The sequence below is a fragment of the Manis javanica genome, chromosome 10, assembly GCF_040802235.1.
Source record: "Manis javanica isolate MJ-LG chromosome 10, MJ_LKY, whole genome shotgun sequence".
Classification (NCBI taxonomy): domain Eukaryota; kingdom Metazoa; phylum Chordata; class Mammalia; order Pholidota; family Manidae; genus Manis; species Manis javanica.
The window spans coordinates 107,211,531-107,355,709 of record NC_133165.1 but is presented as its reverse complement, the minus strand read 5'-3'; the positions used below and the strand labels follow the sequence as shown (position 1 = coordinate 107,355,709).

At 44.6% G+C, this 144,179-nt stretch overlaps 2 long non-coding RNA genes across 4 annotated transcripts; one reads left to right on the top strand and one right to left on the bottom strand.

Annotated features, from left to right (window-relative positions):
* The first annotated feature begins 24,458 nt into the window (after positions 1–24,458).
* LOC108392861 (uncharacterized) lies at positions 24,459–131,565 on the top strand. 3 transcript variants are annotated; one of them, XR_012121571.1, is made up of 7 exons: positions 24,459–24,717; positions 65,341–65,490; positions 65,679–65,832; positions 91,109–91,270; positions 91,681–91,801; positions 95,230–95,285; positions 96,004–96,662. It is a non-coding gene; the product is annotated as an uncharacterized lncRNA (long non-coding RNA). The 3 variants fall into 3 exon arrangements; XR_012121572.1 differs by lacking the exons at positions 95,230–95,285; positions 96,004–96,662 and adding an exon at positions 130,826–131,565; XR_005058276.2 differs by lacking the exon at positions 95,230–95,285.
* On the bottom strand, positions 91,794–131,680 carry LOC118970351 (uncharacterized). Its single transcript, XR_005058277.2, has 5 exons — positions 131,565–131,680; positions 93,055–93,232; positions 92,205–92,370; positions 91,997–92,080; positions 91,794–91,898 (listed from the first exon to the last, which is right to left on the bottom strand). It is a non-coding gene; the product is annotated as an uncharacterized lncRNA (long non-coding RNA).
* Positions 131,681–144,179: the final 12,499 nt, after the last annotated feature.

Below are 144,179 nucleotides of genomic sequence, written 5' to 3'. Positions count from 1 at the left end.
AAAACTGCTGATAGGTAACTGAGAGGGAAAATAATTAGTGAGGAAGATCGAAACAATGGTCCCCAAATTTATGGGCATTCTTTCGGAGATATCTTTTAGGGAGTAAGGATTACCGTAAATCTCAAGGGCGAACAATAGCATTAGATGGAAAAGCAAAGAAGCGAAGAGTCAGCAAAAACCTTTGGCAGTTGGCACGCTGTGTTCTGGGAGACAAAAAGAGCTGTCATCAAGTTGGTTTTATGGGTCAGCTGCTTGCCCCCTTCTCGCCCCTCTTTCCCCATGCTCTCTCTATCCTGCTATTTGCAGAATGGGCCATGGCACCTTCCTGGGGATGTCCAAAATGTAGGGTGCTGATTTCCAAGAGTGTCAGTGTCCCCATTAGTTACTTCCAACTGTTTGCAAAGGGAGCATGGATGGAAAGGGGAAGATTTTTTAAAAATAGAATTTCAGCACCAGAAATGCACAAACAAACCAGACCAGGTTGGCAGTCTGTAGGGGGACACTTAACTCCCACTGGATGCAGAGACCATCCACTGGAGAAATACTACTCGCCTCCTTCCCTCACGCCCACCTCACGCCTCCTTCGCTCCTCCTCTGGGAGAGCAGAGGTTGATGTGAGTGGTTCATCTAGAGAAGGACCTGGGCATCCGGGACCTGGTCCGTTCCTGGATTCTCTTCATTCTATCTGCCTGCAGAAAGCATTCGCTCCCTACTCCTCCGGGCTGTGGTTTTCGCTGGCGCAGGCTCCACGGGGGAGCCCGTAGGTGTTCAGCACTTTTGTGGCCAGGTGGGCAAGTCTGCCGCTTTCTGGGATGCGGAATCAGAACTGTTGTCATTCACTGAAACCTTGGTCTCCAACAGTGGCATCAGTGGTGAAGGTGGCATTTCAAATCCCCCCTGCCTGACTCCTTGACTTAATTCTTCCTTGGTCTTGTACCAGAGTAGGGAAGGAGGGTTCTGAATTCAGACCCTGAGACCCCAACACTGACCATGAGCAGGGAGCTGTACATTTATGACACAGGACAGCGGGCCTTGGGCAAACGCTCCTATAACAGAATAGTTCACAGAAGGATTGAGGGTGGCTAGTGGGTCTCCTCAAAGTATGGGTGAGGCCATCCATAAGCTGCAGTTGGAGAAAGCAGGTGGTGGGGTTCTCCAGGTGGGGGTTTAGAAGCCGGCAGGACTGGAAGACCAGCTGGGGACTCTAACCTAGGTGTGTGTGTTTTTGCCTATTTAGCTTCCATTTGTCCTTCTTCTGGTAGTTGCGTCTGATTTCCACTGGGAACCTATTCCTCTCATAGAGCATGTGGGGCTCCTCCTACTTTTCTCCAGCGGTGGGTATGAGGCCACTGAATTGCAGTTTGGGGAAATTCGTGGAACTATTGGGAAGGAGAAACACTGCATTGGGAGTAGTAGGTGGGATGGATGTAAGTCTGAGGTCATCAGTGGGTATCAAGGGGGAATAAGGCTCATCCACATTAATATGATACAGCACCTGTGTCCAGGTGTTAGGGGGCATTGTGTATTTTCCTTAGTTCTTGTCGCTGCTGCAACAAAGAACTGAAGGGCAGAGACACAGTAGTGAAGCAGAGCAAAAGTTTTATTTAAAGTTACTTAAAGAGAGAAAAAGTGTGGGCGATCTCAGAGAGGAGAGGTGCCCTGAAAGGTTTAAGTTTTATTTAAAGAGAGCAAGTGCATGCTTGGAGAAAGGGGAGTGTGAGCTACTTCAGAGACGAGGTGCACGGAGAGGCTGAGATGAAGTTTTAAGGCTACACACTTAGAAAGTGCAGGCAAACACAGAGAGAGGTGTGCACTGGAACGTTTAAGGTCTGGGATTTTATAGGTGGTTGAGGATTTTCAGCAAAGTGACAAAGGGCCAGGTGCGCGGACCAGCCAAATTGTCCCAGAATGTTCATCTTTGTTAGGACATTAAGTTTCTTTTCTTTCTTTTAACTTAACACAAGAAATTCACTGCTTTGATTCCTTTCCAGGATATCAGCTTCTGTCTGGAAGCATATCAATCAAAGACTGTCTGCCTTGCCTCCAAGGTGGGCTGAGCCAACGTCCATTTGATTAAAATGCAATCTTAGCTTTAAGATAGAATTCTTCCTGAATAAGCTGGGCCTTTGAGCAGGTGCTAAAGTAAATCTTACAATGGTATGTGCTAATTAACACAAGGAAAGCATAGGCTATGCTGAGATACTTTTCTTTATCTGGGGAGTATTCAAACTTCTAGGCCAAGTTGCTCCTGGCCTTCTGAGCTTTCTATTTTTAACTGTTAACTCAATGAGTCCCTTCTAGTGGGCTTCACTGGCCCTATTCTCTTTCCACCCCATTCATATCTGTTTCCTGTCTAAAGCTGGTGTGCCTGAAGCTAGCCACCTGGACTTCTTAATTGAGAAATACATTTTGTTTTTGCTTTAACCTGTTTAAATCAGCTTTTTCTCCCGCCAGAACTGAAATAGTAACAATTAATAAGTAAATCGAGCAAGGGCTGTAGTTTATGTGGAAGGTGATGGAAGCCATGCATTTATCTTTCTCTCACTTGCACCAAATTTCACTGAACAGTTGCAGTGAGCCAGGCTCTTTGCTGGGTCCTGGTGATACAGAGATGAATAAAGCAACATCCTTGCCCCCAAAAGCTCACAGGCTAGCTGGAGAGATGGACAGATGAACAAGTAATCAAAACATGGCAGAGCACATGAGCTAGGAGAGGCATGTGAAAAGCATCTCTATGGCCTAGAAGAGGCCACCCTTCCTGAGAGGGAACTGTGAATGACAATTTCAGGAGGAGCTGAATTTAGAAAAACAGGTTTAGGTAGGATGCTAGCATGGAATAATAATGAGGAGGAGGATAGTTATTATATCTAGTTAACATTTATTGAGGGCTTATTATACACAGGGCACTATTCCAAGTACTTTAAATACACAATCTCATTTAATTTTCATGATGATTCCAAGCTGCAGGTACCTATTTTATAGGTAAGAAGGTTAAGGAAATTGCTGGAGGCTGTAAGAACAGGCCAGGGCTGCTGGGGTATAAGGCAGAATGTATGCAGTGGTGGTAGAGAAGACTTGTGAATTTGAGTTAAGCCCAGAGTGTGAATGGTTTTGGATATAATGCAAAGGGCTTAATTAGAGGCAGAAAAGGAACTTCATTTATTGACTGCCTACTGTATATATGCCAGACATATACCTAACCTCAGCAAACCTTTACAATCCCCCTATTTGATAAGCTTTATTAGCCACATTCTTCCTAACAAAACTCAAACAACATATTTTCCCTAAATCATGCTACTAGTAAGTGGCAAAAAGAAAAATAGCTTGGTCCCTTAACATGTTTTCTATCTACTATGCTCTCTTCTACTCTGTCTTTATGATGATTATTTTTAACCCTTTTCATTTTTGATCATCTGTTACAAGATTTCAGTCCTAATATCCATGAAAATACAAAATATTGTGACTTATTTCACTGCATGGGAATTTGATTTCCTTCATATAGACAGACTATAAAAAACAAGTTATATAAAGAATGATTTCTCTGTTTTTCCTCCAAAACATGAATGGCTACTTCCTTTAAAAAAGCAATACACCCAAATTTTACAAATGAATGAAACATGGAAATTTAAAGTCTGCTGAAATGTGGATTTCAGTGAGAAGACTGCTGTTATTTGATGAAATAAGAAAAAGATTATTTTGGAGCTATCTTTGCATTGCACCATCATTTCTGCTATCAAGTCAACTTCAACATTGTTTTGTTGCTGGCAACAAGTTCTCCAAAGGGTGACTCACAAAGGTAAGTAACTAACCTCACCATTGTTCCCAGAATTCACTTTGCCATATGGTTGGATGTGTGTCACAGAGCCCTGGAATTCCCTAAGACTCTTTGCATTTCTATTTTGCATAATTCCTTTCGTCCTAGAGTTAGTGAGGTCAGCTTTGGCAAGTTCTCTGCGTTCTTGATGCAAGGTGAAGATTATGACCCCAGTCCAGCTCTAACTAAGGCTGTCTGCACAATAGTAAACAGCAAAAGAATTTTGCCTTATTTCCAGGTGTGTACAGATTTCTGCTGGCAGAGAAACTGGCAAGGTTTTGTCATCGTGGACAACAGTCTACAAAAGCATTTCTTCTGGATGGGCTACTCGATAATTTTCCACCTCTTAGCTCTTCTAAAGCAGCGAAAATGGCTGAAAAGCTTGGAGCTTTTTGGCAGTATCCATAATGGTGAACATTGGGCTTAAGTCCTAAGTGTTGCCTTACCAAACTCGCCAAAAATGTCCTCCAAGAATTTCTCCCTGGCAGATTATTCTGAGAAGGGGTATTTAGTCTGCAAAAAGTATGACTGTTTGCCAGAAGTCCTGCCGGTTGCTCAAGACCCATCCTTTCAAAGCTGGTAAGCCTCTGTAGAGAAGGGTCTGAGTCAGCTCCTGTTTCTTGATAAAATGTATTGAAAAGGTAGTCAACGTGAGGAAAGCAGGAAGTCCTCTGAGGCTACTTGGCTGGCACACTGATGTAGAAAGCCCCTGGGGACAATATCACTTGCTACTCCGTTCCTTAGTGTGTCAGTTCTCTATTGCTGTGTGACAAACCGTTCCACAATTTAGTGGCTTCAACAGCAGCCATTCATTTGGCTCATGATTTTGTAGGTTGGCAGCTTGGGAGGGGTTCAGCTGTGGCTTTTCTGGTCTGCAGTGGGCTCAGGTGATGTCTTCTGGGGTTGCTCAGGCATCTGCGACCATGCTGGTGCTTTGGCAGGATCCCCTGGTGTGTGACGGTCAGCCCTGTCACTGTGGCTGGGATGTCTGAGTCCTCTCCCCAGTGGCCTCCGATTCTCTAGCAGGCTAGCTTGGGCTTGTTCACATCGTGGCTGGGCTCCAAGAGTCAAAGAGCAGTCCTGTGACAGCAAGTATTTGGGTGTGTTTGTGTCACCTTTGCTCCTATCCGACTGGTCAAAGCACGTCACATGGTCAACCTAGATTCAAGGCATGGACCAAAACCCTAGCTATCGGTGACAGGAGCTGTCTTGTGAGGACATGGATACAGGGAGGAGAAGAATGTATGGCCAATTTACCAATTTACTGCATTCACAAAGCACAAAACAAGCTTTTGTAGGTTTCAAGGGAGCCAATAAATTATACCCTTTCTTCCACCTCTGAGTTTAGAACCAATTGAGTTAAATACCTGGGAGTCACATGGGGCAGATCAAATATCAGCTTTATTACTGGAGAAGTTGGACTGAGGACTTGGTTTGCATTTGTTGTCTGAACAGACTTTCTACAACCCCCTCTCCCGGGAATTTAAGTAACCATCTGGAATCGAGACGTTCTCCCTGCAGGAGCTTAAAAAACGTGTGTGTTGTGGGAAGGTAGACGCAGAGAGGAAGCAACAGAAGGAAGCGACTGGGTGGGGACCTTTTATCCTTCGCGCTGTAGAGAAAAGTGGACTAACGGATGCTAGACACTTGCTCTCCTATCAAGGAGATAAAGAAAAATGTGGGCAGAGGGGGCACAAGTGAGTATTTTATGGGCCTAGGTGGGAATGCTGTGAAAGCGAGAAAAATGGTTTCCTTTGACCCAGATGTGTTTCCAAGCAACAAAGGCATTCTTTTTTTTGTACCCTAAGTACCATTCTTTCTCTCTAAGTGAAATTTTGCTTGGCAACAAAACTATTCATCATTTTGAAGATGTGGATGGCCAGTGAAGTTTCCCAGTGGGACTTGCAAACTAGGGCTTCTTCTCTGATGGAGTAAGTGGGAACAGATGAGAGAAAGGAGTTGGCTGCATGGAAAGACATCAGTAGTCACATCCTGTTGGAAGTTGAAGGGAAAAGCTACCAATTCCATGACCTGCTTCCAAATACTAGAGGAAGTGTAGTGTTTTGGGAGTGGCGTGTGATAGAGGGGCTGCTTCTGTTTTCTTCCAGTGCTCCAAGACCCAAAGAGCTTAACAGTAGTGTTGTGATGAACTTGTCTGCGTGGCTTTTTCTTCCCTTGGCAATGCCGTGAGCAATTTTGGGGGGTGAATTTTCATCGTCACAGTATTCCTCAAAACTCAGGTTTGTGAAAATGTTAGCTTGCTTTATTCCTATATAAAAGAGTCTTAGCTCTCATGTCTTCAATTCCAGTGGTGGTGGAAGACTCAATCTTGTAAAACCAAGTAGACTCAGCCAAGCCTACTGTAAAACTCAGTCTCTTTAGGATAAAGGTTAATCATTATTGTGTCATTTCAGATTTTTGTTGCTGCTATTGTTATTCAGGGAAAGCATTGCAGATGTTTGCTTTGGGCCCATTTTTGTTTTGTTTTGTTTTGCTAGTGACTCACACTGTCTGATGTTAGGTTAGGGATGGACAAGGGTCAGCGCCACTCAGATTGGCTCTAAGTGTTCCTTGGCAAGGTCAGCGTCACACAAAAGGACGGTCACATTGGACCCCTGCCATGGCTGGTGATGAGAGTATGTGCAAAGAATACATGTGCTGTGTTGACATTTTCTTCTCTCCTATCACTGAGATCATATTCTAGATATTGTAAAATGGTGACCACGATGGTAGTACTTGTTAGGAGTATACCTTAATATAATTTGATATAAAAATGCTTTTCCAGATAAGTAATTTGCAATGTAGTATGAGGGAAAAATTTATGCCTTGTTTTTTAGACAACTTGGAACCATCTATTTAATCCCAAGGGTCCACAGGTTACATATTAAGAATTTTTTTGCTGGTCTCTTGAAGGGCCAAAGCTTGAACCATCTGTCCATTCCCTAGACCACCCAGCCCAGGACTGTACACAGAGTATACATATATCAGATGTATAAGAGGTGTATAGTGGGTACTTATTCTGTCGAATTGGAGAGTCTTCAGGTCTTAAAATTATCCAGGAGTAATGGTGAATGAGAAGCACTGGAACCCTGCTTCAGGGGTTTCCCTCTCACATCCGATGGTGCGGTTAACTGCCTCGGACGTGCCAGACTGAAGGTTTATTATTGAATTATCAATCAGTGCAGAGCTCTGCCAGAGAGAAGAGAGGAGAGAGCTCAGGAAATGAAGCCGAGGATGCGAAATGGGGAACATGGTGCACTGAGATGCAGGAGTGAGGCCGAAGTCAGGGGTGAGCACGGCAATGTGGAGGGAGTCGGAGCAGACCAGGCTGGGTCTGAGAACTCTGGGTACATTCTGGTAAATTGATCACTTGCCTCTGACTGAGGGCAACTGGGAGAAACAAGTGTGACAGAAGGAAAATGGAGCTCCTTTCTCTTGCTTCTTGATAAGCAGATCATTTTAGTCTAGTGATAAAAGTCCTTCATGGGAGAGAGAGGTGCCGACTCCTCCAACTAGAAAGACATACCCTGCTGCTTTAGAACGGCTACTTAGGATCTCCATGGGCAGAGTTTGACGCAAAGACTCCTGAGAAGGACCAGGGGCTGTTCTCCAGACCCCTGCTGACCTTGGATGAGCAGAGACCAAGGGTACATCTATGATCTGCTGCCCTGTGCAATTAGGCCCTGCTGAGAACTGGCAGGCAAGGTCGGAAGAGCATGTGCAGCTAAGAAAATCCACCCCAGCATGCAATTTTTATTACACCCAAGTACAGTGCATGTCAAGGATGTACTTGTGGAGGGGAAAGATCAGTGTGTTGCACAAATGCATAGGCAGAAGCCATCAGCCTCAGGGTGCCCTCCTAACCCTGAGAGCAGCTCCCGGGAAGCAGGGCATGAATTGTTCCCTTTAGCGTCCCCCTGCAGCCTCCCTGATTGCCCTCTGCCCATCCCCTGGGGTCTGAATCAAGTCCTGGCTCCATGCTCAGAAGGGCTGCCTGCTGGTTTGACTTTATTCTGTGATTCACCGTCTAGTGAAGGGAATTTCTCTGATGAGCCCGTTGAAAACTTAACTTCCAAATTTGTCTTAGTAAAAAAGGCAAGAAAAAGACTTCTCCTGGGCTTGCCTGACAAATGGAACTGCTCCCAGCAGCCAGGTCAGATGGTCTTGCACCCACTGTTTCTGTGAGACCCCCAGCCATCAAAGCCCAGCTACAGGGTGGTGGGCATCAAGGATTCTAAGAGAGACATTCTACACATTCAGTTTCAGAGATTCTCCATTGGTGTTGCCTGCCAAGCGCCTGTCTCTGTGACTGCGTGGGATCAGATGGGGCTAATTAGAAAGATCTGGCTCTGCTCCTTGCCAGCTGGGTGACATCAGGTAACCTACCTGCCCTCTGGGCCCCAGTTTCTTCATCTGTAAAATAGAGATCATGTCTAAGAGTGATGGGGGTTCCAAATAGGAGGACGCATGTAAAACATTTAAAGGAGTGCTTTGCTCAGGGGCAGAGCACAATGCATGCTTTCGCTATTGTTTCTATGTATTTTTAAATTGTCACCTACCTGCATGTCTGCCTACTGTCATTGGCTCCTTAGATGTGTTTCTGATGGAGAGATACTTGGCCAGGATCCCTCACCCCAGAGAGGCAATGGCCGCCTTTGACTGCTCCCTGGTTGTTGGTCAGAGTTCTGTGGCTTCCTAGTGGCGTGGTCTGGGCAGGATCAGGTCCAAGTGGTGAGGCCCTGAGAACTGCTTTTGTCTGGACGAGAGGGGAGAGCAGGCTATTTTGGGGGCTTACTTTGCACCTTTGCTGAGATTCCTGGGTCTTTCTAATTTGTCCAAGTATGGGGGTCACTGAGATGGTAGCAGGGGTGTTTCTCCTTGGCATCTTCAGCTTCTTGGGAGAACAGCTCCAAGAGGGAAGAAAAACCCCTAAGCCACACCAAGGAGAGCATTCCTGCAGCAGAAGGGCTTTCCGCTGCTCTCCTACCCAGACCTCCATCCTCCAGGGCTGGGTCCATCCTGTCCCCTCTCCTGGATCACTGAGCGACGCCGCGAGAGTGCCTCCAGACGGAGGCCCCCAGCCCTGGCTGTACTTCGGGAGCCCACCCCAGACCAGTCAAGTTGGGGTCTCTGGAAATGGGCTAGGGGAGCCCTATTTTAAAATCCTTCCAGATGATTCTAACCTGCAGCCGTGGTCAGGAGGCTCAGGGCTGGAGAGTGTGCAGAATCTCTGGATTTGTTCTGTGCTCGCTGACGGCAGCTCATTTCCAGCTTGGGCTCGAAGGGGGGCACCTATGCTCAGCCTTTCTGGCACACCCTCTGTACCCCATCTCTGAATGGACAGGTTTCAGGAGACCTCGCAGGGGCCTTGCTGTGGCTTAGTTCTAGGGTTGTGGACATGAGGGACTAAAGCTGACTTTCAAAACCTTTGCACCATTTGTGCACTTGGCTATTGTTGAAGGTTTACATATAAAACAGCAGCTGCTTTCTGTCCCTCCCCCACCCTGCCCCGTTTGCATACCTTTGGCATTGTTTCCTCTGATTTATTTTTCTGCTGGGCACTTATTAACATCTGACATCCTCTCTCTCTTTGTTTCTGAAATAAACACTTAATATTTTTCTTTATTGTTCTTCCTTAGACGGTAAGCTGTAGACAGGAATTGTTTTGTTCATGGTGAATCTTAAGCATATAGAGAAATGCTTAGTACAAAATAGGTTCTTCCATAAATATTTTTCCAAAGAAAATCTGAGTGAACAAATGAAGTTTTCTCTTCACAGTCTGGCCTGGTCCATGGAAAGATACAGGAAACTGATAGCCAGTGCAGATCAGAGCATTGGCATGATTAAAACGGCTAGAGGAGGGTCCTATAACCTCCCAACATCCGTGCCCCAAGGGCTGAATGTGGAGGGACTTTGTACCCTTGCCCCTTCCTCATTGCATCCACGGGTCTTCTTAATTCCAGAGTTAATGACGGTAGGAAGACAGACCCTCTGAGGGAAGAGCTCTCCTTATTCCCTTCCTCTGTGTGGAGTTAGCAGAATCACTTTCTCGAATGTTCTTCATCACTGCTGTGAGCTTCCCGAGTAGAAGGCAGATATCCTCTGTTCTTGGAATGTGGTTTCACTACCCTGGGACCCGTCAGGCTCAGGAGGGACCACCCAGGTTTGACCTACACACAGAAACCTGTCTCCTCCACTGGGATGGTTTCCCCAGGAGGGGCCAGCATTCGAGCAATTTGGATATTTCCCTGAGAAGCAGAAAGAGAATCCACTGCTGGCAATTCCATTTCTCCAGGTATTAGGGGTACCCAGCGCCTCCACCCTGAAAGAGCTGTTTGATTGGAGATCAGCTCCTGTCACATCCAGAGCCTGCTGACAGCATTAAGGTTCAAACTCATTCGGCAGCAGGGCATGTTATTTTTTCCATCCTTCACCAGGTCCCTAATATGAATTACTTCTTGAGAAAAAAAAGGACCATTCGCAGACCTGGCCTTTCAAATGCCAATGTGTCTGCTTATCAGATTGTTTGGCTGGAAGGAGGTGTACCAGCTCTTTGGCACAAGCCTTCTGATAGTAAAACGAACTGCATGGCTACTGGAAATTTAAAACATTTAAATAAATAGGCAGAAATCCATGGCACTCATCAGTAAACCCAGAAACTTCCATGAGCTTTTGTGGACTCTTTACTTAAACTGGACCTCCTCCAGTGAAATGCATTTGCTGATAATTGTGAAGGATGACTTAACATGATCTCTTCTTCTGGTTCGAGCACCAAGATATTGTGAGAAATGCTTTCTTGCCCCTGGGATGCAGGCTTGATGGGATTGTCAGTCGGGGTGTCCCACCCTCAGCCAAAGGGTAGGCATGAGACTCAAGCTCAGCCAGTCAATCTCTCTTTCCCTGGAATTTAAATCTTAATGCTTAAAAAACAAACAAACAAACAAACCATGGTGGCATCCATCTATTTCAACAATTCCCCTAAGAGACCATCTACTTGTTCTTGACTCCCAGAGACCCAGAGTTCCCAAGACCCATTTATATGGCTTTCCATTTGATTCTGTGAACTTTCCCATCCTCTGCCAATAATTTATTTTTGCTAAAATCAGCATAGGGGTTACTGTTGCTCATAACCAAATCTCCAATGGCTGCCTCGATCTTCACTACGGACATGTGGCCGGCAGCCTCAGTGGGCAGCACTTGTTGGTTGTACAGTGGGGTCAGAGTTTCTGGATGTGCCCTTGTCCGCCTTTAACTGAAACTCATCTTGCCTCACATCCTGGTCTGAAGGCAGCTGGCCTGGGTTAATGATGGCTCATCTAGGATAAAGTGGGCTGGGCACAGCTCACCTTCCAGCCTATCCAGGAGGTGCCTGGAGGGCTCAGCCAAGCAGGTGCAGCTGAAACCAGCTAAGCCAATCTGATGGGCTCCTTCTGAATTTAGAAGAGAGAATATGGAAAAGAGTGACCAGGTGGTAATAAAGGGACACAGCAGTGGGCACGCAGGGAGAAGTGGAGCTCTGACACTACCCTTTTCTCTGTCCCTTTGATATTCCTGACAATTATACCCACTCTTGTGCAAAAGGCTCTGGGTCCCCATGAGGGGTTGAGCCAATGGACCCTGGTCCTTCTGTCAATCTTTACGTTGACTCATTTGCCAAATCGCTGACCCCCACACACAAACGATGGCTGCTCAGGTTTCTCATTGTAATCTCCGCCTTTAGGCTTTGCCCAGTGTGGCCTCCATTAAGCCTTCACCAACAGGTGTTGGTTTTACAGCACTAGGCAGGGAAAATGTTCCCCAACAGGCATCATGTCCATTTCCATCAGACAACGGGTAAAGTTGACACAACTTCTTTACATAATCCCTTCATAAACATTCCAACTTTCATAATCTTATCAGCCCTAACATTTTTTACACTCTCTCAATCTAATTGCAGTCAGGACTTCACCAATGGGTTTTGGTACCGCAGTTAGTGGGGTTTCTGTGTCAAGGAGGCCTGGAAACTTCTCTCCACTCCCTGACAATTACACCCACTCTTGTGCAGAAGGCTCTGGGGCCCCATGAGGGGTTGAGCCAAGGGACCCTGGTCCTTCTGTCAATCTTTACGTTGACTCATTTGCCAAACCACTGACCGCCACACACAAATGGTGGCTGCTCAGGTTTTTCATTGTAATCTCCGCCTCCAGGCTTTGACCATTTCTTCAAACAAGGGTAATTAGAATGGACTTCTTGAGGGTCCTTTAAATTTGGGAGATCAGTAGGGGATCCCTTTGGCTTGCTCAGCCTTAGGTCGTGCACATTAAAACCTTTCTTTTACCCCATCAATGTCCTTCTTATTCATCCCATTTCTTAATAGCCACGTAAAGGTTTCCACCCTGCTGGGATGAGTCCTGTGACACCCCTTTTGGTTTTCACTTCATTTCATTCCTGTCAAAATTTGCTGTATTCATCTTATTTCTCAATCACCTTTTAAAACTTTCCACCTTGTTGGGAAGAATCCCTAGACTCTCTCCTTGCTTGGCCTCTTCAGATTCTCTTGGTAATTAACCAAAGGTTTTTATTAACATCTGTTAAGACCCTTAAGGGGAAGCTGAAATGGCAAATTAGGTAAGGCTTCCAGTCCTGCAGCAATTAGTTTATACGGGGTGCTCAGGTAAAAGGGGTCCCCTTAAACGCAACATTGACCATGACCTGGGTAGTGAGCTGTGGGTTCTGTGTCAACCCGAACAGCTCTTCCATTCCGCGTGGCTCAAAATCAAAGCCACAGCTCCTAAATACACTGCTTTCCATTTTGGTAAAGGTTCTTCAGGAAGCGGATGATCCCAATCTACAAAATGAAACACCTCCTTCACATTATACCCCCTGGTTTCCATAGTTTATTGGTTTTGTGCTTCTTCTGCCTTGATTTTTTCCCTTGGAGTGGGGGGCAGTTTTGAGGCTAGTGGCTGAAGCTCAGACTCACTGAAATCCGAGCTTGGTCTAGCATCAAGTTCCACCCAGCATTCCTTTTTTAGTGTGGCTATTACAGATAATGACAACCAAGGGATTGGATATTTTGCCTTTTCCTGTCAGTCAGTGTTTTCTTATGCTTGTAGTGAGCCAGCTCCGGGGAGGTGGATCTGTCTTTGGTAACTGCACTTTCTGTTCCATGAGTTACCACGTGTCTATCCAGAAGTCAGAGGTTTCCCATCTGTTACCCTTTCCATCCTTTCTCTTCCCAAACCACACGTTTCCCCAAGTCAGGGCCATTCTAGCAAATCATGCTTCACTGGCACTATTTGTGGTGTCCTGAGACTAATTTCCAATATGTGGGGGGGGTGTGTGTGTGAATATTTCCCCACAGCACCAAGCAATTCTCGGACACCAGCTGGGTGTCTGTGCATTCATTTCAACCCTGACGCTGTCAACCCAGAGAAAGCATTGGTTTGCGCAACTTAAGGATTTAGTCCTACAAGACTGTGCACTGTCTCCCCAAACCCTGCCGACCCCAAACCCCGACTTCAGACACCAGTCACAAGCCCAAGTTGCTATCTGTGCTGCTGACCAGCTGGCTACAGACAGGCAGTTCCACAAGCCCCCCAACTCAGAATGTCAATTCCAAGTCCAAGTTATTATCTATACTGACTAACTGGCTATAAATCAGAGGTTCCCATAACATCCTCCTTGGATTTGATGAATTTGCTAGGTGACTCACAGAACTCAGAGAAACAATTTATCTAGATTACTGGTGAAAGAACATAACTCAGGCCCAGCCAGATGGCAGAGATGCATAGGGCAAGGAATGGGGAAAGGGCAGAGCTCACATGCTCTCCTTGAGCTTGCCATTCTCCCTGAAACTCCCAGTGTCACCAACCTAGAAGCCCTCTGAAATGCTCTCCTTTTTTGTTATTTTGTGGAGGCTCCATTCCTTAGGCATGATTGATTAAATCACTGACCATTGGGGATGGAACACTATCTCCAGCCCCTCTCCTCTCGCAGAAAGTCAAGGGGTGGGTCTGAAACGTTCCAGCCCTCTAATCGTGGTTGCTTCTCCTGGGAACCAGCCCTTATCCTTAGGTGCTTTCCAGAAGTTACCTTATTGACATAACAAAAGACACCTTTCCTAAAGATGTCTTTCTCTCAACACTTAGAAAATTCCAAGGGCTTGGGGAGCTGTGAGTCAGGACTATGGATGAAGACCAAATGCATAGGAGATATATATAATTTGATCATCTGAATGACCAAATAATATGTTTCCTATAAATCACAACATAGCCCCTGATTACTCTCATTTGGCTTCAGACACTCTCATCTAAAGGAAAGACAGTCTGATCAGACTTGATAACCTCTTTTTGTTTTGTGATGAGGGGTTCAAGCCCTAGGTTTTACCACTTGTTTGTGAGTGGGAGCAATTCATTTTCCTTTTTGGTTTTTGGTTGCAGTGGAGGCAAAAGTTTCTATTTTACAAATGTTACCGTGTCCATTCATTTGTTCATTCATTTCATTCATTCAAGCTCCTAGGCTGTGTTGTGCTAGTGTTGGGCACGCAGAGCTCAACACTATGTTCCAGACGAAAGATGTGATGGAAGTGAAAGTGCTTTACAAATCTATGTTGCTCACTGAATGTAAACTGCATTATTATTACCCCTTCAGGAATATTTGCATCTTAAATGACATTGGCTGGAAGACAGCCAAGCATAACATGAAAGGATGAATTCCTAATGGTAGAATTTTAGGCATTCTGGCATGTGTGTGTACTTACGGTAGGGGGTAGTTGATAGCAAATTAGTAAATGGGAAAGGAAATTGGAAGGAGGGAGAGTTTTTTACTTAGGTGAAATTTCCACTGAATTCCCCATGGAGGGATGACATGCCAGGGCTGCTCAGAAAAAGAGGCAGAGGGGAAAAAGCTCAACTCGCTTTGTGGAGACCCAAAGATAAACCTACAACAGTGTTTACTACTCAGTCATTAGCAGAAGTAAGATTTCCAGTGTCTGATGAACTTTTCTTGCTTATAAGTACTATCCTTGCTGACTCTGTCAGAACTTCAAAGCTGACAGTGAATATATTTTAATTTCCCATGAAGGGAAAGAGGTTGCCCGTTTATTGAAAACATCCATTCTCCCTAGAGCCACAATATCGCTGCTCACACTTCTAAGACCAGAGGACGTGATGAAAACCTGGGCTGGATTTTAGTCACTCCGTTCTGGGAAAGACTCTTTTGGAAGTTCTGGTGAAAAGCTCCTCTTCCTTGGCCACCACACCTTACATAGGTTGGTGAAAGAGAATATATAAATATAATTATTGTTATGACTATTATATATATATTAATAATGTAATATTATATTATTATATGATTATTATATATTTTTTCAAAAGGAACCTGGTGTCTGAGTATAAATCTTCAAATACCAGTACATTAGGACATGCTCCATATTGTCTACTTCTGGCCGTATATTGTGTCCTATTTATTGTGCGCAGCCCCATTCTGAGGCCTCTAGGGCCTTCATGGATCTCATTGCTGTTCCCATAACACCTATTCTCTTCACCAAATTTGCACCTTGGGTGATGTTTCACCATTATTGTTCTTCACTTGCAGTGTCCCCTAGGCCATCAGTTCCTCTGTGAACTTCCCTTCCTAACAGCTGCTGTGGTGCCAGTCACTGTGCTTAGCGCTTAAAAAACATTATCTCTAATCTTCATAGCAACTCCAAAATGTGCACATTTTACAGAGGAGGAAACTGAGGCTTAGAAGGTTAAGTGGCTCTCCCAAGGTCACACACCCAGCCAGTAGCAGGGCTGTCATTTAAACAGCCACCAAGCCCCAGTCTCTGAGATGCTTGTGACTCTTCCGTAGGTTTTTGGAGTTCCTCCAGTATTTTTATCCAAGCAGCCATGAATGGGCAGGGGAAGGGAAAACCTCAATAACCTCAACAAATGGCAGGTGGCACATGCTAGGTTTCTTGAGCACTTGTAACCCAACTTGGGTGTATGAGTCCCTAAAAGCAGAATGAAATAGTCTATCATTCAGCACACATTTGTAAAGTGCCTCCATATCGCAGCACTATGTTAGGCACCAGGAACTCAGCTGTGAAAAAAAACAGGCAGGCCTCTGCTCCCCAGGAGCTTAATGGCTCCTTTGGGTAAATAGAACCAATTAATCAGTCACATTAGTCTGGTGGAGATAAATACTGTGGAGGAAAGGAAGCTGGTAAGAGGCCCTGGAGAGGTTGGGGAGATGTATTTTCAGTTCACACAGAATGGTCAAAGCAGACCATAGTGGTAAAGGTAACATTTGGACAGAGATCTGAAGGAAATGAGGATGTGAATCATGTGGATATCTGGGAGAAAAGTATTTCAGGCAGAAGGGACAGAAAGTGCAAATGTCCTGAGGCAGAATCCTTGCTTGATCTATTTGAGAAGGCAAGAAGGCCAGCACAGTTCAAGTGGAATGAAAGGGAGGTGGTTTTTGATTCATTAGGGAAATAAATGGTGGAAGACAGGTTGGGTCTGGTCAGTCACTGTAAGAAAGTTCTTTTACTTTGAGGGAGGGAGCCACTGCAGAGTTTTGAGAAGAGATGTGACATGATCTGACTATGTTTTAAAAGGATCATTCTGGCTGCTGTTTGTAGAAAACTCTGAAATGGGGGAAGATAGAGGCAGGGTGAGCAATTTGGAGGCTGCTGTGCTCCTCCTGGAGAGGAAGATGGTGTCTTGGATCAGGGTCGTTACAGTGGAGGTGGAAAGCAGGGCTCAGATTCTGGATTGTTTTGAAGACTGAATTGACAGAACATACTGATGAGATCTGAGAGAAAGAGATGAATCACCTATGAGCATAAACTCCTCATGGGCAGAGATCTGCATCTGTTTTATTCAATCCTAAATGCTTAGAACAGTTTCCAACGCACAGAAGGTACTCGATAATTAAAAAAAAAATTAATATAAAAGAAACTGTCTTGGAAATGAGACTGAAGAACTTATCTGATATGTCACTCATACACACATTCTTCCAGTCCACAGCTTGTCTTTTCATTACCCTAAGAGTGTCTTTTGCAAAACAATATTCCTAATTTTGACGAAGTCCAATTCATTATTTTTAAAAAATGCATGTTTTTGACGTCATTGTTAACAAATCTTTGTCTACTCCAACAGCACATATGTTATTTCCTATGTTTTCTTACAGAATTTTTATATTTTTGCAGTTACATTTAGGCTTGTGATTCATTATAACAACTTTTTATATGGTGTGAGGTATGGCTTGGCGTTCTCTTTCTGCATCTGGGTATTCAGGTGTTCGAGAACCATTTGTTGGTTCGAGTTGGCTTTGAGGAATAACTAGGAGGTTACTAGCTCAACAGGTGAACGGAGGACGAGGAAAGGAAACAGCAGGTAGACACTCACAGCGATTAGAAGTAGTAGAGAAAGTGATCAGGGCACTGTAAGCTGTGCTTGGCCAGAAATAACATATAACATGTGAAAGGAGAAAGATGGGATTTAAGACTTTCAAGGGAGGCAACGTCCAGACCGTGGAGAACCTGACACACCCTGAATTTTCCTGGAGTGTTAGAGTTGGGAGTGTTCTTGGAGATTACAGATTTAATTTTACATATGGTCAAACGAAAGCCCGCAAAAGGATATCACTTAATTTTAGAGTTTGAGTACTACTCTGACTTTACATGTTTTACCAATCAGAATTACCTTAAATACAAAGAAGATATAAACAACAATAACAGAAAAGAAGCCATAGTCTTAAAGAGGTGAATCGTGTTCCGTTTTTATCCAGGACTGATCCCTGCCCAGACGGTGCTGATGAATAGATCAGTGGCATCTTAGAGAGGGGACGCTGATGGCATGTGCCCATCTGACCTGATATTTTTATCAGCGCCCAGGATGAAGTTGGGAAAGACATTCTCAGCAAATGTGTGAAAGACCAGATGTTGGGGAGTGGAGAAAATGTGTTGGATGATAAAGTCAGGATCCCAGGAGATGCCAGCAGCTTAGAATTCTGGGCCAAATTTAATGAGAAAGTGTTTAAAAAGGCTAAAGGGTAAGTTTTACCCTTGGATTCACAAATGAAGGGTTGGAGAGTCAAGGCTGCACAGTAAGTCACAGTGAGAACATCACAGGGGAGGGGTGTCTAAATGGATGGAAGCGCGTATGAGGAAAAAAGTATAATCTTGAATTGCACTGGGAGAAGATGAAGGTTCTGATCTGCTATTCTGCTCGAACACCTGAAAAGCATTAAGTTGTGGACACCACAATTCACGGCAGCTATGGCTACCAAATATGGACTCTGGAGCTAGACTGTGTAGGTCCAAGTTCCGGCTCTGTCTCCTGTTAACTGGGTGACTTTGGGCATTTACTTAATCTCTCTGTATACCAGTTGCCTCATCTGTATAAAAAAATGTCATGACTTGTGAAGTGCAGATGAATTAATGTCTAAGGTCTTTAGTATGTGCTATGTAGGAATTAGCTTTAAATATCATTTGGTTACAACTTATTGAACATTTAGTTGTGCTGGACTGTATAATAAATACTCTTTATACATTATCTCACTTAATCTTCACAATGATCTGACATGAAAGGCAGTTTGAACCCACAGTCTGCTAATGAGGATATTCAAAGGGTTAAGCTTGTAGCCAATTCCCAGATACCCTTGAGGTGAACCCCTAGGACTGAACTCCATGTCTGCCTGGCTCCCAAGCTGGTACTTTCTGTAGGATAAATTCCAATAAATTCTAACCAAAATAAGCAGGTGAAGAGGGGCAACAAAGGGCCAAGTAGTTTATTTGAGTGCCACTCCCAGGTGATGTTCCCTGGTCTGGCTATCACAGGCCGGGGAAGTCACACCCGGTCAAGGAGGTGGGGGCTTATAAGGGGTTAGGAGGGGGAGGAGTGGGCAAGCTATCCTAGGGGGCGTGGAGAGGTATGATTGGCTAAAGGTGACATAATAGACAACTAGAAACTTTGTTTCCTCCCAAGAGGGAGGAGGCTGACATCCGGGTCTTAGTTGGCACATCAGAAGGATGAAATTCAGGGAGAGCTGTCCCCTTTCCATATAAGGCACAGACCTTGGGGGTCTGGTCTGTTCTCCCCCTATGGCATCTCTCTGTTCTGTTTGATGTCCTTGTTTTTCCTTCCTCCAGCCTAACACTTTCCATTTCTATTGCACTGTCTTTTGAAGCTGATTCCAAGGAGAGGGCCTGGGATGGTGAAGGACTAAGAGCCTTGTCGTGACGTTTGACTGGAGGACTTGGGGGGGAGTGTTCGTGACTAATTCTGGAGAATAGATGCCATAAGTAAGAGGAATCATTCTTATTTAGGGTAGAAATAGCCCTTATCTACTGGAGATAAATTTCAGGTCTGCCTAACAATCGCATTCTCTAGAGATGGAATGGGCTGCTTCATGTGCTAATGAGTTTCCCATGGCTGGAGGTGTTCAAGAAAATGCAGGTAAAATTCAAGCACTGGATAGGCGGTTGGAGTTGAGGTATTTTAAAGCTACTCCAAGCGCTGTGATTGTCTATCTCTGCACCCGGGTCTCTTTGTTTCCAAAGTAATTTTAACGATATTTATATCTTCCCTATTCTAAAGGGCATTGTGAGGGTTAAGAAAAAAGTGCTCATTAAGCACGCCAAGATCCAGAGAAGAAATGCACTATTTTAAGATAAACTATTATTATAACACTGTATGTAATTGCCAAATGGATAATGGAACCAAGAATCTGCTAAACTCCTGTACATAACAAACTGTGATAATTTCTTTAGAACCAAATGTGTTTATTGCATGTGCCCAAGTATTGCAGTTGATAATTGCTATAATATCCTATGCCTCAGGATACTGCAAATTCTCATAAATTATTTGGAGGTTTCAAAAATGAAATTCAACCAAAACAAAAGCAATCTTGGTATGCATTTGAAACCTCCCCCCAGAAATTTCCTACATATAAAATGCTGAAATGCCTAGTGATGAGATTTTTTGATTCACTTACAAGATCTGGAAATGGGTCCACGTTGTGGTCTCATAGGAACTGGAGATGCTCCTTTTTAGTGCTCAGGAGAGTGGACCATGGCCTTTGTCCATCTCCAGTTTGCTTTGCTAGCCAGTGATGTTGGCATGGTTCTGTCCAGTTGGGCCAATGAGATTTAATTGCTTGGTAATTCTGTACTGGTTTGAATTAATTTTAAGACCAAATTAATTAAAACAGATGAAGCTCCTTTCCTCTATTATTCAGGAGCTTCTTAGATAGGAGGGAGAACATTAATTGCATTAAGGGTATTACATTGTTTCAATATACTTCTTTTTGGTGACCATTCATGGGGCTTCCAGGAGTCCAACGTGGCTTCTCCCATCTGTGGCTGTGAAGTTGCTCTGCTTTACTCTGATAAATAACACATACATGTATAAACGGTTGCTCTGAAAGCCTCCCAGATGTTAGAAGGTGATTGGTAGGTGTACATGTAGAGTGGAAGGCAGGGGATAAAATTACACATTGAAGGAAGTATCTCTGCTGCAAATGCAACTTTTTGAATGTCCAGTTTCCATGTGCAGTAGGAAAATTCCCGAACAGCGTGTAGAGATTGGTAAGGCAGGGGCAGAGGAGGGGAGCAAGAAATAAATGTTGGTAAGAGGGAGACGGTTTGGTTGGGTTCATTAAATTTACTGGTTTAATGTTTCTGAAAGAATGATTCTCGATTAACAGTAAATTAATCGAGTAAATTACTGATGCAGTAAATTCTGACAGCTAAGAACTAGATGAAGGCAGTATTCCGATGACTGCTGTGGCCTGTTCTGGCTACAGGAATCTTACCTCTAGGTGGTAGGTCCTGTCCTCTTGAGATACCCATTTACAAATTCACACAGAGGTGGTCTTTGTTAAGTCAGATTTTAATGGAAACGCAATGAAGGGGTGTACTGGGAATGACTGAATGACACTCTGCAATGGGGACACTAGGAAGTAGGTTGTGAGTTAACATTTGTAGGCTTTTGTGCCACAATTATGGAGCAGTCACTACCTTTAGGCACAAGTTTATTCAATCTTCTCAGAGTCTTGTGTGATGAGTGTCATCGCCATCATCATTATTCCCCTTTTGCAGAGACTGAAGCCGAGTGGTAACACAGAGAGTATGGGACCCCAGTCTCTTGCTGAACCACTGAACATTACTGTCTTTTTCCTGGGATCTGTCCCTTCTCCCTTTTCTGATTGGCCTACGAACCTGTAACTCCTGCCGAACCAACAAGTTGTAGTGATTGGAAAGCCCCAAAGTGTCTTTTTCCCTCCCTCTCTCCCTTCATTCCTTTATTCCCCCCTTCCTTTCGTGTGCCAGGCAGAAGGTGAGGTTCTGGAAATGCAGTGACCAGCAGAAGACCCATGGTCGCTGCCTTCAAACTGCTCACGACTTAATGGAGGAGACAGACATTAAGCGAATAGTTACAGGTCTAAACACAGTCACAGTATATGTTCTGCATGGGATGAGCAGAGGTGCTGGGGTGGCTGATACAAGCAGGGATTCAGAAGTGTCCCTGAGGAGGTGACACTGAGCTGAAGGCGAAAAGCCTGAGTGGGAGTTTTCTAGGTAATTGGGACTTGGGGGAAGGCTGGGAGGGCAAAATGATGGTTCCAGGAGAGAAGGACAGCAAGGACGGAGGCCTGAGCTGGGAAGAGGAAACACACGTGGTGAAGGGTGAAGAAGGTGCCTGTAGCCTCAGCACAGAGAGGGAGGGTAAGAAGGACGTGGGGAAGGGCCACCGCACCTGGTTCCAGCACCATGCCAAGACGTGTCCCTTCGTCTCCAGAGTGGAAAGCCAATGGAAGGCTATACACACAGGCAGGACGGTGTGCTCTGCCTGCTTTTGGAGGGTGAGAAAGGAAGGGAGCAAACCGTGGTGGGGAGACGGTGAGGCTTGACCACGGAGCCCAGGTTCCAGATGGTGGCATCTTGAATTAGTATGGTGGCGGTGAAATGAAGAGAAGCGGGTGACCCAACAGCTGTGGGCACCACAGATGTGCAGAAGGACTGTGAGGCCACAGTGTGACTTAGGATCTGTGAGAGAGGCCTGTGCAGAGCGCTTCTCGCAGACACGGCGGTGCGACTCAGGCCCATTCACTTTAAAGTGCTTTAAAGTACTTTGGTCATCCCATACTTTAGTCAATGCTGCTGTTTGATATTAGAAGGAATGTCAAGGAGGCGGATCATTTCCAGGGAGCGATACAGGAAAAATACTTATGTACCTCAGTATTTGCTTAACGTACCTCTGGCTGCCTCCACTTGCTTTGGAAAATAAAGGGAACGTCACAGAATGGAAGGGACATGAGTGACCTGGTTTCTGGTATAATCTGCCAAAAAGCAGCAGAAGTTACTGAGTGGCCTTGGTGTGTCACTGCCCATCCCTTGCTCCCTGCCTCTCCCTCTGAGATGTGAAGAAGACCGATTGTGTGACCCCCAGTAAATCTTACCTCTTTAGGAATCAGAAGTATCTTAATGTGCCTGCAAACATGTATCACGTGCCCCACTGTCCTGGACAGCCTCACCCTCGAGTCTGGAGGTGGGGGCAGATACTGAATAATCAATAGTATATAAACTACATCTCTATTTTTAAGAGGTAAACTTCCTAAAGTCAAGAAGAAAATGTTGACTCCGAAGGAAAAATGTCATGCACCAGGTATCAGAGCATTTATTGGGTGGTCTTTAAATTGGGTAGTCATCTCTGAGGATAAAACGTTTAAGTTGAAACTCTAGGACAAGAAGAAACTCTCACATGGGTGTGAAGCCTGGCCCCTCCAGGCAGTCAGAAAAGCCACGCCTGAGATCCTATGTCTGGGCAATGTGGGCCTGTTGGAGAGGCAGGGGGAGCAGAAGGAAGCGACAGAGAGAAGAGGACCTTGCGGGCCACGGCAGGGAATCTGGGTCTCATTCTGAAAGCAGTGGAAACCACTGAGGATTCAAGGCAGGGGTGTGACCCCGTCTGATCTCTACTTAGAAAGGTCACTCTGGCTCTTGTGCAAATCCTGGATTGGAGTCACAGTAAAGGGAGGATGTGGAGCCCACAGGGGAGGCTGGGGTTAATAGCTGCACAAATGGGTGTGATTGTTCCCCTCCCAGTCTCCGTGCCACGCACAATGCGGCTTTTCAGCTCTTCCCATCGGAGGGTAGTCTGTTTCTCTACTGCTTGAATTTGTGCAGGCCTTATGGATTTCTTTGTCCCTACAATGGGGTGGAAATCACAGTATGCTCAGGCTCAGAAGACCACGCAGGCCCTCTTAGAACCTGACCCAACTGCCATGAGAACCAGCCTGGGCTGACTGGCTGGCAGGATGGGCACATGGGGCGGCAAGGAAACGGGGCCATCCTAGACCAGCCGTCCCCCAGCCAAACCCAGCAGCTCACTGCAGACACATGAGTGAGCCCAGCAGAGACCAGAAGAAACCCCTGGAAGCCCACCCCAAATGTATTGTGAGCTAAATAACTGGCTTTGCTTTAAGCCACTGTTTGGATGGTTTGTTACACAGCAAAACCTAACTGATACAGAGGCTTCTGGGCTGCCCGAGCCAAAGGAGATGATGGTTTGGACCAGGATAGTAGTGACTATGGGGAGATGTAACAGGGTTGGGCGTATGGCTTGGAGTTAGTATTGACAGGACTTGATGACTGATGGCCCATGAGAATGAGAGGAAGAGAGGAAAAAAAGTACAATGAAAAGAGCAGCAGCCAATAATAATATGGCCTTTGGGTTAAGAACCAGAGATGTCAGTCCTAGATAGTTTTCTGATACATTCTGTCTGTAATAAGAAATTTAGTATCTAATCCACTTACTACTCAACAAGCTTTTGTGGTGGGTACTGTTATTATTTCTACTTTATTGGCGAGGAAACAGGGATGGAAAGATTAAGTAACTTGCTTATTATTACGTAGCTAGTAAATAACGAAGCCTGTATCACTTCAGAGCATTAACCTCCATGCTGTGGTGAAAAATGGAGAAGCTGAGGTCATCAGCTGAAGAACTTTGGTGCAGGGCTGGCTAGGGAAGGAAGTGATTGGGGACAGTATGGATGTGTTGCAGCACAGCGCTTTAGCACAGGGGTGGGCAAACTTTTCCTGCAACGGGCCAGACTTTAGGCTTTGCCAGACATATGGTCTCTGTGGCAACCACTCAACTCTCCGGCATGAAAGCAGCTAGACAATATAGAAATGAGTGGGTGTGGCTGTATTCAGCAAAGCTTTATTTATAGAAACAGAGGGCAGGCTGGATTTGGCCTGCAGGCCACAGTTTAGTGCGAAGAGGAGAGGCCCAACCCGGACTACGGGGAAGGGATGGGGTCAGAGAAGCCTCCTCTGAGTTTTGGTCTAAAAGACAAATATTTGAGAGCCAGGCTAAAGAGCAGTGAGATGGGAAGGTATGAGGTGGAGGGCACTGCACCCGAGGGACCCAAGAGCAGTACTGCTGGAGCTTGAGGGCCCAGTGGAGCACGAGAACTTGAGTCCATTGGAGGAAGTGGGCAGCAGTTCTCATACCCACTGCAAGCCCTGGGGAGGAGCGGCTGGGCTTGCGGTGCACCAGGAGAATGACGCGCTCGTGCTCGGGTTTGCATTGCTTGGAGCGTCCTTCCAGCAGTCATCTGGACTGCGGGTGGGGCTGGGTTAGAGAGGAGACAGGGGACTCGGACCCAGAGGCAGGGCTGGAAGGAGCCCAGACCTGGTACGCTGGCAAGTCTGGGTCGGGGAGGAAGAATTTGGTGTGGAGGTGACATCACGTAAGGAAAAGGAGAGAAAGAAGGAGGCAGGAAGAAGAGAGTGAAAAGAATTCAAGTCCGAACCCACCCGCCCGCCCTTTCTGCTGCCCTCTCTCTGCAGGATCAGTAGGTACTGAGGGCAAAACATCTGGAGGAGGAGAAACGCCCGGTTATACAGGGGTCCAGATATGCAGGTAATTTAACGTTTGGTTTTACTTCTCCTGTGGGCAGCAGAGCAAATACTCAGGGCTTCCTGTGGCCTGAGGAAACAAGAGAGGCCGTAGGAAGGAAAATGCTCTCTAGGGGGGCTGAGAGCCGGAGGAGCCCACCAGGGCCTGTCTGCAGGTGGCTTTGTTCCAAGTCTAGAAGCCACAGGGCCTCTCAGGTCTGCACAGAAGCACATCGTTATTGTCAGTATTTTAATTTGCCTGTGTGGGAAATAACATTGTCAGAAGCCATATCTCAGCTGTGAAGGACAAGTGACTATATATAGCTATGTATCTAAGTATGGCCAATAGACTCATAAAAAGTAACCAGGCATCCTGGTTTCCACAGCCCCTGCAGAGCTCTCTGTGGGAAAGAGCCGCGGTGGCTGTTTTCTGGCAGGAAAACACACATATGCACACATACCACCATCATTTCTTAGTCACTTGCATCATTTGATACCTGCCAATTGCCTCCTGTTTGTCAGGAAACCTATACAACCTGGGTCAGGAAAAGAACCTATTTGTTTCTTTTCCTAGGACCTCAAAGGTCTTAGATTGGGTGGAAGTCTTATGGGTTGAAAAGAAAAATCAGCAACTTCTCTGCAGGCTGGGTGTTTGCTTGCTTTTGGACACTTGATTTCGGTCTGTGAGTTCTGGGATTGACAATCTCCATAGCAGAAAGGATGGGGATTTTAAAGGGATTGGCTTCTGATCCACTAGGAGTTGCAGGAAAAGACACTAGCTAACTGTCCCCCAGCTACAAAGGAGCCTCTCCGGTACTACAAACCGAGGCCGCACAGGTTTGGGGTCAGAGGTCACAACATTGCTTCAGCTCACCAGGAATCTGCCAGCACAAGGCGGAAGAGGAAAGATGGAACAATGCAGTGGCGTTTCAAATACCCAGAGCACCAGTGTTGTACTTCCAGAAGGCCCCAGAGTACCAGGGATAAAACTGGGGAAGGGAGAGCTCTGATTCTGGGGAGCTCCACAACCTTGTGTAAGGGCGAGGAGTGGGCGCCCAGCATGCATCTCTCTGGGCCTGGGGACAGGAGCTAACCAGGAAGGGCGGGAACCCGGAAGCCCTCTGAATGGCCAGGGCAGGCTCTGGCCCCCACCTTGTCATGCGACTTCCACAGCTCCTTGCTGATCTCAGGACCGCTGAGAAGGGGGACTGGAGTGAGTGGCCATCGGGCCCTCCAGTGTTCACTGGAGATTTACTGGGTGCTGGGTTTACTGGGCACTTTACATTCTTTTATTTTGTTGAGTCCCTGCAAGACTCAAATCTTGGAGGCAGCAATGAAGCCCATTGTACAGGTGAAGAGACTGAGGCTTACAGCAGGCAAATGGCTTGCTCAGTAATACTGAAGAGAAAGCAAACTCCTTGACAGATTGTTTGTGGAGAGGGTGAAATGTGTTCTCTAGTTTTGACACATCATTAACTAAAACCTGCCCTGTGAAATAGACGTGGGGATGCTCCATTAGCAACGCTGGCATTTTGAATTAGTTCCAGCACCAGGTGACCAGGGGAGCTTAATAACAGTCATTGCCAACTGTTGAGTCCTAGCTATGTGCAGATCCCTCTATAATACTATGTTCATTATCCCGATGAAGGACGTATTACTATCTCCATTTTATAGATGAGGAAACCAAAGTCAAAATGTTAAGTGCCCTCTTCAACATGCTCAGTAAAGGCCTGCGCCAAGGGACAAATCTGTTACTGTTTGGCCCCCAAAGCCAAATGTTTTCCAGTGTTGTATTACATTGTAATGGGATCTTCTTTCAGTGTGGGGAGACATGAAGATCAAATGCTCTATTCTGAGGGTAATAAATGGAGGCAGGTGAATTACTAGTAGTATTATTCCCAATTGTAGCATTGTTAATAATAATTCCATATTAATCAAGAATATTTATTGAGTGCCTACAATATGGCAAGAACTGTTGCAAGCATTTGAGGTAAGGTAGCAAAAGAACAGGCAAAAATCCCTGCCTTCATGGAGCTTTTATTCTAGTTGGGACAGATAATTAATAAATAAGAAAAATAAGTATAGTATATGCACTAGAGGCTAATAAGCTATGGGGGCAAAATAAATCAGGAAGAGAAGATTTCTCGGAGGTGAGGTTGCATGTGTAGATATGATGGTCAGAAAATGTTCCTGAAGGAAGTAAGGGAGTGAGTCTGTGGATCTCTCAGGGAACAGCATTCCAGGAAGAGGGAACAGCACATACAAAAAATTATAACAACAATAATAATGCTCAACTACCCTGGGCCAGATGAGTGGTTCTCAAAATATGGCCAGATAAGTAGCATCAGGGTCTTCTGAGAACTTCTTAGAAATGCAAATTCTCAAACTCCACCCTAGCTTCTCTGAGGGTGAAGCCCATAATCTGTGTGTGTGTATATTTCATATATACATATATATGTTATACATACATAATATGTATATTATGCATACATACATATATCTTATTATAGCATAAGTTACATACTGCAAAATTCAACCCTTTCAGTAAACATTCCTATGCATTTCAATAAACTCAAACGTGATGTAACCTCCAGCGTGACTGAGATATAGAACAGTCCCATCTCTCCATCAGACGTCCCTTTGTACTCAGTCCCTACCTCTGCTTTCCAGGCCCTGGCCACTATGGGTCTGTTTTCTGTGTCTCTGATTTTGCTTTATAATTTGTGTTTTTGCAAACACTCAAGGTGATTCTTCTTTACACCAACGTTTAAGAACTGTTGTGTTATTCTAAATCCTCAAGCAACTTTACAAGGCATTTACGATACCCATTTCACACATAAGGACTTCTGGGTTCTCTCTGGAATCCTAAATGGCCCCTTTTCTATTATGCAGAGCAGTGCCACCTCTTATTTAAAGGTTTGGGTGAGGGTTGGTAGGATAAGATTTATTTTCTATCCTGAATATATATTAAGGCATTTTTCTAAATAAAGACAGTGTATGCTTTACAATGAATACTGGTAAATAAATGCTTTCCCCCTTCTTTATGCCTAAGACATAACCTATGGCTCATATGAATTCAAAAGCCTTTATCATCTAAAGGGCTGGAGGAATGTTCGTTTTCTCCTTCCACACATACCCCTCTGGTTGCATACATGCTGTCTTTCTTTGATTAAATTCATATTGAAAAATTTCAATGCATTTACATTATGTAAAAACATTCTCTAAAAATTTAAATAACACATAAATTTGAAGAATAAAAAAGTTTGTTCCCTCTATATCTCTTCCTATTACTCCCTGATTTCCTGTTCATTTCTCCCAAACTAATCATCACTAAGAGTCTGACATATCAGTTTACACACACACACACACACACACACACACACACACACACACACTCACACACTCATACAAAAAAAGACTATATAGTTTTGTTTTTGTGTTTTTTTAAAGAAGAGTTATTCACTAAGCAATTTTATAGTGTTTGCCTGAGACCTTAAATTTCTAGCAATTTAATACATTAGAAAATCTGAACTCTTTGAATTATAAGTTGTTTAGTATATTGGATTAAATGTATTGACATCCTTTTAAAGGCATTTGCCGAGTTTAAAATAATATAAAGGATATCTCTGGGGTCAAAGAGAAACGGGAACTGAAAGTCACAGTGAGAAGCAGTCTTCTTTTTCTTTTTCAGGTTCCTTTGCTAAGAGGATTGGGTTTTAACAGCCACGTGGAGATAAAACATGTACCTTCAGCTCCCTGACAGGGTTAATTGGAAATGTGACAGCCACTAAAGCCAGGACCTCAGATAGCTACATCCTCAGTGAAAGTATGCATTAGAAAAATTTGCCCAGCAGCTTATGGAGATAATAAGGAAAGCTGGCTGGTTGCTGCTCTCAGTGTGGAAAATCTCCCTTAAGAAGCTGTAATCACAGACCCACTCCATGTAGGTATAGGATTAACATTTGCACTACGTATGTGCTCGTGGAACTGCCAAACTGAGAAATTATGTAAGTAGTTTTGGGGAGTGATAATTTGGCCATACGTGAGAAAATCTTTTTGCAGGAAATGCCCTCTAGCCAGCCAGCATAGCTTTAGCACAAAGTCTCACTGAAGATGAGTTCACAGTAAGATGAGTTACATGACACAAAAAGAAACAATACAGCCAAGCAGAGCAAGTCAGCAGACACAACAAACAATATAATTAGGTCATCCTACACTTTATATAATGGATCTCTTCGCTGGCAATAATAAAATAAATATGTGTAAAGTGATTAAACCTATAAAAGGAAGAGCTAGGGAACAAAAAAATTCTTTTAAGTTGTAGGTTTGAAAAAGAAAACAGAACTTCTGAAAGTGAAAAATGGTAGATTAAAAAAAAAAAAAACACCAATGGCTGAATTAATCAGCAGACTGGATCCAGCAGAAGTGAGGATTGGTGAACTGGCCCTAGTTTGGAGGAAATTATCCAGAATGCAGAATACAAAGAAAACAGATGGAATATGTTAACTAAAAATTAAGAAGAATAAGGATAGAGTGAGAAGGTTCAATGTGCATCTAATAGGAAAGAATAAAAGAGAAGCAACATTTAATGAATTAATGGTTGAGGTATTACCAGAATTTATGAAAGGCATAAATTCTCAGTTTAAATATGCACAAATGCTGAGCATTAAAATGAAAAAATTAGATTATGCTGACATTTTATAATCTTAGAATAATATTTAGAGAGAATTTTAAAGAATATTTCTTTTGCTTTTATACTAGAATAATGATTTGGTAATATAAATATTATTCTTGAGCCATATTTTCTTTTTCTCAAGATTTTGTGGATATATATATATATATATATATATATAAATATTTTTGCATATTAATTGTTCTGTGAAAAAGCCTAAAGTCAGCCTTTTTCATTCCTTTAACTTTCCCTCTCCCCCACCACTGACTGGGCTCAGGAATTGACAGCCTGAGCATCCTTTGTAAACCTTCCTGTCATCCTGTGATGATCATTGGCTAGATCCATTAATTGTCTGCAGCTTTAAAGTTTATTTTTAAAATTTTCATACAGTAAAAATTTACCTTTTCTGGTGGTAAATTTCTATGGCTTTTAACAGGTGTATAGATTTGTGTAACCAACACCACAATTAGAATGCAGAACAGGCCTATGAACCCCACATCCTCCCTTCTGCTCTCCTTTGTGTAGCCACACTCTTCTCCACCTCTATAAAATTTGTCATCCACAGACCTGTTGGCCATATGTATAATTTGGCTTTTCAAGAATGTCATATGAATGTAATCATACAGTATATTACTTTTTGAGGCTGACTTCCATAATTTAGCATAATGTTTTTAAGATTCATCTAAATTGTTGTACGTATTAGTTGTTCATTCCTTTTTATTCCTGAGTAATGTTCTATAATATGGATTAGCCACTCTGTGTTATCATTCATCCATTAGATGACATTTGAATCATTTCCAGTTTTGGATAATTATAAATAGAGAAACTAAAAAACATCTGTGTGCAGCTTTTGTCTGAGCATAAGTTTTCATTTCTTTAGGGTATATACCCAGGAGTGGGATTACTGGGCCATATGTTAATATATCTTTAAGTTTATAAGAAACTTCCAAACAACTTTCCATAATAGCTATACCATTTTGCATTTTCCTCAACAATGTAAGAGAGACCTAGTTTCTCTGCATCATCACCAGTACCTGGTATTATTAGTATTTTCTTTATTGTTAGCTGTTGTAATAGATGTATGGTGATATCTCATGTGGTTTTGCATTTTCCTTGTGGCTAGTGATGTGGAATATCTTGGTGAAGTGTCTGTTTTAGTCTTTTGCTTATTTAAAAATTGGGTTGTTCATTTTCTTATTGTTGAGTCTTGAGAGTTCTTTATATATTCTGCATGCAAATTATTTGTTGGATATGTGATTTGAAAATATTTTATCCCAGTCTATAGATTGTCTTTTCAATATTTTAGCAATGTATTTTGCAGAGTAAACATTTTTAATTTTGATGAAATTCAATTTGTCTTTCTTTTCCCTTTATGGTTCATGATTTTGGTGTCATAGCTAAGAACTCTTTGCATAACCCAGCTCACAAAGATTTTTCTTCTATGTTTTTTCCTAAAAGTTTTACAGTTTTATCTTTTATGTTTAGATCTGTAATCCATTCTGAGTTAATTTTATATATGGTATGGGGTATGGATTGAAGTCCCTTTTTACATATGGATACTCAGAGTATCATTGAATTGCTTTTGTATGTTTGTTGAAAATCAGTTTGCTGTATTTATGTGGTCCTATTTCTCAAGCCTATTCTATCCCATTGATCTATGTGTCTGTTCCTCCACCAATACTGTCTTAATTACTGCAGTTTTATAATGTCTTAAAATTGGGTGATATAATTCCTCAACTTTCTTTTTAAAAATTGTTTTAGCTATTCTAATTTCACTGCCTTCCCTTATGGATTTTTGAATCACTTGTCTACCTATTAAAAAGTCCTGCTGGGATTTTGACTGGATTTCTGCTAAGTTTATAGATCAATTTGAAGCTAACCAAAATCTTTACTATGTTGAATCTTCTGATCGATGAACATAATATGTCTCTCCATTTATTTGGGCTTTAATAATTTTTTTCCATCAGACTTTTTTTTTAGTTTTTAGCACATAGAAACTATATTCACTTTGTTAGGTTAATAATTATATGCATTTTTAGTTTCATTAGATAGTACCCCCAAAAAACTATTCATTTATCCATCTACTAGCAATTGAGAATATCCATTTCCTCACATGCTTACATACAAAGAATGTTGCCAATTTTTAAGAATTGTTTTGCTTATTATATACTTTTATATATGTATTTATAAATATACATATTTCTTTTAAAGTGATTTGTAGGGTAGACAGGGTCATCTTCCTCCAACTCTCTTTAGAGTTGAATTTAGAATGCATGTCCTAAATACACTGCAGATGTGTGTACCGCCTTGCACAGATAACTCCCACCTCTTCCTACCTCAAAAGAATGGCATCTGTGAGCATAGCTTAACATCTTTTCAACTTTCTAAGGAATGAACCTGATGAGTTTCCAGATGAGAATTTTGGATCTGAGATTCTTTGTCACAGTTCAGAGTAAATGACGTATGAGTTGGCGGCCGGAGACCCAAGCTGAATTTCCGTTTCCAGCTCTGCCACTGACCTGAGGTGTGAATTTGGGAAGCCACCTTGCTGTCTGGTCTTCAGTCCCTTTTAAGTTTAATGAGACTGAGTATCCAAAGAGTGTTCTAGTTATGGGGTCCTAATTTACATAAATGATCAGTTACACTTCTCAATTGGGAAATGAAGACATACAGAGGCTGAGAAAAGAAAAAGAAAAAGTAAGGAGAGGAAAGGACTGAAAGAAAAAGAATTCCAGGTCTGAATACTGCCTGGTGAGAGGTTAAGTAGTTGTCCAAAGCAGCAGGCACTCCAAGACAGCTTTCCTGGGAGGGCATGGATGAAGCCAGTCACATCTAGAGCAATTCCAAATGTCTGACCTGATTAGGGAGTCAGAAATCTCATTTGCATATTCTAAGAAAGCTATGGTTAAATCCTTTTTTTGCCATTTTTCAGTAGTGATATACTTCTTTTGCAGAATAGACCAATAAATGTGTTAATCTTGTTGGTCTCATATGTAAATGTGGCTTTTGGAAATGCCAGTTTCCTGGAGGCAACAGGTGGTAAACAGAAGAAAAAATGTACTAATTTTACAATAGATGGAACGGAGTTTCAGAGAGATCAAGACGCTTAATTCCACGATTATTTATTGAGACCCCCATTTGGTGCCAGATGCTGGGCTGGGTGCTCAGGACTCAGAGGTGAGCAAGGCACTACCATCAGTGCCATTTGTAGGAACTGCCTCAAGAGATAAGCAGTAGGAGGCAGAGCCTGGACGCACACCCTGGTCTGCAGGCTCTAACGTCAGTGTAGAGATCACTACACCGTGCTGCTTTCAATATTTGTGACACAGGTGGCTGAGCACTCTGATTTATCCTTCTGCTTCTAGTTAACCTAAATATTTCCCAAACCACTAAAAAAGTAACTTTGTCCTTTCCATTGCTGAGTAGGCATTTAATTACAACAGTGTTGCTATTATAACATTGCATTTATTGAAGGTATTTCACATACTTGACAAAAGGTATTGATTGTTTGATAGCCTTTAAAAAAATTTCTCATTTTGAAATAATTATAAATTTACAGGAAGTTGTAAAGATAATAGAGGTCCCTGCACCTTTCACCAAGTTTCATAAGTATATGTGTGTATATATACACACATACAAAACTATATTATAATTTCAAAGTCAGGAAATTGACTTCGGTACAATGTGTGTATATAGTTCAATTCCATTTCATCACATATGTAGATTAGAGTAATCACTACTGCAGTCAAGATATGATGCTATTCCATTACCACAAAGATCTCCCTCAGGCTACCCCTTTATAGCCATTCTGGGATAAACTTCCTGTGAGTGTAATTGCTGGGTCATATGGCAAGTGCCTGTTTCATTTTTTAAAGAAACTATCAAACTCTTTTCCGAAGTGGCCGTACTGTTTTACATTTCTACCAGTAATGTATGAGAGATCCAGTTTCTCTACATCCTTGCCAGCATTTGGTACTATCACCATTTTTTATTTTAGTTGTTTTAATAGGTATTACAATATCTCATCATGGCTTTAATTTGCATTTCCCTAATGGCTAGTGCTGTTGAATACCTTTGTATGGGCATAATTGCCAACCACATATCATCCTTGACAAATATCTGCTCAAGTCTTTTGGCCATTCTGACTGCATTGTGCTTTCACTGAAGTTCTGAGTTTTCTTTTCTTTAATATTCTAGACACTAGTCATTTTGTTTTGCAAACATTTTCTCCCACTCTGTAGCTTCTCTTTTTATCCTTTTGACAGGTCTGTCTCAGAGTGGAAGTTTTTAATCTTGACGAGGTAGAATTCAGGCTTTCCTTTCATGGATTGTGCTTTTGGTGTCATGTTTAAGAACTCTTAACCAAGCCCTATATCCTTTCTTTCTCCTCTGTTTTCTTCGTGGAATTTTATATCTTAAATCTATGGCCCTTAGGTCGAAATCTATGACCCATTTTGAGTTAAGCTTTGTGTATATAAGGTGTGAGGTTTAGGACAAGGCTCATTTTATTTAGTTGTCATCGAATCACATTTGCAGCTTTGCTAAAATCAGCTGGCTATCCTTGTGTGGTTCTATTCCTGGGTTTTCTAATATATTCCATTGATCTGTGTGTCTGTCCTTAGGCCAGGACCACACAGTCTTGATTACTGTAGTTGTATAATACATCTTGATATTGAGTAAAGTGAATCCTCCCACCTCACTCTTTCTTTTCAAAATTGAGCTATTTTGGCTCCTTTATCTTTCTAAGTCAATGGAAGGACAATAGTCTTCTTGATAAATGGTGCTGGAAGAATCGGATAGCCAGAGGCATAAAAGAAAACAGAGACCTACCCTCACACCTTTTACAGAAGTTAACTCGAAATGGATCATAGACTTAAACCTAAAATACAAAACTATAAAACTCTGAGAAGAAAACACAGGAGAAAATCTTCAGAGTCAAGGCTTGGCCAAGGATTTTTACACTTTATGCCAAAACCACGATCCCTAAAAGGAAAAAATTGATGTATTGTAGATCATCAAAAGGAAAAACTTCTGCTCTGTGAAAGACCTGTTGAGGATGAAAACACAAGTTACAGAGTAGATGAAAATAACTGCAAAATATATATCCAACAAAAGGCTAGCATCTAGAATATATTAACTCTCAAAACTCAACAGGAAAACAATTTAATTAGAAGCTGGGAAAAGTATGTGAACAGACATTTCACCAGTGAGGATATACAGATGGCAAATAAGCTCATGAAAAGATGTGCAGCCTCACTGGCCATTAGGGAAATTCAAATAAAATTTGAATTTTACACCTATCAGAGTGACTGAAATAAAAAGAGTGATAACACCAAATGCTGGTGAGGATGCAGAGAAACTGCATCATACATGCATCACTGATGTAAAATGGTACAGCCACTCTGGAAAATATTTTGGCAATTTCTTATGACACTAAATACACAAGTTCCAATTTCAGTATATTGACCTTGTAAGTAGCAATGTTGCTGAAATCTAGTTAGCTCTAGTTGGCTTTTCAATGTAGAAAATTATTTCTTCGATTTATTATCCTTTGTCTATTCCTTTCCAATCATTGTACTTTTTATTAATTTTCTATCCTTATTGTGTTGGCTTAGTACTCTAGGACAGTATCTTGATACAGACTTTAAACATAATCTTCTAATATTTCATCATCAAATTTGAGGCTTGCTATAGAATTTTGTGTGTACGCTTTATGAGTTTAAGAAATTTTTCATGATCCTGGTTTGCCAAGACTTCTTTTTTCATGAGTTGGAGTTCAATGTTTAAAAACCATTGGAGCAATTCTTAAAAACCATCTATTGCTATGCTCAAATTGTTTTTTTCCCTTGAGTTTGTTAATGTGGTAAAATAGATTGATAGATTTGGTTGTGGTTTTGTTCTGGTGAATATTTTGATAGGTAAACCTTGTGTTCTGGTTTCCTTATGCACTAGTCTCATGTTCTCCTAATCCTGTTCTCCTAACCTTTGGATTTTTGTTCTTAAGCCCCCAGCCTTTAGTCCTATTTCTGGATGTCTGGACTATTGTGACATAAATTCAGACTCTTAATGCTTGGGCTTAGAGCTTTGTTTCCAGAATCTGGGAATTTTCTTATCCTCTTCCTCATCCCCAAGCTGAGTATATATTAAATTATTCTGGTTGTTATAATTCATCTAGCATTTCTATAGTGGGTGTGAGGTGGGGCCGGAGGAGCATCTAAATTAGTTTAGTCTACCCTACTTCTAAAAATTCTCTCTTCTTATAATATTTTTTTCCAGGAAGGAATATTTTTAGATTTCTAAACTGCTGTCATAACATAAGGAAATATAATGTGAATATCAAGCGAATCCCTACCAGCCAGCGGCATCATTTTAGCGCCTACCTCCTGGGGTGACTAGGATGATTAAATGAAGTAATGCCAGGTAATAAATTTATTCCAGTTTCTGGGCCATGGTAATACTTAGTAATTGTTAATTATTATTGCAGTGTTTCAAATTATCCTTACTGTCGGAGGTACCTACTACTCTGCAAGGTTAACTTTTAAATTTAAATGAACTTTTTATTTTAGAATAGTTTTAGATTTACAGAAACATTGCAGGGATGGTACCGAGTTCCCAAATACCCCTCCCCTAGTTTCTCCCACTGTGCACATCCCACACTACTATTGTACGTTTGTCAAAAAGCATAGGGACCCTGTTCATTTCTACTAAGTAAACTCCACACTTTATTTGGACTTGACTAGTTTTTACTTAATGCCCCTTTCCTGTTCCAGGATCCCATCCAGGATCCCATATTGCACTTACTTGCATTTTTCTTAGACTTCTCTGGTCTGTGACAATTTCTCAGATTTTCCTTGTTTTTGAGAACCTTCACGGCTTTGAGGGGCACTGGTCAGGGGTTTTGTTAGAATGTCCCTCAATGTGGGGTTGCCTGATGCTTCTCTCTTGGTTGGACTGGGTGGAGTTACATTTTAAGACCTGAAGGGGACAGGGTGGATTGTGTTAGTCAGCTCTTCACTTTCAGGGTAGAAAGGAAGGGAAAAGTTTGTTGAATTTTACCTGCAGAGCAGTGATATAGCGTGTGGTCTATATCTGTATCTGTGTTTACATCGATACCTATAGCATTTCTATATCTATGCCTATATACATATACACCCGGGGTTATGTGTGTGTGTTTGTGTGTAATGGATTATAAGCTTAAATCCTCAAAACAACTACTCCTTGTAGATCCTATTTTTTTATTTTATAAAAGAGAAAACGAGGTCCAGAAGCTGTAGGTGACTTGCTTGAGGTCTCCCACTAGTAGGTGCCCAGTTGGATTTAAAGTGGGGTTACGGGGTCCTGGAGCTGGACCTCCCAGCCCGGCACCGCCCCGCCCCCTTGCGGGCTCCATCCTCCGGCCACCTCCAACCAAGGACCATAGTGGCAAGAATGCCTACAAGATTTATTAACGTTGTACTTCCCCCAAGTTCGTTATTTTATTCATACCTCCGATTTTCCCTTTGGCAGTCAGTGGGAAAACTCCTAAAATAAAAAGGGGCCTATGTCCTGCTCGGCAACCAGCGCTTAGGAGAGCACCTCCCTCCGGGAAAGAGAGGGGACAGAGTGGGGACATCTTGAAGAGTAGAAGGAAAAATAATTGAAGCCCCTGGAGACCAGCAGGTGACAAGTCTGAGACCGAGTAGGGGCCCTGGAGCCCTGGTCTTTCTCAGCCATTGACCAAAACACTTTCTGGAACACATCTGATTGCCAGGGTGGGGTTGTAAAATAACAGCGGTGTTTCTAATAATAACAGGGGGAATAACTCAGTGCGTCCCTTCTCATCCCATTCCCCTTTCCTTTCTTTGTTTGTCGTCTCTGGGTTTGCGGTTGGCTCAGACCCTCTGTGCTAACAGACCCGGTGCATCTTGGTGGATGGAGTACATGACCGAAACATTCACGATTATCCACGTATTGATTAGCTTCCATAAAATTCACTCATGGTCTTCTACCATTTGCTGCAATCTGATGTCCTGATTACTCCCTTATTAGGTTTTGCTTTGGAGGGCATTACTAAGCCAAATTGAAATTCATGGCTGTTAGGAACTATTTCCAAGACACCACTCAAAAGCAAGTCAAGAGATGCTTCTTGCCTGCTAGATTTTGGATTCACATCCCATGCCATGCCCTCTAACGTGGGGTTGTTGCTTTATTTATGACCTTTACTCGGTTGGCTGCGGTCTATTTCTGTTGTCGCGTTTTCACCAACTTATATTCTGACTCTCACCTTGTGCGGCTGTGGAAGCGGCATGTCTGTGTCACTTTATTTAGCAGGTGCCTGGACCAATTACACATCCTTTGCCTTTTCTTCCTTCCTTGAAAAGGTGGAGGAGAATGAGTAAAACCAGGACTTTCTCTGTGTTTATTTTTTAAACAAAGTCTCTTTAAAACTTAAAAGACATTTCCTTCCTCCGGAAGCTGGCAGCTGTCTGGCCCAGGGACATAATTACAACTTCATCATTAAAACTCGAAGACCCCAGTCAGGACCTCCTTCTCTGTTCAGCGTGTGCTGATGGGAATTCATTTACTAGATCAGCACGGAGAATACCATAACCTCTCAGGAGTTCCGAGAAGTGGGAGTTCAGAAATGTGCTCAACGGGGAGCCACCCTCCCTTGCTTTTTCCAAAGTTCTTGGATTTTTATTGTGCTTGTCACCTGCCCAGCTCTCTGACCCAAGAGATGCTTATGGTAGTGGGTGTAGGTGACACGGCTCACTTCAAGACGATGAGGAGACTGTTCTCCAGATTGGAACTGGAGTGGGGGTTGCAGTTACAGGTCCTGAGTCCCAGGGCCAGCGCCATCACTTGCCAGCTCTTTGAAAACGTTATTTTCTCACCGACAAACTGGAAGTTAGAACACTTGATTCACAGGGCTCAGGGGAGGATCAGGCATGTCAGTAAGTGACATGCTCCTAGTATTAGTGCTTACAGCATGCCCCACTACTACATTAAAAGAGTTTTCTAGAAAACTAAATCTTTGTTCTAAAACCTGAGGCACAAGCTTTTGGGTAAAGCCCTTGGTCCTCGGAATGTGACAGATCTATGTTCAAAATCTGGTTCTACTACTTAATCAGTTTTGTGACTTTGAACAAATTGCAAAGATTTTGAGACTCAGAATTCTCACTTGTAAAACAGGAAGAATTATATGGATTACACAGCACACATGCAAAGATGATCCGTGATTTCTTCCTTTGACCTTGAATTTGACCTTGATCATTACCTGTGGGGGTCATTTCATTTAACATGCTGACGTTTGGTCTTCTGAGAAGGTGGTCACGTGGATTAATAGTCTTAAGATGACCAAGCGTGTGGAAAAGCTTTTGCTGTTCTAAGTTGCCTATATATACATATATATGCATGAGTGTGTGTGTGTGTGTTCATTTCCTTTCTTTCCTCTCTCTTCCCAAACCTTTTTATTCCTTTCACTCTCCCCACCTGGGATCCACAGGCTAAGTCTCAGGTCTTCTACTGACACCCAGGTCGGCTGTAGCCCTGTTATCTCTGAAGCCTGCCATCTGATGCAGAGACAGGGGGGCTGAGGTTGGGGTGTGCTTCTGTCCTCCAGACCTCCAGAGACCCCGCCTCCCCCTCCTTCATGCCTCCTCATGACTACAGGGATAGGAATTTAACCTTCATGATTCTGGAGCAAGGATATGAGAGAAAAACTCAATCTCTTCTCATTCTCCAAAAACCCTTTCTATGAACTTTCACTGCTTCTGCCTCCCAGGTCTGAGGAGCCTGGCTCAGTCTTGTCACCATGATGGGCTTCAGTCCTCCATTTGCAGCATGAGGATAATGTGGCCTTTTAGCCCATATGGGGCTTTCGGGGTTTGCTGAAAGAGGTCGTATACAAAGGGGCCTGCAGAGTCTCTGTCCTGCGTCCAGTCCTGAGTTAGTGGTGCCCCCTCCCTCCTCCCTCAAGGCCTTCTGGCTTTCCAAGACCTTCACAGTTAAACCAAAGACAGTTTTGTGGTGTGCTGCTTCTGTACTAAGCACTTTCTCACGGTGGGGCTTTTCAAAGCAGCAGAGTGAGCAGCTATTACTCTCCCAGGGTTATAGATGAAGAAGCCGAGGCTCGATTTTGTCACTTGCCTGAAGTCACTCAGTTACTACATTGCAGAGCTGATCTCTTCGTTAGGTACTCTGAGCACGCAGCCTGGGAAGTACAAGCTTTGTAAGAGTCTCCCAAAATATTTGAGACCTGAGAAATGATGATTAGCTCAAACATAGTAAAAGAATACTGTACAATCAAAACAAATACATGCAGTTAGTTAAATATTTACAGAAGATGATAGTAGGTCAGCTTGCCCCTTGCAACTTTATTCTTATAAGGTTCTATGTAAATTACGTTGATCTGGAATGTGGGTGCAATGTACTGGTTTGTAAGCTGTGAGCTATGTGAGGTAGGACCTTCAAAAGCAAAGGAGCTTAAATCCTGGCAAGGGACCGAAACAGCTCAAAGTGAAACCCTGGTCCTTCCAACCTGTTTCAGCCTCTTCTGGAGTTCAGCTGTGTCCCTGCTCGGACTTTAGCCTATGGGATGAGGGAAGGAGCTTTCAGAATTTTTTCTAGGGCTCACAGGTGAGTCAGCGAGTTTAACAGCCTCTCATCCTTCCCTAACAGTGTCTGTGACCATCCTCGCCTTCTCTTCATTCGTTTAGGTCACATACTTGGTCATCAGGACATACACGATCTTAATTAAATCACTCTGTATGCTTCTGCTGCGTAGGACTGCGAGTGTCAGTGGGACTCACTGGATTTCTGCGTTCTATTCCCAGGAGGCTGGGGCCCCGCCATTAGCGATGTAACTGCTGCCTTCATTCCACATCCCTCTACACTGAAAACAAACCCAAAGTTGCCAGCTTCATTTGCCCACCAGTGGTGACCTCCTTGCTCTCCTGGCTAGTTTTATTGGCAGAAATGTGCAACTTATTCCCCAGCCTGGGCACTGCCATCTGTCATGGTGTCTTGTACCCTGGCAGGGGGCTGAATAGCTTGCTGGCTTACAACAAAAATTAGGTAAACAGAGAGCCCTGAGTGGATGAGGTGGAATGTTTCTGCACACACAGAACTGCACTGATGATGCCAGCTTTCAAAGCCCGTGGACACACAATGGTGCAATGCTTGTCTTTCCTCTCCGAACATGTCCGTTCCCCAAGTCGTTCTAACCATGTCTGCACCCCTTTCCAGAGCATTCCATGTCACAACCCAGCCTTCCCACAGCAGAATCTATGGGATTCCTTGATGTGATTGATATTCAGAGTCTGCCATTGTCTGTGGCCAACTTTCTCGTGATGGCTAATTCTAGGTGTCAACTTGACTGGGCCATGGGGTGCCCAGAAATTTGGCCAAACATTATTCTGGGTATGTCTGTGAAGGTGTTTCTGGATGAGTGTAACATTTAAATAGGTAGCGTAAGTAAAGCAGATTGCCTTCCCAGTGTGGGTGGGCCTCATCTAATCAGTTGATGGTCGGCCTAGAACAAAGAGGCTAAGAGGGGGACTCTGCCTGCCTGTCTGCTTGAGCTGGGCCCACGGTCTTTTCTGGCCTTTGGACTGGACTGAAACATTGGCTTTGCCTGGGCGTTGGGCCTGCCAACCTTCAGACTGGAGCTCACACCATTAGTTCTCTTGGTTCTCAGGCCTTAGAACTCAGACTGGAGCTACATGTCGGCTCTCTTGTGTCTCCAGCTTGTTGACTGTCTTGGGACCCCTTAGTCTTCAGAGCTGCATGAGACTATTCCTTACATATAAAAGGATTGATACACATTGTATTTTATATGTACATGTATATATGAAGAGATTTATTTAATACACATATGTATCCTATTGGTTGTTTCTCTGAAGAACTCTAATACAGATTTAATATTATGGAATGAATGTTTGGGTGTCCCGCGAATTCACATATCGAAGCCCTCATCCCCAGGGTGATAGCATTTGGAAATGGGGCCTTGTGGAGGTAACTAGAGCTAGATGAGGTCCTGAGGGTGGTCCCTGGTCCTGTGATATTAGCGCCTTCCTAAGAAGGGACACCAGAGCTGTCATGTGCTCCCCACCCCTGCTTTCTCCTCTCTGCACAAAGAAGAGGTCATGTGAGGACACAGCGAGATGGCAGCCACCGACAGGAGAAGAGGCCTTAGGATAAAGCCTACCTTTCCGGCACCCTGATCTTGGACTTCTAGAATTGTGAGAAATATATTTTAAAAAAAATTTATTTTAAGCCATCCAGTCTATGGTATGTTATGGCAGCCTGACATATACTTCTTTTCAAGAGACCTCTCAGAATTGCATAGGTGTTACTCCTAGAACTCGTTTCATGGAGCACACATATCTGAACAGAGCAGGGTGGACCTTGGCTCGTTGCAGTGGTGTGTTGCCCGAGGCCCTCAATCCCCCAGCTGCCGGGAATGTTGAGAGTTCACAGCCGAGTGTCCCTCAAGACCCGCCCTCAGCAGAAGTCATGTCCGCCCTGCAGGTCCAGACTGGTCCAGGTGGGCATATAAAAGCTCAGTCCCTTTGCCTCAAGGCAGGACAACTCTGCAAGGCCATCCCAGCCCCAGAGCTGCATGTGCGATGGCTGAGGCCTCTGTTGGGACTATTTCATGGCTAGTTTCTCCCTCTGCCCCATCTACCCACCTACTCCCCACAGCTGGTCCCAAGGGCACTCTCCAGTATGCCTCCTGCATGTAGATTTCCGTCTCAGAGTCTGTTTCCTGGGAAACCTGGCCTAAGACACTTTCATGTTACAAATATTTTATTATGTCCCATTTATATGAAATTCATAGGTAAAATACACTTACCTCAACACAAAATTTAAAAAATGCATTACGTAACCATAAAAAGCAAAGTGATGTTTAATAAAATAAGAATGCATTTAACATTTAATAAGTAGTAATGTACCAGGTGAAACTATATGAGCAGATAAACACTCAGATGCCAGTGCTGTAAAATCACCATGAACTTGAGGGACACATGACCCAGGGATACTCTTTTGCCAAGACCAATGCCACCAGCAGCCCTGCTATTGGGCATGTTTTGTGAATGAGCTGTCAACTCTCGGGACAGTTCTGAGCAAAGCAAACACATATTCCCTTAATTTACATGGTAGTCGTACTCTGGGATAATTCAGCATGAAAATAGCATAAAATAGAGAAAAAAGTACTTTGTGTTTTTATGTAAAATGGAGAAAGGTTATCAGCTCAGATACTTATAAAGTTGTGTTTTTAGTTTAGTTTAGTTTTTTTCTTGTACAGGACTGTCTTTCAGGATGTTTGGAGGTTGTGAGGGTCTTGGAATAATTGTCACGTGTGTGAACATGGTCACCACAGGACATAGTATTGGAGGAATGACTTGCTTGACTTCTGGGCACCCCATGACCATCTTCCCTTTTCAGCCTCCAGAACTGGAGGAGTGGGGAAGTATGAACCTGCTTAAGCAGATCCTCCCCATTTGGCTTCAGGGGTCAGATGGGTGCCTTTGAAAAGCTGCCACGTGGTCTCTGCTAAATTAATCACTTCTATTTTGAGCAGCATGATAGGCTATGTTGTGATATCAGCTTTTTATGACTCTTATTTAAGATAGACAACCGTGGTGCCAGTTTAGCTTTCATGGTCCGACAGCCTGGTAATTGGTAATTGGTTAGTGGTTGCAGAGGCCATGTGGGAGTGTTTACTCTGAAGGTACATGTCCCCTTCTCTCCCTTCCCTTCTTTCCTGTGTCTTCTTCTGAGCCTCCCCCTTTCCTTCCACACCTTTCTTAACTAGCCTGTCCCACCTCTCATCTGAAGATGTAGGTCATGGATTGCAAGGTGAGAGAGAGACTGAGAGGGAATACACCTGCTCACGGAGGCACGTCCCAGAGGCTGGAAGTCCAGGACCAAGGCAGGGCAGATTCAGGGGCTGGCGAGGAGGGTCGCTCCCTAGTTAACAGGCAGCCGCTGTTCCCCTGTGTGCTCACACGGTGGAAGGGCGAGGCAGCTCTCTGGCACACCTTTTATAAAGGCAATAATCCCAGCCGCCTCCCAAAGCCCAGATACCATCACATTGGAGATTAAATTTCAACACATGAATCTCAGGGGACACAACATTCATTCAATAGTGCACGTTGACTGGGGCCCTCAGATTGCCCAGTGACAAGCCAGTGTGGGAGCAGAACTATGTTTCTGTGACGTATCCACAAGGAAAAAAGCCTTTGTTTCATGCTGCTAGAAAATCATCATAGACGACAAGCCCCCCAGTCCCTGGAAGGAAGACACTGTGGTTTGCTCTTCTCTGAACTCCCGGTGCCTGGCACATGCTTGGGGCTCACCATGGTGACGGGGCAATCGCCTGCTTCTCGGGGTGGGAACAGACATTGGAGGATGTGGAGTCTATCCTGTATCATATGTATTTCAAAACCTCCCAAGAGCTGTTCAGAAATATTTGTGTCTCTTCAGCCAGGCTCCTTCACGCCCGTGTGTCTTCTTGCATAAGCTGTTTCTTCTCCAAGATGGTTGTCCCCCTGCCTCTACTGTATTTTATTCTGGCCTGGCAAATTCATCTCTTAAGCTTCATGGCAAACAGCACCTCCTCTGTGAAGGATCCCCGACTCACTGACATCGAGTTCCTACACTCCCGTTCCCGTGGGGCTTTGCACACATCACAAAGGTGCTGATTGCTTTGCTGTGTCGAATTAGCTGTGGGCTTGACTCTCTGGGACTGTTTGGAGGGTGGGAGCTGAGCTGCTTCTCCTTTGGACAGTCGACCTCATGGTGTCACACCCATTAAATAAATGATACATCTTGGAATTGATCCAATTCCAAGAACAATAATATCATGACCACCAACATCATGAAGTCCCCAGTGTCAAGAAGAATAATCAGGGGAGCCAAAAGCTTTGCATTTTGTGTAGATTTCAGGAAGACAGTCAGAAATCACTTTATTAAATGATTCTGTGCAGCCAGAAGAGGAAGCAGGAAAATCACTCCCCAGCAGAAGATCAGTGAACATTTTTACAGCTCTTCAGACAGCGCTCCCGCTGCAAGAAGCCCAGTTAGTGCCGCTGCGAAGGGGGATGAACGTGCACGCGCTTTCTCGCTGTCATCCTCTGATGACTTAAGCAGCTTCCTAAAAATGTTTCATAAACAAGGGTGAAAACCATCTTCCCCTGAAAAGGGATTTATGTAGTGATAGCGGTCACTTATTGTGTCCTACTGTGTGCCGGGTGCTTTCCAGACAACGCTTCCTTGAATTCTCACCAGCCAGCCCCTGTGGTATTGTCATCCCCCACCACTGGCACCGTTGGTGGAATGGAAACCCTTGTCTCTTGAAATTCTATGCACCTTGTCACAGTTAAGAAGGGTCTTTTAAAACTGATGTCTGATCGCGTTGCTCTTTGCTCAAAACCACCTGTAGTTCCCTGTCCCACACAAGGAGAACGGGTCCCTCGGGTCAGGCGGGCTCTGTGGGCTCTGCTCCTGCGCCACGTCACCTGTCTGGCCCCCTCTTCTCCTCCCATTCATGTTTCCTCTGCTCTAGCCTTTCTGGCCTTGCTGTTCCTCTACCTGCCAGGTAAGCTGTCACCTCCTCACCTGAGGCCATCTCAGGGCCTTTGCCCTTGGTCTCCTCTGTGCATGGAATCCTCCTCCCAGATGTCCACAGGGTTGGCACCTCACTCCTTCAAGTCTCTGTCAAATGTCCCCATCTTAATGGAACCTTCTTTGATCACCATAGTAAAATGGGATCGTGCCAGTGCCTGCCCTCTACTCCTTCTCTGCTCTTTGTCTCCTGCCCTCTTCCTCTCTTCAGCATGCAGCACCATCTAATGTACCATATGCAGTATTTATTTGTATTGACTGGGGCTAACTCTCCCATGCACGGTCTCCTCAACATACCACTAGAATGTAAGCACCATGAGGGCAGGCTCGTTTGTGTTCGTTTCTTTCCTTTGAACACTTGCCCGGCACATGAGGGGCGTCCGATGGGTGTTTGTGGGATGAATCAACAATGAAACAGGCTTTGCGTGGTTGAATCACTTGGCTGGAGTCATACAGCTGTTAAACAAGGGTGCAAAGTGCTAGCCTAGGTTTGGCTCAACCTGAAGCCAATGCTATTACCCGACCCCATCCTGCAACCCCGAGGCTGTATCTCTTCATGGGTGAGAAGAAAGGATTCAAGGGTCGTCCATGTGTGACCTGCAAGAAACTGTTGTGAGGCTAGTGGTATGTTTCCCCTGGACTGGGTGGGAAAACAGGTGGGGAAGCCAGACCCGAGGCTGCATCCCAGTTCTCCACCTGCTGGTTGTGTGACCACAGCCAAGTTTCCTAACTTCTCTGAAACCCAGTTTTAGTATCTATAAAAATGAGGATGGTGACGATCTGGAGGTTGCTAAGAGAGTGAAATTATACAATGCTGGTAAGGTCAAGGTAAGAGTCCCATAGATGTAGGTTATTACGTTGCAGAATGATAGAAGTTAGCACGTGTGTGCCCTCAGACCTCTACCTCTTGTTTGCTAAACAGCGTTCTGACTTAGCCTGTTCAGTCTCTCCCTGCTCCCCATCTCACCCAACAGAAGAAACACCCAGTGCGTGTATTTGTTATGTGCATCCTGCATGAGATTCAAGACCTACAAGCAAGTGCTACCTGAAATTATTTTTAGCTGTTTGAACTCTGCTCTTTGGTTACTGCTCTACTCCAGGGGTTAAGCACAGCAGGCCTTAGCTCACTGAGATGTGCACTAATATTATTGAATCTGTTTGTGAGCATCCTCTCCTCCGAAGGGGGCTGGTCTCGTTGATCCCCAACGCATTCCTAATTCTCCTTCCAGATTGTGTTAGGTCTCAGATTCTGCCACTACTCTAAATAATTTACCACTTCCCCTCACAGACAGCTCCCTGTCTATTACTGTGAATTATTTACAAAAAGAAATTTTGACTTGAGAAACTAAGATAATGGCACAAGTTATTTATCCAAAAGGAATGGGAGCTTTCTCAGAATTCACTCCTGCTTTCTGACTCCCCTATTGCAATTCTGATACTTGCCCAACACTTTAGAAGCTTTAACCAAGTTGATTTTTACAGCCAAGCTCCCATAAAATGGGGGAAGTTATTGTTCCTATTGAACAGACAGATAAAGGGACTAGTTCAGAGGCAGTGTTTCGGGAGGATGTCTTTGCAAGACTGGTGGGTAGATAAATCCCTGGAAGGTGAGACCAATTTTCCCTACAGCTTATTTAGGGCATAATGTAATTGTGTGCCCCTTATTTCAGTTTATTTATCATTCAGGGCAGCAGAAAAGATATCAAGGAATTACCTGTTAATCTTTATGTGTGCCTGCATTGCTATGCACAACGACACGAGGAGTTTACTCTTTCAGAAGCTAGTTCTTAACCCTTCTTAATAGTTTTAAAAAAGATAGACTCTCCCAAACACTTCTCTGTCCACACACACAGATGAAGAGTTATAAAAGGACCATAAAATGACTTCTGCCACGCCATGTCCCTAAGTTTTATTCTCCATACTCCATCCTCAAACCTATTCTGTCTCAACTTGACAGGTGGGAATTAATCACACCCTTTCTCTCAACTTTGAGTCCAGAACAGGATGAGAAATAGATGTCAGACAATTGGAGGGCAAAATACCGCTTTTATTATGGGTAATGCTAACTTGGAGAGTGTGTTTTAAATCTGCAGAGACAATCAGGCATCCTAGTTTTTACCCTGGAATTCAAACCACAGCACAATGCATCCAATGGAAAGTTGGGTGTCTATGAAGCCATCCTCCTTATCCAGAACAGGAACCTACTGAGGTTGAAGAGTGAGGTCAGAGAACATGAGCCTTGAGACCTGCCGCTGGAATGAAGGTGTGGGCCCAGGCCCTAACGTGGGTGCGCATGTGGCAGTGGTCGGGTAGAACATACCCAGTTTGCAGGCAGGTCTCCAGATGGGATGGATGCACACATTCTTGTTTCCTTTTTGGATATTATCTGTTTGATGGTCATCACTCTATCCAGAAAGGAGGAGTGGAAGTTACTTACACCCAGTTTGACAGTGGGAGCAGAAATATTTTGTATGGAAACATGAAGGCTGGGGAAAAGGGTGACTCCTGTCTTCTCTCTTGTAGGTTCTGGCCTCAGACCATTACCCTCAGGCCCACCATATTGGTCAAGACTCTTGTGGATGCAATTGATTAAAACTCCAATTCAAATTTGCTTAAGCAAAAGGGACTAGTGTGTTCATCAAACAGCAAAGTCCAGGGTTACTTCGCAGCTGGTACACGGTGTGTTAGGAGCTCAGAGGACTTTGTTAGGACTCCCGCTGCTTCTCTCAGCCTTGTGGTCCTGTTTTGACACCCTTGTTGGGCAAGATGTCCGCTGTGGTGGCAGGATGGCTGCCAGCTGATATCCTCTCAGGGACCCTGGTGGCGTGGGGGAGAGAATTTCTTCCTCAGTGGTTCCAACCAACCAGCAGTAGGTGATGGGCTTGGCCAGGATCACATTCCCGTTCCTGAGCCAGTCAGAGTGGCCGTGGGGATGGAGAGCTTTGACTGGCTGGGCCTGGATCATAGACTCATCCTCCATCGGGGTAAAGATGTAGGGAAAAGTTTTCTCCCAATCATGTGGAGTAGGACTTGGGGTGGAGAAAATTCCCCATGAAGACCAGGAAAAAACCCCCACAGTTTTTAAATTTTTTGCTGCTCTCTTTGGATTTTTAAGAAATTCCCATTTTGTTTTAGAATAGTTGTAGGTTTACAGAAAAATTATGAATATAGTAGAGAGTTTCCATAGATCCCACACTCAGTTTCCTCTATTATATCTGACATTACTGTGGTACATTTGTTACAATTAATGAACCAATATTGATCCTTTATTATTCACTGAAGTCTATACTTTAATTCAATTTCCTTAGTGTTTAGCTAATGTCCCTTTTCTGTTCCAGGGTCCCATCCGGAACACCACATGACACTGAGCCATCATGTCTGCTTAAATCCCTCTTGGCTATTACAGTTTCTCAGATTTTGCCTGGTTTTTGATGACCTTGACACTTTTGAGGAGTGTTGATCAAGTGTTTTATAGAATCTCCCTCTGGTTGGGACCTCTCAGATGTTTTTCTCATAATTAGACTGGAGTTATGGGTTTTGGGGAGGAAGACCCAGAGGTAAAGTACCATTTTTTTTTTTTGAGAGGGCATCTCTCATATTTATTGATCAAATGGTTGTTAACAACAATAAAATTCAGTATAGGGGGGTCAATGCTCAATGTACAATCATTAATCCATCTCAAGTCTAATTCTCGTCAGTCTCCAATCTTCTGAAGCATAACGAACAAGTTCTTACATGGTGAACAAATTCTTACATAGTGAATAAATTCTTACATGGTGAACAGTACAAGGGCAGTCATCACAGAAACTTTCGGTTTTGATCATGCATTATGACCTATAAACAATCAGGTCAAATATGAATATTCGTTTGATTTTTGTACTTGGTTTATATGTTGATCCCACATTTCTCCCTTTATTATTATTATTATTTTTATTTTTAATAAAATGCTGAAGTGGTAGGTAGATGCAAGATAAAGGTAGAAAACATAGTTTAGTGCTGTAAGAGGGCAAATGTAGATGATCAGATGATCAGGTGTGTGCCTGTAGACTAAGTATTAATCCAGGCTAGACAAGGGCAGCAAGACATCCACGGATGCAGAAGATTTCTCTCAAAGCAGTGGGGGGTGAGGTTCTGAGCCTCACCTCTGTTGATCCCCAAATTCTCACCTGATGGCCCCCATGCGACTGTGCCTGTCTTAGGTTGTTCTTCCCTTGAGGAATCTTACCCGTCTCTGGCTAACCAGTCATCTTCCGGGGCCATACAGGGAAATGTAAAGTTGGTAAGTGAGAGAGAAGCCATATTGTTTGCAAAGGTTAGCTTTTTACTTCTTTGCAGATTTATGCCCTGTGGCTTCTATGCCCAGCACTTGTCTCGAGGTATCTTTACCACCTGGAGGAATTATGATACTCGGTAAATTCGATATGAGGCACGAATTCTATTTAAGGGTTGTAATTAGGAAGGAAGAAGAAAAGCTACAGATGTAGCATATGGAAGGAAACATGGGAGGATTGATTATTTCTTTGACATATCTTCTTGTAGAGTACCTTAAGTATGTATAGGTTTTAAACTACTAACTAATTTGCACACACATATTAACATAATAGGAATACGGTGACATAAACAAAGCAAATCTATAATTACCATCCATCTCCAGTGAAGCCAAGAAAACCATTTAGGCACCCTAGGCATTTGTGAAAATATGTCTGTGATATGATGGATATTGTCCAACTGTACTTGAACCGTCTGAGAGAAATCAGACAAATTAAAGCAGCCCATTTCTGGGATCTGTTCACATCCCATATGTTCTTTTAACCATAGATAGTCTATAGTCATGAGATTTTGGGGTGCTACAACTTGCACCCCTCCCAACTCCTGGTTGAGTTCCAACAGTACAGATCCGGTCAAATTCGTTGTCTCACTGTATGCACATGCCAGCCTAGACATCTCCCTCCTCATTCCTATGGCAAGTCCAGGAAACGGTGGGGTGGACGCAGCCACGACCGCAGCATCGCCCGGATCCCTGTGGAGGCTTTTTGATGATCATCCCCCGGCACGAGTCCTCCAGAGAGTGCTGATGCCAGAAGCTCCTCCTCATATCGTATCTTAGTTCATTTTCTGGGTATCCAAGCTAGGCCTTGATCTCCTGCATAGAAACAAACAGACCCTTTGCCCACACTTTGACATGCCCTCTATACCACTGTGCAGAACTCATTGGAGGTCAGCACACAGTAACTACTATTTTTTTTTTTTTTATTAAGAGAAAGGAATATTATCAGAAAAGAGTACCTCCATAGCTGATCATCTGACACTCTTTAAGTGATCAACATTAAGGATATTTAAAGCATGCGTTGATCTTGGGTTTACCAATGGTTTTATCCTATCAAGGAGTAATCACCCTTTTCTTTCTTTCTTTCTTTCTTTCTTTCTTTTTTTTTTAATTTTTAATCTATACCTACATGAAGAATACTATGTTTACTATGCTCTCCCCTATATCAGGTCCCCCCTAACAACCACATTACGATTACTGTCCATCAGCTTAGCAAAATGTTGTAGAGTCACTACTTGTCCTCTCTGTGTTGTGCAGCCCACCCTCCCCTTTCTGCCTGCCCCCCATGCATGCTAATCTTAATACCCCCCTTCTTCTTCTCTCCCCCTTATCCCTCCCTGCCCACCCATCCTCCCCAGTTCCTTTCCCTTTGGTACCTGTTAGTCCATTTTTGGGTTCTGTAATTCCGCTGCTGTTTTGTTCCTTCAGTTTTTCCTTTGTTCCTATACTCCTCAGATGAGTGAAATCATTTGGTATTTCTCTTTCTCCGCTTGGCTTATTTCACTGAGCATAATACTCTCCAGCTCCATCCATGTTGCTGCAAATGGTTGGATTTTTCCACTTCTTATGGCTGAGTAGTATTCCATTGTGTATATGTACCACATTTTAATTATCCATTCATCTACCGATGGACATTTAGGTTGCTTCCAATTCTTGGCTATTGTAAATAGTGCTGCAATAAACATAGGGGTGCATCTGTCTTTCTCAAACTTGATTGCTGCGTTCTTAGGGTAAATTCCTAGGAGTGAAATTCCTGGGTCAAATGGTAGGTCTGTTTTGAGCATTGTGATGAACCTCCATACTGCTTTCCACAATGGTTCAACTAATTTACATTCCCACCAGCAGTGTAGGAGGGTTCCCCTTTCTCCACAGCCTCACCAACATTTGTTGTTGTTTGTTTTTTGGATGGCAGCTATCCTTATTGGTGTGAAGTGATACCTCATTGTAGTTTTAATTTGCATTTCTCTGATAATTAGCGATGTGGAGCATCTTTTCATGTGTCTCTTGGCCATCTGTATTTCTTTTTTAGAGAACTGTCTGTTCAGTTCCTCTGCCCATTTTTTAATTGGGTTATTTGTTTTTTTGTTTGTTGAGGCATGTGAGCTCTTTATATATTCTGGACATCAAGCCTTTATCGGATGTGTCATTTTCAAATATATTCTCCCATACTGTAGGGTTCCTTTTTGTTCTATTGATGGTGTCTTTCGCTGTACAGAAGCTTTTCAGCTTAATGTAGTCCCACTGGCTCATTTTTGCTGTTGTTTTCCTTGCCTGGGGAGATATGTTCAAGAAGAGGTCACTCATGTTTATGTCTAAGAGGTTTTTGCCTATGTTTTTTTCCAAGAGTTTAATGGTTTCATGACTTACATTCAGGTCTTTGATCCATTTTGAGTTTACCTTTGTATATGGGGTTAGACAATGGTCCAGTTTCATTCTCCTACATGTAGCTGTCCAGTTTTGCCAGCACCATCTGTTGAAGAGACTGTCATTTTGCCATTGTATGTCCATGGCTCCTTTATCAAATATTAATTGACCATATATGTTTGGGTTAATTTCTGGAGTCTCTGATCTGTTCCACTGGTCTGTGGCTCTGTTCTTGTGCCAGTACCAAATTGTCTTGATTACTATGGCTTTGTAGTAGAGTTTGAAGTTGGGGAGTGAGATCCCCCCTACTTTATTCTTCTTTTTCAGGATTGCTTTGGCTATTCGGGGGTCTTTGGTGTTTCCATATGAATTTTTGAATTATTTGTTCCAATTCATTGAAGAATGTTGCTGGTAATTTGAGAGGGATTGCATCAAATCTGTATATTGCTTTGGGCAGGATGGCCATTTTGATGATATTAATTCTTCCTAGCCATGAGCATGGAATGAGTTTCCATTTATTAGTGTCCCCTTTAATTTCTCTTAAGAGTGACTTGTAGTTTTCAGAGTATAAGTCTTTCACTTCTTTGGTTAGGTTTATTCCTAGGTATTTTATTCTTTTTGATGCAATGGTGAATGGAATTATTTTCCTGATTTCTCTTTCTATTGATTCATTGTTAGTGTATAGGAAAGCTACAGATTTCTGTGTGTTAATTTTGTATCCTGCAACTTTGCTGTATTCCGATATCAGTTCTAGTAGTTTTGGAGTGGAGTTTTAGGGTTTTTTATGTACAGTATCATATCATCTGCAAATAGTGACAGTTTAACAACTTCTTTACCAATCTGGATTCCTTGTATTTCTTTGTTTTGTCTGATTGCTGTGGCTAGGACCTCCAGTACTATGTTAAATAACAGTGGGGAGAGTGGGCATCCCTGTCTGGTTCCCGATCTCAGAGGAAATGCTTTCAGCTTCTCGCTGTTCAGTATAATGCTGGCTGTGGGTTTATCATATATGGCCTTTATTGTGTTGAGGTACTTGCCCTCTTTTCCCATTTTGCTGAGAGTTTTTATCATGAATGGATGTTGAATTTTGTCAAATGCTTTTTCAGCATCCATGGAGATGATCATGTGGTTTTTGTCTTTCTTTTTGTTGATGTGGTGGATGATGTTGATGGATTTTCGAATGTTGTACCATCCTTGCATCCCTGGGATGAACCCTACTTGGTCATGGTGTATGATCCTTTTGATATACTGTTGAATTCTGTTTGCTAATATTTTATTGAGTATTTTTGCATCTACATTCATCAGGGATATTGGTCTGTAATTTTCTTTTTTGGTGGGGTCTTTGCCTGGTTTTGGTATTAGGGTGATGTTGGCTTCATAGAATGAGTTTGGGAGTATTCCCTCTTCTTCTATTTTGTGGAACACTTTAAGGAGAATGGGTATCATGTCTTCTCTGTGTGTCTGATAAAATTCTGAGGTAAATCCGTCCGGCCCCAGGGTTTTGTTCTTGGGTAGTTTTTTGATTACCGTTTCAATTTCTTTGCTCGTAATTGGTTTGTTTAACTTTTGTGTTTCTTCCTTGGTCACTCTTGGGAGGTTGTATTTTTCTAGGAAGTTGTCCATTTCTTCTAGATTTTCCGGCTTGTTGTCATATAGGTTTTCATAGTAGTCTTTAATAATTCTTTGTATTTCTGTGGAGTCTGTCATGATTTTTCCTTTCTCATTTCTGATTCTGTTGATTTGTGTTGATTCTCTTTTTCTCTTATTAAGTTTGGCTAGAGGCTTATCTATTTTGTTTATTTTCTCAAAGAACCAGCTCTTGGTTTCGTTGATTTTTGCTATTGTTTTATTCTTCTCAATTTTGTTTATTTCTTCTCTGATCTTTATTATGTCCCTCCTTCTGCTGACTTTAGGCCTCATTTGTTCTTCTTTTTCCAGTTTTGATAATTGTGATGTTAGACTATTCATTTGGGATTGTTCTTCCTTCTTCAAGTGTGCCTGGATTGCTATATACTTTCCTCTTAAGACTGCTTTCGCTGCGTCCCACAGAAGTTGGGGCTTAGTGTTGTTGTCATTTGTTTCTATATATTCCTTGATCTCTATTTTGATTTGTTCATTGATCCATTGATTATTTAGTAGCATGTTGTTAAGCCTCCATGTGTTTGTGAGCCTTTTTGTTTTCTTTGTAGAATTTATTTCTACTTTTATACCTTTGTGGTCTGAAAAATTGGTTGGTAGAATTTCAATATTTTGGAGTTTACTGAGGCTCTTTTTGTGAGCTAGTATGTGGTCTATTCTGGAGAATGTTCCATGTACACTTGAGAAGAATGTATATCCTGTTGCTTTTGGATGTAGAGATCTATAGATGTCTATTAGGTCCATCTGTTCTAGGGTGTTGTTCAGTGCCTCTGTGTCCTTACTTATTTTCTGCCCGGTGGATCTATCCTTCGGGGTGAGTGGTGTGTTGAAGTCTCCTAAAATGAATGCATTGCAGTCTATTTCCCTTTTAGTTCTGTTAGTATTTGCTTCACATATGCTGGTGCTCCTGTATTGGGTGCATATATATTTAGAATGGTTATATCCTCTTGTTGGACTGAGCCCTTTATCATTATGTAGTGTCCTTCTTTATCTCTTGTTACTTTCTTTGTTTTGAAGTCTATTTTGTCTGATATTAGTACTGCAACCCCTGCTTTCTTCTCACTGTTGTTTGCCTGAAATATGTTTTTCCATCCCTTGACTTTTAGTCTATGCTTATCTTTGGGTTTAAGGTGAGTTTCTTGTAAGCAGCATATAGATGGGTCTTGGTTTTTTATCCATTCTATTACTCTGTGTCTTTTGATTGGTGCATTAAGTCCATTTACATTTAGGGTGACTATTGAGAGATATGTACTTATTGCCATTGCAGGCTTTAGATTCGTGGTTACCAAAGGTTCAAGGTTAGCTTCTTTAGTATCTTACTGCCTAACTTAGCTCGCTTCTTGAGCTGTTATATACACTGTCTGGAGATTCTTTTCTTCTCTCCCTTCTTATTCCTCCTCCTCCATTCTTCATATGTTGTGTGTTTTGTTCTGTGCTCTTTTTAGGGGTGCTCCCATCTAGAGCAGTCCCTGTAGGATGCCCTGTAGAGGTGGTTTGTGGGAAGCAAATTCCCTCAGCTTTTGCTTGTCTGGGAATTGTTTAATCCCGCCATCATATTTAAATGATAGTCGTGCTGGATACAGTATCCTTGGTTCAAGGCCCTTCTGTTTCATTGCATTAAGTATATCATGCCATTCTCTTCTGGCCTGTAGGGTTTCTGTCGAGAAGTCTGATGTTAGCCTGATGGGTTTTCCTTTATAGGTGACCTTTTTCTCTCTAGCTGCCTTTAAAACTCTTTCCTTGTCCTTGATCCTTGCCATTTTAATTACTATGTGTCTTGGTGTTGTTCTCCTTGGATCCTTTCTGTTGGGGGTTCTGTGTAATTCCATGGTCTGTTTGATTATTTCCTCCCCCAGTTTGGCGAAGTTTTCAGCAATTATTTCTTCAAAGAGACTTTCTATCCCTTTTCCTCTTTCTTCTTCTTCCGGTATCCCTATAATACGAATATATTCCTTTTGGCTTGGTCACATAGTTCTCTTAGTGTTGTTTCATTCCTGGAGATCCTTTTATCTCTCTCTATGTCAGCTTCTATACGTTTCCTGTTCTCTGGCTTCTATTCCTTCAATGGCCTCTTGCATCTTATCCATTCTGCTTATAAATCCTTCCAGGGATTGTTTTACTTCTGTGATCTCCTTCCTGACCTCTGTGATCTCCTTCCGGACTTCATCCCACTGCTCTTGCATTTTTCTCTGCATCTCTGTCAGCATGTTCATGATTTTTATTTTGAATTCTTTTTCAGGAGGACTGGTTAGGTCTGTCTCCTCAGGTGTTGTCTCTGTGATCTTTGTCTGCCTGTAGTTTTGTCTTTTCATGGTGATAGAGATAGTGTGCAGAGCTGCTGGTACAAGTTACCGCGGGAAGAGCTTCCCTTGTTGGTTTGTGGCCTTCCTCACCTGGGAGAATAGCGACCTCTAGTGGCTTGTGCTGGGCAGCTGTGTGCAGACAGGGCTTCTGCTTCCTGCCCAGTTGCTTTGGGGTTTATCTCCGCTGTTGCTGTGGGCGTGGCCTGGCTGGGGCTGCTCCTCCAAAATGGTGGAGCCCCGTTGGAGGGGGAGCGGCCCGGAGGCTGTTTATCTCTGTAAGGGGCCTCTGTGCTCCCTGCTGCCCAGGGGGTTAGAGTGCCCAGAGATCCCCAGATTCCCTGCCTCTTGACCTGTCCTGCCCCTTTAAGACTTCCAAAAAGCACTCTCCAAACCAAAACAACAACAGCAACAATTAGAGAGGGAACAGAAAAAAAAAAAAAAAAAAAAGGAAAAAACACTTGATTTTTTTTTTGTCCTCACCCGCTCACTGGTCCTGCTGCCCTGCCTCCCTAGCACCAGGGCCCCTGTCCCTTCAAGGCTTCCAAAAAGCACCCGCCCACTGGTCCCGCAGGGAAAAACGCGCGATGTTCTTTGTCTTCAGGCGCCGGTCCCAGGCATCTGCTCACCAGTCCCGCCACCCTGCCTCCCTAGCACCAGGGTCCCTGTCCCTTTAAGGCTTCCAAAAAGCACTCGCCAAAAAGAGAAAAAAAAAGGGGAAAAACGCGCAATTTCCTCTGTCCTCAGGTGCCGGTCTCAGGCACCCGCCCACCGGTCCCCCTTTGCAGGGCGCTGGGTTCTTGCAGGTGTAGATGTGGTCTGGATGTTGTCCTGTGTCCTGTGGGCTCTATTTTAGGAAGATTTTTCTTTGTTATATTTTCATAGCTCTATGTGTTTTTGGGAGGAGATTTCCACTGCTCTGCTCATGCTGCCATCTTGGCTCCGCCTCCTAAAGTACCATTTTATCTCTTTTCACATCATATTTAGAGTATGTGACTTGTCACTGCTGATATTTACCTTGGTTATCTAGCTGAGGCCATTTTTGTCAGGTTTTCCAGCTTTACAGGTACTTGCTTTCCTACCTTTCCATTCTGTACTTTTTGGCAAAAAGTCATTATGCACAGTCACACAGAAGGAATGGGAATTGTGCTCCATCCCCTGGAGGGTGTAGGATCTATATTAATTATTTAAAATGTTTCTGTGCAGATTTGTCTATTCCCCCTCATTTACTTATTTATTCAATCATTTATTTATGTCAGTATGGACTCCTGAATATTTTTTTTATACTCTGAGTAATATAATCCAATTCTAATGAATTAATCAGTCAATTTTATTTTGCTCAAATTGTTCCTCCCTTGGCATTGGGGGGGTCTTCTTGCATTTGGTTCCTGTGTCCCACAGGCTTGCTCTATCATGGTGTGTTTTTTCCCCCAGTTCCTTACCTTCTGATACTACAAGGAAGCTCCAGGCTTATCTTGTTTATTTGTATATTTCCTGATCCAATACTAGAATCAGTCATTTCTCTAAAAATCCCTGGTTCCTCTTTTTAGTAGAATGGTATTAAAGACCAACATCTGGGTGTTAAGTGTGCTTGTTGCTACTGGGATGTTCCTGCTCCTGGGCCTTCTCAGCTGAGAGAAGGAAATACATGTGTCTATAGGAATAGGTGAATCTACATGTATCTGTAAATATTTCTGTACCTAATGATTTGTATCTATATTAAGCTCAATATGAGTTCAGACTTATGTGTTGAATACTGATCCATGAACACATGGATCACCCCAGCCTTCTCCCCTTGGTTTTCCATGACTTTCCACTGTGATGTGAGAAACCTGGTTTCCTCTTCTGCTATCTATTTACTCAGTTGTTCAATTCCCATGTAAATGTCTTGTGGTTTCAGAATGGCTAAGCTCTCATAGCTTTGGGTTTGATATCTTGCTTATATTGCTATTTCCCTTGCCTTTCTACTATCTGTACTTTTCAATCCAGTAGCCAATAACCACATGTGACTACTTAAATATAAATTAAAATTAAATAAAATGAAAAGTCTGGTTGCTCAGTCATACTAGTTACCTTTCAAGTGCTCAGTAGTCCCCTGTGGCTAAGGGACAGTGTTAGATAAAGCACACATCGTCCATCATCATATCTGTTGCATGGTCTAGACCCTGTTTTTTCCTGGGTCCCTCTGCTGTATATCTGGTAGCCACAGGCCAGTTCTGTCTTCCTAGCCTTGGTCTCAGAGGAAACCTTAGTCTAAGTCAGAGCCAAGACCCAAGGAGGGGAGTTGAGATACGCTAAGAACTGGGAGCCAGCTGGGCTCTGCCCTGAAAAGCACAGTTCTGAATCATGGAGGCACACCCAGGTTATCATGGCTCATGAAGAAATACAAGACTGAGACTGCGGCTGATCAGAGAAGGCATCCCAGGGGAGGCACATGCTGGAGCTAGGCCTTGAGGACTGCTGCAGGGATTGTCAGCTGGCCCTGAGCAGACCCAGGGGATGGGGCAGCAGGTGAAGCGTGTGGGGGCATGAGCGCCCTCAATGTGTCATGGTTGTAAAATGGAGCGTTAGTGGGTCCGTGTGTTTGGAAAGGTCAGTGTGTTTTGGAACTTGGAGGAAGTGGCAGGGCACCGACTTGGAGAGGTGGCTGTGTGTAGATTATGTCTTGCAAGCAGTTTTGGACTTGACCATGAAGACTGTGGAGTAGGAGAAAGTTTTAAACTGAAGAATGATGTGATTTGACCTCTGTTTTAAAAATATCACCCTAGTGGCTGTTGGATATTATTATGGGTGGGCGTGGGGGTGGTGGTGGGAGCTGGAAATAGAAGACGTGGGTTAGAATGCAGGGGAAGAGGACCAGGACTTCTTTTTTCAGTTCTGATCTCCTTTAACCTTCCAACAGTTCTTAAAATAGCCACCTTCCAGCTTCGAATCTCTAGTCTGCATGAATTTTTCTGACAAACCCTCTCTTTTTGTCTTCTGATCTTCCTGTCTGTTTTTCTGGAGGGTAGTAGTTTTCTATTGCTGCCATAACAAATCACCACAAATTTAGTGGCTTGAACAACACAAATGTATATCATCTTGAAGTTCTGTAGTTGAGAAGTCTGACACAGGTGTCACTGGGATAAAATCACGGTGTGGGCAGTGCTGTGCTCCCTTCTGGTGACTTGAGCAGTGATCTATTTCCTTGCCTCTGCGGGCTCTTGAGGCTGTCCACATTCCCTGGCTCAGGGTCCCTTCTTCCTTCTTTACACCCAGCAATGATGAAGTCCTTTTCTCATCACATCCTTCTGACCACCCTTCTGCCTCCCTCCTCCGCTGTTAAGGACCCTTGTGATTACATCGGTGCCCCCAGATCATCCCAAACCACCTCTCCATCTTACAGTCCTTAATTTAATAAGTCGCTTCTGCAAAGTCCGTTTGCTGTGGAAGGTAATACATTCACAGGTTCCAGGGATAAGGGCGTGCACATCTTTTCGGGGTCTGATCTGCTGGCCACACTCAGTGCTTCGTAGGCATTTCTGGAATAAATTCACATTCATCCTTGGCTTTTTACCCCAGTCCAGCTACTGGGCTTGTAGTTAGAATCCGTTTTTATCTCTGTGCTGCCTGTTTGGAAAAACAGCCTTGTGAGGAAAGGAGAAGTTCGTTCTTTGAGAATGCCGAGGACAGAAAGACATCAAAATCAGGATGAGGTTGGTCCCCAGCATCTCAGAGGCCCCACGCTGTCCTGATGTGGGGCATTGTGTGGTTGGCGGTCCTGCCCTGTGGCAGAGCCGAATGAGGTTTACATTGTTCTGCCCCCAGGAGCCAGAAGGCAGGAGCAGGTCAGAGCGGAGATGCCAGGACCATGGAAGTGCGCAGGCAGCTGGAGCTGCTCGCCCCAACCCAAAGAGAAGGAGCACAGAGAGAGCCCTGCAACCTAAGGGTGGCTTGTAATTGGCCTCTGACCTCTGTTGGGGCAAATCAGGATCCTGCTTTTTCCAGAAAAAGAAAGTGTACATGTTTTATGGGAACAGACACAGGGACTTTGGGCAAGGAGCAAAGCTTGTCTTAAGGACTGATTGCCCTGTGACATCAGACTTCATTAGTAGAGCTGGCTACCTAGAATAATATGGATAACTACTATTTGTTGAGTGTTTTGTATATCCTGGGCTCTTTACAGCTATCACCTCTAGTCCTCATAGGAATCCTGCAGCCTGTAATGAAAAGACGAGGGAACCGAGGCTTGCAGAAATGTGTAAAGGAGAGCCGGGATTTATATGCAGATCTGTGTGATGCTAAAGCTAGGGCTTTTTCAAAACACGTTGCCCTTGAGGGAAGTGTCTGGGGAAAAACAAAGGAGCCAAAGATCCACGGAAAACCCAAATCCCTGGAGCAGGGAGATCGGCTTGTGGTGCTTTCCTGGACGTGGGCATTTACAAACAGGTAATTTCAGAGGAGGCAGGAGTGACAGTCAAGAGCCTGAGAACCATAGATGGGAACTGTGCTATGAGAAATTTAGTCTGGTACAGCGACGACTCTGAAGCAGCTAATTTATCTTTTCAAATATCTGAGGGTTCAACTAAGCAGAAGTTTCCGGGAAGCAGATTTCAGTCTTTGAGAAGGAAGCTGTCACTAACCACGGCAACTTCCTGCCAGCCCCAGGGTGGTGCACTGTGGCTGCTCTTGCCATATGGACCGCGGGTTTGCCCTCGCTGCAAATTCCCACAGAGATTGTTTGATTAGGTATCTGTCAGGCGTGATCCACAGAGGATTCCATTCTGAGGACCCGCTGCACAGGGGCTTCTAAGTTGCATTCCATTCTAGAATTCCACAACTGTGGATTTTTCCTTTCTCTCTGCCTCTCTCTTACCTGCCCAATTCTTAGGGCTCTCTCCAAAAACCTTTTCTTCCACCCAGCTTTACTAGACCACTGCAGCTCACTGTGATGCAGCCTTCTTTTACAATATATCCCTTTTCATACAGACCAGGGGCCAGTAAACTTTGCAAAGAGACAGATACTAAATATTTTAGGCTTTGTGAACCAACTGGTTTCTGTTTCAATTACTCAGTCTTGCCATTGTGGAAGGAACGTAGACATACATAATACTTAAACAAATGGGGTGGCTGTGTTCCAATAAATTGTCTGTAGAAAATCAGGTGAGGGGTTGCATTTGGCTCCTGGGTAGTTGTAGTTGTTTGCTGACTCCTGATCTAGACCATTTATTTTGTGAAAAACAATGTCTCCTTTAGCATTATCTTCAGCCATAAAGGAATGTGTTATCATTTAACTCTTTATTATGTATTAATACTTGTCCATGTTGTGTATTTCCTTCATTAGATTGGAAAGCACTTTAGGGTAAAGGATCACATTCATCTTAGATAGCCTCAGAAGTCGAGCAGGATGACTCCAATCCCAAAACAATTTAACTAAGACTTACAGCTTTGAACAAAGAGTCATGGAATCATTGACATTTAGGTAGGTCAGAATGGATTACAGAGATCAGGGGGCTAAGACCTCCTATTTCTCAGATGAAAGCCCTTGAGCCTAGGCAAGAGCCATGTCTTTCCCAGCATGACACGACTGGTCAGAACCAGATCTCATGTGCCCTCAAAAGCTCTCACTGTGGGCTGTGGGGGGTCATGGCCATTTCAGCTGCAGCAGTTACTGGTCCTGAGCCTGCTCTTTGCCAGGCAGAGGACGCAGAGCTGGAGAACCAGAGGGGAGGTAAAGAGTCAAGGTCCCTTTACTCTCAAGATGTTGAACTGAGACAGAGGGAGGCAGACACACCACACCCCTCACATCTCCCTCTGTCCCACCTTCAGGGACTTTTCCCAGGTCGCGTGCACCACACAGTGGTCCTGGCACAAGGTCCTCTTGATAACAATGGCTGCCATCTACTGGGCATTTCCCACATGCCTGCTATTATATTAAGCACTTTGAATGCATTTAATTCCCTTTTTCTCAGATGATCAAGCCATCTCACCACAAACATATTAAAATTTTAATTAAGAGAACACACCATGGCACACACATATCCTCCATTAAGTGTGTCGCTTCATTAAATATCTTGCTGCTGACAGGCAGTGGGAATTTCTGGGTGACCTCAGTCAGCAAAACCCATTTACCTCAACTACATGGGAAAAGTGTAGCGATTTTAAGAGTCAGACTTCAAGGCTTCACCGTGTTCTTAGAGCAGGGCACCCCACTGGGCCTGCTCCCCTTGGTTACCCTCTGGCCATGAGCTTTGGGGGGACATACCCCCACTTCTACACAGACAGGGTCCTGCTCTTCGGCCCCAAGAGCGATGCACATACTAATGCCCAGTGTTCCCCACCCCATCATCTGATGGAATTTCTTATATTACGATGTGATTTTAGCCATTGCCAGGCTAAATACCCATCAAAGGTAGATAAAGAAATGCTTGTACTAAGTAATAAACTATGAGCTCTACTTACATGGTCTGCAATGCATGATAGGCACTAATAGATACTTATTGATCGATCATTCATTTTTCCATAAAACCGTGTTCACACAGTATTTGTAACATAAAACGCACACCATCAATTCTCTGTAAAACTCCAGGGGCTTGACAGCAAGCTCCTTCCCAAAGCCTCAGTTCTCGCTTGTTTATTTTCTGCTGTCTGTATCTGATTGTGAGCCCTCATAGGGGAACAATGGAATGGAGGCTTTGCTCTTGCGCCTTCAGTCACCATGTTGAGATTCAAGCCAACCTTGTCCTGTGGGCACGTGGATGCCCATAAATTGTCATCTAAGCACAGAGGACAGAGGAAGAAGAATCAGTATCATTACTGGGATTCTGTGCTCCGAAAGCTGTGTTTGAAACCGAGTTTATATCTATTGCAACCTGAATTCTAGGGCAAAAATGACATTCCCCCAGCGTGACAGCATGGTGCATTTTATGAAAGCATAATTACATTGAGCTCGGTGGGGTTGACCTAATCAGACCAAGCAGAAACATGGGAGGTAGAGACCTGGAGGTGTGTTTATTTCCCTGGGGGGAGTGATGGAAAAACAACAACAGAGGGAGCTGGACAGGGAGGGCCAGGTTCTAGACTCAGCTCTCCTGCTGTAAGTAGAGCAGCTTAGGGAAAATTATTTAACTTCTTATAGAAAAAATGAAGGAGCAGAAAAGAGGGATGCATTTGATGCTCTCTGATGTCTTGTCACACTCTGACACAGGGATTCTCTGGCATCAGGAAACAATGCTTTGATTCTGAATCCAACAACGAGACACCCTGTAGTGGCCTGAAGAGCGTCCGCCCCCACCGAGATATGTCCGTGTCCTAATCCCTGGTACCTGTGAAGGTGACTTTATTTGGAAAAAACGTCTTTGCGGATGTACTTAAACGAAGGCTCTTGAGATGAGGAGATGATCCTGGATTATCTGGGAGGCCAATGACACGTGTCCTTATAAGAGAGAGACACAGAGAGGCGAAGACAATGTGAAGATGGAGGCAGAGACTGTGGGGATGGGACCACAAAGCCAAGAATGCCAGGGCAGCCACCAGAAGCTAGGACAGGCAAGGCATGGATTCCCTCCTAGAGCCCAGACAGAGGAGGGTCCTGGTCACACCTGCAGTGTAGACGTTTAGCCTCTAGAACTGTAAGAGAATAAATTCCTGTTTTTAAAGCCACTCAGTTTGTGGTCATATGTTACAGAAGCCACAGGAAACTAAGGTATAACCCCAAAGACATGCAGAAAGAGTCATTTTGCCAGGAATCAAGCAAAGCAGTGATTTTTTTCAAATTCCATTAAAATTTTCTGAATTAAGACCCCTCTGTTTTTTCTGTTGGAGCTTCCCGCCCAGTGAACATGAACACTTGGTGACTGAGCTCCTGGGACACTGGAACACAGGCAGCTTTGCTGCTCGCATGCCCTGGAAGGACAGATTGCCATCATTCCTTTCCCGCGCTGGGAAGAGAGCCCGCCCGTTGGCCCTGCACCCGCAGGCTTCCACAGCTACGCAGAGCTATCAGAGGCGGCGGCCTTTCACACCCAGACAGTGTTTTTAAGGCTCTCGAAATTGAGAGTGTGGCCTCTGGCGAGCTCTTATATCAGGTCGGGTCCCTGGTCCAGGCGGAAGCTCTGGCGGTGATCCTTTGGGCCTCTGCAGGGACAGGGTGCTGGCCGTCTGTCTTTCTCTTTTCCAGGAACCCTTGTTTTAGGGTGTTTCCTCCCACACTGGGGCAGAATGAGAATAAGCTTGAGACTCAGATGTTGCCTGCTCCCCTTTCCGGCTGTGTGACCCTGGCACCTCCTGAATCCTGCAGAAACTCTGTGTCCTCATTCACCGTGTGTGGGTGATGAGAGCCACTTTGCGTGGCCGCTGATGATGAAGTATCTGCTAAATAATCGCAGCTAATATTTACTGAATGTTTATTATGCGTTGGGGACATGCTAAGCATATTGCAAGTATTATCTCTTTCATTCTTATCAAACTACTGAGATAGGCTTGAATAGTATGCCCATTTAATACAAAAGGGAAAACAGAGACTGAAAAAAGTTAAATAATCTGCCCCAGGGGATCTAACCAGTTTCGGAGCAAAGACAGACTCATACACAGGACTGAGTTACATAAAATCTGTGCTCAAACCCATATGCCGTATTGCCTTCTGGTATGTGAACAATTTATCGTTCTGGTTGCATTTGTTGTAGTCTTAAGATTACTTTTTCCCCCATAAGTCTCTGCAATATGCCTTTGTTTTCTTTTTTGTATTAGTGTAGAACAATGGTGGCAAAGTATGGCCAACAGGCCAAATTTGGCCCACTGCCTGCTTTTATAAATAAAGTTTTATTGGAACACAGCCATACCTGTTTGTTTCCATATTGTCTATAGGTTTATAACTGCTTTCCCCTATGATAACAGAGTTGAGTAGATACAGCAGGGACCACCTGGCCTGTAAAACTAAAAATATTTGCTATTGGAGCTTACAGAAAAAGTTTGTTGGCCCTGGGGTAGGGGAGAAGACATGAGCTTTGCAGTCAGGAAGACCTGGGTCTAACTAAACCTTGACTTTCACTCTTTCCCATGTTTATGAGGCTGGGCTAGCCCTGAGGCTCTCCGGCCCTCACTGTCCTCTGGGAAGCATGCAGGCTGACAGCTGTCCCGAGGGTTAAATGAGAAAGCCCAGCAGAGCGCCTGAACAGAGCAGGGAAAGCTGCCTTCAATTCCCCTCCTCCTCTTCTCCGTCTCTCTTGCAACGAATCCAGGCAGGAGCATTTCCCGGCAGCCTCTCCCAGTGCTCCCCAGCCTTCCCTTCCTGGAAGGAGGCTGCTCCCCTCTCTCTGGTCCCGGGTGGTGTGCAGGTTCTCCCACCCAAACTCGACCCTGGACATGCATGCCTGCTGTTGCCAACAAACATGCCTGCCTCTTCTTGCAGGCTTCCAGTCTGTCAAAGGCCCGGGACCCTTCTCCAATGGAGAACTGCGACCATTCAGTCCAGTCCGGATGTCCCCCCTCCAAGCTGGGCAGAAATCTGGCTTCCCCAGAGCGAGCAGCCTTTAGATTCTTTGAAACATACCGCGGCTTGGCCCCCGTTTTCCTTGACTCTCTGCCAAAACTATTACACGTGTCAGAGCAGCAAGGGACTGGAAGAATTATGATTTCCATTTGGCTTCCGTGGCCGCTTAGTCTCATTTGCACTGGCTTTGAAATATAGCAATTGCTGTTTTTGTTGTTTGGGTTTAGAGGCTGTTTCAAATTCTGTCTCCTTTCTCCCTTTTCTCCTAGCGCTTTCTCTTTCTAGGATGAGGATGGAGGAAGTAGGAATCACAAGTGAAAGCCCAGCTGCCACCATCAGAGCCTCCTCTCCTACGTGGACTCATTTGCTCCAGCACCAGATTTCATTAACCGAAGGGCTACACTGCAAGGCAGAGCATGGTAATGAGGTTGTAGCTAATCAGGACATATGGAATGTTTGCGCATTAGCTGCAATTCCTTACTTGGGAGGGGGTGTGCTGCGGGGGCAGTTTGAGCAAGATTCCATTACCCACGTGGGGGTGCATGAATGATCCGTGGGTCCCTTCTCTCCAGCATTGCCATGGTCTCCTATTCTCATCCTCCTGCAGCTCCTGCCAGCCCTGCCTTGGTGATCACCACCACGGCAATGAATAAAAGGTCGCTGAATCAAGGGCCGCTCTTGCTGAAGAAAGTTGCCAGTCATTTCCTTGTTGACCAATCGGCAGGAACTTGCCCATCCTTGTCTGCTTGACTTCTTGGCAGGTGAGACACTACTGCCCCTGTCCCCTTGACCTTGAATGGGTTCTGGGGTATTAGTCATACTTGCTTTTCTTCCTCCCTCTCTGGACGTTTCTTCTCTCCCTGTCCATTTTTTCAGGTTCATGTTTAGAAACATCCTATTGCTACCTAAAGTTAGGACATTTGGGGGATCAAAATAACTACTATAGCACTTTCCAGATACTCGCCTGATTGCCCTGGCCCCCTCCTTTTTCTCTACCTTTTTCTTTTTTCTCTCTTATTCTTTGTACAGACTTTAAATGCCAGTTGCTGGCTGGGCCCTGGAGATACAAAAATGAGGGACTGTAGCCGCTGTCCTGGAGGACGTCACAGTCTATGGCCTGTGGCCATCACCCCACTTTCCTCCCCACAGTCCATTTCTGAATTTTCAACCAAACACACACTTCTGGGTTCCAAGGTGGCAGAGACCAAAATGTTTCCAGGTTGTAACCTGTGGTTAGGGAAACTCTCTAACAAACTCGAATTTAACAAGAGCGTAGGATCCATGTCAGAAACACAGAACCTGTAAGGATTTTACAGTCCCCAGTGACCAATAACTCATTTAGCAAAAGAGGTCATGGGGATTCAGAGAGTGGAAGTCACTTACCCAACATCACATCACATGAGAGTGGCTGTTCATACGTGGTACCCTTTGAGCATCATTCCTAACCACCATCCCCATAATGCATGAATCTTTAGGAAGGGTCACAGACTCTGTAGCAGAGGCTTCTGATGCTCCGTGCAAGTCCCATGGTGGGCTCTCTGCTACCCCCGGCCTTCCATAGCTACAGCAGGTGTTGGCAGCTAACAGCTCCCATCTGCATTCTTGTATGAATGATTGTCCTTGGCTGATGTTACCACTTGCCCAGAGATGCCTGGGAGCTTAAGCTCCCCACCCACCCCAGGGGGCAGCCCATGCCCCATGACTGCTGTGTGGAACTAAGGCCTCAGCTCTCTTGCATTTGGGCAGGACACCCTCTGTGCTGCAGTTAATACCCAGAGCTCCCGAAGGAATCAGGCCGAGTCTATTCTCCTGAAGTGCCGTTGTGGTTTAATTTCTTTCCTACCTGGCCCTGCTTCCGCACTCCCCTCCAGGTTTCTCCCCACCTAAGGCCCAGCTTCTAGGAAGCCTGCTCTGTGACAAGTGCCACCAGCTCACCTGCCTGGGTAGGCTTCAGGGTCCCTAGCTCTGAAATGAGGTTGTTGGCTTCCCCCATGGCTAGCGGGATTGTACAGGCAAAACCCATGCCGTCAGTGCCCTCTGTATGGCCCCAGAAATCCACACAAAGAGGCGGCCTTCATCTCTCTCCTCTGTCCTGCTCAGAGAGCACTGAAGGCCCTTGAAATATGGAAGTTGAAGAAGCAGGGGGAGGCATTTCTCTGGGAGAGCTATGAGGATGTCTTGACTGGAGTAGAACTGGTTAGAAGTGACTGTCTGCAAGCAGGAGAGCACGAAGCACTGTCTCTCCTCTGCCAAGGCTTAGGCCCCATGGACACAGCACTTCAATTTCCTCCAGGTAAATCTGGTGTGGATGGCATGACACAAGTTAAGTTGCCTTCATCTCAGAATCACTCAGAATTAGATGACAAGAAGGACCTCCATTTACAAGGAGGACAAACAGTCTGGGTTGGATCCAAGCACTTTTCTTTGGTGTGCTTCTCAGTGCACAACCATCTGAGAACTAAGGGAGGCTCACCGATGGCGCATCCCATCTAGAGGTCAGGGTGAAGGAACACTATTTATGGAGGACTTCTTTATGGGCAAGGGGCACTGGCCTTGGGGCAAGGGGGGGTGGGAATGCACAGTTGGATAGGGAAGATGTATTCATGCACAGCTAGATGATGAAATGGATTCCTTGTTTAAATGGAAAGGTTTATTATCAGGAGGACCTTGTATTTCTCTGGCACACATCCTTGAGGTGCTTCAACTCCATTGTCAACTCCCCAGGCTATGCTCCATCCTTTCTTTCCTGGACCAGAGTAATGTCCTCCTCATTGGTCTCTCCACATCCAGTCTTGCCTCTTTTCCATCCAGTTCCAACGCAGCTAGCCACAACGAGCTTTTAAAAGTTAAGTCATTCGATGGCATTCCTTTGTGTTGAGTACCTTGCTGGCACCTTGTTGCCTAGATCCCTCCCTGTGTATAGAGGATCTTAGCTCCCTGTACTCTGACCTTGCTTCTTGACTCCACTTGCCTTGGCTTTTACAGCCACTCTCCTTCCTGGCTCAGGGCCTCCCTCACATGCTCTTCCCTCTGCTTGGAACTCCTACTCAACCTTTGGCTCTTGACTTGACTACACCTCCTCAGGGAAGCCTTCCCTGCCCTTCCAAAGCACGTCAGCTTCCCTTCTATAAGCCCTCGTGTGCCCCAAATTCTTTTTTTATGGCATGTGTGAAGATTATTGAGTAAAGAATGTGTAATTGATATCTTGACTGCTTTTTTCATTGCTTATTCTCAGAGCCTATCATAGTGCCATGGACATTGTAGGCCTTTGATGGATTTTAATTGATTAGAATGAATGAACTTAGAAGCTGAATCAGATAAGCTAATCAAATTACACCCATATTTTGATCTCTATTATTCTTGTTTTCCTTGTTCCCTCCCAAATCCTGTGGCTGGCATGGCATAGCGGGGTAATAATAGCAACAGTGACCATAAATAGCACTTACTGAATTCTTTGAATTTCATAGAACATCCCCATGCCATGGCTATCATAGAACATGTTTTCCCTTACTTGCCCCTTATAAGCTGATGGGGGTAGTTAGCATTATTCCCATTTTACAGATGGGAAAATTGATGCCTGTAGGATTTTGGCAGATGCTGACCCAGCTCTGCTGCTTTTTAGCTGTATGAGTTCTGGTGACTCAGGAGAATTCTTGGAGCCTCAGTCCCTTAAGGGCAGGTCAAGCTCTCTCCTGTGTATCCCCACAGCACCTCTGCCTATGCCCACCATGGTGTGTTTCATACCATATTTTAATTTAAAAAAGTCTCTCTCCTGCACCAGACCCAATGCAAATTGAGGATAAGGATTGTGTATTATTCACAAGCACACTGTCCTGCACAAGGCAGGCCCTTGTCTTAGTCCATTTAGGCTGCTGTACCAGAATACTGGGTGCAGTGTAACCGACAGATGCTGAATTTTCATACTTCTGGAGGCTGAAAGTCCAAGATCAAGGTGCTGGCAGTTTCGATGTCTGGTGAGACCAGCTTTCTAGTTCAGAGATGGCTATCTTCTCTCTGTGTCCTCATGTGGGGGAAGGGTGAGGGAGCTCTTTGGGGTTCCTCTTACAAGAGCACTGATAACATTTTTGGGGAATCTACCTTCATGAAATAATTATCTCCTGAGGCCCCAGCTCCTAATGCTCTCACACTGGAGGTTAGGATTTCAATGTAGGAACTTTGTGGGGACACAAACATTCAGTCTTTTGCAACCCCCCAAATGTTTGCTGGGTGAAAAGCTAATGAGGCAAATGCATGGGGTTATCTCTCAAATCATGACACTAATATGGTGACCGCTGAATCATCAGCACAGGGCAGGACAAGACCACGGGCTCTGAGTGAGGCTGACCCTAGGCCAAGACCCGCCACCCCCCTGGGCTGCAGCCAGGGGTGCTCCAGGGGTAAAACCTCATTGCCGGGCATACAGGAGGGATTCGTGTACAGATGTATCATTTAAAATTGCTGCTTTAACTCACCTTGCAAGGTCCAGTGGCAATAGCATGCATCTCCATGATTTGTACAAAATTACTTCCCTGAACCATTAAGAATCACCTAATAAGCATTGAGGGAGGCTGCCTCTCATCCCACTATCGCAAACTCAAGTCACTACATCATATCCCTGACTGGGTTTTCTCTTGGTCTGGCTTGTGTATGTCTATTAATTTTCACTTCCCAGGGAGTTACCCAATTAAAGCCCCATGTTTCCTCACCTAGAAGATGGGCGCTGATAGAAAAACTGGTGACAAACCCTTATTTCTGTGACTCTACTTTCCACTTTCTCACGTACCTCCCAGTAAGTCCTCATTAGAGCTGAAGAATTGCTTAAGGAAAAATGTTAATGTTTTTCTAACAATGATTTATCTGTCAACATCTGTCTCCATTTCCTTGCACTTCATTAGAATGACCCCCTATGAGATCGTTTATTCCTCAGGCAACCATAGTGTGTGTGTTGTGTGCATGTGTGTGCGTGTGTATGGATATGTATGTGTGTGTCTCGTGTGTGTACAGCTTTGGGGGGGCCAAGGGTGATCTTGGTGCATGACATATGCAAGAATCAAGTAGCTACACCAGGTTACTATTATTTTTTAAGTCTAATTTCGGTGGGTTCATGTGCCTGGGTGACATTGTTTACACAGCTCTAGTTATTTACGGCACATAGTGGAACTGGGCTAAGAAATGAATTTATAGCCTGAATGAGCCGAATAGATCTCGGCAATCACATCTCCTCACAGCCCCATTAAGGGCGCTCACATCTATGGCTTCATTGCCTTGTGCTTGGAACAGATTCTCAGACATTAAAAAGCCCAAACTTCGAGAGAAACACTTTTCATTTCACACGGACCCTCCCTTAAATGGATCCTTTCTCCCAGAATACCCTCAGTTCACACCATTTAAAACTCCTAAATCGAACAGGTGAAAGGTGTGGATACGAGATGGGAAGACATACGAATGGGAATTAAATGTACAGGAAAGCATTCAACTTCACTGGTCATCAGAAGAAAATACGGAGGTTCCATTTTATCTCTGTTACATAATAAAAATATAGTCGCCATCCAAACATCCCATACTGGCTGGACATTATGTTAATGGCATACTTAGAGACCGTGGTTGGCAGTGCAAATTAGTGAGACATTTTTGTCAGGCAATTTGGCAGGACATAGCCAGAGCTATAAGAGGCTTTATACTTGTTGGCCTGGTACTTTTCCTAATCTGTCTGGATAAAGAACTCCACAGAAGAGGAAAGATATCTGACATGCCTGAAATTCATGTAGGCAGCATTATCAATATTATATAAAATTGGAAATGACCTCCAACAGTGGGAGAATAATTGTTTACTTAATCACTGTTTAGCCGCTCACTAAAATATTATGTAGTTATTAACAAGTGATTATAAAGACCATAGAGACAATAAAAATATATACAACATGGTGTTAAGAGGAAAAAGAGGCTGAAAATCAAATCTGTGACTACAAAGTAGACATGTAAACGAATATGGCAAAATTAGAGAATTCAAAATGAGAACCTTTGCCAAAAGATCATTGTACATGTACATGTTTTCTGTGTGTATGAATGTGTGTTTATAAAATGACATGTTTTTTTTAATGCTGATATTAAAAATGCTGGTGGAGGTCAGGGAATGGTAGTAATATTACCTAGCTGTTAAGTTTTGGAATTAAATGTGTGATGACATCTTAGCTACTTAATACTGGTGTAACCATGAGCAAATTATTCAACATCTCTGAGTTTCAGTTTCTGCATCAATAAAATGGGAGTAAAAAAATGCAACTTGTGTTTTTGGATTAAATGAGGCAATACATGAAATAATGTACTGCAATACCTGACGTAGCTAACTCTCAATGATTGCTTATTATTATGTCTGTCTACATATCAGTCTATGTATGTGTCTATTTATCTGTATCTATCTAGTCTACTCCATCATAAAGATGTGGTGGTTGACTATGCAACATCCATATGACCACAGATCATTAGTCAGAGCCAATCAAGGTATAATCCCATCCATTTGCTGGTGATTGATCCAGGCATTGGCCTGTGAGCCAATCCTAATTAATGACACTTGATGGGAGAAACACATTGGTCCATTTTTTTCCTCTGGGCTTTGTCAAGTTTAGATGTAATCGTGAGACTTAGGGTGACTTTCATCTTCTGAAGATGGACACAATACCAAGAATGGCAAAACGGAGGAATAGAAAGAATCTGAGCCCTCACTGACATTAGTGAGTCTTCGCATCAACAACATACATGTCCACCCTACCCCACTGCTTCCAGATGCATGAGAGAACAACTTTCCTTGATATTGTAGTCAGTCTGAATTAAGCCAGTTACTTGCAAATAGAAACACTGATATAATCAGCATACAATGGTTCTTTCCTTGGGAGACGTGAACATTATTGGTCACAAAATGGTTTATATGGCACGTTGCAGTTTTGATACCTTCCTTTCCTTGCTATTCTTGCTGAACTCCAGACCTTCCTATGGACTGTTGACTTGACAGCTTCTCCTGGGTATCTGAAAAGACATGGGCAAGCTTAACATCTCCCAGACTGGACTTGCGATCTGTGCGTGTGTCAACGCACATGCACCCCTCCTGTCATTGCTTGTCTCAGGCCACCACCATCTATCCAGCCATGTAAGCCATACCTTATTCTTGTCATTTCCTTTTCCCTCTCTTCTCATGTTCAATCTACTGCCAAATCCTATTGATTTCACCTTTTAAATATCTTTGCATCTATCCATTTTCCTAGGTTTTCCCATCACTACCCTGGTCCAGGGTATGATCATCTCTCACATGACTGATGACTATAGCCTCACGATGGGATTCTCCACACTGAATGTTGCTCTTCTCTGAGCAAGTCTCCAATTAGACTATACGTACACACAGACATACATACATAAATGCAAACCCCATTGTGTCACCTTCTTGTTTAAAACCCTTTGGTGTCTTCCATTTGCTCTTGAAATAAAGACACAAATATTTAACACAGGCTAAGGGACCCTATGTGGTCTGATTCCTTTTCCTCCAAACGTTCACCCACTGTTGTTTCCCAGTCCTGAATTTCTCTCATTTCTTTCCTATATGCTATATTCCTGCAATCAGAGGGCTTTTGTATATTCTTTCTACAGGGAAAGTCCTTTCTTCTGTTTTATATCAAGTATTTGTATTAATTTTTTAGATCTCGGCTCAACAGTCATTTCCTTGGGGAAGAGTCCCAAGACCAGGTCAGACCTGCCTATCAAACACACTTGTGTGCCTCCCAAATGGCGCTTAAGGGCCACTTCAATTTTGTGTTTATTTGCTTGACTGTTTAATCAAGGACTGTTTCTTCTCCAGTAAACTAATTTTCTATTGCCAACCACTCTATCTCCAGAGGAGGGACTCAACAAATGTTCGTTGGGTGAATGACGAATGAATGGACGTTGCTCTAATCCAGCCCCTTCATATTACATGAGCTACAGTCATAGCCCCATAAAATGGCATTGTCTCTCTAGCTGTGCATGACTGCTGGAGATGACTCTGAATCCTAAGTCTGGTTGTTCTTTCTTTGCATGAAAATATCCTGTGATTGTCCATTGCACAGGTAACAAAGTATGTTTTATTCCCAACCTAATTTTTCAACTTTGTCTCCTGATTGTACTGCTCACTGTTTACTCTAACATGTGGCCACACTCAACTACTTGCTCTTTTCTGACACTTTTGCTCTTCCTAGCCTTGTTCAGGCTCTTCCCTCCAGCCACAATCTCATTCAACCTTCCCCTCTTATCAAGACTTCATCTGTCCTTCTAAATTCAAGGTAAATGCATTCTGCTTAAAGTTCTCTGTCATTCTTTGATTAGTATTAATTTCCCCTTTCTCGGTGTCCTTATAACTTACAAGATGCTGGGTACAACGTGATCTAAAACTATAATGTATTTTAACCCCTGCACCCAGGGCTATTTTGCATGGTATTGGAAGGGGAGAGCCACGTGATTCCTGTTTCTGCACAATGAAGAATCCATTTCTAACTGCAGTTCTGGAGTGGGTTGTATTATTGTGCACAAATATTGGCTACTCTCCTGGAACCTGAGTCAGTGTTGGGCCCTGGCGTGCAGGGTAGTAGAGGAGAGAGGAAGGGAGAAGGCACCCTGGAGAGGGATGTATGTGCTTGTCTGTACGTGCGTATTATGCACGGGGGCAATGGAGTTCCGTGGTCCGGCTCTTGGAAGTGTGACCCAGGCAATCTCTAGGGGGCAGGTGGGAGAGGGGCAGGTGTGCATGGCAGTGCGGCTCCGCTCTCACTCAGGCACCCTTCTGTCCACCACTTTCCCCAGCTGCATTTCCCAGGTGCTCATTTCCTTGTCACAGCACTCTGGGTACCCATCCTCCACCCCAATTCAATTCCTGTAAATCCCTTTTAGGCAAAAAAGAAGTTCTTCTTGCCCTTGACACAGCGTTTCCATTTCAAATATGTTCATGTAATCAAAAACAGGTGCATTAATGTAAAGAAAAGAGTCACAAGTCAATGGTCAGTCATACTGGTAGTAAGCAGATGGCAGGTGTGGGAAGCAGAGCCCGGTACTGTGTTGCGGCCTGCAGATCGTTCCGAATGTCCGCCCTGCAGCCGGCCTCCGCCAGGCCGCCTGGCCAGGAAGCCTTTGAAAGAAAATTAAAGCAGCTACCTGCCATTTTGCTATTCTCTCCTTTGTAATGGTTCTTGAGTTCTTGACTTTTCTCCTTAAAAGTAAGTGGAAAACGTTCTGAACTGACAGATAAGACTGTATTTCCTCCTGGGAATTTACTACACAAACAGGCAGTGGTTGGAGTCTTAGAAAGACAGAACAAAGGAAATGTTTGAAAACAGGGATGTAGAAATACTGCTGACAATGAAATTGGAAAAAAACTACCCAACAAATAAACTCCCCCACTTCCTCAGGCCTGCTTCTTTATACGGCAGGGAAACTTGCAGCAAATCATGCTACTGTCTTTTTAAATTAGACTTTTAGATCTTTGTTAGAAAAAAAATAATCCTGCAGCTCTCCACTGCAGAATGTAATGTGCTGGGTAAAACTGTTCAGCTTTAAGCAGAGAGAGGGGTGCCCTTACTCATCTATGGGGGGCTGTTTGCAGAGCCAATGTCACTGGTGAGGGGGACCAGCGAGGGTCTGTAGCAAATTACAGAGTGTGAACAATCCTGCAGCCACCTGGATGTCTAGTTAATAAGCACTGTGCCAGGGTCTTTAATTGCTGTCTGGACCTGAAACAAAGGCTTCAACCATCAGTCTGGTAATTACCCCACCACCCCATGGTGCTAACCCTTCAATTACCCTGTCGCTGCGTGCTACCCACCAGATCATTAACTCCCGTGCCACTCCACTCTGCAGATCAGGTGAATTCTCTGTGAGCCAATTCCATTGTTTCTCAGATGAAACTAGAGTGCTGGAGGGAGTGATATGTCCATTTAATATTGGCAATGATTATGAAGGCTGCCAGTTTCCATCCTGGCTCTGCCACTGAATGTCCAAGGCTTTCAATTTGCAGCCTAACTGTCTATAATTGGCAGGTTTAATGCCCACTTTGTCTATCCACGGAATACAGTACAATGCTGTGAAAAGTTATCAAGGATTTAAAAGTCGTGTACCAATGCTGGGTTGTGAATGTGTCGAGAGATCTGAAGTCTCTGGTGTGTTTCTCCCCTCCCCATCCTCTCCCCAAAGGAAGGAAGGGCTGGCACAGAGGAGTCAAGTCCCCCAGTCCCTGGCAGCCACTGCTGTTTTCTGCCCTGTGATTTTGCCTTTTTGAGGATGTCATATAGATGGAATCATACAGTATGGAGAGCACATTCACTGATACTGGTGCATCTATTTTATTGTTGAGTGGCATTCATCATATGAATGTACTGATTTTGTTTTTCTGCTTACCAGTTAAAAAATACTTGTCTTATTTCAGGTTTTGAGAAATTATGTACAAAGAACTGTACACATTGACTTATAGGAATTTGTGGGAACTTAACTTTTCATTTCTTTTGACATGCGCTGGATTTTTTTTTTATTAGGGTAAGGACGCTTAACATGAGATCTGCCTTCTTAAACTTTTAAGCACAAAATACAACGTTGCTAACTGTAGGCACTGATGCTGTATAGCAGAGCCCTAGGAGTTATTCACCTGTGTCACTGAAACCTTGTATCTGTTGAACAACAACTCTCTACTTCCCTCTCTCCCGGGTGCCTAGAAACCACCCTTCTACTCTCTGTTTCTGTGAGTTTGAGTATTTTAGATACTTTATGTAAGTGGAATCATGCAGTACTTGTCCTTCTGTAGTTGGCTTATTTCACTTGGCGTTATGACCTCCAGGTTTGTCCATGTTGCTGCATATGGCAGGATTTCCTTTTTTAGGGCTGAGTAATATACCACATTAAAAAAAATCTATTCATCTGTTGATGGACATGTAGGTTGCTTCCATAGCTTAGTTATTGTGAACACTGCTGCAAAGAACACGGGAGGATAGATACCTCTTTGAGATCCTGGCTTCATTCCTCTGGATATACACCCAAAAGTGGAATTGCTGGAACCTGTGGGTTTGCCTCAAAGTCCTCACTCTTGACCTTCTACTTGTCCTCTATGTTGACCCTTCTCCTGTAGGAAGCAATATGTTCAAGGTTTTCCCACTCAAGATATATTTTCTTGACAAATGGTCTCTAGTTATTGTTCTGCATTGGTCCATCCCTCCCTGGTGAAAATCCTTGGAAAAGGCTTCTATCCCCAGCACTGAGGCTGCTCTTTCCAAGGTCGTCCATGGCTTCCAAGTGGCTGTATCCAAAGGCTTCTTTTTCCTAATCTTTATTGACACTTGAACTTCTAGCAACTCCCTCCTCTTGAAATCTCTCTTCTTTCGGCTTTCATTTCATTTGATTTCCTTCAATATCTTTAACTGTTCATTTTTACACTCCTATTCTACCCACCCATATGGTGTTGGTTTTATTAGGGGCTCTATTATCATGCAGGTGCACTTTGAATGGTCCTTGATGCTATTTGGCTGGAGGATCCAGGATCGCGCAAATATTGCTTTGCAATCACCCCTACTTAGTGAGTTTCATGAAGAAGGAAAAGATGGGAAACAAATAAAATGACACCCCGAGTTGAGTCAGTGCTTTGTTTACCATATATGTGGGCCTTCGGATAAAGTTGATGTGTGATTTTTGGTTTAGGCTTGAGCTTAAGTTCATGCTTCTCTCTCCTCCCCAAATCCAGCTCCACATTTTACCTTTAGCCCACTGCCCAGCCTGTACACCTAAGGGAGCTGACCTTGAACATTTCCAGTTGTATTCCTTCTAAACACATAAGAGGATCATACTTCCTGAACACTTTGAAGTTGGGTAAGACCATGTGTCTTGCCTTGGAAAAGGAAATGTGAAGCCTTTACAATTAAATTTTCATTCTGCCACATTAATTTCTCCTTTCCATGGTTATCACTATGCTTCAGATGGTGGTGACTCCATTAGCCTGGGTTACTGAATGACAAGGACATGGAACAGAGACCCCAGCTGATCCAAAATAAATATGTGACATGTGAAATAAATCTTTGCTTGTGGAGTCACTGAGATTTTTGGAATTGTTTGTTACTGCAGCTCAATGGTTTACCCTGACTGATGCAGTAAGGAAGATGGTAGGGTCTGAAAAGGGATTGCCTAGACTGGGTCTACCGACCACACAGAGGTGGGGGATGCAGAAAAGCCTGGGCTGATCTTTTAGCATGAAGTGATTTCACCTACTTATTTATGATCCATCAGTATCCTAAAATCTGGACAATCAGATTACCCCTCCTTTCTCTTGGAGGAGAAGTGAGGAAGGGGTATGAAGAGAAGTAGGCAGAGCGGAGTAGAATTCCTTCCGTCTTCCCTTTCCCGGTGTGACCCCTTGAGGTCCTTCGCTCTGCTTCCTGTAACACTACCATCCCTGCCCCATGTCTGCCACCATCTCCATACTGAGGACTCACCAATGTCTGTACTGGTCACACAGAACTCTCTCATGAGCTTCAGACCTATGAAATCAAGTGCTTATTAATACCACCACCTGTGGGTTTTATGGGCATCTAAAATACAACATGTCAAAAGATTTACTTGTGTCTTTCTCACCAAACTGGCTCTGTTTTCCCACGTTCCTCATTTTGGTTACATTTAACTGTCAACCAGGCACAAAGCATAGCAACCGTTCTTAATCTCATCTTCTCCTTTCATCTCTGCATGCAGTCAGTCGACACATCCTATGAATTCTCCCTCTAGAATTTAAATTCTTTGAACTCTGTCCTCCATCTCTCTTCCTGGTTAAGCCTCTCGTCACTTCTTGGTTAGATCATTACAATAACCTCTGACCAATTTCCTTCCAGATAATCGTCCACATAGTAGCCAGAGGCATATTTTTAAAATGCGACTCAGCTAGCTAATTCCTTGCATAAAAGTATTTAGTGGCTTCCCTTGCCTTAACTGTCAACCGTGACCAACAATGTCATTCCCTGTCACCTCCTGCCTATCCAGCCTCATCTCTTTCCAGTCCCTCTCCAGACTACAGTTTAGCCACCATGAACCATCGATGTGCCTCAAACCTGAAACCTTAATGAAAATGAAGCTCCCTGGGTTGGAGCTGTTTCACATACTGTATCCTGAGGATGGAACACTCCCCTGATACCTTCTTTAAAAGTTTTGTAAATTTAATTTTATTTTTCTTGCTGTAGTTTATTTTGGGGAAAATGTTTTATTTATTTGTAATGTATTTATGTTAATAGTAGACTTGGAAACTAATCTGGTTTCCAGCTTTATTGAGGTATGATTGACAAAATTATAATATATTTAAAATGTACAATGTAGTAATTTGAAATAGTTATCTGTTTTTTTTTGTTGAGAATGCCAAAGATCTATTCTGTTAGCAAATTTCAAGTATATAGTGCAGTATTATTTTAATGATGTATATCTTACAGTATTATTAACTATGCTCACCATACTGGACATTAGATCCTGAGAACTTACTCATCCTAGAACTGAAAATCTTTATCCTTCTTTGACCAGCATCTCCCCATTTCCACCACCCACAAGCCTTGGCAACCACTGACCTACTATCTGTTTTTATGAGTTCAACTTTCTTTTTTTTTAAGATTCCACATATATGTGGTTCCATACAGTATTTGTCTTTATCTGTCTGGCTCATCTCACTAAGCATAATGGTCCCCAGGTTCATTCATGTTGTTGTAGATGGCTGAATTTCCTCCTCTTTTAAGGCCAAATAATATTCCATGTGTGTGTGCACACATGCATGTGATTGCAAGTGTATATTTTCTTTATCCATTCACCTGTAGATAGAAATTCAGCCTGTTCCCATTTCTTGGCTATTGTGAACAATGCTGCAATGAACACAGGAGTGCAGGTATTTCTTTGAGATAGCCATTTCACTTCTTTTGGCATATTCCCAGGAGTGGGATTATTGGATCATATGGTAGTTCTGTTTTTAATATTTTGAGAAACCTCCATACTATTTTTCATAACATATGCCTCAATTTTACAGTCCTACCAATAGTGCAGAAGGGTTCCAATTTCTCTCCCTCCTTGTCAGATTTGTTACCTGTTTGATAATAGTCATCTTAACAGGTGTGAGGTGGTATCTCATGTTTTTGATTGCATCTCCCTGATAATTAGTGATGTAGAGCAACTTTTCGTGTATCTGTTGGCCATTTGTACATCTCTCTGGAAAAGTGTCTGTTCAGATCATTTACTCGCTTTTAAACCACGCTATTTATTGTTTTTTGCTTTTGAGTTATAAGAGGTCCTTACACATGTTGGAAGTTAATCTATTATCGGGTACATAGTTTACAAATCTTTTCTCCCATTCTGTAGGTCGCCTTTTCATTTTGTTGATTGTTTCCTTGCTGTGCAGAGAATTTTTAGTGTGATATACTCCCACTTGTGTATTTTTACTTTCATTATCTTTGTTTTTGATATCAAATCCAAAAAGTCATTTGTCAAGACTAAAGTCAAGGAGTGAGCTCCTTGAGGGGGCAGGAAAAGAGAGGAATTTTTTTAAATGGAATATTTAGTCTTAGGGAGAAGAGGAATATTTCTCCCATTGTTAAAAAAAGTTAAATGAGTTTCAGACGGCATCAGATGAAAATGAGATCATAGTGAGAGCAGGGGATTTGGGTGGTAGGTACTTCTGCCCCTTGGCTTATAATTCTTCTGTGAAGCAAGGAGATTATATACCAGAGTAGGGGAGGAACCTGGTGGCTGGAAGTGCAGGGATAGAAAGTTAGCAAAAATAAAGGACTTAAATTGTGAGCTGACTTTGGATATTAAGGACTGCTGGACTCCCCTGACAGTCTAGCTGAAGACTTGCCCGTTATCCTCTTTCAAACTATTATGCTGTTATATCCTGTAGCACCAGACGCCCTTAGTGGATTAACCCAGGGATAGGATCTTGTCAGGTATTGGAGATCAACAGGCAGGAATGAGGCTGAGGGTCATGTCACAAGAGTAACCACATCATTGATTTTAGGGCAGGTAGAGAAGGGAGTCAAAACAGAAGACGCCTCCAGTAGATTGGGGGAGATGGGGGAAATGAGGTGTTTAGGGAAGTAGAGGCCTCAGTAAGAAAGTGAGATCTGAAAGGATAAAAGGTTGGGATTTCAGTTAGATCAGATTTTGGGTTGTGTCAAAATCCAGGATACAGTCCTTCTTGTCTATTTTTGCTTTTGTAGCTTCTGTTTTTAGAGTTACATCTTAAGAAATTATTGTGTAGACCAATGTCATGAAGCTCTCCCCCAGAAGTTTTACAGTTTCATATCTTATGTTTAAATGTTTAATCCATTTTGAGTTGATTTTGGGGTATGGTATAAAATAAGCGTTCAATTTAATTCTCTTGCATGTAGAATTTTCTTGCATGTAGGTATCCAGTTTTCCTAACATCATTTGTTGAAGAGACTATCTTTTCCTTGTGTATTCTTGGTACCCTTTTTGAAGATTGGTTGACTGTGTATGTGTGGGTTTATTTCCGGGCTCTCTATTTGGTTCCATTGGTCTATATATCTGTTTTTATGCCAGAACCATACTTTTGTAATTACTGGAGTTTTGTAATATATTTTGAAATCAGGAAGTGTGATGCCTCCAGCTCTTTTTATTTTCTTTCTCAGGATTACTTTGGCTATGCAGATCTTCATGGTTCCAAATAAATCGTAGGATTATTTTTTCTATTTCTGTAAAAAATGCCACTGGATTTTTATAGGGATTGCATTGAATCTGTAGATTGCTCTGAGTTGTATGGACATTTTAACAATATTGTGTTGCAATCCATGAACATGGGATATCTTTCTCTATATTTGTGTCCTTAATTTACTTCATCAATATTATGTACTTTTCAGTGTACAAATCTTTCACCTCCTTGGTAAATTTATTCCTAAGTATTTTATTCTTTTTGAATCTATTATAAATTGAATTTTCTTAATTTCATTTTCAGATGGTTTGTTGTTAGTTCATAGGAACAACTGATTTTTCTTTGTTGATTTTGTATCCTGTAACTGAATTCATTTATCAATTCAAATAGGTTTTTTCTGGCATTTTTAGGGTTTTCAGTATATAAGATCATGTTAACTGCAAACAGAGACTTTAGTAATGCTTTCTTTCCCTGTTTCAATTCCACTCTTCTCCAACACTCAGCTGATGTGTCCCTCCTTCAGGAACCTTTCTTGTATCCTAGGAGACTCAGGTATGGGCCCCTCCTCTGGTTCCCATGCCATCCCATACTTTCTTCTTCTACAATACTGATCATATCATGTTATACTGGTCTTGTTACATGACAGACACCCCTTACAGGTAGAAGGCTTTTAAATCTAGAGACTATCTTATTCAGGAACAGTAACTCCTAGAGAGTTGACATGATACTGGGGGAAGAGCCTGGGCTTTGACATTAGAGGGACTGTAGTTCAAATCTTGCCTGTCAATTCTGAGGTGTGATTATGAGAATCAAATGAGACAGTAATTGTAAAATGCCTCATAGAGTGTCTTGCATTTAGCATGCATTCAGTAAATGGTCATTATTGTTATTCCTGCCTATGATCCTTGGAAAACCACTTAATGTTTTTATTGGAGGTTTGTTTTCTTTATCTGTAAGATAAGGATAATAATGTATCTAATCAAGCAAACATATGATTCTGATTCCTCTTTTTCAGTTTTTCTATTCTAGAATATCCACCTGTGTGTGTGTGTGTGTGTGTGTGTGTGTGTGCATGTGTGTTTTCTCTCAAACATCATTTCTTCATTAATATTCCCTCCTGTTTCCTTATGGGAGGACATGCATATATAGAACCACTGGTGCTGGTCTGGTTTTAGATCCTGGCTCCAATCTGATGGCATCAGAGAGTAAGAATTTTCCAACATGCTCCACCTATTTAGATCTAAGAAATTTCTCAGCCAGTCCAAGTTATTTACCCACATGCCTTTTATTCTGTGTTTTCTGAGTAAGGGCTTAGTTTCCTACTTCATGGTGGCTGTAATGGGACCAGTGACTCTCCCAAAACAGGTTACCTTCTCAGGTTGAGAGACTTGAGATGGTATAGGACAGATTTTATATAATTAAGTACTGTGATCCCATGTCATTAAGAAAGCTGACAGCAGAGGATGCTTTAGTCAAGTTAATCTCAAAATTTTAACTATGCAATATTCAATTATACTAGAGTATAGATTAGGGTTGTCCAATAGAACTTTCTACAGTGATTGAAATATTCTAAAATCTGTTGTGCTCTATATGGCAGGCACAGCCTTCCAGTACAGCAGCCACTGACCACATGTGGTTACTGAACACATGAAATGTGGCTAGTGTACTAAGGAACTGAATTTTTAATTTTGTGAAATTTAATTTAATTTAAAGTTAAAGTTAATCAGCTGTAGGTGGCTAGTGACTACTCTATTAGAAGGGGTAATATTTAAAACCCCTATGTCCGTTATTCAGACTCATCAGTATTTTCATCTGTGTTTCAGACTTTTTAGAAAGAAAAAAAACATTACAGATGCAGTTAACATTTCCCTATAAACACCATTTACATCCCCCCATTTCATTTACATCCCTTCCTCACCAGTTATAATTACTCTTCTGGGCACAGTTAACATTTCCATGCACATTTGTATACTTGTACTATATACCATAAGATGTTGATATGTTTTGTATATTTTTAAACTTTGCTTATGTCATCCTTTACATAATCTTCCGAAAACTTATTTTTTCCCAAATGCCCTTGGAATTCACCTATTTTGATGTAAGTCATGCTAGTTCATTCCCTTTGCCTCCTGCCATCTACTGCCATAAATGAACACATCAGGATTGATTTATCTGTGCTCTGCAAATAGACAATTCAGCTGAATTTTTCACAGTTACAAGTAATCTTTCAGTGAACAGTCTTGTGAATGCCCCCATGCGTCTGAGGGATTCTCTACATGTAGGAGTGGGGCATAGTTGGGTCAAAGGGTATGTGCATCTTCCACTTTTCAAGGTGCTGCCAAGCTGCTCCCCAAAGGCTTATCCCTATGCACACTCCCACCAGCAGTGTGTGACTGTGGCTACTACTTCACATCTGGGAGTTTCCAGAAAAAAATGTGTACCTGGACACCTCCACATATCTGCCTCCAGTCATGCACAGATGTTCTGCCCCCCAGATTGTCTCCTACCCCAGTCAAAACTTTGTCCAACTCAGTTTTGTATGAGAAACTGAGGGTTGTCTATGGACTTTCCCCAGAGTCTGTATTCTTTTGTTATATTAGGAAAGCCTCTCTCATTCATTGCTGAGACCCTCCATCCCTTCTTTTCTCCTGTCTGTACCCCCTGATTCTCTTTTCCTTCCCATTCACAAATGCGGCAAACACAGACATTTAAAATGTCCGTGGAAAGAAATGAAAGGCACAGCTGTTTTCTCAAGGAGCTCCCAGGTGGGTGCACACACAGGCTGCAGGTGCTGAAAGATGGAAGCATAGAGTCCATGGCAGCCTGAGTATCAGGAAGGGCTTTCTCTTAAAACATCACATCGGAGCTGAATAGAACAGGGTCTGGACAAAGAAACAGGCAGGCAGCCTTTCCAGTAGAAGTTCTTGGACAGATGCAGGGCATCCTGTGAGAACTGCAGGTTGTTAAGTTCCCCCAGAGCGCAGTTAGTGAGGGCAACGATCTGCCATTAGCAGTTGGTAGCTGTTGTTTCTGTCTGCGAACAATCATTTCCTTTCCCTTCTAATATTATCTCCCCCCATCTGTCTTTTGGCAGGACTGTCTTTCCCAATTCCATACGGTTTTGGGGAGCTAGCCAATCACAGCCTTCTTCCACCCACATGACCCAGCCTGACCAATCATAGCTCTCCAACTGCTTGGTTCAAGGATCGGGTACGTGTCTTAAATGGACCATTCAAGGTTCTCCTCTGAGCCTTAAATAAAGACAAAGAGAAGGAATAGTTCTTTCAGTAGAAAGGAGACAAGGATTTTACTTCTAGATTTATCATAGGACATTCAGGTAAAGAGGTGAAATAGGATGTTGAATATATGAGTTTGGAGAAATGTTCTGTCCTGAAGATGTGGGTTTGGGGACCATTTATGAGATTGCTTCCTTTCTCTAATCCCTTACATCAGGACTAAGTTCTTAAAGCTCTGCCTCCAAAATTGGTCTTGAATTTATTCATTTTTCTCCATTTCCACAAATGTACCGGGTGCAGCTCACTGTCCTCTCTCATCTGGACCATAGCACTGACCACTCCTATCATCCCCCTGTATCTCCTTTTTCCTCTATAGAATATATTCTCCACACAACAGAGTGAAATTTTTTTAAAGGAAAGTTGGTCAAGTGACTCCCCTTTTCATTTTCCCAACAGTTTCCCATCAAACACAGAATGAAGTTCAACTTCCAAGTGTGGTTTACAAGGCCCACGTTTACAAGGCAGACTTTCTGGTCTCTGCCCTCTAACATCCTCTTAGAGCACATTTGGTCTTCATCAACTGATTCATTCATTCAACAAATATTTATGTAGTGCCTACTACTTTCTAGGCAATGGGGATACAACAATAAACTAGATAGACTAGGTCCCTATCCTGTTAGAGCCTACCTTTCAGGGGATAGGGACAGAAAATAATCAATAACACATAAACAAGACACTTTCACACAGTGATCAATATTTGTGAAGACAATAAAATAGAATGATATCAGAAGAGAGTGGCTGGTATTGGATTAAGTGGGTGACACTTTGTGTGGGTGGCTTTCTTTTTCTTTTTTTCTCTAAATGAAGGGGCCAGGAGGTTAGGAAAAATAAGTAAAATGATCTGATTTATATTTTAAATCATTTTTCTGGCTATTATTTTAAAATATACTGTAGGGGTCAAGGGCAGAAAGAAGGAGAACCAGTTTGGAGGTTCTTGAAAGAATTGAGGCAAGGGAGGATGGTCACTTCATTCTTAACAAAAGATTTGTTTCTACACCAGTACCTTTGCATTTGAGTGGAGCCCTTCGTTCTCAGATCTCCTCATGGCTGCCCAAGTCTTGACATTCATGACCCAACTCAATGCCATCTTCTCCATGAGGATTCCCTCACCATCCCATCTAATTTAGCTATAACTATAGTTTCCCTCTGCTTAATGAGATGCCCAAAGTGGGACCTTTGGGCCTGGGGTTGGGGTAGGTATCTATCTCCAGGAGGGGGAGGGGCACTAATTAGAGCATTCATGTCCTAACCCCTTCCCCAAGCTCCCGCCCACTGTGAAGTGTGAGGGGCTGTCTCCATGGCAGTGCTCTGGAATGCTCAGATCTCACTTTCAGTAACCAGAGGTGAAAGATTAATGATAGAAATTAAAATAAAATCTGGAAACCAACAGGTAGCCAGAAACAGGCCATTTCTTCAAAGGCCAAAGTGAAGCTAAATGCCATGAAAAGATCTTTCTCTCCACATCTCAGTTTTTTTCATCTGTAGTATGAGGCTATTTTGGAGGCTTGAGAGACCTGTTTTTTGGAGCTCTGCCCGCCTCATGCCCAGTGTTGGAGGCATCAAGCCACTCCATTCACTTCTGGAGTGTGGTGCTGGCACAGGCAGAGGGGAGAGTGGTGACCATTAGCTGGGTGAATCCACTTCTGCATTCAGTGACTCCAGAGACTTCACCAGAGACTCAACAGCAAGCCTGGAGGAGAACAGGAAGGCCAAGGAGGCTCATTAAAAGCTCCTGGATTAATCGCTGGAGGGAGGAGGAGAAGTGGGGATGCACTCAGGAGTTGTTACCCAGCTGCAGATTGCTTTTCAGGCTCAAAATTGGCTCTAAGGAGAGACCTATTGGACATGACGTGCTACCCCCAGTCACCACCCAGACTGTCACTTGAGGCTCTGAGGAAATCAGGGTGGAGGCAGGGAAGAGATTGTGTGTGGAGATGCCCACTGATGGCAGAGCAGAAAGTGAGCATTATCTGAACCGTTCCACAGAGCTGAGGGAGGCTTCAGTGTGATCTCTGTGCATCTAAAGAGGCCAGAAACGATGGTGCCTTCGGTCTGTCTGCCAGAGTTTTGTCCCAGACCCAGATTTCATCAGGAGGGACAGTTGTCTCTGCCCTTGTAGCAGCTACAGGTGTAGGACTGGAGGTACCTGGGGGGTGAGGCTGGGTGTCTGGGAGGCATTGAATCACCTGCTTCAGCCTTCTCCTCACCTGCTATGCTGGCCCAGACTTGCAGACAGGCTTCCTGCTTCTCTTTCCTATTGAACACCTCACTTCTCAGCTGCGGTTGGAGCTCTGAGCTGTGTCCTCACTCACAGCCTCCTGGCTCCTTCCTCTCCTTTTACCTCTTAGCAGCCCCTTGGCATCCTGGTCCTGTTGCTGGAACCCCTCTGACGACTCACACACAGATTACAGACGCGACATGGTCCTGCCTCTGAGCATCACGCATGCACGGGGTCTGACCCGTTGGACTAGGCTGGTGCGATGGGCTGGCCCATAGGAGCCATGACGGCAACTCCACACCCCCTGCTGCCTAGGCCTGGCTTTCACCCCCATGCCTTGCTGCCGAGTCCTCCCAATCTGTGACCTGACCGTCACAAGTCAGGACTATGAGAACCATTCTGGACCAGGAACGAGGGCCCCATGGGGAAAAAAACAAGGTCATCAGCCCCAGGGGGTCACAGCCCCCTGGAGACTGACACGTTACCAGTGACCAGAGTAGGGCAGGTAGAAACACAGGTCCTGGGACTGCGTGGAGAAGGTGGGAAGCAGAGAGTGGTCAGTCCCGGTCGGGGCAGCACGACCCCTGCTCCCCCTGGACCCCGCCCTCCCCACTCTTCCTCCCCTGCGCCTCGCTGCGGGTGCTGCTGACTGGGCACGTCCGGCCAGGTCCACTCCCCCAGGGTCTGCGTGGGTCCCTCCTTCATCTCGCTCAGGTCTCCGCTGGAGTGTCAATCCTGTCCCCTCTATCCTGCCTGTCCTCCACCTGGGCTCTTCCTGTCGCCGCACACTGCTTATTCTTCGGAGCGCTCATCACCATCGACACATTATGGGTGCTTATTTGTCTGCTTATATGCTTCCATTCTGCCTCCTCCATCTAGAAGGTGAGCCCCCACACGGCAGGGATTTAATATTTCCACTGATGACTCCCCAGCCCTCGGAGGCCACTAGGCACGTAGTACATGCTAATTGTTGCGATTAAATGAATGGGTGAGTGAGACACAAGGTTTCCAGCAGATAGGCGGTGGGCTGACCCTGAAGGATGGGCGCTCAAAGGATCCGAACCCAGGTTGGTGCCCAAAACAATTAGATCTCACATCCCTTGGGTCAGCTCACTCCTGCCCCGCAAAGGACTGCAGCTTCCAGCATGAATCTTCCTGTTTGGCCAATTCCACAACTCCCCACAAGGCCTCGACCACCCCCGGTAGCCAGGGTGCTTGCGAATTAATGGGGTGAATTTTTAAGCAACCCTAACCTCTCAGAGGCGATCAGCAGTCCTATCATGGGAGGAGGTTTTCCCAGGTCTCTAGTAAGGCAGCCTTAACCATCACGTAAAATTCATCATAAAAGCCCAAAGGGGATGGTAAGAGGACGTCTCCATTTGAAAACTCTGATTATTCATTTGCCAGTGCGAGCAGGCACTGAGACACGGGGAACATTTTTGCTTATTTTTTTGTGGTTCGGTGTTTGTTCTTGGGATGGTGTTGTTATTTTTCTTCCAAAGACTGATTGGAACCTGCTCAACAAGTGGGGTGCATTTGTTCGCTTAGGATTTACATCACAGAACAGGCAGAGGTGGAACCTTGCAGGTTTCCTTTTCCAAAGCATGTGGGAAGGTGGATGGAAAGGAAGCCTTAGGAAGCCATAATTTCTTTCTGAGTTGGCAAATAGGTGGGTGTGAGTGGATCCATATCTGAAAGTGACAAAGGCCAGATCATTCCTTTCAGTTACATTCCCTGAAAAGTCTTCACATTCTGCTCAGATAGGCCAATGGGAATTCTCTCTAGAGGATACCCTGAAAAATGTCCTTCCTTCCTATTTGCATAGTCATAAGTAACAATACTTACTGAGCTCTTACTAGGTACCAGGCATTGTTCTGAGAATGTTAGTTGCACTGTTTCGTTTAATCCTCACAAAAACCTTATTCAATAAGTAGTTTTACTATCCTCACATAACAGATAAAGAAATTGAGGCATACAGAGGTTAACTTGCCCACCATCAGTTATTAAATGGTGGAGCTAGGTATAGAGACCAGAGACACTGGATCCAAAGCTATGTTAACTATATCAAGGTATTAATATTAATGTTAACATATTAATACTTATTATTACTAATAGATGAATTGATTAATAAACATGTTAGTGAACAGATACTTAAACTTATAGATCATTATTGCGGTGGAGTCGGCTGTTGGTCTCCTGATCCATTTTCTTTTGTAATTCCTGGCTGTTCAGCTCAGACTACACTTCCCAGAATGCCTTAAAGAGAGATGTTGTCATGTGAGCAGACAGAGCAGCGGAGCAAGAGTGGGAGTCACATGTCCAACTTCTGAATTGCTTGGTTAGTAAGAAGCATGGGTCCTGGGCTTTGCCAGTTTCTTCCCACTGAGTTCATGACTGGGTGACTTTGGACGCCCCCGGCTGAGGGCAGAGCTGCACCCCAATCCCACTCAGCCTGGTTCCCATGAGGATTTCATGGAGCAGAAGCGGCCAGCCTGCCCTACTCTGTCATGTGAGAGAGTCACGCCATCCTTGGCTCTTCCAGTGAGTGAAATTTTGAGTTTTTTTGTTATGGAAGCCTAGCTCTTACTCCAAATAAAATAGTGATTTCCCCCTCCCTCCACCCCTTCATAGAATCCAAAAGTCTTTGCCTGTAAAGGTAATCCAGACTAACTTTTGAATCTTAAGACCCCATAAAAAAAAATCTCTTGAAGACATTTACTTTAAGGGCTAAGTTACTTGGGCTTACTTTCTATTGAGTCAGCCCACTCTATCTTTAAAAGTTCTACATTAAAACATTATTAAATTTTAAATTTCAAGGTAAAACTATATCACAGTAATTCCCAGGCAGGGTTCCATTCCCCTTAAGGTCACATAAAGCAACTGTGATTCCCCTTCCTACATCAAGAGCCTTCCTTTATTTATTTATTTATTTATTTATTTATTTATTTATTTATTTTGGTGTCATTAATGTACAGTTACTTAAACAACATTATGGTTACTAGACTCCCCGCCCCCCCCATCATCAAGTCCCCACCACATACCCCATTACAGTCACTGTCCATCAGTGTTCTAAGATGCTATAGAATCATTACTTGTCTTCTCTGTATATACTGCCTTTCCCATGTCCCCCACCCCACTACATTATGTGTGCTAATTGTAATGCCCCTTTTCCCCCTTATCCCTCCCTTCTCACCCATCCTCCCCAGTCCCTTTCCCTTTGGTAACTGTTAGTCCATTCTTGGGTTCTGTGAGTCTGATGCTGTTCTGTTCCTTCAGTTTTTGCTTTGTTCTTATGCTCCACAGATGAGTGAAATCATTTGGTATTTGTCTTTCTCCACCTGGCTTATTTCACTGAGCATAATACCCTCTAGCTCCATCCATGCTGTTGGAAATGGTAGGATTTTTTTTTCTTCTTATGGCTGAATAATATTCCATTGTGTATATGTACCACATCTTCTTTATCCATTCATCTACTGATGGACACTTAGGTTGCTTCCATTTCTTGGCTATTGTAAATAGTGCAGCGATAAACATAGGGCAAGAGCCTTCCATTTTCTGAAGACAAAGGTCATGCCCCATGAGCGCTCTTCTGAGCAGAATGTTCTGCATTCCTTCATCATTCTTCTTAGAACAGTGTTTTGAGATCCAGGTACCAAATCTCTACCACACTCCAGGGTGCTGTAGTCCTCAAAGTGTAGTGACACAGGACAAATCCCAACCTTGCATGTGTTTTGCTCAGCTTGGAGAACAGGATGGCTATTCTTATCTCATTTCTATTCTTATATTCATTCATCTTGATATGAAATCAGCAAACATTTATCCAGCTTTCTCTGTGTTCTAGGATGCTCAAAGCTTGTAGGCATGGCTTCAACATATGCTTAGTGTGGCCGATTTACTCTGAGCCTCATGTGGCTGCTCTGCCTTATTCTGTTCACTGTCCTGTGTGGACAAGGTGCAGCTGGTTTTTGGACACAAGTGTAGGGCCTGATGAATATCCCTGTGCAATTCCATACAATGGCATTTAACCCCCACACCGTCCAATCGGACTGTCCCTGCTTGATTCCTTTATCCAATATTTCCTCCTAGGAAATTGATGGAAAGGTAGATGCAGTTTTGACAGAGAACCTCTAAAGAATAATTAGCTTTAGTTTGTCCTCCACAAACCTCGTCATTTATCCCCAATCTAGTGTTTAGTTTCTGTGCATGAAAAAAAATGGTATTTTTAATACCAGAGAGGAAGATTTGCTTGACTTTGAGAACTACATTACCAAGATCACTATTGTATGTAGCTATTGATTAAAAAACGCCTATGTCATATTCAATATAAAACCTTTAAGTCTCTAATGCAGGTTTGAATAATTTTCTGGTATTTGGTGAAGCAAACAGTTCAGTTAATCAAAATTAAAGACATGTTAGAGGGCCTTATGGAATGGACATTGGTGGTGTATGAGGGTATTAAAAATGTCTGCAGAAGGAACAATTCTTAGAGGTTTCTTCTGGCAACGTAACTTTGTTTGCACAATCTCCCTTCGAGTTCACTCCTATATACTATTTTTTCCCACTGCATGTGACCATGTCCATTCACCTATCCCCTCATGTTCCTACACACACACACACACACACACACACACACACAGACACACATACCAGAAGTTCTGTTTTCTATGGCTATGCCTTCTGCAAGTTTTCACCTTTGCTTCTGGCTGTTCCTGTTAGTTCTTTTCAGAAATCCTCTGATGATTTCTGCTCCTCAGACCTGGCCCCGGGGTGAGCCAGGCCATTCCCTGGCTTCCCAGCAGGGAGGATTTTCTGCATTTCTGATGTGTTTATTCATCTTACAGACGGATCATCTTCCCTAGGACTACTCGAGACTCTAGAAAATTCAGTAGTCCAGGGACCAAGATGGAGCAGAGTTAGAGGAGACAGAGGAGAGAGGGAAGACCCAGTCTTCCCATTATTCTCAGGAAACCTGAGAAGCTGTCGGTATTCACTGATGGAACAGGGTGAGATGGCCCTTTCTCCTAATCCCCTTTCTGCCCGGCAGTGTTATTTCAAAGCTGATCACATGTTACATTCTGTTTGCCTTCTCTGATCATTCTAAGTATAATTGTCTGTGTTCTCGTGGTGTTTGTTCATAGTTCCATTTTAACACTCATCACATTATATTATAATGGTATATTACCTTGGACTGTAAGCTTCTCTAATGCAGAGACAGTACTTTAATATTTGTCCTTTTGAGATCTTGTATGGATCTCAATAAATGTAGGTGCTCAATAAGTGAAGGAATAAAAAGAAGGAAAAGAAAGTGGTTTCTGTCCTGGAGAACTCAGGGTCTGACAGGGGATGAATGTGTATTTCATCTAGATCCCACAAAAATAACAAACAGTAGGTTTTCTTTTGGCCCATTTTACAGATGAAGAAACAGTCCACAGAGGTTCAGCCACTTGCTCCAGGTCCCACAGGAAGTAATGAGCAGACTGGAGATTCACACTGAAGCTGGTGTTCTTCCCACAGCTGCAGATGTGCAACTGACTGTGAGTACAGTGGTTTGAAGGTCTCCAGGGCCGTAGATGGACTCCATGTTCCGCGGGATTGAGGCTGTCACAGGGGAGACTGTAGGTTCTTCCGGATCTGGGTTACATGGGGGAGGCTCAGAATAGAAATGATGGAGGGGATGGCCTCTCAATGATCAGATATTAAAGCAAGACTGTGCTGGGACCTGGGATTACCTGGCTGAAGTAAGACCATCAACCTCTTGATAGCAATCGCCGGATTCATCTGCCTCTTCCCCGCCGGGGAGCAGCCTGAGAGGCCTGGGAGGGAACAGGAGACATAGTAAATCCAGAATATCCATTTGGCAGAGTGGAAATGCCCTGATGTTTGATCCCATTTACTGGAATAAGACTTTATATCCAGGCATCTCAGCTTTTAAATTACCTGTCAGAAGCAATTTTGCTGTCTGTTCATGATGTGAGGGGTTGTCCTTTGAGGGAAGCCAATATGAGGTCGGTGTTGGATGCCCCTCCGTCTCCAGGAAGGGGAAGTGCTTGGTTTCACTCATTTGGCAAACCACACTGAGCATCTTGGCAGCACGTGGTAAGTGCTGGGGATACAGACAGGGATAAGACATGGCTCCTGGTTTAAGGGGATCAAAACATGACAACGCTAACAGCTATGGTTCATCTGCTCCTTTCTTCAACAAATATTTGTGGCACATCTACTCTGTGCAAGGTGCTGTATCAGGCACAGAGAACTATCTGCAAACAGGCTAAACAAAAAGCCCTGCCCATTGGAGTTTACATTTTGCAGTTGGGGGAGAGGTAGAAAACAATGAACACAATAAATGGGTGAATTATATAATATATTGGAATGTAATAAAAGCTAAGGAAAATGCCGGGGAAAGAAAAGAAGAGGGTTATAGAAATTGGTAGTGCTGAGAGTGGAAGGGAGGGTTGCAATGGCAAATAGGCTGGTGGGGTAGGTATCTTTGAGGAAGAAGTATGGGGTGGAAAACATGAGGCATGGAGGTAGCTGGTGAAAGCATGTTGGAATAGCCCGTGCAAAGGCCCTTCGGGTGCCTGGTGTGTTTTGAGATACAGCAAGGAGGGCCTACTGTGGCTGGAGAGGAGAGAGCAGCGGGGAGAGTGGGAGATGAGAGTAAGGAGGAAATGGGGGTGGGCACAGCGCTTAGGGCCTCGTAGGCCATTGCCAGGACTGGCTTTGATTCTGAGTGAAATGGAGAAGCGGCTGGAGGTTCCGAGCAGGGGAAGGACGTGATCTTACTTACAGTTAGAGAGAATTATTCTCCAGTTCCACCAAGGGTTGGAAGGAAGCAGGGAGACCGGTGAGAAGCCTGTCGCCTAAGCCAGGTGAGAGGCGATGGTGACTGGGTCCACTAGGGCCATCGAGTTGCTGAGAGATGGTCAGGTTCCGGAGAGGCTCTGAATGCAGAACCAATGAGATTCCTGATAGGGCAGATGTGGGATGTGATAGAAAAGGAGGATCAGGATTTTAGCCTAAGATCTGGGAAGGTGGGTGTTACCTGTTACCTTCCTTCCGAGACTGGGAAAACTGTGTCGGGAAGAGCTTTCAGTGGAAACCACTTGCGTTTTGGACACATTACACTGAAAATACCCATTAGGCATTGAAGTGGAGAAGCCGAGTGGACAGCTATCTGTGCGAGCCTAGAATGTGAGGGGTGTGTGGGCAGACTGCGGAGGAGGTGCCGACTGGAGATGCAAATTAATTACTTACTAATTGCCAGCTCTGTATCAAGCACCTTATATACTTCATCTTTCTGAGTTCTTAACACAACCCTGGGCGATAATATTTCCTATGTGAGTGAGGCTTAGAAAGTTTTAGGCAGCCAGCCCAAGGTGATGCAATGAATCAACTGTAAAGCCAGGTTTCAAACTCAGAGTCCCTCTGGGATGGGCAGGGGGCGCTGGTGCAGCGGAGCCAGCCAGCCTGGGTTATGCTATAGCCTATGAACTTGGGAGCCGAAGCAGGTTTGTCGTGGGGTGAGGGTGTAGGGCCACTTAAAATCTGAAGGATCAGAGAAACATATGCAGTTCGTGTGGGTGGGATGAGTTAGGTAGGTCCCAGCTCTAAAGGAATCCCAGGCTGTCAGGCCCGTGGTGAGGAAAGTTGGCATCAGAGCCCCAGGCTGACAAGAGCAGGAGAGAGAAGCAGGGGTTGTGGGGTGCCTGCTGGGTGTCCTGGCCTTTGGTGGCCTAGCCTCTGCCTCTCTCTGCAGCTCATGAGTTTTCTAGGGCCACAGGGCCTCACACAGAGCTGGACCTTTTACTTTAAATCACTCTCTGTATGACAGACTTGAGGTGTCAGAACAGCTTGGTAGGCTTGCGGGTGACTTCCCCGTGGGAAGGGTGTCTCCAGGGCCTACGACAGGCCATTAATGGGATCTATTGAGACCTGACCCTGCCCTCCCCAGAGCCCTCTCCCCTGGAGCAGGTAAATAATGAAAGACAAAATGAAAATCCTAACCAGGTCTCCACACCGTTCTCAGCTTTGGATAATCATTTTTGTCTAAAGGAGCTCCTTGCCTGGATTACCCATGAGCACTGGGGATTGGCCAGGCCAAGAATAATACGGCCAAGCGAGGCTTCACAGCCCATCCTGTTCATGGAATCTCAAAGGAGAAAGGACCCTAATTTATAATTCTCTGGCTGATGCATTAATGTCTCCTAGCATTCCTGATAGACATACATACATACATACATACATACATACATACATACATATATATATAGCTTTCCAATCTCTTCTTGGATGTCTTCAGTAAAAGAGGCTTTCTTAGACTACTGATAATTAAAAGCAAATAGGCTTTTAAATTAGATGGATGTGGGAACAAGTTCCTTCACTGAGCCCTCCATTATCTGAATAAAGGACTTTTTAGCAAGTTCCTTCATATTTGGCTTCAGATTTCTCATCTGAAATGGCAATGCCATCCTGAGCTGGTTGTTGTGAGCATCTTGTAAGGTAGGATAGTTTTCCAGTCCAGAGCATGGACTGTGTAGTCCCGGGGTCTGAGTTCAGTTCTCTCTTCTGCTTGAAACCTGTGTATTCCAGGACAGACCTCAGCTCCTTCAGCTTCATTCGGCTCAGCTCGAAAAGGAGTCAGAACAATGCAGGCAGGCAGGGCTACTGCCAGTTAAAACATCACCTGGATATAAATTAGAAAAAGGTCCAAGCAGACACAGCTCCACACTGAGGGCTCAAGACATGGCAGGCACGGTGGCCTCCCGGCCAGGCAGTCCGTTTCTACAGAACATCCCCGCATAACAGTTCATGGCCACCTGCTCACTGCGTTACTGTGCTGATTCATTTCCATGAGCCACTCAGAACATTGTCTGATGCACATGAAAGGCACCCAATGAACATTAGTAATTATTATGATGTGAAAACATTAGTTCTTAATGGAGCCTGTTTTATTCTCAAGCAGCTTGGACTCTTTCCCCTGCTCAGATTCTGAGATGAAATCTGCCTTCTGACAAACAGGTGGGCACCTTACTTTCTGGCTTCACGAGCCGTCCGTCTTCTGCAACGTTGGCACGCGGCTTATTCTTGTGGAGGACTGACTGTGGGGAGCTCTCCCCCCTCATTCTATCTGTGCTTCTCTAGACTTCTCCACCTGACAAGTCTTAGAATCCACTTTCCCATCCCGTGAATCTGAGCTGGTTGTGTGACTGGGTCTTTTGTGCCTCCATTCTTTCCTGGAACTCTGCCACCATGATATGAACAAGCCCAGGCTAGCCTGCTGTTTGATGATGGCTGGTGACCTCTGGTGGGGTTCAGGACTTGCCACTCTAAAATATGGCACCGTGGCATAGTGAGTATTTTAAGGTGAGGGATTTGAGAAGACAGTGGAGCCACAGAGCTCAGGGTGACCTTCTCCCCGCAAGGCAAGTAAGTTGTAAAACCCTCTTGTTGAGAGGTACCCCCCATACCCGCAGGAAAGAGCACCCTATGCTGGCAAGAGTCCGAACATCAAGCCTTCCTAAATTTCCCTCAGTTCACTACACCTACTCATGTCTTTGCTCTGTCATTTTTCTCCACGACTGTCCACGCTCATCAAGTCTGGCATAAAATTGCTCAGGTGGAACTGCTTCTTTGGGTCTTCATTTCCTTATGAAGGCTCCTCTATCACATAAAGTTTACATTAGATAAATGTATATGCTTTTCTCCTGTGAATCTGCCTTTGTCATTTAATTTGCAGACCCAGCTAGGGACCCTAAGGGTCCAGGAAGACTTCGCCTCTTCTTCATCTTCATGGTTTTGGCTGATAGACAGTCAACCACAGGCATGAGTGAAGCTGTTACAGATCCACCATGCCCCAGCCGACCCACCAGCTGACCACAGACACAACAGCGAGACCAGCTGAGACTAGCCAAATGCGGTTCACAGACTTGTGAGAGAAAATCCGTGTTTACAGTCTGGGGACTGTTTTTTATGCTGCATTATTGTGGCAGTGGATAACTGATACAGGTCTGGACTTATTGGTGGCTGTATCCAGCCTGGGTCCCTGTTGCAGACAGAAGTCAATCTGCCCCATGTCATTAATAGCCTCTTGCCCCCTGCTACCCACCTAGATCTGAATCTATAAGCCTTCCCCACATCTCTCCTGGGTCCTGCCCCTAAAACCAAAGTGATTTTCTGCTCCCCACAATTCTTTCCCAGCCACCTCCTGGATGAGACCATGGGGACCAGACTTGGTCTGGAGGAACACAGCCCTGGCCCTGAGGCTTTCTCTCTGCTGTTCTTGATTTCAAAGGACATTTGATTCTGGCACCGCCGCACACAGTTCCGGGCTTAATGACACCTCGATGCTCCCCCTGGAGAAGCTCTGGTTTTTCCAAGGGTATATAACTTAGCTATTATGACTCCCTCTGGGATAAAACTGGGCAAACAAGTCCTAGTGCCCGGAGGCAATTTTGATTTTTAAATTATGAAATAAATCATCCTGAGCTTTAATGTTTTCTGGGGGTTTGTTTTTGTTTCTCTCTTTTGCTCCAAAACTTCCACAGTAGCTTTCTGGTTCAGGATTATTTATCACTTGGCTTTCTTTTCACTCGAACTGTATTTGCTTTGTAAAATGATAAATCACCCCTCTATACTCCAGGCCAGAACCTGGTGCCCAGCGGAGCAGGCGGGCATGGAAGGGGTCGGAAGTAGAACAACAGAGGTGAGCTCCACTTCTGCTAAGGGACCAAGATTCTGGGCATAGAAGAAAACAAGGAACAATTCCCAAGCTACGTTGCTGTGGGGATAAGCTTGAATTCACATTTGCCCAGTGCCGGAGACCCTGCTTTGGGAGATCTGCTTTTCTAATGATGTCCTGGTCTTGGTTTCCTCATTAAAACAAAAAATCTCTGCAGAGGTGGTGTGAACACCAAACGTTTTAAACCAGAGGTGAGGGAGACACCTCCCAGAAGCTAAGGAGTCATTGTTCAGGGCTCTCAGATCCATGAATGTTCCAGAATTGTCTGTAGAGTAGATAGATCTAGTGTCTCTCAAATTCACATGTTCCTCTTTTTATGAAATGTATTGGGAGTCCCCAGGGCACATGCAAGATTCTATTTTCATTAAAAAAGCAGAAGTTTCTTTAAGAGCATCTCTAAATTCATCACAGATTTTAGCCAGTATCCACCTTCTCAATTAGTGTTAAATACATGACTTCTACCATGAGGGAAGAGGTTAGCTACCTTTCACTTTTTTTTTTTATAAAAAGGAGTCTTTGCACTTGAAACCTTTGGGAAGCAATGTCAGGTTCCTGAGCATGGGGTGTGGGCGATGCTGGAAGGGCTTAGTGTTCCCCTCTTGGGCATACTGGCCAGATTTACAGATATGAATTAAAGTAACTGCAAAGATCGCAAGTCTGGGAAAGCCAGACAGTCAAAGGCAGGTTCCTGGCTGGCTTAGGGCCACGGCCCCCAACCACGTGGTACCTGCACTGAGGACTGACACCCCGAATCTAGAGGAGAGAGAACTGGGAGGGGGTGACAATATGGCCACTTACTGGCTAACACGCTGATGACAGTCTCCAGACTTCTTACCAGGTGCAGTAGCTCTCTTCTTCATCACATAAGCCATGTTATCCTGGTATTCTGTTACTTGTGGCCAAAAGCATTCTTAACTGACAGTAAGTCTTTGCTGAGCAGGAATCTGTGTTGCTCTGTGCATTTTGAGGTTAAAATTCAATAGTAGGCACATCTCGGCTCTGCACAGTCCTGAGTGCAATGCCTGTTTCACAGTTGGCTCAAAACATGTTGGGTTGAATTACATTCCTCTGGTCCCCCCAAATAAGAAGCCTGAATAAACCTAACTAATCTCACCACTTGTAGTCTCTGGCAGTCTGTCCTTTGCACAGACACCAAAATTCCTTTTCCCTAAAACCTCCCATGGTGCCCCACAGGTTCCATAATAAAGTCAAAAGTACATTTATAAGGAAATTGTGTCTCAACAATTTGACCCCACCCGTTTTTACCTTCCTCTCCCTCTGTATCCCAGCCAGCCCCCCTTATTCTACACGCCACAGTTTCTGCACTGTCCTTTCTCCAACCGGGCATAGTACCACACGGTTCTTTCAGCTAGAATGCCGGTCTGCCTCCCCTCTTTGAATACTGACTCTTTCCTTTGAGGTCGAACGCAAGCTGTGCTATTAGGTCTGTTCATCATAACTGTAGGAGCAAATGCTTGCTTGAAAAACGTATGATGGGCAGAGGAGGCGTGAAAAGAGAAAGTCTATGGGATTTGGAAACTGACAATGGATTCAAAGATAATCAAGCCTGGATTGGATGAGAAGTGGCCTGTGAATAAGTCCATACATTTGGGATAATTTAAAAAAGATTAGCACTGGGTCTGCCCATTCGTTCAAGCAAAATAAATCCCCACCATGAACTTTCACTCCGTAAAGCTATGAGAGCAGATGCTCTTTGGGGAAAACACAGCTCGTGCTGCTAAACTATAAGGGTCGTGCTGAGCACCCACCTGGCCAGAGCCCCTCCCTCCTCCCACGGGGCTCCAGAAAAGCATGAATTGGAGAGCAATATTATCCCTAATTGAAAAATTGTTCTTGCACCTGTGAGTTGTAAGCTCTCCGTGCTGATGGGGGTCATGTGGCCATTTATGGCAGGGCTGCTAGAAATTCATAGCCACGCAGGCATTGGTGTCCGGCTCCTGCAGCCTGTTCGTTGTTTACTGCTACTGCATATGTGCATTTTGTCTCTTTCTCTGGGGGAAAGTGGGTCAAGGTACCTGAGTGCGTACACCCTCCGCCCACATTCACATACACGGAGTGAGCTCAGGTCCACCTAAACCAATCATGTCTTGTTTGGTCAGGAATTCATCTGGAAGGGAAAATTTCGGGTAAAGCCAAATGCCAAGCAATTCATTTTCTGGCTAGAAATGTGTGGAAATGGCATTAGGTGTGTTAGCAAGGGAAATGGGGAGAATCAATATTTACTGATTATGTACAGGATACTTTGTGGACCTTCTCATTTAGTCTTTGTGAAAAACTGAGAGGTGGGTGTTGCACTTCCCATTTTGCAGTTTTAACAAATGAGGCACTGTGAGCTGATGCAGGTGACCTGAGCAGGCTGGTAGAGGTGGGGGCACTGGCTTCCCCACCCATGTCAGGCTAATGTCCCACAGTTATTTTCGTCACTCAGTCACCACTCCTCACGTGCCTACCATGTGCTGGGCACCCGTCTGTAGCAGACCCAGGAGACACCGGTAACTGACTGCAATGGCTGTGACTTTCAGAAAGGATCGATGAGCCAGACAGGTCTTTGCCACTTGACTGTGCAAGACCATAGTCCAGAGGGGTTAATTAACTTTCCCCAGGTCACAGAGCAGAGCTGGAACTTGAACTTGGTTTATCCTGGCTTCAAAGTCCATGTTCCCTCTAGGGAAAGCAGGGCCTAAAGTGCTTACCCTTCAGTCAGGCCACGCCGATGTCTCATTTCCATACCCACAACTACCTCTTGGGAAGCTCTCTCAAGTCTGAATTATACTTTCCCATGTCTCAGCCCCTCACTGCCTACTGGGTGGTTATTCGCCAATCCAATAAATTAGTCCGTGCTAAGGTTTTAATGGGCACCTAAATGTCTTGTAAGATAGCGTATTTGTATTTGAACAGCAGCTTTTAATTCAGCCCTCTTCATCTCGGCTTAATTCAGCGAATACAACAAGGTTCCCAGTGTACAAGGTGCTTGGTTATGTGATGGGAAACGTGAAGTGGAAAAGGCCCAGAGTGTCTCTTCAAAGGACTCAGGTTCCTGAGCAGGGGAGGGGAGGATGTACACAACTACTCTGAGCACACAGATACATGATGCCAAGTAAAAAGTTAAAAGCTTATTTTAGAAGCACAAGAAGGAGGCATGTGGCCCTAAAGCAAATGAATGACCACGGATTAAGAAAAAAATAATGAGGACTCTTGTCTCCCACCACTAAATAAAGGAAACCGAACTCCAAGTTCAAAAGCATTAAGACAGAGGTAATCTAGCCTCATAGAACATGGGTTAAAATAATGAAGGGGCCAGAGGTTCCAAATGAACCAGCCACCATCTGGAACACTTGGACAGCTCTCTGATGAGTCTGCTGCCTTCCGTCTTGATTCCTCCAATCTGTTCTCTTCTCTGGAGAGCTGGAGGGGATGTTAGAGAAACTCAGTTCTGATCATTATTCTCCTGTGATTACCCTCCATTGCCTTTAGGATAACATTCAAACCTCTGGACGAATGAGAAGTGGTGGCAGAAATAAATAACTGGAATGTTGGCGAGGGCGTCCCTTCCTGCTCAACCATGCACCTGCTATGTTACACCTGGTATTGTGGCCAATCATGGTGCCTGTGCTGCAGGAGGGCCAGAGACAAATTTGAGCCCATGCAGAGGACTTACACTCATGTCCTAGGAAGAAGGGGTAAAAGACCAAGAGATGTTAACAGTGAGACGACTGGGAAGTGGGACAGTGAGGGAGAGAGAACAGGCTAAGGCCTTAAACTCAGCTTTCAAACCCCTGAAAGGCTTCCACGTGGAGTAAGGTAGCCTTGTCCTCTTCCTGTCTAGAAAGTGGAGCCAAGATTAAGTGATGCAGCCTAGAGGGAGTAAGACTGTGGCTTAACCAAAGAATGTTCCGAAGACCAGAGCCGGTCAAAGACACGTAGAGGGGAGTCTTTTGAGATACCAACTGAGGGTTTTTTTGCCTGATACCCTCCACTTGTCTTCAGCTACTGAGGCTCATTTCCCAGTCCTACCACAGTCATGGCCTAAGCCAATGATGCAGCCGTGGTTCTGTATGGATCTGAACTCCTGGAAGAGACACAATCTGGACAAACGAAGCTTTTGTTGCGATTGCAGCTGCTTCTGTTAGTCTGAGAAACAAGGTGATAAACTTTTTTGTTTTTGAATCTCAGTGCTAAATGTTGAATATCAAGAAGAGAACCTCTCATGGAATTTAAACCAGAAATCAATAGTTTGGGGGAGGGGGATACATGATGATGTAAGAGCTGATTTTACCGTTGTTGATTCATTTACTTTTTCAACAAATATTTACTGAGCACTTATTATGTGCCGGATTTTATTCAAGAGGTTTGGGAAATAGAAGTGAGCAGAAACAAAGCCCCCTGCCCTCCTGGAGCTTATGTTCAGCAAGGTGGACAGGCAGCAAAACATAAACTTGCATAATGCATAGACCATACACTATGTTCGGTGAGAAGGATGATGGAGAAAATGGCAAGGGGGTGCAGGGATGCTGGCTGGGATGGAACGGCCATTTCAAAACTGGTGGTCAGGGTTGGCCTTCTTGAGAAGTTGAGGTCTGAGCTGAAACCTGAAATGTGGGAGGTAGTTGTTTGGATAGTTGAGGGAATAGCATTTCAGGCAGAGGGAACAGCCAACGTCAAGGCTAAAATTCAATTTTGCCTGGCATGTGTGCGTTGGGGAAGAGGAAGGAGACTGCTGAGGCTGCGGGGAGTAAGTGGGGTGTTAGGAAAGGAGATGAGATGAGAGAAGTAAGTAGGATCCAGGCGAGGGCTTCTGCGTGGGGGCCTCTGGACTTTGGTTTCTCCTCTGCATGACATGGGGAGCCGCTGGAGAGGTTAGAGCAGAAGAATGCTGTGATCAACTTAGGTTCTAATAGGATCACTCTGACTACCAGTAAGTACAGACTGCAGAAGAGCAAGAATGAAAGCGGGAGGGGAACAGGCACAACTGCAATAAACCAGCAACACAGTGGCGATGGTGTGGAGGTGGGGACACGCTGTCAGACTCTGGAGATATTTCAGCAGGGCCACCAGAATTTCCTGATGACCTGAGAGAAGAAGACGGATCAAGGATGACTTGAAGGTTTTGGGGAAGCAGACTGAAGTCCCCGTCCCTGGAGATGGGTAAGACTGAGTGGAGCAGCTGTTGTGGCAGGGGAGAGATTTGCAGCCCAGTTTGGACAATTTAGGTTTGGTCTGCTCGTCAGACATCCAAGTGGCGATACTGAGCATGCGTGTGGACAGACAAGAGGAAGTCCGGGCTAGAAGTACAGATGCAGGAGGCATCTTCACCGAAAATTCTCTCACTTTACCCTAGAGTTGCATTCCTCGAAAATCCAATGTCTGTGAAATCAGTGTAAAAAAAAATGTTTTGTGTTTATTTGGTACTAGAATCTAAGCTCAGATCATTATGATCAGCAAGAGTCATGCGAGATGAAGAATTCCTTGTGTGGGAATGTTTCCAACATGGTGGGGCATCTAGCATGCCTGGCCCCCAGCCCGTAAAAGACAAGTCCTGTCCCCAGTCATGACAACTGAAAAAATGCCTGCCCACATCTCCAAAATGTCTCCTGGAGGGTAGTGTGCCACTTCCCTGGTTGAAAATCTCTGCCCTGCACTTAAGCCAGGCTTTTGGGACCATGTGTGCACTAGTGACTTCCAACTCTGTGTGGCCGGAATGGACTTCTCCTGCATTTTAGACCCAGTTGGCTGCTAGGCGCCTCTGCTTGAAGGCCTTGCTGGCAACTCACATTCCACTCCGTGGTGGCGTTTACCTTATCAGCTGGCCTCGCTGCCGAATCAGATTCTTTTCTATCATTCACATAAGTAGCGCATCCAACCACCTCGTTGGCCAAACCAGAAATCAGGCTATTTTATCCTTGGCTATTCCTCCCCACTCAGCACACCCTCTAATTTGGCCAGTCACCAAATCTATCATTTACACCTCTGTATCTCATGAAAGGACCCACTTTCTTCCAACCCTGCTGCCATCATCAAATCTAAGCCACCATTTGGAACATTACCAATGGCTTTCTCCAGCTTCCTGCCTCTAGTCTTGATTCCTCCAATCCACACTCTCCTCCGGAGAGCTGGAGCCATCTTCAGGACACTCAAATGTGATCGTTCTTACCCCACTGAAAACCCTGCAGTTACTCTCCATTGCCCACAGGATAAAGCGCAAACCTCTGGGAAATTGTATATTCTTTCATCTGCTCCCCTACCTGCACTGTATTTGGCTAATTCTTACTTATCCTTTACTCTCAGCTATATATTTTTTCTTCGGAAAGCATGCTTGATTCTCTGCTCCCAAATCTGGGCTACATTCCCCCTCTATGTTCTCAAAGTGTCTTGTCCTCTTCCTCTAGGGCGTTTACCCCATTGCCTTGTAACTGCTGTTTTATTTGTCCGTCTCTTCGCTTAGCTGTCAGTGACATGAAGACGGGAATCTGTGTGTTGCTTCCTGCTGTCTTCCCAGTGACTGGAACGGTCCCAGGAGACAGAAGGCTCGAGAAAAAATGACTGCCTGGGAATGAATGAGTGGTTGGATGGAAGGATGGATGGATGGATAGATGAATGGTGAATGTAGGAGTAATATTCAAAATAAACCTATGAGATACGGGCACCTACCAATCAGAAAGGGTGTTGACTATAAAAAACATTTGACCAAAATCATGTGTACTTCCTGAATGTCAGCCCTGGGTAGAAGGATGGACATAGCACAACCTTGAGAAAAGGGGAAAGGTAAAAATATAGAGAAATGAGATTAGAGGAATCAGTGCTCACTGGGGTCCTTCAGAGAAAGTTGGAAAAGACCTCTTGATGCGGGCAATGCTATTAGAGTGGGAATTCTTATCCTGGGGTCTGCAGATAGTGTTCAGGGTATCACAAGCCTGCTGCAGTTGCCAGCAACTTTTTCATTAAGCTTGTTTATTGTGATGGCACGGGGCTCCATAGCTTTTATAGGTTTATGACCTAGAAAAAGGTTAAGACCAGTGCTTTAAAGACACCAGACCATTAAAGGCTTACACTGCCCTGTCTTTGAAGCTTTGCCCACCACGGTGGCTTTGAAGCTAAAAAGGCCATTCTCAAAGGTTTTCGTATTAAAGCAGGGGGCCTGAGATTTTTCTGATAAGAAACTATTTTTGACTTCTGTGAAGCCTCCTGAGAGTGGGCCTGTCATGTGTAGGGGTGGGGTGGGGGCTGTTCTAAGAGGGCAAGCAGGTGGAGGGTGGTGTGGGTAGGGGCAATGGCACCGCTGGCCATGGTCTGCTCCCTGACCGGAGTCCCAGTGAGCTCCAGAGAAAGGGAAGGCATGGATGGTAGCAGCCAGCTGGGAGATCAGTTCTGTTAAACTCTGAATTCATTTGGAGATTCTACAGATTTTAGGAAAACCCACCGTTCAAGGGGCCCCAGCTCCAGTAGAGAGCAAGCACAGAGGGTGGCAGACCCTGGATGCTGGGTTACATTAAGCTTGCTGACAAGGCCCCTCACAGGATAGTATGATGGTTGGATGGGCTTCTTAGAGGTGAGCTGGTGGTTTGGGGAGGAGCATGTGCTATTTCTGTACTGACACTATGGATTGAAAACTCTGCATGATATCCATCCTTGCTTCTTCCAGAAGGGTTTGATTATTATATAATAGATATACTCATGTATGCACTTCTCATTCAAATAATTGCAGAATTAGTTATCATTGTATAAATACACTCATTTATATACAATTTTAAATGAAAGCAGGTTTACACAGTTCAACCATGGCCTCAGGCTGCCTTGAAATATCCAATCTTCAAGGAAAGGCCACATCAGCCCTGAGCAAACTAAAATGCATCCTTCCTGGACGCCAAGGCAAACGCCTGACCTTCTCCAGCCATTGTTCTGTGCCATTCATGTGCTGCCCTGGGTTAATTCGTTCAATCATTAATATATATGCTAACACACACACATGCATGCACACACACACACACACACACACACACACACACACACACACACACGGGAAAACTATTTCCTGCTCATTTTCATTCGGGGCGATAACCCTTTGCCTTGTGAGGACCCAAGATGGAAGACTCTTAAGCAAATCAAGTTCTGTTCCTTTAAGAAGTGATACTAGGCTCCCCTGGCTAGTGGGGAGGGCAAATAATCAAAACCTAGGCTACCGGGCTGTGTCTTGTCTGTGACCACAGTCTGTGGCCACCAGGTTCCTTTCTGAAAGCACAGGCTGCAGACTTTAATTAACTTCCTTGACCGAGCCTGCTCTTGGCTAATGAAGCAACTAATTCTCTGGCAGGAGCAGCTGGGCTCAGTGCGGTCCAGCGACCCACCTTCCCACTGTGCCCCGGCTCTCCAGCCCTGGGTCTCTGCCCTCTGCGGGGCGGTGCTGCCTGGGCTGGCTTCCTCAGCATTACAGGCTTTATTTTTCTGCAATGGCATCTTGGCAGAGATCTCACCCCCCTGCCCAGGGAAACCCCAGAGATCCTCCTGTGTGTGCCTGCGGTGTGTGTCGGGGGACAGGGGGATGCTTCCTATCTTACAGCCATTCTGTGACTCCCTCTGGAGTCCACCACGTACAGAGGGTGAGAGGGATTGGGCATTGCTCACCTGGTCTCATTTGAGAGACAATGAATGGTATTCTTCACCCCCTAACCACACCCTAAACACTTGTACAAATTCTTGAGGTGCCTTTTAGGGGTTAGCAGTCCTCATTCCATAAGGAGGCCTAAGGGTAAAGAGGAAATAGTGCCCAGAGAGAAAACCCTTGGACCTGAGTTTATTTATGCAAGGATACAAAACAAGGGGAATGCGGCTGTCTCTCTGGAGGAGACAAACTGCCGTACCTGTGCGGCAGCGCTATGATGGTTCTCAGAGCGCAGGAGGCGCACCTCGGGCGGGGCAGCCCCGGGAGCTGGGTGGTATGAAGCAGAGGAGGTGCAGGCAGGTGATTTCAGACCAGATCCAGGCTGGCACTCCCCCAAGGTGGGAGCCGCCTGAGTGCCAGGGAGCAATGAGACGGACATTGTCCAGGAGAAGCCGGAGCCAGCTGCCGGCCTGCTGGGACAGCAGCCCTGCTTCAAGCGGGGGTCTGAAAAGATAACCTCTTAACACCCCCATCTTGTCCAATATTTCACAAGAATCATTATGCCTACCCAGGAGGTTGTGGGCTTATAAGGGGTGTGGAAGGAGATCAGAGAGTCCTGAGGTTCTGAAAAGCTGGGCCTTGGACCAGCTCTGCCTGCTGCACCCAGTGGGAAAGCGCATGCCCCCTGCGGACTGAGCGGCTTGGAATTAGGTCTCAGGTTCTCCTACTGCTCATGCAAAGAGGACACGAAGTAGCAGGGTTTAATCAGGAAAGCTAGGAGAGGATTCCGAAGAACTGCAGTGTGAGTAAATTTTATTTACAAGCGAGCATCGGTGTTATCAAACCTATAATCTAGCAGTCACAACTCTGCACCAACATCTCCCAGCAGCGGTGCCAGGTATTATGACTGTCTTTTAGGTAGAAACCAGTCACTTGCATTTCCCAGCAGATGGAAACTAATGCATTTATGAATGGAGCACAGAACAGCTGGACATTCCTGTCTACTGCTAGGGTCCTTTGGGAATGTCACTTAAAAGCTCCCAGCTCTAGCGTGCAAATGACATATATGGGTGGTTACAAGTATTAGGGGCTCAGGGCCAGGTTTCAGTTATTCTGCAGTGATGTCTCCTCTCTTCTGGGAAGGGATGTACATACAAGGAACAAGAACCAGGGAACTAGAGAACTGTCTGCCTGAGAGCTCACACAGCCGGGGGACCGTGGCAGTAGAGAGGAGGCAAAGATCCCAGGACCAGGGGACACATCCTATTTGTGCTCATTATCTGGGTTTTAGGGACAGTAGGGCAGAGGGGTCTGTATCTGCTTGTTCAGGAAGCCGTGTGGTGAAAGGATAATGTATTTGTGAGTACTTAGCATTACAGTGTCCAATTTATAGTAGCTATTAACTATTATGATTGATAATTTGATCAAGGATCATGCTCTCCTAGAGAAGATGAATACTCTCCTAAATCTACTTTTATATTGAGAACCTTTTCCTTATCACCAAATAAATTTAACTTTCAAACACATGCTTCAAAAGGCAGAGGTGAAATCGTAAGTATACCCAGCGGCCAGTAGTCCAAGAGCTACTAGATGAGGGCAAGAGGTCTGAGATATTCAATTTACTTTGGGATACATGCTGAAGTGTAATAAGACACATCAGGATTTTGAATGCAGTCTCCCCTGGGTTTTGTTGATTTACCTTTAGCAGAGGCATCCCAAATCATCTAGCAAGCTTTTGGAGCGGTGTGTTGTAGGCAAACGCAAGAGACTTGGAGTTAGAAGGCCCAGCTTCTGTGCTCCTAACTCTGACATCTTAGGTGCTCTGTGTGCCTCAGTTATCCTACCTGTGCATCAGTATAGTAATGCCAGCCTTGCCAGCTTGCTGGCCAGGGTAGGAGTCCTTCTCTCTGATGCTTGACACATCAGAAATAGGATATTCAATAAAGTTACCTGAGGTCAAACTGAAAACATAATTCAACTGAATTAGAAATCTCCTTTCTAGCCTCTGCTTTCCTCATTTAGAAAAATGACAAGACCGGCCTTTTAGGTCCCTGTGTTACAATTCTAATTAAGAAGTCCCGGTGAAAGGAATGAAATAGCCAAGGCTAAGACAGAAATCATAATAAAAAAATCTTGATCAAATGGAAGTATCATAAACAATGGAGCAACCTAAAAAAGAGAACGAACACTCACACTTAGGAAACCTCCACATCAAACTGCTTCTGGCCCAGGAAAACAATCCTGAATATATAGCTCTGAGTGATTTTCATGCCAGTTCATAAGGACTCAGGTCAAGGGAGGGTCATTGGAGTGCTGGGTGTGGGGTCTTGGGAGATGGACGCCACCTAAAGATTCATCACTGGAGGGAATGGCTAAGTGAAATGAATGGGGTAACTCCAGGGGGAAAATATTTTCCCGGCATGGGGCAAAATACCCTTGAAACTGAAATCAGTCAAAGGGAGAAATAAAGCAGGAGAAACCCATTTATTTCTTACAAGCAGGTGTCCACTTCTGTTCACCCATGTCTCTAGAGACCCGGCTGCAATAAGGGACTTCACCCAACTTCTCCAGGGCAGATATACCCTCCCTCCCTCCCTCATGTAATCATCTATTGATATGAAGATGCACTAAGGCCAGGTGAGAGATTCTGGAAATACTGCAATTTTACCCACAAATGGATACTAACTACAGAATACTAGTTAGCAGTAGGTAGAAACAGCCAACTGTTTATACACACAGCAATGAGCATGGGTCTCAGAAATATAATGTTGAATTAAAAAAGAATACAATACCATGCCTATAAGTTAAAGATACCACTGCTCATAAAACATTACCTATTAACAAATTTATATATAAACTCAAGGATAGCTAATAAACACATCAGAGTGGCAGTTCAGGAGGGTAGGAAAAATAAGGTGGGAATGGAAATATAAAAAAAAATTTTTTTTAAATGAATCAAGAAAAGGGAAAAAATCCAGTAAGAACAATAAAAGCAAAGCTCAGAGTCATGCCTGAAAACCAGTGACCCATCCTGGAGGACATTATATCTGCATTTTGGAGAGATTTAGAACCCATATGGAGAACAGCAAGCAGGACCTAATTAGGGGTTCCATCAGAGCAAAGTGATAGTCACGCTAGGTTCTGTGTGCAGAACATTCCAGGGAGGAAACAAGAAGATGTGGATTTGAGTCACGGTGTTGGGAATTTTCACTTGCCTCTCCAGATCTGCTTCCCACCCTGCTCTGATTGCTGTGAGCCCAGGAGGCAATCTTCTGTGAACCACATCTGCCTGCATCCCTTGTCCCTGGCTACCTGGTGGCTTTGGCCAATGGTAGAAGCTGGCAGGAGATGAGTAGGTTGGAGGAGAGAGAGGTGTGGTATTAATTTCTGGCTTCCTCTGCACCAGGCCCCTGTTCAGCAGTGTCTGCGCGCCTTTCCTGAAAGTCCCAGTCCACTGGCCAGGCCTCTCCTACAGCTTTAGCTCTTGCCAGTTCTGGTAACTATTCCCATTCCTTGTCCATTCCAGGCCTAGGGGTGCTTACAGCTTCCTTCTGTGGATGGCCCCAGGTGCTTCACCCTCCCTCGTAGTCGCTCCTTGTCTCTGCCCATGTATTTGTAAATGGTTGCTTTCTTAAACGCTAGGCAGGACCCTGGCTTATGCAGTGATTCCACCAGAACTTGTCAAAGAGGATTCAGGGACTGGGTGGCTCACACATCTGGTGAGTGCTGTGTGACCTTGCTGGAGGAAATAAGACACTGGTTATCCGTGGCATGCGTTGGCATCAATTTCTAAAATTACTGGTAGCATGAGAGATGGTGCTGATGGAGGCCAAGACTTTGGGAGATCAAAGGACCGAGATACTTAGTCACTATGGCAACAGTGGAGATTTCAGAAATGTCATGTGGGCAGGTTGCATTTGGTGGCACTGCAGAGCATAGATATAGAAAAAGACAAATTGCCGGACTTGAATGCTCTTCAGAGGGCACAGGGGTAAAACCAGAATGCTCCACTGGCCATTTGGAATGAGTCTCTTATGTCCAGGAATAGCTGCTGAGGGTCAAGTTCAGCGCCTGGTTGTAAGAGCTGTGGGACCGCAGAACCAACAGCTGCCGGGTCTCTTATGCAAAAGCCAAGGCCTGGAGGAGAGAGGGAGACCCTAAGACACGGGACGGGGGTTGTGGACAGACATAGCTGCAGCTGAGAACTTCTGTTGAGTATTCCTTGCTGCTCTTGTCCGAGGAGAAGTTTCCCCAGGTGGTAAGCACTCTGGCCAAGGGCAGATTCTCAGGATCTGCCTCCAGACTCACACTGACAGAGTCCTGTTCAGCCAGAGAGGTGTAAGGACTGCTCCAAAAGGGGCGAGCTTATCATTTTAGTTTAGTGTTGGGTGGGTAACAATCTGTGCCCTCAAACTTCAGGGGCCTGAAGTAGCCACATCATATTATCTCTTCTGATCCTGTAAGTTGGTTAGGGCTCTGCTGGGTAGTTCTTCTGCTGGGAGCTTAGCTGGAGGTGGAACATGCAGGACAGTTTCAGACCTCCCTCCGCAGGCCCTCTTTCTACTGGTGTGGAGCTTCTTACCTAGTAGGTGGCTTTGAAGAGGGAGTGGTCCAAGGTGAAGGAGGAAGCTGAGCATTTCTTAAGGTCCAGTCTCAGAAGTCATTCGATATTATTTCTACCACGATCTGTTGTATAAAACAGATCACAGGGTCAGTCAATATTCCTGGGAAGAAATGATCCATGCCCTTATCTATGGGAAGAATAGTATTATGGGCTAGAGTATTGTAAGTCCAGGGAGAGGAAATCCCGGGGCAAAATACCTCTAAAACCCAAAATCAGTCAAAGGGAGAAACAAAGTTTAAAACCCATTTATTGCTTACAAACTGCAGCCCAGGGCCGGCTCTCTCCTCTGCTCCTGAAGAAGCAAGCAAGCAGGCCAGCCCCTCCCTCTAAACTCTCCGTTCAGACACGCCCTCTGTTGCCCAGATAATTATGCATTGACATAGAGATGAACTTCTCTCCACCCTTGAGGATATGCAAATGCACTAAAGTCAGGCGAGATATTCTGGGAATAGTACAATTTTACCCACAAGTATATACCCCATCAAATTCATATATTGAAGTCCTAACCCCTAGTGTTCCAGAATGTGACTGCATTTGGAGATAAGGTCATTAAAGAGGTAACTAAGGGTAAATGAAGTCATTAGGGTGGGCCCTAATCCGATAGACTGGTATCCTTATAAGAAAAGGAGATTAGGATGGGAGGGACTGCATGGAGGGAAGACCCTGTGAAGACAGAAGAAGAAGATGGCCATCTATAAGCCAAGAAGAGGCCACCTACGAGCCTTAGAAGAAATCACCCTTGTCAATACCTTGATCTTGGGCTTCAAACCTCCAAAATTTCCATTCCAAGGAAATAAGTTTCCATTGCTATATGACCCAGTCTGTGGAACCTTGTTATAGCAGCCTAGCCAACCAGTATTTGCTGATACAAATACAAAGCATGTGCAGCAATCTTTATTAGATAGATAACTGTCAGGTCTGCAGTCTTGCTGATTTTTATCAACAGAAGTCTGGAGATTATGGGAGTTGATTCTAAGAGTAATAGATCAAGAGGATCACAATACATGACTAAATTAAAACAACTTTTTCAGTGGGGGACATTCATTTAAGATTTCAGATTTAATATGTTCCTGTAAACAGCTGGGAATGGCATTAACAATCTACTAGATTGGGTAATTGAAGACTGGATTCAATATCACCCTACTAGTCAAAGAGATTTGGATGGTAGAACTTTCCTGGCAAAGAGGAGGGAGTTCTCAAAAAGTTCTGTGATGGCTGTACTATGTAGGCTAATAGTAAGATGATGCAATGAATCTGGGCTCAAGATTTCAGTGGGAATAGGGACCCAGAAGTCATAGAGGCCTTGTGCATAACTTAATTGTCAGAGATAAGTGAGTGTAATTACTAAATGAAGCCCCAGGGACGGAGTGGCAATCAGGGACTTTTGACTCGCAGAAAATTATGGTGATGCTAATTGATCAATGGGTACCTAGTAACGAAATAGATGTGCAGCTTACTAAGGTGATACTTGACCTGTAAGTGAAAAAGTTTTAGCTCTGTGGGTACCAATCTGACTCAAGTTGCCATAGTGGGGACTTATGACCTCATTTCCGGTTCCCGTACCCCCACTGGCTCGTGCATCCACAGCCCATCAATTGAGGGGGAGGCCAAGTCCCTTTGAGAAAAAACCCTTGAAAAGCTTAATCAATCTTTCCCCAAGCCTTCCCATAAGGGACCTGTTACTATTTTCCAGTGTGACTATAAACTAGGGGGTGGGAAGTATCTGGATGTCCCAAAAGTTACCAGGTACTAGCTTTAAACTGATGCCTGTTCCTCAGACACATGGAACACCATATGGTCCCGTCATTCAGCATGGAGGCTTATAGAAGTCAGGTGATGAATCAAGTCTTGGGAAGGGTCTAACTCACAGGGGGGTAGGGGGTTGTGGACCCATACTGTGGCTATTTTTTCAGACCATAAATATATAATGATGTGGTAGGTAGATTTCTAAGAATGACTCCCAAGGACTCTGACCCTTGCATAAAGTCCCCCCATTTGAGAGTGCATGGAATCTGTGAATATGATGAGCTATCACTCCTGTGATTATGTTACATTATATGGTAAGAAGGACATCATCTGGATGAGCCTAATCTAATCACATGAGCCCTTTGAAAACAATTTCTATTCCAGCTCGTGACAGAAGGGGAGGTCAGAGGTTTGAAGCATAGAGGGGATTCAAGGTGCCATTGTAGCCTCAGGGATGGAGGGGGCCCCATGCCAAGGTACACAGGGGTTCTTTAGAAATTGACAGCAGTCCTCAGCTGATAGCCAGAAGGAAATGAAGACCTCAATCCTCCAATGCAAAAACTGAATTCTGCCAACAATCTGAATGAGCTTGAAACTGGATCCTTCCGCAGAGCTGCCAGATAAGAGCCCAGTTCAGTTAACTTGACTTTGAACTTGTGAGTTCCAAGTATAGAACCCAGTCCAGCCCACCCAGTATTCTCATCTTTAGAACTGTTGTTTTAAGCAGCTAAATTTATGGTACTTTGTCCCTTAGCAACAGAAAATTAGAAATACAGTTGGGAATAGACATTCTTAATAATTGACAGAAACCCTATGATTCACTAACTCATTAAGGGAAGGGTATTTTGATGTGAAGGAATTGTCCACTACCTCTTCCAAATAGAGAAATAATACTGTATCCTCGGGGCGAATTGTGAACATAAATGCCATCATAAAGACCTGAAAGATTCAGGGGTCATTATTTCCTGTTCAACTTGACTCTTGTTTCAGTGCAAAATCCAAATAGCCTTGGGGAATGACCGGATTATCACAAATATAATCAGGTAGGGATACCAACTGCAGCTGTGGTTCATGATGAAGGATGTTTACCAGAAAAAAATCAGGTCTCTGGCATCTAACATACATCCATTGGTCAAGCAAATGTTTTGTTGTTTTTTTGCAATATCCATTGATAAAGGCAGCTGGAAGCAATTTGCCTTCATATGGCCAGAATAGGAGGCCATTCTCTTCAGGATTCTGTCAGGATTATGTCAGCTGTCCTGCTGTTGCCTTAATAGTGTCATGAGGAAACTCGATTATCTTGATATCCTATAGAATATCATGCTAGCCTATTACATTAAATACAGGATGCTAACTGGACTTAGCCAAATACCAAATAATTTATCCACCTTATGAGAAATATGACTGCCAGAGGATGAGAGAAAAACAGAAAATTCAGGAGCCTGATTGCTAAAGTTTCTAGGTATCTGGAGGTCTTGCACGAGTCCCCTTATGAGTGAGATTCAAGTAACTGGCTCTTGTACTTCCTACACTACTAGGTGGGCATTCTCAAATTTTGGGGGCTTGAGCCCAACATCAAGGACTTTCTCTTGTGAACACCTATTTGATTACTGCCACTTCTGAGTGCCTGATTTACCAGCATCAGAGGCCTTTGTTGAACCTCTCATATGGAACTTCTCCTTGGGGGTAAGCCATCCACTTTAATGTGGGTGGATTCCATTAGGTTTCTTTTCTTGTGGAGGAGGTGGCAGTTGTCTTTAAGGGAATATGTGTGTGTGCATAGATGGACAGATATATAGATATTCCAAATATAAGCTAACCTTTCCTGCTGGCGATGCTTCTGCCAGCACCACCGGTCATGGACTAAGAATGTTTTATCTATTACCATTGGCTTCCCATACTTCATGCCTCAACAAAGGAACTTACATGATGGGGAAAGAGGTGCATCACTGGACTCATATCCTTTGAATCCCATCACCCAGGAGAAGCTGGTGTGATAAACTGATGGAATGTCCTGTTAAAGCACTTATGGTGCCAGCTAGGAGACAATACCCTATGAGGTCAGACCTTATAAGGTGCAGCATATGCCTTAAATCATGGCCTGTATGTGGTATTGCCTCCCTGCTGTAGAGGAATGGAAATGAGAGTATACTGAAGGAATTTTCACTTCCGTTCTCAACAATGTTATCCTTCGAGTGTTTAGAGGTCCTTGTGCCCAAGGGGGGAATGCTTCACCAGGAAACACAGACATGGTGCTGGTGAGTGTGAAGCTGAGAATTCCCCCAGCCGTTTTGGGCTCCTTGTGCTGCTGGGCCAACAAGCAGAGAAGGGGGTCCTTGTAAAGATGGGATCCTGATTACCCATGAGAATGTGTTATTGCCTTATCCATCACCATGGTAGCCCACATTATATCGCTTATTTTATTAATTATCTATGGTTGTATAAGAAATTATCCAGACCCTTAGTGGCTTAAAATAACAGGCATTTATTAGCTAAAGTCTTATGCTTCAGGGTCGCTCACAAGGCTGAAGACAAAGGGCCCGATAATCAAAGAACTTGGAATGGCACACAAGTCTATTACATTAAAGACATGATGCTAATTGAACTTGATGAGCTGGATACCAAACAGTTTGTATGTCTTAGGAGACACATGTATGCCTCATATCAACTGGGGAAGGATCCATTTCCAAGTTTCCTCACAGGGTTGTCAGCAGAATTCAGTTCTGCAATAATTACTGGACAGGGGCCTTCAGTTCCCCAGTTCCTGGGCTGGTGACTGCCTGGAGGGCAGCCTTAGTGTCCCTGCACTGCACAGGGCCCCTCACACACGCCAGCATCATCAGAGCAAGTACACCAGGAGAGCAAGAAAAAGGGGAGAGAGAGGTATAAATCCTGAGTAACCCCATTTCAGGAGAAACATGCCTTCATTTCTGCTGTATTCTATACATCAGAATCAAGTCACTGAGTCTAACCCACACTCACACTCTCAGGGGAGGGGCTTACACAAGGGTGTGAATACCAGGAGGTAGAGATCCTTGGGGACCATTTTAGAAGGCTGCCTACCTCAAGGTGCTAAATTTAAGATGAAGGATTTGAAGCAATTGGCTTACATCTATTGTGCCCTATCACCCAGAAATACTAAATGGAAGACCAATCTGAGACTCCCCGCCCCCCCCCCCACCCCATCAAAATTCTCTGGGTCTCTAATACTTCCTTGCTCAATAGTCCTGGTCAACAGAAAACTGTACAGTTCAATAAAGAAAGATGGTCAATGACTATGATCCTAAAAAAATGAGGGTTTGGTCACCCCACCTGGTAAAGAAGATGCAGGAGATGTTCTGCAGATAGTAATTGTACCATGGTAGAAGGAAGCTATGCTCATCAGTTCATGCCTTGTGACTAGTTATAGAAGTAAGAACTGCAGTAGCTAAAGGTGGTCTTGCATAAGTCCTCTGCCCCCACCACCTAGTTGTTAATATTTAAGGTTCAAGGTGGAAATATGGCCGAACTGGCATTATCAGGTGATGATATGACAGCTGATGGAATTTTTTGTGCTCCACCTGTTAAGGATATGAATTTTCCATGCAACGTGTAAGAGTGATGCAAAGGCAGAAAGGGGGCTCATTATGGTGGATGGTCTTCATTTGCTTACCCACAGGCACTCCCTCCACTTTTCCATCCCTCTTCTGTGCCCTAAGAGACTGACCTCTAAGGATTGTTCAATTCCTGTGAGATTCAGTCAGTAAGAGTCACTGGCAGAAGACTGGAGGGTGGATGGGGAGAAAGCTTGAGCATTTATTTCCCTGTGTTTCTTTTCAGTTTGTCAATGGCACCTTCTGCTAATGAAAACCACAGTCCCAATTGGGAAGCCATGTCCTCCCACAGGTCTCATCAATTCTGGCAATAGCCTCTTCTGGGGTAGGAAAAGTAGAGGATTTCCACTGATGTTGCCCCAGAGTGGTTCACTGTCCTTTTTGGGTTTCTCTTAAGCCTGCCCACACTTTCATAAGTAGTCCTTTTTCAAAGCTCCATCCCTTTTGAGCGAACCATCTGTTTCACATCGGGACTACAGTCAATTCAGTTGCAGAAACTCATAAAAGTTTTTATGAACAACTTTGCTTTCCTTTCCATTCAGGAAATTTATACAATTTAAATTTATGTTCATTATTTAGCATGGTTTTTTATACAATCTGTTTGTGTTTCATAAAGCACTTCTTGTGTTGAATAAACACTTCTTGAATGGAATGTATGAGTTGCAACCTGAACTCTAACATGAGCATCCTTTTCATAAAGACAAAAGCTAAGGCACTTTCAAATATAAAGTCACTGCCACGGTGCAGAAAGATTCATGCGCCGGAGTTCATTCAGTGAGTCAGCGACCTCAAGTCAGGGCATGGTCTGACTTTTTCTCCCAAACTGACCAAATCTGACTCTTTCCAGAACTTATTTTGATAGATGAAGGAGGAGAAAATGTAGAGATGAGGACTATATCTGGTGAGGTACTTTCAGAAAGGAGAGGGATGGAGAATGCTAAGCACTGCTTTTTCCAAGTAAAACTTCTAAGGACACTCCCTGAACTTCAGCTGTGGTCTCCCTCAATCAGGTGAGCGAGTGGGGTGGCTTATCTGCTTGCCCCTCTGAGAGCTCTCCCGTCACTGGGACCTCTCAAGTAGATTATCTCACTTCCTGTCAGCCAGATTCAGGCTGATGGTGCTCAGGGGCCATCAGAATATCTCAGAAGGCACTAATTAGGTTTGCAGAATGCCTCTGACTATTTTTAAGGCTTGACTTTCCGTTGACCTGAAAGCAATATACTTGGCAAAATGTTATCCTTGGCTTCGAGAAGCTGGCGTGAGTTGACCCAGTGGGGCACCTTTTGCTACAGCTTTCCTCAGATGGAGAGAACAGATTTCCACAGTGAGTACCAGATTTCCTGAGCCTCATTCTCAAGTCCCTTCAAGATCTGCACTCTGACCCTGGGAGTACCTGCCAAAATCTGAGGCTCAAGGTTTCCATCTGTTGTATAGATGTTTCTCTCTTTTCATCTTTTCCTGAGGATAGCCCTGGGGTTCTTTGCTCATTTTCAGTTTTCTTTCACCCTTTTCTGAGTTCCCTGAGATTTGGTAATGCCTTTCTGATTGATATCTAAGGGTGAACCTTTGAAGGTGTCCTTATAGAGAATTTGTAGAGCACGAAAAGAGCTTATATCAAGAAAGAATATAATAAAAATATATATACGAAGCCATTTATACAGTATGATCACAACCACTTACAACATACTTAGGGAAATATAATAGCACACATGCCTTTAGGATGGGGGACACAGTTCATTTTTATATGTATTAGGAAAAATTTTTATTTCTAATGGGCATGTATTGCATGTATAGTGGAAATATGAACTTTATTTAAAAGAGGTTTAGGCCCACCCTTGCAATTGCAGAGTTTGTGTGCTGCCCAGGGCACCTAGCTGAAGGGTCTACTAGAGCGGAAATAAGAGCACAGTTGGCTGTGGCTTGGAGGTGCACCTGCCCAGGGTCCCACCTCTTTCAATTCATCTGCCCAGAGGAGCATCTTTTCTAATCCCCAAGGAGGTGTTATAGGAAACAGTGGGATCTCAGGATATGGAGCTGGTGAGTAAGCTGATTAGCCTCATATGGTGAGGTTGAGGTCCGAGGTAATTTCTCTAAGTGGGACAGTCGTGTTTTACATGTTCCCCGTCCCCCAGCGTCACTTAGAAGCCCAGACAACTGTTGTGTAATTGTGCTTTGTTCATTGCAAATAGAGCTGAACGATTCAAACCCAATCCCCTGTGGGCGGAAGACACGCCAAACTCGGTGGCAAACTTCGCAGCCTGGGGTCTGATTTCAGCAAAACGTTGTAGGTGTTTTGGATCGTTCTGCCCAAGACTCTCTGAGTAAGTGTGGTTCTCAGAAGTTGGGCTGATTCTCTCTGGTGCATGTTAATCAGACACTCCTTAGCCCAGATTTCTCACATTGAGTTCTGCAAGATGTTAGCATGGTTAGTATCTACATAGCCACGCCTGCGCCCGTAAATGATGGAACAATAATCTGTCCTACAGTTTACACAAAAGATTATTAAATGAAGTGCTTCCTATTTTCTCAGAAGCCTCAGAGGTCAAGGACAACACAATAGTCCCTAGTATTCCCACATGCTAAATAGATATACTTCTGAGGATGTGACTACATCTCTGCTTGCACTAGCCTGACACTTGACCTTGGTATTAGGGGACTTGGGTAGGACTGAAGACTTGGAAGAGATCAAAAAGTGAAACCTTTTCAGGGAAAGAGCTGTCAGGGAGGAGTGAGTCCCCACTCCCCTGTCCACCACAGGGCATGAGGGTGCTTCCCCCACACCTCCAGCCAAGCAAGGAAAACTTTAAGAAGACATTTCTAGACCTTGACATGCATTCCCTGGGACTGAGGGGGGCAGGGCTGGGATTTTTCTCAGGTTTGAAAAGCTGAAAATGAGACCTGGGGCCAATGTTTCCCTAGCTGGCATGCACACCAGGACACAAGGACAGTTGTTCTGGGAAGGGGCCCGCCTTCCAGAGTTTTGTGGCATGAGAATGCACACACGTTTCTGGAGAATCAAATGTGGGCCCCTAGGATGGACATATGGCTTGGGAGTCATGAGAGGGTCTCTCTCCAAAAAGACTTCCTGGGAGCGGGTGGTGAGGAACTAGCATAGAGGAGTGGCCACTGGAAACCAGGCTGGAGAGGGGCACAGAATCAGGGGGCAGCAGCTGAGAAGATCCAGTGTCCCGGGAGTTCATGAAGATACTACAAAGATGCCCTAAGAAAGGAGTCGCTTTCAGACATCCATCTTACCTGTAAGCTCACCAAGTGAAAGTCAAACAGCGCTTGTCAGAGCAGGCCCTAGCATCCTCTCAACACTGCAGGGGCCTCAGATAGCGGCTGGTGAGTGGAGGAGAAGGTAAAGCACGGGGGGGGGGGCAGCTAGACAAAAAGGAACTGTCACTTCCCACCCATCTCTGCTTCTGACTTGTACTGGGGGGCAGAGAAAGGTTTGAAATTGTCTGAGGCTTGGAGTTTTGATACTTCCCTGGACTATCTTTTATTAATACCAGGGAAAAGATGTTTTGTTTGGTAGCAGAGTTGTGACGTTATGCGATCTTCCTGAGATTTCATCACAGACAAGGAGGGATAAGTCAAGAGTTTCAAAGGAAGAGAGGTGCAGAAGAACACCGTGAGCTTCTGCTCACATCTTGCCAAGTCCGGCTCATTCAGTTGACTGGTGATGGATATCTAAGTATAAGATCTTGGTTATTGACCTGGACTGCTGAGAGCGGCAACCAGGCCTTAGGCTCTCTTGATAGAATCAACACCCACCAGCCTACTTGCCAGGGATCGTTTCACATCCAAGTGTCCCCTGCCAGTCATTTCTGAGATTTTTCCTGCGGTGCACTCCTTACATGGAAGGATGTGTTTTTCTGGGTTCTCCATCCCAATTTCTTTGTTTGCTGCCTTTTCTGTTGCTGATTCTTGTAACAAGCAGCTCATCTCTGGCTCCTCACTGGCCTCAGCCAGAAGGCACCGCCTTCATCGTATCCAAAGTGTCAGTCTTGGCTGTTGTGTGGCTTCTCTGGAGCAAGAAACCAGATCGACCCCCTGAAAGAGGGGGTTTTACAGCTGCCGTCTGTTTCAGACACTAGCTCTTTCTTCATGCTTCTGGTGCTGGCACTGCCACTCACTGAGTTTTCTGCAAAAACGGAGTGCTCAGGGGGTACCACTGGTACTTAGCTGTCTCTGCCTGTCCAGGGGCCATTTGCCTCGACCATCCGGACCCCTCCAGCTCTCTCTACAGGTCTCCACTGCTCCCAGCCCCAGGGAGGAGGAGTCCAGTTCTCTCCTTTATTTAACAACCCATTTCCTGACCCCAGATTAATTACCTCCCCAGCATGCTGGGCAAGGCACATGTTAATTTCCTTCAGGAGGATGCCCTACCTTTCTAGGGTAAAGATGATGTACAATCACCTTTTCCTGTCCAAAACTAAGCACATATGTATGTAATCACCTTAATCATCACGTGACCAGCTATCTCCAACATGTATCCTGCTGCACCAGTTGACCATCACTTTAATGTCAGCTTGGTTATGCATATTATAATTTCAACACATGTCTGTGGTGGTATTCAAATTGTACTGCATAGTAAGTATTTATAGGATTCTGACTTATTCCCTGGAGATCTATGGCAGAAAGAAGGAAGCCTTGAACCAGTTGAGGAGTCTCAGCTTCTCCAAACTGTCTGAATCAAACAAGAGCTCAGAATGCATTCGTAGGTGATGACAAAGGACTGCGCTTTGTAATGCATGAGCTACTGTTGGCATTCCACCAGCGTGTAAAAATTGTGAAGGTGCTGAAAGTGTCGAATGATCTAATAAGTTTGGAAAATACTGCGTTATCAGGTGAGCGGGGGCTGATAAGTAGGGAGTGGGAGAGGCTGGTCCCAGATCATGTGCCCACGAGTCCCTGCTAAGACCCCAGTGGCAAAGGGGATGAACAAAGAGTTTGCTTAGCAGCTAAGAGTGCGGGAGCTTGGGGAGGTGCCCCGATCTCTTATCCTGCTGCCCAGGAGGTAGGGACAGATCTCCAGTGACCTGCGCCGAATGGGTTATGGTTGTCTTTCTGCCTGAAGGCTTCATCAACTGTGGGTTCCGGAACTATGAACTGGGCACCCTGCTAGGGAGAAGGGAAAGGGGCTTTAGGAATTTCTCTCTGGGCTCCTTCTTCCTAGTGAGAATGAAGCAATCCCTGGCTGGTAGGAGCCATAATCTAACATGACAGTGAGAGAAAAAAAAAGAGATTCAGGGGAGGCAGAGGAAGAATTAAACCATTGTTCGGAGGCTGGCCAGAGGAAGAATGCAGTGCAGAAAAGCAAGCGCTGGGAAAGGCTGTGAAGCTGGAGGGGTGGCAGGCCCGGGGCCCTCCTGCAGACGGACAGCTGGACCTGCGAAAGAGCTGCTGCAGCGCATGTGTGCAGGGCCGTAAAGGAGCAAGTTCAAGGAGCTTTGTGACTACTGGTCCAGGAGGAAGACTGCAGGGTGGCCTGGAGTCTGCTGAGCCATGTGGGGGTGCCTGCATGTAGATCGGATACGCTGACTTCCTGCCATGACCAACCATCTGCTGAGATGCATCAGGCCCAGCGATCCCTACCCACTTCTCCCAGGATGTGTGGGGAGAACTGGACTAGCTTAAGCTGCCTGAAACTTGACTCAGTATTAATAGTTTAATGTCTGGGGAAGGAGACTGAAGGCCCTCAAGACAGAAGATACTGACATTTCTTCTTTCTCCTCACTGAAGGATGATCATTTAGAAGAGAAAGGAAGGTGTGTGGGGTGAACCTTGTAGAAAACTTCAAAGAAATGGGTCACGGTCTTTCGGACTGTGTTTTAAGATACTGGAATAATAGCTTGCTGTGGCTAAAGGTTACTGCAGAGAAAGGGTTTTCCTAAAAGTGAGCTTGCTCTCTTGATAAGGGGATTTTTAAAATTCATTTTATTATCACTAATCTATAATTACATGAAGAACATTACGGTTACTGGACTCCCCCCTTCACCAAGACCCCCCCACAAACTCCATTACAGTCACTGTCCATCAGCATAGTAAGATGCTGTAGACTCACTACTTGTCTTCTCTGTGTTGCACATCCCTCCCTATGCCACCCCCACATTATACATGCTAATCGTAAGGCCCCCCTTCTTTTTCCCTGCCATTATCCCTCCCTTTCCACCCCTCCTGCCCAATCCCTTTCCCTTTGGTAACCGTTAGTCCATTCTTGGGTTCTATGACTCTGCTGCTGTTTTGTTCCTTCAGTTTTTCTTTGTTCTTATACTCCACATATGAGTGAAATCATTTGGTACATAGCTTTCTCCACCTGGCTTATTTCACTGAGCATAATACCCTCTAGCTCCATCCATGTTGTTGCAAATGGTAGGATCTGTTTTTTTCTTATGACTGAGTAATATTCCATTGTGTATATGTACACATCTTCCTTATCCATTCATCTACTGATGGACATTTAGGTTGCTTCCATTTCTTGGCTTATTGTAAATAGTGCTGCGATAAATATAGGGGTGCACCTGTCTTTTTCAAACTGGAGTGCTGCATTCTTAGGGTCAATTCCTAGAAGTGGAATTCCTGGGTCAAATGGCATTTCTATTTTGAGCTTTTTGAGGAACCTCCATACTGCTTTCCACAATGGTTGAACTAATTTGATCAAGGGGATTTTAAACTGAAATTTGGGAGGGATAAGAAGGACTCAGATAAAACAGTGTGTCAGGAGACAGAGGAGAATGAAGGGCGTCACCTAGGACAGCTATTCCCAAATGTGGGAGCCTCAGTTGCCCATGAGGTTAACTGTTAATCAGCTAAAAATGGTTCTGAGCCCCAGTTACACAAACCTGATCAGGTTTCTCGAGGGAAGGACCTCTCGTACCTCCATGCACGGTGACTTTCAGTAGGGGTTAGGGAAAAAAGTCTTCCACAACTTTGACCATAGGATCTTTTTTTCCCACCAACAACCTTTAATGTCTCATTAAAAAGCTATTGACCCATGGCCCCCCATTTGAGAAACACTGATCTAGAGGAAGATAGCAGTTCTATAGAATCCCTTCCATCTCCTTTCACAATTCTATAAACCTTTGAGTAGATTGTTTGGCATTTGATAGAGCTCATTAAATAAAATCTTATTCTCTGCCAGAGCTAGGAACTGACTTAGAGATGAACAGCGAAGTCAGAGAGAAGGACATACAGGCGTACCTTCCTTACTAGTCAGAGCAGGGTGGAGAATGTGTTTTAAGGTCTTTTACTCAGGAGTGCTATGGACTGAACTGCGTTCCTCCCAGGTTTATGTGTGGAAGCCTCCCCCACAGTGTGATGGCATTTGGAGATGGGGCCTTTGGGAGGTAGGTATATATGAGGTAATGAAGGTGGGCTCCTCATGCCAGGATTAGTGCCCTTATAAGAAGAATCACCTGGGTACTTTTTTTCTCTCTCTTTCGCTCTGTCCCTCTCCACCACGTGAGCACACAGTGACAAGGTAGAGTCTGCAAGCCAGGAAGAGGGCTGTCTCCAGAACCCCATCATGCTGGTACCCTGATCTTGGACTTCTAGCCTCCAACAACGGCGTCTATTAAGCCATCCAGTTATGGCAGTCTGGGCTAAGACATGTGGATTCCTAACATGAACTCAACACACTGCTTGGCTATGAACTAGCCAGAATCCATGCAGGGGATCAGATCTGCCATGCAGCCCAGATGTGTCCTTTCATACTCACCCATTAGCTATGTCACACCTTCTACTTCAGGAAGGGTACAGGGTAGAAGGAAGCATTAGGAATGGATAAATAAATAAATGGATAAATGCATTCTTCTCTCCCAAATTTTCCAGTCGCCAGAGGAGATAAACTAGTGAGCTAGGAAGACTCTGGAAAGATACCCATGTCTCATGTAACCATGGAATGAAATCAAACAAGGGGAAGTGAGGGTGATCACGTGAATGTGCAATACCTGATACGCTGTGTGTGCTCAGTGAGTATCTGACAAACAGGTAGATCTGTGAGATGCTTCTGCGTTTCCCTGTCAGCTCACAGAAATTCCAGAGAGCTCATTAACACAAGCAGACAGTTGTCTGTACTCCAGTTCATACCTACGGACCCACCCCCACTGCATATCCAGGTCTGCCTGCAGGGAAAACACTCAGTGAGCTAAGTATGCCCTTAGGAGATCAGAATTCAGTGTGGATTCTAAGGATTCTTGGCAAAGAGGTAGGGGACTCGGAGCCTTGACTCTGAGACCTGGGAAATCCTGGGACCTTTGTAATGTTCTTCCATAATGTATTCTTCCTTGAACTTCCCTCCATTTTCATGTGTTTCCCTTACTATTAACAGTAAAATTCATAAAAGGCAAATTTCTGCAAGTCTTGGAAGCATCGAGGAGGAGAGGAATGAGAGAGATTCAGCCAGGCTTGGGGAGGAGGAGGGATGTCCAGGGGCAGAGCGAGCTGTGGGGTTGGTGGCAAGGAAGAGTGGGGTGCCCAAGCTGATCTGGGCCCAAGAAGAGGCCCTGGCTTTCAGCGGTCACAGGACTGTGTGTGTGGGGGTGGGACTTATGCTTAAACATGACACAGAGGCTGCAACTTGTTTAAATAAAATAAGTCTAAAAAGAGGGGCTTGTTCCACTCAGATAATGAACCTGGGGGAGAATCTCAGACTTGCAAGTTGAAGCAAGGATTCTGTCCTACTGAACTCCAGGGTTGCTTACACAACAGGTGTCTTCAGGGTACACCTGGGCTATAAAACCATCCATTAATTAATTAAATACATAATCTTCATTACATAGACCTCTATTGGTTATAACCCAATTGGGAGTGAGAAATGCATAGTAAAAAATAATAATTACTGAGGTTCTCTTGTTGTTTTGTTTAGACTACCTGGGTATCAAAGAGCAAACAATCTGCATTGAGGTTTGGTTTTGAAGCATTTCTTCAGCCAATTTATTATTTTTAGCTTGCAACAGCAAAACCAACTTGGAGCTATTTAAAACACCATTAGTTCTGAAATTTTTGGAAGGAAACCAGCCTTGTTATTTTGCATCTGAAATTCTTTGCTCTGAGTTCTTTCTTTCCTAAAAGAAACAATTGTTATCATAACACAGTGTCCTGACAAAAGTTGTGTTTTTCTCAAGAACACAACTTTCACATTTTATGTGAGAACAGAGAGTTCTCACAAGACCTGTGATGTGATAGGTCCCTTTTTTCCCAGTGTTTTCCCTTGGAGGTCACCTTTTTGGGAAATGCACCCCGCCACCCCATCTCCATCCCAAGGCTGGACAGTAACACCATGTGTTATTGTTGTGCTTTTACGTGTCAGCCACCTGCTCTGGACTAGATTTCACCTTCCTAAAAGGCATGGACTGTGTCTTGTTTCCTGTATTACACTAAGCAAATGCAGACCTTTAATAAATACTAACTGAATAGGTGAATTGATAGAAGATAGATTTTTCAGTGAGGTGAAAAGAGAGAAGGACCAGAGGTCTTGCAGGGATCTTGAAGAACTCATTTGGCCAAACTGAGACATGGGAATGAATAGGAGCAAGCGAGTGGAAGAGATGCAGGGGTGGAACACAAGAAGGGTCCCATGTGCAGGGAACAGCATTTAGAACCCGAGGGGAGCACACAGACGTAATGCACTCTGTTCTGCAAGAGCAGGAATGGAATGTTCTTGACAAACTTCTTAGGATCAACATTCAAGTTATTAAAGAAACATTTCAATGGGAGGAAGGTCAGGGGGTTAGAGATTTTCAGACTCAAAATAACAGATGATGTTTTTCACATATAGATTTCCAAATCTGCAAAGAATTAAGATCTTGGCCCAGGGGGAATTTCAATGAGGCAGACATCTGCTGGAGATCTGACTCTGTGAAAACATGTCGACTGATAAATTGTTGTAAAAGCCTAATAATCATTTCATTTTTCAGAAGCTGGAATAAGCAATAAAGGAGACAGTGCTGTGAACCTCACAGCGATGGACACAGACCAGGGCAGTGATAAGGAGGTGGAGGGCCTTTATCTGAGTCCTCTGCTCTCTTCGTCCCTCCCCTTCTCCTGTCTTTCTTCAGTGCTTACTGTGCACCAGAGATACAAGATGAAGATTAATAACATTCCATTCATTTCTGTCCTCAAGGAGCTCAAAGGCTAGGGAGAAAATGGCTAACATAATTGCAAAATAACGTAAGAAATGATCTATCTGCGTTCAGACTGGGGAGTATATACATATAGTTATGTGTACATGCTGGCCCTGGCTAGGGGGCTGGGTCCACTTTGAAGGTGGCCTGTCAGGCTGTTCCTCTTTCATCAGGTGAGATATGCAAAGGGCTTTTTAAGGATTCCAAGTGGAGGGGGCAGTCTAGGGGGAGGCATGGGACATGGAAGGGTGTCACGGTGTACGTAGAGGGTGGTGTCTGCACCGTGTAGTTGAATTAAGAGGAATAAAGAAGGATAAGGTGAAAGGTGAACCTGTAAACAGTGTCTGCCTTCACACACATTGTATGTGTTAGACAAATGTGAGTTACAGAAGTGAATAAATAGGAAGATTTCAAATGGAGGAGCTAAATGATTAGATTTGCATCTTAGCTCCTAGAACTGACTGAGTGGTTAATAGCATGAAAGGAAACACGGAACATAAAGGACGAATTGCCTTACTTAGCTTTGAAGACAGCAGACTTTGAAAGGGTCCAATGAAAGAGAAGAGTGATCTTAGAGGATCAGATGTGAAGGGAGAGCTTGTTAGGAGCTGCCACAAAACGTAACTCTTGATACGTTTATTTGCTCATTCGCTCCACGAACCTTTACCCAGCAACAAGTATGCATCAGGGATTGTGTTAGGTTCTGGGGGCGGAGCTGTGAGCAAAGCAGCTGTGGGTCCTGCCCTCCTGGGGCTTGTAGTCTGGAATGTACCACCCAGCCTGTGAATGGGTTGGGACAGGAGTGTAGTGGGCTCCGTCCAGCAACAGCACTAGGAGTGAGGGAGGAGGACAGGGGCTGCAGGGGAGAGTGGGTACGCATCGAGGGGCCTAGAAGAGAGCAGAATGGAGTCTTCCGGGGCACACCCCACAGAGCTTCAGGACATGGTTCCTGCCGTGGCACCCATGACACAAGACGTTTGTCTCACTGTGGGTCACAACCAGAAGAGGGGTAAGCTGCCAGTTTCAGGCATGCCACTTCAGGGGCTTCCTCTGTCGAATCCATTCTAGGTACAACTCACAGGCTTCTCTGTGGATTCCACACCACCAGGCTCTCTCTCTTCTGCTCCCATTGCTTCCTCTCTTCTCCCCTCCCCTCCCATCTTCCCCCTTCCCACCCTCCCTCCTTTCTCTCTCTTTTTCTTTCTGGTACTTAGTTAATGATTTAATGGATTTCTTATAGTGACCTACCTTTGTGTGGGATAGGCTGACAATTAATTAATATAATAACATTTATTGTGGTCCCACATCATTGATGACCTAAAGGTGACTTAAGTAAGACTCCCTAACATAATAGGGCTTATAATCTAGTGGGCAAGACAAGTATCAATGAAAGTATCATGTGAATAAATACATCATTACAAACTGTGATAAGCAATATCCAAGACAAGCTCAGACTGCCACGACATGTATTAAGTGGGTTGTATGTATGGCAGGGACTGGGGTGTTTCTGGGAAAGCTGGGGAGGGAGGGTGTATTAGATTCCCGTGGCTATCGTAACAAATTATCACAAACTAGGTGGTTTCAGAAAACCAAAACTTATTCTCTCACATTTCTGGAGGCTGGAAGTAGAGAAGAGCCCTGCTTTCTCTGAAGGTTCTAGGGAAGAAATGTTTTCCTGGCCTCTGCAGCTGCCAGTCATCTTTGCTGTTCCGTGCCCTGTAATCGTACCACTCAAATTTCTGCCTCTGTTGTCACATGGCCTTTGTCCCTGTGCATATTTCTCTGTGTCTGTCCTCTCTTTGTAAGAGTACTTTATACTACAGTCACTGGATTTAGGGCCTTCCCTAATCAGTATCATCTCATCTTAAGTAGTTACATCTATAAAAACTCATTCCAAATAAGGTCACATTCTGAGGCTCTGGATGGATATCACTTTTGGGTGGGGGGACTATTCAACTCACTACAGAAAGCTTTCCTGAGCTAAGAGCTGAGAAATGAACAGGGTGCATTAGGCAAAGAGGGGTTTGGAGAAGAGAATGGTCCACACAGATTGAAGAGTGTGCCCTGGAAGGTGTGAGAGCTACAGTAAGTGTGGTCAGAGCCTCAGGAAGGGGCAGGCAGGACGGGGCTGACGTGCGGCTCCTCATAAAGGGATCAGAACCTCAGGGTCTGACCTGTTGGGCGAAAGGGTTTGGGTCTCCCAGGATGGGAAGCAATGGGAAGCCACTGACAGGTTAAGATGGGTCAGATTTGTGTCTTATCTGTCCAGCAGGCCCTGCCCATGTAATGCTCTGTCTCAGTGGTCTGAGGTTTATTTTTATTCTCTTGACAAACGTCTGCTCTTCTTTTAAGTCCTGGTTGAATAGACACCATGCAGAAAACCCTCTTGGACACCTCCCTCTCCCTCAGTGCAGGGAATGGTGTTCCATCTCAGCACCTCCGTGGCGCTGGGTGTTTCCTCCGACCCAGTACCGAGTACACTGTCCTGAAACTGACCGCTGGCTTTTCTCTTTCTCTACGTTAAAGTGTGAACACCCCGAGGAGAGGGCGTTGCTCAGCCCTGCTGCTTAGCACGTGACTTATTGATAAATAATTCAGCAAGCGAATGAAGGAAGGAAGGGAGGGAGAAACTGAATAGCCCACGATAACCTCAGCAGTGAGACTAGCACCTTCCTCCGCAAAGCAGAAAATGGCCAAAAAAACCTCGCACTTGTTCCGGGGCCTGTCTCCGCAGGTCATCGTCTCTTATTTTCCAGAAATCCCGTGGCCAAACCAGCCTCCTGTCTCTGTTCCAGGGCAATCCCTCAGGCCCCATTAAATAATGCTCCATGTGTGTGGCCTGAGAACTAAGGGAAGAAACCATTTCTGATGGAGACACGTATTCCACTTTGCAGTCTAACAGTCACCTAATGTAGCCTGAGAGGTGGAGATGACCTCATTACTTCCCAAATTAGGAGCTGAAAGTGAATTATACTGTCGCTGACAGGCTTCTCATTTTAGTTATAGGTCTGCCTAGGAATTTTTTTATCTGTTATTTCTTTAGATCCATGCCTGCTGTATATGAGCTGGATGCACTCTGCTATTTGGATTTTGTTGATGTGCAGGACCACTGCAACTTCTTCCGGAAACTTCCTCTGCATCGCCCCGTCAGTACCCACTTTCCTCCAGGCTAGATGAAAACTGTTTCTTTTCATCCATGTCTGTAAGGCAGAGGCAAGGAAACCAATGGGAAGCCAGTGTCAGGGTGATTCGGTGGGCACTGCGCAGAGGCTGGGGGATTGTCGCTGGCTCCGCAGGTGGACAGGGAGGCGAAAGGCCGAGAGAAAAGAATTACCAGGCACAGAAGCTGTGAAGGTGTTTTTTTAAAAGATGAAAGCCCATAGCACACCAAAGCTATTAGCAGAAGGGGATTCTGGCTTCTTGTGAAGACAAATAAGAAGAAAATAAAGTAAATATATACTTCTGGGATTCAGGAATTTAAGAGATCTGATTTTACCCTTGTGCTTCCAGCTCAGCTACCAGGTCCCTCTGAGGCTCCTGGCAGGGCTGGGTTGCTGGGGAGGTGACTGAGCTGTGAGAGTCAATTCCCTGCCAGGCGCTGGGCAGCAAGCTCTTCGTCTTCAGGCTCGGCCAGTCCTGACAGCTCTGGGAGAAAGGCCACATCACGCCATAGGCAGCTCACTGCACCGTGGATCCCGGAGGACAGCAGCTTGAACAAGGTCATTCATTCATTCTGCACATAACATTCTCTGTGTTTGGCTCTGCACTGGGCAAGGGGATGCAGCGGTTGTCAAGACAGGTGGGATCCCTACCTGCCAAAAGCTCCAAGAAGATAGACAACTGGCATCTAAACAAACAAGAATGTCATTTTAGGGAGTGATCAGTGCCATGGAAACAATAATGGCAAAGTGTGATTAAGAATGACTGGGGTTTATTTTAGATGGTCAGAGAGAGCCTCAGGATTGAGGTGACATTTGAACCGAGATGCCCTCAAAAGAGGCTCAAGCCTAGCTGGCATCAGGGAAGATGCCAGCACTGACCTGCTTCCCAACATTACCCAGAAGCCTCCCTGTCACTGCACAGCTGCCCTGGACCCCAGTGTGCCACGAGTCTCCCCAAGTCCCAGCCATTGCTGAGCTAATGTTCACTGGCCTGGTGCTCCAGCTGGGAAATGATACACGTAGTCAGTCTGGGCTTTGAGCAGGTAAATGTGCATCTGCTCATCTGCCAGGGTTGGGAGCCAAGTCCGGGGAGCAAACACGGAACCAGGTGTCTTTGGAATGGGTGAGGCATTGATGCTTGTGACAGAAGGCTGCGGGGTGCTTTCCTGGGCAGGGAACCAGGAGACTTGTCCAGAAGCTTGTGTGGGAGGCCAGGTCTTTGAAAGGAACTCCAGTTAAGTTTCTGGCAAGCAGATGGGATAAGAATGCAATTTGAGCCCTGGATCAGGAATTTGAGACCTGAGTATTTGCAACATTTCCGCCCCCAGTTTACTGTGCGGTCTTGGCCAAGTCAATTTTCTCCCCCACTTGCACAGATCCCTTTGAGGCGCTTATTCTCCCTAAATAAATAGGGCCATTGGATTGAATGAACTTTGATTCCTGGCAGGTACCTTCTTCCTGGGGTTTGAGCACTTAACACATGAACTGAACCCCACCTAGGGCAACTACAAAGAAGGGATAACAATAAAAATGGCTTTTACAGATAATTTGACATTTCAGTATTTCAACAATTGCATCTAAATCCCTACTGGGGAAGGGTATTGGAACTTTGTGGGATTCTTTTTTTTTTTTTTTTACTTTGAGGTTTGATATGATTTTTTGCAGACGAGAGATACATAGAGCATGGTCAGGAATCACTTCACCTGAGTGCTGAGCATTCCAGAAGGTGCTCACCCGGGCCTGCTCTGTCCGGCTCTTCTCCCCTCTCATGTCTGAGGCAGGGTTGGGGGGCAGGTGGGGAGCCCACCTGCCTTGCCAGATTCCTGTTTTCAATAGGAAACTCCAATTTTTCCCAAAAGGTTTAAAAACGACCCTTTGGGATGGTCCTGGGCTGTGTCCATCAAAAGGGGTCTCCATCAAATTTTGCTTCTGTTTCCCTCTGAACACAGTGTCTGCACTCAAGGCTCGGAACCCAGCTGGAAGACTAGAATTGTGAAGTGCACGTGCTCTGATTCCCAGGAGATGTGATAGCAGATGTTTCTACAGATCTTTTGAAGCTTGCTACGATTGTCTCTCCCACTTATGGGGTCTCTTCATCAAACCTATTACAGCTGATGTAATTGCAGGGGCTGATGGCCACTTGGCTAATCAGCTTCAGATTGAGCAGGTTAGGGGGAGGATCAGGGGGTACAGCCAGCAGGCTGTCCACAGTGCCTCATTTCTCCAAGAAAAAGAAATGGAAATGACTAGCTCACATTCGGATGCTGCCTCCTCGAGCTGGATGATGTGTCTTCTCTTTTTTTCCCCTCTCTGTTTTTCAGGGAGGTTCAGAGCTACCTGCTTCTCCCAGAGAGAGGGGGACAGATTGCCAAAATAGGGACACAACAGACAAAAGGCACAGACTGTCCTGGGCAGCCCTCACCCAATGCCAGCATGCTATGGGTCACAGCTCAGGGCACCAGCCCAGGCTTCCCTCCTCCCCACGGTTCATAACCCGAGGTGGGTCTACCCTGAAGGCAGTAAGTGGAGCTGAAGAGTCAGGACCCCCACTTGCCCAGATCCCTTTGAGGCGCTGGGGGAAGCCCTGGCAATGTGTTCACATGAGCATGTCTGTCTTAATCTGTTCAGGCTTCTGTAATAAGTACCATAGATCAAGTGGCTTATAAACAACAGAAATTTATTTCTTACCTTTCTGGAGGCCAGGAAATCTAAGATCAGGGTTCCAGTGTGGTTACAGTCTATTGAGGACCCTCTTCCAGATTGCAGACTGTCAACTTCTGTATCCTCAAGTGGGAGAAAGAGTGCAAGTTAGCTTTCTGGCCTTTTCTTAGGAGGGCACTTACTCTGTTCATGAAGGCCCCACCCTGATGACCTGATTCCCTCTCAAAGGACCCGCCTCCAAATGCCATCACATCAGGGACTCGATTTCAATATTTGGATTTCAAAGGGACTCAAGACATTCAGTCCAAGACAATGTACTGTTGTAAACCTGCAGTCACCATCAGTGAGGACAGATGTCTTCTCTTATTGGGCGGTGGCTGCCTGGGAATGGCCCTGGACCTCTCTGGCATTGGCAAAGCGGGCATTGAGATGGGGAACAAATTTGGCTTAGGATTTAGTGAGATATATTTATGTGGCCACAGCCATTTCTGCACATACTCACGATATTGCTGGTCATTCTGCTGTAGGAATGGCTTCCTGCTGTCAATTCACTTTGCAGCATGATCCACTGCCTAGGGCTTATTGTGGAATGAGTATGTCCCATAATAGGTGGTACTGGAGGTCCACCAGGAGTGGAAGAAAATGAAGTTTGAAATGTACAGAGCCAGGATTATATAAACAGAAATGTACAGAATAAGTATTTGCAATTGTCTTCCGCCCTTAGAGGATGCACATTTTTAAGTGGAAGTATTAAGTCCTCTCCCATCAATACTTAGTCAACATCAAAGTTCCGTGTCATAAATATACTTGATAATGCCACCCATACAATCATAAACACAGCATATTTTTGTATGGGGGTGGGAGTCTTTTTTGAAGGGAATTGTGGAAAATAAGGTTTGTCATAATCCTCATGTTTTTAGGGAAAAAATTCCTAACAGCACCACCAATTATGAGTAAACTCATCACAGTTCATATGTGAAGTATGTGTGATAGAAGACTCACTATATTTGACTATGAACATAAGCATTTACAGGACATCATCAATATTGCATTGTGAGGCTACTGGAACCTTCGATAAACTATTAATAAAATTGTTTTGATTTGAGTAAGTCTAATTTAATCTCCCTATTCTTCCTGTAGCATAATACTACACAATTTTTATCACGTGGAGAGTCTATCAAAGAGTAAGCAGCCCAAAGTTTAGCACAATCTATTTATTGTGGATAAATTAATAAAAATATGTTATTTCTCTGATGTCTTGAGCTTTGCAAGGACCTTTTTTTTTAACGTTTTTAATTCCATTTTAAACCTAATTTTGTATTCCTTTTCTTAAAGAGGGCCCAAAATAGGTAAAAGAGGTGAAAGATAAAGAGGTCCAAACTTTCAATTATAAAAAAATTAAGTCATGGGGATGAAAAGTACAGGAGGGGAAATATAGTCAATAATATTATAACTTGCGTGGTGACAGGTGGTAACTACAGTTACTGGGGTGAGCATTCCATAATGTATAAAACTGTCAAATCACTGTATTGTATACCTGAAACTAATATAATATTGTATATCAACTATACATCAATAAAAAAATAAGTAAATAGATAATAAATAGAATCTTAAACAATTAAAAAAATTTCTAATTAAAAAAAGTTTTAAAATAAAGAGGGCCCAAAGTGTATGGGCTTCAGACTCCATAAAGCATAGATCCATCCGGCACCTCAGCTGTGGCCGCCAAAGCCTTTCACACACGCCTGCAGCCCAGGCCTGCTCCTGAGCAAATCCCAGTGAGATGCGGTGGCCGCTTCTCTGCCCTGTGTCTGCAGAAGCAGGGGTGCAGTCCCACTCTCAGATCTGGGCTGGGGTGCAGCAGACTTCTGGGGTCTTTGGCTGGAGCCTCCATGGGGCCAGCAGAGCAGTGAACCCTGAGACTTGGAAGGTGGCAGACCCTCCCCCAGCCTCTCCTGCCCCCCTTTCTCTACTCCCCAGACCACACTGGAATCACCGTGGTCAAGGGTCTGGGCCCTTGTCCAGGCTCGATCCAGTTCAAGCCAATGCACATCCCTGGGGCTCACTCTGGGTCAGGCTCTGTGGGTTGCAGGAACGAGTAGGGTACACTGAGGAATACAAGGCTGGGTAAGAGCAGGAGACCTGCCCTGGAGCCAGGTGAAGACAAGGAGACTGACACGCAGTGTGATGTGGGCACTCCTGGAGGTCGAATGGAGGGAATGGGAACAGGAGAAAGCAAGGCCTCCTTACGCAATCATAATAAACAAGAGGGTAACACTACACTTACACTGATAACAGTCCTCAGTGAGAGCGATCCACTGTGAATTTTGCAAGGGCAGAAGCCATGCTGGCTTATAAACATGTGGATCTGCAGCATCTGGTCCAGAATCCGGTACCTAGTAGGTACTCAACAGATCGCCGTTGAATGAAGGGAATGGTAAGTATATTGGGTGCTTACTTACATCAGGCACTGTGAAAAACACTTCATGTCTTTTCAACCCTGCAACAGTCCTATGAGAGAGGTGACGTGAGGATGCCATTCACAGATGAGAAAAAAGGTGGGTGTAGGGCGCACTGCTGGAGGTCCAGCTGGTAGGGGCGGGTGGTGCGCCCTACTGTTTTCTTGCCTAATTCTAAGCCTGGAAAACTGCTTTTCTTCACTCACTTCCCAATGTAGCAAATCCAAGACCATCTGGTTGGGGCCCAGGGACCCCAAGGCCAGTCACTGGGCTCATCCTGCTGTCTGGCTGCCTGCAGAGACAGGTGTCCTGGCATGAGAACTGAACGGCCAGCTCCCAGGTGTTGGGTCCTTAGTGGGGCTTCTACCTGGCCTGCCTCATTGGCTGGCTAGATACGATCTGCTTCTGAAATTAGGGCTCATCTGGCTGGCCAGACTGAACCCACAGAGCATGGCAGGCTGTCCTGCACAACAGGCTTAAACTCATGTCTTGCTGCCACCTGTCTGGTGGGCTGTGGGCTATTTCCAGCTTTCCCCCTACCCTGCCCATCCATCACATCTTTAGAAGGTGCGCCTAGCTTGTTCCCTTCTAAGCATCATCAGTGTTTTTGCATTAGCCTCCTCCCATAGGCCTTCAACTACCAGAGGCAGGGGCTGTGTGATATGCCTGCCTCTGTGCTATGCCCTGCATGGAATCCTCTATGTCCAGATGGTGGTGTTTCACAGGATGATGCTAATCCTGTTTCTGCCCCTTACTGGCCATTGATCTTAGGCAAATGACTCAATTTCTGTTTCCCTACAAGGAGTGACAATAGCACATACCTCATACATTGCTGTGAGGATTAACTTACCACAAAGGTGCCAAGTGGTGCCTGGCACAGAGAAGCTCTACATCAGTCCTGGTCATTAGCATTCTTAGCGACCACACGCCACCTTCTTTCTGTCCTTTTTAGGGAGTTAATAGTGCACTCACTTCATTCTAACACCAAACCATCAGTGCGTTTTTCTCTGTTTCCTGTGGGTCAGTTTTATTGCCTCAATTACATTTTATGAACTCCTAATGTTAAGGATTGGGAGTTAGGATGCTAGTGGCTTTTAACCTGGTTTGGGTTACGGACCTGTTCAAGAATCTGATGGAAACCATGGCAGCTCCTGTCCATGGATCCAATGATGCAAAGTCCCGCCTACCAGTTGTGGGAACTGACCCACCCAAGGGCTCTCAGGTCAAGCATCTCTGGCCTGACTCTGGATTTAGCTCCACGAACATGCTGTGTGTTACTGGGTGACCAACCGTCCTTCTCTGAGTTTCTGTGCAAAAAGAGAGACTAGGAGTCCAATGGAGTGGTTTCACAAGGACATTCCAGTTTTCATCTTCTTCTTTGCCAAGCAATAATTTCCTTTTCAATTCCATTAGATCAGATAGAAGGGGTAAAAAAAAAGACCTATCTGATTCCATTGTAACTAAAAGCTTTCTCTTCTCTTTATAGCACCTTTTAAATGTGATAGAGAGAGAGAAAGCTTTATAAATCTCCAGTAAGCCAAGAGCTTGATGAAAATAATTGCAAGATGGTGTGGGAAGGGCAGCCTGCCCTCCCACCTACTGTGTCTGGAACCAGCCTCCCTCAATCCCCGTATATCAAAAGCCAAGGGGAGGGCACCCGTCTATCACCTGACCTCAAAACAGAGGTGGGAATCAATGGCTGCTTTGTGGCAGGGCAATGGGGCCTCTGGAATCTGCTCTCCGCACCTCATGGGCCCTGGGCCCTCTCAGGGGTCAGCTGTCTAACAGACCCATTATTCTTTCTCCATTTTCTAAACCTATCATTCTGCCTTCTCCACCCCCAGATTCATGTATGTACTGGGAAGAAAGTGCATAAGATATGTGACCTTTTGTAAGCACTTGGCCTTGCTTTCTTAGATTTTAAAAACATCTTCCCACCACACCAGCCTGGCGTTTCCATGGTAAGGCTCCATCAGAGGGACGGTGACAGGCATCAGCCCTGTGGTGGGGTCGGGCTGCTCCACAGTAACTGGAGGGTCAGAGCAGCTGGACACAGAAAGATGTGGTGTGAGATGTGGGTGGTGAGCGCAGGCTGATTCTTGCAGCACCTTGAACTTCCTGTGTAGTATTTCAGTGCATAGAATTAGGAGAGAATTAGGGAGCCTACTGACACGTTTCAAGCAAGGGTAGGGATGGGGATAGTGGCTTAAATTCAATGGTATCTACAAAGCAGGATTTCTTAGAGGAGTGGGACATGGCACGTCACCCAGGCAGGGCTCAGGACCCAGGGAAGGGGCACTAGGTGGGGCCTGGGGCACAGAAGGCAGCAAGGCCTGTTAGGCTGTGATTAAACTAGAGATTCTTGAAACCACACCCCTCCTCCTTCCTAGGGAATGGATTAGCTTAGTCCTTCCTGCACAAAGACTACTGGGCCTGCAAGGGGCCCTCAAGGGACACCAGCTGGGGAAGGGACGGCTGCAGGATGGGCTGTGGAGAGTTCAGGGCTGGAATTGGGGAGTATTCGAAGGACTTGCACTTCACCCTGTCTTTGAGGCTCAGTAGGGGGAAGAGGAATAAGGGGAGGGGGAGGGGGGATGTTGGAGGCTGAGGGCTGGTGCTTCACAGGGCGGCTGTTCTAAGATCCTGTAAAAAGCACTGAGGGGGAGGCCCACTTCCTACTTTCAATGCATTTGCAGTCAGGATCTCCCTAGCTGAGCGCTCACCAAGGTCGTTGTGATGGGCATGTTCTTTTCCAGGGACCTGTTACTTTATCCCATTAGATCCATGCCTCTCCATTCTCTAAAGGGGCTTAACATACATTTAAATTCTGCCTCCTCGAGTGCTGAGCCCCGGGAACATCCCAGTGAATTATGAGGTCAGGACCCTTCTTCCCATTCCATTCCCCAAATTTCCTCCACCCTTAATTGTCACAGAGCCATCGTCATCCGTCTGGAATAGCCCCTTAGCTTAAAGAGCACCTTAGCCTACATGGCTTTCTCAGATGCATCTCTCAGGAAATGATTCTACCCAGCTCAGGACCCTAGGGAGAGGTCAGGAGGATTCATTTTGGTGGGAGGCAGTGCAGCCTCCTAGGCGACAGGATCTCAGAATCCCTGATTCCGGCTCTCATTATGCCATTTCTCATCTATTTATTCATGTAAAAAGTTTTGCCCTGGTCTTTCCTAAGTCACAGACACAGACCCTGCCCTCAAGGATTCTTAGAGTTCTGCAGTCATGTGGACTTATTTGAGTACCTCCATTTATGTAATGAAAGGAGTCAAGAGCATTCAGGGGAAAATCAATTTGGGTGTCAGTGTGGGGTAAACCAAGGAAATCTTCATAGAGGAGTTAGCATTTGAACTGGGCCTTGAAGAATGGAAAGTGGCTGAACAAGGCTCGCTGTGTCATCTGTAATGTATGAACTTATTCTATGTCCCAGTTTCTGAGCAGAGCTGTAGAATCGAGAAGCTTGCATCTAGGTGAGTAAATTGTTCTGCTTTTGGTGAGCACCTTTCGTGAGGACGGGACTGCACTACACATGAGGATAAAGATATGGAGTAAGTGGGCTCTCTTAGCAAACAGTCCCCAACACCATCAAAATAGGACACTGACAGCTAGTCATGCAGCCATGAAGCTCTCCCAGACATGCCCAAATCTCTATGTCAGCCCACGGCCAGCACCTCTGCCCGCCTCCTCTGGAGATTACTGTTGGTCAAATTCTCCTGCTGAATTGTTTCTTAGTATCTATGCCAAGTTTGTAGCATTCATGTCTCATCTTGAGGTGCCTTACAGACTGATTACCTTACAGGTAATTACCATCACATCTGATAAGGGAAAAAAGCAGGAAGTGTGGAAAAAAAGGGTGATTATGGACATAATAAAAGCAGAAATCTTTTAAAAAATTGCAGTGAAAAATGAGAGCTGCTATGGCCCGTCTAGGATGATTTGCCTGCAGAGATGACTCCAAAGGACACAGCGCACACCAAGGTGCATATACAAGAGGCGGAGAGCATGCGTCACTCAGCAGGAAATGCAAAAGTAATGACACTATCAGAGCTCCTGCGATCTGTCAGGCAGTTTCTAACTGCTCTGTATATACATGGCCATGTTTATTCCTCACAAAGATCATTGGGCGGTGGGGTCACTATTATCAGGATCTCTAACTTACCAATGTGGAAACTGAGTCACAGGGTTGTTAAGCAACTTACTCAAGGTCACCCGGTTAGGAAAAAGCATCCCCACCCACATATAAAGAGACCTAGTGGGAACCCATGTTGAGTCTGTACTATGTGCCAGGCACTGCCCTAAGCTCCGTCTACTCACCTATTTCCACATACCTTCATTTCCTCCTCGCCACTGCCCCATGAGGTGGGTTCTAACTGTGGCTCTCGTCCCAAGACTGAGAGAGGTTAAGCGACATGGCCAAGGAGCCACTGCTGAGAAGTGAATCCAGCTTGCCCACGTCGGGAACCTCCCTTTGCACAGGAGAACGTGAGGGCAGTGCAATGCTGATGAGAGAGGCCCAAACTGAGAAATACTCAAGAGGTAAAACCTAAGTGGCTTTGTGGTTGAGGGCACAGAACAGGGAGAAGCCAAGATTTCTTCCAGCTTCCTCTCTATGCTTCAAAGGATGAGAGCAGACGTGGGGGCCCCAGCGAGCTGTCTGGGGCTTTTGAAGCTAAGACTGAATGCGCATGGGAGCATGAAGGCTGGCTCTGGTGTGCAACCAACTGCTGACTTCAGGCAAATTATTTTTACCACAGTAAGTCTGTTTCCTCATCTGGAAAATAGAGGAAATAAGATCTCTCCACTTACTTCACATCAGTGTTTTTCAGATAAAGGACAACTGGGTTGTGCAGAACACTGGCTCGGTTGCTGTGGGGAGAGAGTCCAAGCATGAATGACTGACACCTGCAAATGCATTCATTCACACACTCATTCGGTTATGCGATTATAGACTCTAAGAGCTAGAAGGAATCCTGTAGGCTCATTCCACCAATTCCCCAAAGGGGGAATCCCATCCAAAATGTCCCTGAGCAATTCTTTATGCACAGACCTCCAGTGAGAGCTAAACACTGACATGGCAAGGATGTTCTTTCCATTGCTAAAATAAAAAAAAAAGGTGTCAATGGAGAAAGTTAGCCTCCATTTAGCTGAAAGTTGCTTCTCATAGTTTCCTCCTATTCTTATTTTATTCCTTTTAAAATCTGACTATTGATGATCCCTTAGCCCCATTCTAGGCACTGTGGAAGACCCAGAAGAAACAGCCATTGACATTGCCCTTGAGGAGCTTCTAATGTGGTTGAGGGTATAAGAGGAGCATCCCTAAATATAAGCAAGTGGAAACAATCAGAGTGATCAGAACACTGAGCCCAACAGGAGCCACGTGGAAGGTACAGATGTTAACTGGGAGGGACTCAATGGAGAAAGAAGCCAGCGTGGACTTAGTAGCTGGGAACACCTGAGGGAGGTGGAATATTAGGGGAGTCTTAAGACAAGAGTACGATGTGAACAAGCACAGGACCAGTCATTCTGCTTGACCAATCTGCTTGGGTAGGGGACACAGCTCTAGCAGAGCCCAGGGACAAGAGAATAGAGAGGCTGTGTATTTTGTTCTTCGGAAGTATCCCTACTGTGTGACGAGGTAAAAGATCAGACCCAAAGTTTTCTCCAGATTTAAAGTAAGAAAGTCAGACAGGCTGGTTGTGAGAGGCCCGAAGAGCAGCTCCAAGGACCTCAGGATTTAGTGGAGTGCCAATATGCCCAGTGGTTAAAATCTGGAAACTGCTGCACTGGCTGGGGGGCATCACCACTTTTAACCTTTGTGGCCTGTGACCCAGTACAACTTTTTTAACATCACCGAGCCTTGGTCTATCTATCCATAAAATGGAGTCGATAATAGCATCCAGTGTATAGGACTGTTGTGAGGATAACAGGAGACACATGTGGAGGTGAAATGCTTAGCACAGCCCCAGGTGTGGGTTGAGCAGCTAGCGCAGGTAAGCTGCGTCTTACATCAGGATGCTTTTGTTGTTTGCCCACACTCTGGGACACGTGGAACACTCATCCTCTCTAAGCTTTAGGTTAACATATTTTTCTTCCCAGGCAAAGCCATTTATCTTACTAAGACCCAAACTGGCAGTCAGACTATTCTCTTTTGATTGTTCCAGATTCTTTTCTGCCAGGAGATAGTAATGACCCAACAAATGCTAAAGAAAGAGAGAAAAACCGATAGACCAGAAGCAGAAATGTAGCTGTTAATCTCACCTCTGTCACTGACCTTGAGCGAGCCTCCTATCCTTTCTGGCTTCAGCTGTCAAGTGAGGGTCTTCATGCTGGCAATTGCTAAGCTCCATCCCTCCCATGGGCATATCCCAGCCCCGATATGCAGTCTGGCAATACCTGTGGCTTGTCTCTGTATGAAGCATAATCATTACTCAATTAACTCTTGTATTTGTCCATCACTCTTTACACTTCATGAAATTTCCTCATCTCTATCATCTCACCTGTGTCTCATCACAACCTTCTGAACTAACCAGGGCAGCTGCTCTTACTCTCCTTTGGCAGATGGGGAAACTGAGGTCTAGAGCAGAGAACGGACTTGCCAATATACCCAGAGCCTCTAGATTTGCATTTACCATTGTTGGGCTGATTGCCTCTCAGAGAATCTTAAAAAAACCAAACATGTTATTTTGTAAATTGAAAGTTGTTTCTCTTTTTCCAAATGAAACACTGTTTAATTTCTCCTCCAACAGCAATCATTGTCCCTGATTTCTCTAAACCTTTTCCATTGCGGTTGCCAAAATTTCAGGTTGCTTGCAGTACAAATATTAATTTGACTAATGAGACTTGGAAACTATCTGCTCACATTTTGCAGTTTTTTACCACAATAGAAAAATGAAAGAAACAGATGAAAATTGGAATATTGAAGCAGTCTCAGATATTTCTTCCTGAAGCAAATCGTAATAAAGGCTGAGACTTCTGGGTGGGTGGGAAGGTTAGATAGGTGTGTCTACCCATCTAAGCTGGTTAAGTTAAACCTGAAAACATACTTGAATATCTGAACTATTGATACTTAAAAACACAGGGTTTGAAAGTAGGAAGACAAGAACATGGGAGATGTTTAGGAGTCTTGATTTTTTTTATCTTTAAAGTGGTGAAACCAGTAGACTCTATCTCATAAGGTTGGACTGAAGATTGAATAAGGCAATTAGTACATAGCATCCTTTATCCTTGGTAAATACTAAGAGTTCAGAAAGGTGAGCTGCCATTCATATTAGCTGAGGGACTGGGAGCCCATGCAGATGCAATGTGCTTGTGTGTTAAAGTCCTCCAGGCTTTTGCATCTCAGCATGGACTCCTCAGCTGGGCCGTGACCTAGATACCTACCTATCCATTCAAAATCTCTTTCTGAAAGTCTTACAGGCTCTCAACAGGCTTTGGTCTCAACAGATCCAAAAGGGAACTAGTGATCTTCCTCCCAAGTTGGCTGTGGATAAAGGGAAGGTTCCTGTGGCCAGGATTCTCCCCTGGCCCTGGTTGGCTAGCTCACTGGACACGTGTGGGCAATACTTTGTTACTGACTCTATATGAAGAGCTCTGCCCAGTGCTCTGGGCAACACAGTGGCATGGCTGCAAGGCTGCAGGAGAGCAGAGACTGGAGTGGTGGCAGCCCCGAGGACAGAGACTGAGACGGCTGCGGGGCAGAGAGGCCCAGAGGCCGAGACTGGCTTGCTGCACCCAGACTCACTGTGAGTGAACAGGATTCTAGGGATTGACCTGCCACCATGGGAATAAAGTTTGGTATAACCCTTTCATCTCAAGAGTGTTCCATTGTCATTCTTTGGTCTCACTGAATCCATAGTGAACTTGTCCGGGGCTGAAACCCACTGGCAAGACACCGGCCTATCCCCCGGTCTTCCCTCCATCCAGTTGCTCAGCCAAGCAGCTGAAAGCAATCCTAGACCTTTCCCTGTCCCTCCTGCTGGACAACCAGGTGATCACCCATCCTGTTAATTCCACCTCTAAAGATCTTTCAACTCTCCCTTTTCTTCTACATCCATTGCCGTCGCGCTAGCTTAAGAGTCACTGTGCCTCACTTGAAATGCTGTCACGGTCTCTCATCCTTTCTTGTTCATCTTTAATCCAATTTTCACAATCAGCCAGATGGACTTTTGAAGTCAGTCCCAGGGAGCTCATTGGTACCCTTGCAATCTCCGCTTACGCACTGACAAATTTCTGACCATGGTCCTGAATATTTCAGCGTCATCCACAAACCTGTTCTTGCTGCTCCACTGTGGTTTCATTTTACGGCTCTGAAAAAACTTGGTTTTTCAGAAGAGCTTCAGATTTACAGGAAAACTGAGCATACAGTACAGAGAGTTCCCGTATATACCTCCTCCCCACACAGCCTCCTCTATCATTAACATCTTGCATACGTGTGGTAAATTCATTAAAATTAGTGAACCAATATTGATCATTATTAATTAGTCCATAATTCACATTAAGGTGAACACTTTATGTTGTACTCTTCTATGGGTTTGATGGACGCACAGTGCCATGCATCCACCATTACAGTATCACACAGAATAGTGTCACTGCCCTCAAAGTCCCTATGTTCCATCTATGTATATTGCTTCTCTTCCCCCAAACCCCTGGCAACCAGTGATCCTTTTACTGTTGCTATAGTTTTTCTTTTTTCAGAAAGCCATATAATTGGAATAATATAGTATGTAGCCTCTTCAGATTGGCTTCTTTCATTTAGCGATAGGCATTTAAGGCTCCTCCATGTTTTTTTTTTTGGCTTGATCACTCATTTCTTTTAAATACTGAATAATATTATATTGTATGATTGTAACATAGTTTGTGTCTCCATTCACCTACTAAAGGACATCTTGGTTGCTTCCAGTTTTTGGCAGTTATGAATAAAGCTGCTGTAAACATTTGTGTGTCACTTCCTGTGTGGACATGTTTTCATGTCCTTTGGGTAAATGCGTAGGAACTCAACTGTGGATTGTATAGCAAAACTATGTTTCACTTTATAAGGAACTACCAAACTGTCTTCCCATCAGCAGTGAATGTTCCTGTTGCTCCATGTCCTTGCTAGCTCTTGGTGCTGTCAGTATTTTGGGTTTTAGCCATTCTGATAGGTATGTGTCAGAGGGTCTCAACTAGACAGTTAGATGTCAGTTCCCTCCTGGATGCACACCCAACGTCTCTGTGGGGTTTTCTTTACAAACCTTATTTTCCTTTGAGTAGGGGCAGTCTCCCCTTACCCTGAGGGCAGGGGAAATGTAACCACCCTCTTGAGTCCAACAGTTTTCTCAAAACGTTAATTTTCTCTTCCATGTGGTTAGGATGAGGTGAGAATTGAAGGATCAGGCCTTTGTCTTATAAGATCTGTTGAGGGGAAATCAGGCAGTTCCGGAAGATTGAGCATACTTTGATTCTCCTATTTTTAACTATGGGCCTTTGTATGAATATGGAGACCACAGAGAAACTACCAATTCATATCTAGGCACATGCAAACAAGCTCACCTGAGTCCCTTTCTCCAAACCTCCGTGTTGCTTACCACAACTCACTAAGACTCTATGTATTAAGTCAGGCCCCGGGCTTCCCCCACAAAATCTCATCAAGCCCCCTCCCTCTAGCACGTTCGCTCTAGCTACACTTGTCGCCTGCTGTGCGTCCCACCTGACATGCTCAAGCTGCCTTGTGGCCTGTGCATTCCCCATCCCTTCTCCTGGGGACACTCTGCTTTCAGACTGTTACATGGCCCGGTCACTTCTGCAGGTTCCTGCTCAAAGAAAACCTGCAGATGGCTCCTTCAGTCACACGCCCCTGCTCTCTGTCCTTGCCTCCTGCACTCAGCATTACCTGTGATTTGTCTATCTCAGCCCCCTTGAACATAAGCTCCATTAGAAGGGCGATATCTTGTTCACCTCTGTCACTCTAGTGCCTAGAACTGTGCCTGGCACACGACAGGCACTCAGGAAATACTTGTTTAAGTTTCAATCCACTCATGACTCTGGCAACTTGCTGTGGATCAGGTCTTTTGCTATCATCTCTACATTTATTTCTACCACTTTCCCAATCATTTTGATGTTCAGACAGGAATTATTCCCGTAAGACTGTTAGAGAACCTAGCACGGAGCTGAGCACACACTGAGGACACAGTGACGT